Below are 121112 nucleotides of genomic sequence, written 5' to 3'. Positions count from 1 at the left end.
AAACTATGATGGCAGTTTTGTGTCACTGTTTCTAATAGCTGCCACTCGCATACTGGAAGATGCCTTATCCATGTGACGTCGGAGTGGGGTTCAAGCAGTGAAAACTATGCTACAGGTTTCGATGGTTGTTGGTTGGTTTGTTGTTTTACGCCGCACTCAATATACCAGCTATATGACGGCGGTCTGTAAATAATCGAGTCTGGATCAGACAATCCAGTGATTGATGTCATGAGCATCGATCCACGCAATCGGGATCGATGACATGCATCAATCAAATCAGCGGGCCTGACCACCCGATCCCGTTAGTCGCATGGTTTTGATGGAATAAAACATATATCTATGATGGATTAGTTGTTTACTTAATTTTTCGAAAAGAATGTGACTGTATTTTTTAACCATGGTTTTGAAACAGTCAAGAATAAAAGTAATTAATCTTGCACTTGAGTACTGTTTTTTACGTTTATCTTTACCTGTGATTCCAGTTTTGGAATGTTCTTAAATAGCTGTGTGGCACAAATCTAACTGTTGAATGCAAATGACCAAAACTAAACAAATATCTGTAATTTTCGGATTGAACTGAAAGAATCGCGTCGTCAAATTTGTATTTAAGTATCGTTACTGTTACATTAACCGAAACTGATGTTCTGCTGCTGTTCTGCCGTAAAAATATACAACACAATACACTTTGACCACAAATGCATTGAATGTGTCACGTGTACACATGACCATGTGCTTTGCTATTTATAGCGCAACCGTAAATAAGCTCCGCCCACTGTGATTGATGCAGACCCTAAACACGATCGATTCGATTTTTTTATGATAAAACTACAAAAATGTATTGACCTATATCTTGATATGAAGCCATTTGTTGTATCCATGGTTTGTCATTGAAGTTGATACGAAGTTTGACGGCCAATGGTGATCTGGTTCCCGTATGGTTTTCAAAAAACTTCTCCCGACACTCGGTTGTGTTTACATTGTCAGTCATTGTTCGAAACTGAAACACCGCCACCTTGCGGGCTATTTATAGTCACACTTTCATCCAGCCAACATATTCAACACAAAATTTAATCACTTCATTCTGCTATTTCTACAATTATGTGTTGAGAATAAATGCAACTGAAAATGTGAACACAACAAAGTAAACAGGAGTCCACATACAGAGCTTAGAGCCATAAGGGCCAATGTCATGTGAAGTCTGTCTTCAGAAAGTGATGAAAACACATAATATTATGCATGTTAATGAACTTTTTTTTAACGATGAATTCCTAGACATTTAAGCATTCTGACAGCAGAGATATAAATGTTGTTATAAAAAAACATTCAAAAAAGGAAATAAACTTAAGTTTTTAATTTGTGCAAGGGTGGAAAGGGCCAATGTCTGTTTTTTAGCCCTTTTTTACCCTCAGCCATTTGCATGGGATTTAACATGTGAGATTGATAAACTACTACTGAAAGTACAAACACATACTATTGAAGTACTTTTAAATGATTTAAACTAATGCTAACTTTGTTGAAATAGTTGAAACATAATCATAAGGTGTCCAAAGTTTGAAAATCTCTCTCAGACAACCAGTCTCAACCACACACGGAAATGAGAGCTAAAACGGCCAAAATATAGCAAAGTGACTTTGTCCCTTTTGCAACTTGACTTTGGCCCTTTTATAGAATTTTAAGTTGCTATATTTCAAAAACGCATCAATGAAAACATACAATATTTTTTTCTACGGATAGACAAGAACTCACAGATGTTATTTATGCAATAATATGCAAAAAGGGACAAAGTGCACTTTGGCCCCTTTTAGCTCTAAGCTCTTCAATTGCATTTATTTGCACGTTTCGTGGCTTCGTCTCCAATGCTAGCAAAATACATAAAAAAAGTGGTGGGTGGGGGTAAAACCGCGTATCCACCCCCTGTCATTACAAACCAAAAACTGATTCATTGCAAAAGATGTTCCGCGGTAGATAGGGTTCGGACCAGCAACGTTTGATTGTGTGCAGTATTAATAAATCAATATCTTATATATTGCTTTCCCGTGAGTGGAAATGAAAACTACCGAATCGATACATTTATTGAAAACTTTCAACATCGTGTGTAGAGATGATAGGTCACTGAGAAGAGCTTATGCACACACGATGACCCCTGCAACTCTGTTGCTAGGCTGACGTCACAGGGCATTGTTTCTCACACTCCGGCGCAGTGGCGACTCAGCATAACACCACTCCCACAGGCTTATTTGCATATCATGTGACCGGACCTTTCTCTTGTTTGTAAACAAACGCGCCTTTTCAGAAATCAGACTAGAACGGACCAATGCAAGTATTTGGGGGCGCTTTACATATTGTTTTGCATAATTAGATCTATATAGATATCTAGATATTTCACGATTAAGCATAATTTCTCAGTGAAAGTTAACCCTCTTGGTGCCACGGGACCATATATGGTCCCTCACTTTTCACACCCGCATAGTGCCAGGGGACCATATATGGTCCCGAGAAAATGCCCTTTTTAAACTGTGAATTTTGATATTTAACACTGAGTGCGCAAAGTCAAAACTATAACCATCATCACCCAAATCATCTTAGCTTTAACATCGTGTAACTCATACTTTATACAATGCTACAGATTGCGAAATATGGCGAGATTAGTAAAGTGGCTACCGCTCTTCTCGGCCTTTTTCTGCCATGTTTGAACACCAAGCGAATGACGGCGAATTTTGATTATGCACCCATGTCACATACACGTAAATATTTTCAGACAAAATCCTTGTTCATAAGAAAAAATATGACCTGAGTGGTCAGAAAGACATATTTTTCCCAACTGTATACTTATTCACGTAAATACAATTCTGTTCACTCCTTATGAACAAGTTTATTTACACGTTTTATATATTTTTATCGACTATCGGTAATGGCGGAATGGTCGGTACACATGAGAAAACCGACCATTCCGCCATTACCGATAGTCGATAAAAAGTGCTACGGATTGCGAAATATGGCGAGATTAGTAATGTGGTTACCGCGATTCTCGATCTTTTTCTGCCATGTTGAACTTCATGAGAATGAAGGCAATGTTTATTATGCACCCATGTCACATACACGTAACTATTATTATATCAGACAGCCAATTTGAAAAAGAAATCTGATCGGACTGATCAGAAAGATTTACTTGTCCCCACTGTACAGTTATTGGCGTAAGAGTACTAACGTTTAGACGGCCACGGAAGTTTTTTGTTCAAGTATTGCATATGTTTATCGACTGTGTGTCATGGCGATTTAGCACGGCGCTGCATACCAACCGACAGTGCAGATTGTCTTTTTGTTTATGATGCTGAATTACAGAAAATATTCAAATCAAGATATGGAAAGATAGCTATAATCGTTAATATTAAGTTGGTATTGTGTATATTTATGGGCAGGAGGTTCATGATCAAAACCTAAACATTGAATGGCCAAGCCCGAAGTGATCGACAGGGCACGTTCGCCTCATATCTGTGCCGCGATTTCTTGTTTACCGGTTGTCCTACATACTTGTCCGTTCAGACAAATAACTGCTACTTTTTTTCATATGAAATGACTAAGAGTCATGTGTGATTGCTCAAACTACCTGACCGTGTGAGTGACTTGTCCTAACTGTTTCACATTTTGTCGCAAATGGAGATTTCAAAAGTGTGGCCACGACATCTAACGTGAGTCGACGCCATATTTTAAACAAATTGTGTCAAGGTCGGTTCCACATGTGGTAGCTCGGGCCCTTTTTCTGTCGATGCTACACGCGATACAAACATAATGCAACTACTGAAAACATCAACATAACTTCTACAATGATGACATCAATACCTTTTTTGTATTTGGATTAACCGCTTATGGATACGCTGTGCTTTTAAGTTCAATTTCGATTTGTTTTTCCTTTAATTGAAACTGTGATTGGTGTGCTGAAATAGTATTTTCCATGAGTCTAATGTACATGGTACATGCTGTGATTGTAGAAGATAATTGATAACCAATTGTGTATGCATATATATCATCAAATTCACATTACTAATCTCTTCAGAAAATGGAATTATATATTATAGCTCGTTTTCAAACATTCTGCTATGGATATTAGATCAAAAAATAATATTAGATTTACAAATTATTTATGTACACTGTACTCTCGATTAACGTATGATAATCTTTTGCAAGTCTTCAACTCTTATTTGATATGTAATCTGAAATGTCAGCAATGAGTACAATTAATTTTATTTCGTTACAATCTGCAATTTTATTCAAATAGGCTAATAGAAGGTCGGTGATTTCCCGCCGCTGTGAATGTGTCGTCTGGACAGGTGCGCGTGATTTGGTCCCCTCCCATTAGTAAGACAGCCCAGTTGTGAGACACCTTAAAACAACAAGGTCATACCTGGTTGCACATGCTAATCAGGTAATTAACCCCTATCATGAAAATGGACTTGTCTTATTATAGACAAAAGAAATGACTCAAGATGTTTGATACCCTCTTTTACTTTATTTAATTCAACATTTTAATTCATCCATCCCTTAAAGGGGCACTGATCTAACGCAATTCCCCGGACTGGTTGTTGCCTTTGTTATTGTTTTTTCCCCCGTGAGTACCCGGATGATACGCAACACAACTGAGCGTGACCAGAGACTGGGCTACCGTCTGCAAGGACAGCTAAATAAACTTGGATGCTGGAGGCAATATTTGTTTTACGCATTTTTGCATAAACACTGATTGGTTAACTGTGATCTATAAAGATTTCGACAAAGGGCGCATGTTAATTAATTTCTTCAGCCTAAACAAACAGACAAAAAGAACAGCGGAGCTCATCGGATGTCGTCATTTGGAAATACCCCAGATGGTTAAAGTTTATACGAAAAAAAGTATCCATGCAGTGAAAGCATTTTCGGATTTCGGCTTGCGTCGATAATACGATTACTACTCCCTTGTTGTCATCCACGTTTTCTCGTATAACCCTACACTTGTGTATTTGTCGTCATTCACTTGATGCTCAGTTAATGAATTTATTACAGGTACAATTAGTGGTAGCACCACTTCGATTACCTGACAAAGGTTCCCATTTAGCATTGATTGTGTCTGGGGTAATTATTCAATCTAAATCCAGGTTTGAAGAGAGGTGAAATGTGTGTTATGTAATATGCACGTGGCAGCCCAGCAAGAGATGAATGATCAGTTGATTTACTTTTTTTTGTAAATCAACGGATCGTTCCTAGTCATCAAACGATTAACAGAAAATACGTTGAGTGATTAATCACTGTTATCTTGCACAGTGAATATGTCAAGAGTGAGTGTTTACATGTCTAGGTTTACTAAACCAAAGGGAATACACTCATATCATGGCGTGAAGTGCCGATGTAAAAACAACATACTTTGTTCAAAGGGTTAACTGATAATACGTTGATTGATTGATAATTGTTATCTATCACTCAATGGATTTTTTAGGAACCGTGGACGTTATGAAAATAGTTGTCACGTGGGCTTTCTCAGCCGACCATTGAGACTTGACACCTATGTAAAACACCTGAAACAATCCAAGTGATTAGTTGAGAAACGAACACGGGTTATAATATCCCGAAACGATATATATCTCTTAAAATATTTGATTGTTACTGAGACACGTGACATCGAATAAGTTTCTTTGTACAGCTGCAGACGAGTGGGATATTGTTCCTTTGTGTGGATATTCACGGATACATTCCTCGAACAAGGAAACTGCCTAAAATTTATACACATAAATTTGGTAGGTTGTAATTATGATATTTGCATTTTGTTTTCCTTCATTTGAACCGATTCGTTCATATATCTCTACGTCTTGGTTGGGAAATTCTTCAATGCGCGATAGACGTTGTTTTCACAAGTCTTTTCCTTTGTAAGCGTGTATATATTACCGACAATTTGTAAAATGTGATTCTCTCAGGCAATTAATAAAATGTGTAAATATTTCAGTCATTTTAAATAAAAAATCTGTCCAGATTGATTAAGACGATCAAAAGGGCCTTCAAACATCACAACAGATTATTATGTAGGATTAGAAGCCAAACAACATAGAAATGTACTTTTCAACGTAACATTTTCAGTCTCTTGGTGATGACATTAAACATCAAAATGTTTGGAATTCGTTATCATAATAATACAGAAGGAAATGTTTTTCAGTCACTTTGTAAAATATCTGAATATTTAGACGTTTAATAAATTTGTTACACATTTGACAGTAAAAAAATATACACACTATATAAAAAAGCAATGCTCAGGTGAAATATTTACTTGGTGTTGCAAGTCAAAATAGTGTAAACGAAAATCGCAAAATTACCAAGCAAGTGTCTTATCAAAACTTCGTCACCATTACCGATGCTACCCACAAAGATACCTACAATACCTTATTATCTCGAAAACTGTATTTCATTTTGTTGATCAATGTGACCATACGCCCTTATTACTACCCATAAAAGTAACTAATGCGCTTACGAATGGCGCAGCAGGGGTCGCGAACTAGTCTAGATGTCTTCTATACATCCGGGTACTCACTGGGAAAAAACAATAACAAAGGCAACAACCAGTCCCGGCCGGGGAATTGCGTTAGATCAGTGCCCCTTTAAAATCCATTAAAATCCAGTTAAAGTCCACCTGGAATGTCTGTGGGTTGAATGGTTGGTTCAGTAGTTGTTGGATGTGGACCTCGCGTGTTGTGACGTGGATGACGTCACTTGAAACAGCTGATACACGTGGTTTCATTTTCCAAATAAAAATATTTGAACTGAACTAGAAAGCATATCTAGTACATCACGATTGGAAAATGTCTACGGCGACCGACGAGTGAATGAGACCGCTTATCATTTGACTAACAGTGTTAATATTTGCCGCAGTTTTCTAATTTTGGTATGTTGACATGTGCTTTTCATATCTGTTTGAAGGCTTGATATCGCCCCACCCCCCCCCCCCCCCCCAAAAAAAAAATGCATTTAGTTGATTACAGTGAGAAAGCTGTCAAAATGGATCCCATATTAAACCACCTAGATTTTTAATATTTTAGCTTCATCTATTGGAATCTCCAATGGTTGAATTTATAACATAAACAGTAAAAGTAATTAGATCTTCTCACAATTTATAGATAATCAATTTCTGAAAGACAAAAAGTTTTTAGTGTAAATGTGACTTCTTTTTGATGTTTTATATAGTTATATGTATGTCTTTTTTCACTCTGCATTATCTAAATTACCAAATACTTCGACCAGTGACATATAGTAGTAATTAGATTCTACTTTGTTTTTTATCCTAGGTATGAAATAGATTTTCTTTTGAAATAAATATTTGTCTAAGAGCAAAATCAATTATACATTCTTGTGGTTTTTTTCCACCATTTTAATTTGTATATCTTCCCTCCAAGCTGTTGTTTAGCTAGGCCAAAATTAAGAAAAAAAGGAAAGACATAATAAACCATTTTTATGTAAGATTTTGCTGGTTAAATTTTCGGAGTTCAATACCAAGAATATATTTTTCCTTTTATGACAAATAATTCCATTACTTTCATTGGCCTACGATCATTATCTATTTCAAACTTTTCCTTCAGTAGCATGGGATGGAATGGGAAACTAGTGGAAATAAACTATCACGTATGTCCTTTAATGTACATGTGCATACCTAGCTAGGTGTAAATACACTTCTAAAGTCGTATTTATAAATCAAAAGAATAAATGAAAGAAAAAGTGGTATTTCATGGACTGGCCATACAAGTATATTTTGAGTAAAGATCTAAGTTAGGAAGCCAAGTGCGAAATACGAGCTGATACGAGGATGTATGTTTTCTGGTGGTCATAGTGAAACAATGACATATGGCGCCCGAGTTGCGAGTGATCGAAAATAGGTTTGTTGAATAGATTTGCTGCCCATGAAAACGTTTCAACAATTTTGATTGAATCTACATGTACTTACTCTTGGGTGGTATTACGTTAGTATAATCTTGTTAATTATTAAGAAATAACAATGATGCCCGATATTGAGCGATGTCAATTTGAGTATTGTTAGGGCTGTTTAGCGATCTTTCACATTTTGTCCTTTGAAAATGTACGATGTCAATTACCCGGAAGTTGTTTTTATCACTAATAAAAGAGCACGGTCATTGAAACATACATGGACCTAACCGGGATTTCTTCACGATATACATTCCAATATGTCATTCGTTTTGTGACATAATCTTTGAAACAGTTTGCGTATGAATTAAACACAACCCCTTCCGTCAATTTTGTTTTGACGTCAAAAACACGCACAATTTCATCGGGTTTTTTTTATCGGTAAATATAACTCACGGAAAATTCTCAGTGAATGTGTACTTCAACATAAATATCATATGTCTATCACTGTTAGGACATGTACTTGCCAATGATATGAATTATTGGTCTTTTAAATTTCAAACAAGGGCGCTTACTTGACTTTGCTTGCCATATTCGGGTGCGTCCATATTACGATTAATGTGGAAAAGTAGGAAACTTATAATACCAGCACATTTATCGATGCAGTGCATAGATCTTTTGGATTTGGTGACTTTAGATACTGTTGAAAAGACAATCAACTCGAGTTGCATGTTATACAATTTGGTTACATTGTGTGAAGAAATAAAGACGTTGCAACACTTTTGATACAATGTATACGTTTTTGTAACCGCGACGTCAGCACAGTGCGGCACTGAGCGGTTTGCAGGCTGACTGACGTCCAGGCACCATGAGGGTTAAACATTCTATGACATATTTTGATCTAGATGTGAAGACTTGTCAAAAATGAAACAGATCAAAAACATATGCAATATCTTGAATGGACTGTGTAAGATGTGACGAATCGTCACATGATGCTGGCCTGTGGCAGAGTTACTATGCTGGTCGCATGGAACTCTTGGTAGGTGAGTGTGTTTTTTCTGTGTCTTTGGGATGAAAATCGAACACATTACGTCATACGTAAGGTATTGTGACGTATTTGAAACATTTGTGGAACTGAATTCTAAAGAGAGGCCCAAAGCTGAATTCAAAATTCAGCTCGATCGTGCCTGGCTCAAAAAGGTATGTGACTTTCCTTATCTGTTTATTATTTCATTAAACGTTGCATAATTATCGCGTGTATTGTACTGGATACCTGTCCACCATATTTGATTGATGTTTCTAATAGATTTTAGCTGCGCACGACAGCGTGGCAATTTGAACAATAGGAGAGAGGAGCTCAACATAAGCAGAAACAAATGACCCTCTTGAATGTGTTAGATTTAATATGATTAAACCTCGAAATTAAATACCAATGCAATTCATAAACATCAAAAATCAGACATCAACATCGAACAAATACTCGAAAATGGGATTTATACATATTGGCGTGCGGCAACCTCATCCGTTGCCTCAAAATTGTATTTGTGATTAACTTTGGAAACTGAAAATTAAATTTACTTACAAAATCCTTTATTACAAGGACTGGTCCCAAGGACCTGTTTTTTTTAGCGAGAAGGTTGAAAGATTTAGAAGCCGGAGGAAGGAGCTCGCACACATCCCTTACCAGAAAGTATCCTATATCCTGCAATACCAGATTGGGTTTGTTAGGTCTTCAGCAACCCATGCTTGTCGCAAGAGGTGACAATGGTTTGTGACTATGGAGGTGACTACTCGCTGACTTGCGTGGATCAATGCTCATCATATCAATCACTGGATTGTCTGGTCCAGACTCGATTATTTACAGACCTCCGTCACACATCTAGAATATTGCTGAGTACAGCCTAAACAACAAACAAACAAGCACAAAACGATAAATGGATGCCACAGGGACATATATGTCCCTCTGGCATAAACCTTCACTTTAAGGCGAATAAAATTCAAAATACATCACCCACACAGATACACTTCACAGTTTTGAATAAGGTGGGAAATTACCTGTTCTGTGATATCACCCACTGGCATTTTAGGCCAAGCAAAAGTACTGAAAATGACCTCTGAAAATTAGGTACATCGTAAATGTCGCCAATTTTTACACGTTACTAAATCACCACTCACGGCGTTATTTACAGCATGTTTTGAATTCTAAATTTCGTAAATTTACTCGGAGAAATGAATTTCAAAAATAGCATATTAGGGATCACGGGTATCTGTCTTTTATGAAATCACAAATTATCATTCCAAAACGTCTCCGATAACCCTAGAATCGTTTAGAATGTTTTGGCAAATACGCAAACACGAACGCAGAAGTGAACTTTCCGCCATATTGGATAGTGTTTACAAAATCACGTTTCAGGTACACCAGTTATGAGACGCCTGTAACATCACGTATATTTCAAACTTAGCTGCGATACATAGATCCTTGAATTCCTTATACATTTTACAATCAAATGACCAATGGTCTTTGTCACCAATACAAAGTGGCTAGATGAAATCAAGCAAATTACGTTAGGTGTGAAAACGAACGCTGTGCTCGAAAAAATGCACTTGTTTGAAATGTAAACAAAGCAAAATACAGATTTTACACAGTGTAGCATTTTCTCCTATTTTGAGCTATCCATTCGTCTATTCGTTCAAGATATTGGCTCAACATTTTCAGAATATTCATGGGAAGAGAATCGTAGGAAGAATTAGGGAATTTAAAATAGATACATTGCAATGATTTGATATTTTCAACAGAACTTGTCAAAGTTACCGTTCTGTGTGACGCCATATGACTGACGCAAAATCACGCACAACACATTTATCGGAATTTCTGACTATTTCCGTTTGTTTCAATGCAAATTATAACAACAAATAACAGTACATAGATTGTCAGAATGTTTCTGATTACATACATGTCACATTTATGTACATACGATCCTTGAATCAACGAACGTCCCCTCGTAAAATCCCGCGTACTGTTGACAGTGAACACGCAATTTTGTAAAAGTCGGTCACAGGTAGTGATGTCATACGTCAACATCGTTGTACATATTTGGTAATTTCTTTGAGGTGAAGGTCCTTGAATAAGAGTGCACACGGCCGTGTATCATGCTGCTTACAGTTTCAGTCATGATGTAGATCTATATTTTGCATATCTTTTATACATTTTTTCACACAATTAATTTCACTTTGGATATTTGTCAGTGTTCAAAATATCATACGGAAATATAGGCCACAACATGTATCAACGAACCTTTGATAATCTCCTGTTTCTTTCAACATTGTTTACATAACAATTGATAGGTTATAGTGTCGAATACGATATTTCTTTCCTTTGGACAAGTGTTACAAGATGAAGTGTAAATGTAACTGCAGCATGTACGTATTTCTTGGGATGTGTAATAGTAAATATTATAAGTTCATATAACCAATGTCCATGAATAGCCGTTTCATTTTATTTTATAACTAAAACTGAATATATTACTTTAACAAAATGGATACTATTTTTCGATAAAATATATGTACACATTTCTGAAAGAGTTGTATTGGTCTTGGAATTGTTTTTTAAGTCGTTTGATACACAGAAGAGTGATATCTAACGATTCGCCAGGTGCGCGCGTTAGTCACAAACAATTTACGAATTATTCCTCTCATTTTGCATTATATAATCAATGGGTTTATTCTTTTTTCATTATTGTCATCACAGGATATTAAACTGTTTACTTTATTTCTCCAGGAATTGTATAACAATAAAACCCATGCCAGGTACCCCGTTGGTTCAAACGTATACGATTATCCTGATAATTCTATACCAATAGAGCTTTCTTCGCATCTTTTATTGTGTAAGAAATAATAACATAATAATGAACAAATGTATGTCCAATATTGAAAATAATTTTGGTTGTTTTGAAATATTCTTTTGGGTATTTCATTATGTAAATTGATGCCAAACAGGTGCGTGTCTTGTCCAATTAAGATAGACAATAAATTATCTAATTGTTTACATATTCAAGACATCATTTACTTGGTGATAGCAGTCATTTTATGTTGTGTCCAAAAAGCGTCAAATTCCGTTTCACACTTCGAGATTTTCCATACCATGAACGAAAACTAGGGGAGATATATATAAATCAAAATACCAGTGTCGTCTTTCTCCGACGTTATCATAAACATAAAACCAGCCATGACGTCAAAAGGTTTTGGTTTGGTTTGTTGTTTTACGCCGCACTCAGCAATATTCCACCTATATGACGGCGGTCTGTAAATAATCGAGTCTGGACCAGACAATCCAGTGATCTACATCATGAACATCGATCCACGAAATTGGGATCGATGACATGCATCAACCAAGTCAGCGAGTCTGACCACCCGATCCCGTTAGTCGCCTGGCCTTTAACGACAAGCATAGTCGCTTTTTACGGCATGCATGGGTTGCTGAAGACCTATTCTACCCCGGATCTCCACGTCAAAAGGAATGGTTTTTATTTTTTTTGATATTTCATTACATTTGATGATAAGGCTAGTGCTCCATTAATAATGATGCAACATTAGTCAAATTACACTTACACAATCAGGAGAATGTTGGAATCTAAAGACTAAGTTAGAGGTTGGATAAGGCCATCCATTTCTCTATTACCTCCTTTTTATGAAGAACGATTTCATCATTTCTTATGGGTATATTTTATCACTAAACGTATACATAGTCAATATCGATATTTGTGTTGAAATAGTTTGGTTCCTCCTGAACAAAACACCACGAAAATATTTTGTCAAGTGACCTGAGTTACAATAAACTAGTGCTAAGCATAGCGGAGTTATGCCCCATTTTCTTTGTACGTGTGTAACCTCTCTGTCGCCTTTTGACGTCATAGAGAAAAATCAGTTTTCGTCATTTACGGCATGTTATTTTTGGCATTGAATGTATGTCGTTGTACATACGCATATAACTCCATTTAATATGTAGTTATGTCGTTCAGATATTAGGCAGTATTTTGTTCGCTCAAAGTTTCCGTAGATCTTCTGAATAAAAGAAATCGTGGCACAGTACTTTTATAGGTGTACGATAAAGAGCGGAGAAATTTACTGTTTTTCAACGCAGAATAAATTCTCGGGCAATACTTAGAATTCTCTTTTTTAAAACCGGTTTAATATGTGCAGTTAAATTTACACCATCAAATAGGCAATTTAATATTCTCCACCTCTGCGTAAAATTATAGCCAGAGGTAGATCCAGTGCCGCGTGAGCGCAATTCTCGCACAACCTTCACTCTTCCGATCTTAGGAAAATGTGCGTCAGAAAAAAAACTCGGCATCCAGTGGGTTATTTACCTTCCAACAAAACAAACAACTAAGGATCAATAACATTTACAGTATTTATCAAGACACCAGTTATCATTCCGAAACAAAGGCAACTAACCCTAGAATCATTTGAATGTTTTAGAAAATAGGTTTCCGGCGCGAAGTTTCCGCCATTTTGGATGCCCATTTCATCACATATGGTTCCCACTCAGCTGCGATACACAGATCCCTGAATTCATCATACATCTTAGCGTCTGATGACTCGGATTTGACAAATGGTTCGGGTGCCACAAATACATATGGTCCAGGCGAACGGTGAGCTCTCAGAACAAAATTCAGATTTTACACTGTGTAGCATTACATATTGTTCTGGGTGCTCCGTCTATTCGTTGTATACGTATGCGTTGTCTCACATTATTATGATGATTAACAGGAATATTTTCGTAGACTGAAATTGGTAATTCACGGTACCGGTAGATACGTTACAATGATATTGTAAATTCAATATCCGGTAACAATGTCTTTTTCTCTCTCGGTTACAACGGAAAACACGAAAATACACGAAAAACATTGAAGCCAGGCAGATACACAGCAGCAACAAATTATTATTAAAATATCATGTCTTTATTAAAATGGCAAACAAATCAAATTTACAGTAATATGTTTTTCCTGATATAAAATGTTCAATCAACACTTGTATATGTTTAAAAATTACCAAATTGCTTTCAATTATTTTCAATTTTACAACTTACGCCATGTTTTTAACTACTATGTGATTAATTCCCTCACATACTGAATTTGGTAACACTGTCTTTCTACAGTGCCTCACCCCTGTGGTAAGATTCCGCTTCATTACCCATAGTGACTTCACAACATTCAGGAGGCTGATCATGAAGTTCATCTTCCCGAGGCAAAGGCGCTAACTGACTATAAAAGGCAGTTAACTCCCTTGCCTCGGGGAAATGAGGGAGTTCGGCAAACAAGAAAGTCGAGACCGACACGATAGACATCAAGGACCCATTGTTATTAAAAATAAATCGCTCAGTAAGAAATTATCAGTTATGTTTTCACAGGAATGTTGAAATATAATTTGTATAAAAAGATGATGTTTGTAAGTAAGAGAATTTATTGATGTCAACTTCTTTATTATGAGGAGTGGCGGTCGGGTAGCCTAGTGGTTGAAGCGTTTGCTCGTCACGCCGAAGACCCGGGTTCGATTCCCGACATGGGTACAATGTGTGAAGCCCATTTCTGGTGTCCCCCGTCGTTATATTGCTGGAATATTGCTAAAAGCGTCGTAAAACCATACTCACTCACTCACTTATTACGAGCAACACAACGTTTCGGAGTATATGCTTTCTCGTTCATCAGCCAACAGATAATTGGCGCTGACAGGTGACAGGTTTGCCCATTGTCCAACGCCAATTACCAGTCAGTGATAATTAAGTCCTGGCTTCCAGTTGTCCATAACTTTCAGCGCTAATTACTGTAAAGTATTGGCGTCCAGTCTCTATTGCTAATCACCTATCAGCGCTAATTATCTGTTAGCTTCCCTTGTTAACTTTCCACATTTTGTCATCTTATTACTTTTGTTGTTCTTACATGTACATATATATGCTCTCTGCCTCATAGCATTCTTTAACCTGATGAAGGAGTAAGTATATATACTCCGAAACGTTGTGTTCCTCATAGTAAAGAAATTTGCATCCTTAAATTCTCTTCCTCATGTGCATCACTTCTAAATGCCTTTCAAAGATTTTCTTTAACCTGATGAAGGAGTAAGCATATACTCTGAAACGTTGTGTTTCTCATAATAAAGAAATTTTCAATCCATAAATTCTCTTCCTTATGTGTTGTACATGTGGTATGTGGTTATGTTCTAAATGCATTTCAAAGTCTTCATGATGTTTGTAGTTGATTGTCAAATAACAAGTGCTCCTCATCTCGCGATCGGACAACGTTGATACAATGTATTAGTACAGTAGTCTTCGCGTTCCAGTTTCTGACCCTTCTAGTTCATGGCGTTCGATACTTACATAAAGAAAACAAATCGATACCATCACGACAAACGCCAAGAACCAATTGTTGATGTAAACGTAAATCGTGAACGCTGAAATGTCTATATCAATAAAATTATATCAAGCCAAATATTGACAGAGTCTAGTTCATGCTCACACATTTAATTTGGCTTCATAATTACTTTATGTAATGTGCGGACCCCACTTTAGCTTCATGCATGAATGAACATTTGGAAACTGTTGCATAAGCTGAGCGGATTGTCCAAAAACTAGTCAACTTATCCGTGCAGCTTGCAAATTTGTAATCCTGGCAAGTCGCCATTGTTGTATAACCATAGCTCGCCCGCTAAGCCATTGATTGCTTAGGCAATAAACGCCCCTAATAAAAACACATGTACGTACATCGACAGCACACGTGAATGAGAGTGCAGATGTTCTTGTTGCCACGTGACTCATCACGTGACTAGGCAGAGATCGGTCACAGCCGAAAGCCTCGATACAATCAATCGATCGGTCTTCAATACTTGGTGGATCTCGTTCACATTGTTTAGCTATTGGATCCAGGCCAGACGTGGGTGAACCAGGCGGTGTTTAAGGAAACATTGAGATGGCAGTGACTCGACGACTTTAACTGTGAGATCATTTTACCTGTAATGACATACGTCCTGGTGTAACATTGTCTGCAGGTGTGCTAAAGCGTCCAGGTGTGTCGACGAGGTCGGAGCGGCGTTTATGGTGGGAGTGTGTCGTCTTTCTTCAAAATGAATTCAGGGAGCAAGGAACAGTTATCGAGGAGTAAAACTCCCAAGAAACATGGGATTCTGAAGAGGATCAGCAACGCCATCATCGCGACCCTAGAGAAGGGCTTTTACAAGTAAGTGACGGACCATTGCATACACTATTTACCATCGAGTCAGTACGCCATTGACAGCTGTGTGGTGCTATTGTAAACTGTGTTATTGACAAAACGTATATTTATACATCTGCCTCAATATTTACAGTTCTCTTTTGAGAACCAGGTTCTGTGTCATGTTGTTAATGTTATTTTCACAAATTTTAAAATCATACAGCGGAAACCAATCAATTCGCTCTTTTTGTCATCAAAAGGGTTCTCTTATTCTAGCAAACACATAAACTCCTCTATTGACTTATTCGTGATGTAAATGTGGGTTATACCTACTGAATAAAACGCTAATAAGCTGTCATTGATAACAGAAGCAGTAACCAGTGCTATATAACCAATCGATGTCCTCGTTATAATGCTATTGTAACTAGAGTTAACCGCTTACAATACAACACGTTATAACGATGCATAACGGTATATTAAAAACATGGATTTACCAGTAAACTTTAAGATATCCATTTTGCCACAGTTGTACTTATATAACTCGATCTGCCTGTCCGACATCAGGTTTTTGTGTCTCCCTGGTTGAGAGCACATGTGTAGCATTTTAAACGGATAGGCTCACGAAGTCGGGTATACAACTGGCTAGGACAGCCCTCCTCAGGAAATAATTAACAGTCGAGCGCATTCATTGATGGCATTCAACCCTATCTGTAATGCCCCGTATCTAGGTCATATCACAAAGCAACATGCCCATATCATGGCTGACATACACTCTTTGGAATTTGAAGTTTTATGACAATTTTCGACAGTTTGTGTATGTTAAAGTTTGTGAACTGTAAATACACCGTGTAGCAAGTGTGTTGTTATAAAATATCTTCGTTAAAAGCATTTCCACACTGAATCCCCGAGTATTTATATTGAACACTGAATGAGTTATTTCCTTTCAATTCTTCTGAATCAGCGCCCATCTTCAGTCGTACGTAGGTGAACACCCTTGGCTTTGAAAACAGAGTGTTTGATATAGACAGTTGTGCAGGTGCATATACTGGCCTTGTCACAAAAGCTAAATGCGTGTTATATGTGAATGCAGGGCAACAAAACAAACCAAACCAAACCAACAAAACAAAAACAACAACAACAAAAAAACAAATACAAATTTGTTAATAATAAATGACGAGGATAATTTGTCCTCAAGGCAATGTCTTACCCAAAATGAAACAACGTATTCGCTAAACACACACAACGCGATGTCGACGCTACTTCGATGCTTATTCGACACTCTCACCGTAGACATGCGAACAAAGCGCTGAGATCGATCGTTTCGGGCAAGTAGGTCCTGGTAGACAAGCATATAATGTGGTGTGAGAAATAAGTCAGTTCTTCAGCTCATTGTTCGGTTTGATCAAACATATATCCTGTCCCTGGTACCCACCCTCAATACCGCCCCCATTACCCCCACACAATCATACACAGACACATGATTTATTAAATCAGCACTTTGTTTATCGGGTCACTTCACCAGAATCGACACGATTAACGAGATTTCTTAATGCATGAACGGAAAAAGGCCAGCTATAGTGTTATGAAACATAACAGTTATTAACACACAATCGCATGACTCATACGTTCTTTATACCAGTGACGTCACAAATGAGGCCATCACAAAACTCAATAAGACAACAGTCATGACCCTCCATGAGATATGTTTGTAAAATAAAACCACATACGTCAGATGACGGGCGCATTACAGAGATGTGAGATAGGTACTTTTGAAAAACATCATATTGAATTAAATATAAATATTGACAGTGATATAGTTCTTTGATTCTGTGACGATGCAACATACATCTTGTACACTCCAGCCTTTGTTGTGTCACTGGGTGAAGCCATCACCCTATTATTCTTCTGTTTGGGCATACGACCAGGCAGAGGTAAAGCATGCACGTCACTGTAGTCAGTGGTGAAGTCCACCGCCCTCTTCTCATCATTGGGAGAAACAGCATGTTCGGGAGTCCTTTTGGTTATCCCATGACATTGTTATATTTTTATTTTTTTTTATTGAAGAAGTTATATCTGCATGTCTGTGTTTTTTGTGTCGACATTGCTGCCAGCTACTAACTCTAAAAGGTCACATGCAAAGTTGCCCGTTTTAAAAATGTTTTTTTTTTCATTTTCCCGTGACGGCCAGTTACACAATGATGCAATAAATTACACAGCGTTCGCTGAGGCTATGCATATAAGTGCTTTGCAAATAAAACCACCACACAAACAGAATGTGGTGACTGAACGTTCGGGTTTCAAGCGGAAAAGGAAAATAGATCATCGAAGTAAAGGATGTAGGTCTGTAAAGATTCACTTTTAATTAACCGGTAGGATTAATTATCTTATTCATCCAAGTACACTTAGAGACCTATTGATGACAACGAACGACCAGATTATATTTTGGCTATATTTATTACGAAAACATTTCGGTGATATTATTAATCAACAAAGACAAACTAAATAAGCTGAATACGAATATCTATATGGATTTACATGTGTGTATTATTTTCGTAAAACACCCATTTCTGATAAAAGGATATTTTTGGATCTGGATTCCCTATAGTTGAACTACAAGTTTTGTTTGTTTGTTTGTTTGTTCTTTAACGCCTAACTCTAATAATGACGATGGTATGTAAATAATCGAGCCTAGACCAGATAATCCCCTCATTGATATCAGATGAGCATCGATCCACGCAATTGCATCAACCAAGTCAGCGAGTCTGACCACCCGAGCCCGTTAGTCGCCTCTTAGGCAATGAACGACGTGTGTACAAACTGTATCACTTACTGAAGACCAGGGTTCACAGTGATATAAACAAGCCTCTAGGCTCTTTAGGTCTATCAATGATGTTTACAGCAGATTGGTTTGCTTGACTGGCCTTGGGATCACACCTTGGTTTATCTCTTGTCCAGTAGATGACTGCCCATGTTCTTATTGACCTGACTGAACCAATATAGATCAATATCTCTAGATCAGTTATTGTATGAATTACACATTGATTGTCCATGAGGTCGTGACAGGGCACACATTCGTCAAGCCACCGCGTATTGTGAATAACAGCTTCACAACTATTTCAATAACTATAAGAAATCTCTACAAACAGCAGAGTCGATTGTACGATTCCGACTATATTATGATCATGTGTTTATGAATCACTATCGCATATTGATGATACCAGGGGTTCGCGAAAAGGTGAAAACCCGTCACAAACACATGCAACTGTTCCCCTAAATACCTTTGACAGTGTCGTTTTGTTAACAATTTTGTGTACCAACGACAGTCCTAACGTGATGTTATTTTTGAAAGGCGAATATTTGAAACATGTCTGAAATACAGAAAACTTTCATTTGATAAGGATTTGTTTTAGAGACGGTAAACATTCTGCCACTGCTTCAAAACAGTTCATTTTTGGATAAATCCTTATTTCTTTTCAGGGAAGAAAATGGGAATATCTAATCAGTCCCTAAGAATACACCGATCCCAGTCTAAGTGTACATGTACCTATAAGTTGTTGGCTAGGGACCAAATTTAGAGACGTTTAGTGAGAGGTCAATGGAAACCTATATGTAGGGTCCAGTATGCTTAATCTAATTTCTACACATTGTTCCTAATCTCTGCAAAATAATATTATATATTAATGATTATATTTAATATGCTTGTGTGTAATACTCTATGATGTGGGTTTTCATGTATGTCGATGGGTGTTTCACATCGAGGTCAATAACCCCCTGAACAAGATCTGATTCACTCTGCGATTCAGGGGTACACATGACCCTACACGCTTATGGAATTATGAAACACTCCCTAAATCCTAATTTAATCCCATTGATTGACCCTTGCGTATCAAAGGTAGTATTTGTAACGTATTTTACGATTAACCTGTTATGGATCCAATCAGTTGTTGTCTTAAAGTAGCAGCGAACGTATATTGTTATGTATATTTCTGTTATGTAGTGTTTGTTTGTTTGTTGTTTAACGCCGCACTCAGAAATATATATGACGGAGGTCTGTTAATAATCGAGTCTTCTAACAAAACATCAATTGGCCTTGTACATACGTAATGTGTTTTTGTTATGAAGTGAATTGTTGCCTTGACTTTGTATCTTATAAAATATGTTATGTAACTCCGTTGTATATGGGCCTGTGGCCTTTCATACAATAAAGAATTGAATTGAATTGAATTGTATTGACCAGATAATCCAGTGATTGATATCATAATCATCGATCCACGCAATTGGGATACGATGACATGCATCAACCAAGTCAGCGAGCCTGACCACCCGATCCCGTTAGTCTCCTCTTACGACAAGCATAGTCGCCTTTTACGGCAAGCATGGGTTGCTGAAGACCCCGGATAACTGGTGTTTATATATTTCTTATGGGAAAGGTGCAGTAAACCATGTGACCCAAGCATCTTTACTTGAAATTGTCGAATCACTTGATCGGCAATAGAATATATTCATTTAGAATTCAACGAATGAGGGGTTTAATTTATGAACAGCAGAGGAACAAAATTAATATAAAATGAAAAGAACACACACAAATACTTCGTACTTTCCACAAAAACATAAACAAAAAATAATAATTTGCGAAAAACTTAAAATCTCTAAAACAAATGCCATAGCAGAAATAAGTATAATTCCAAACAAATGCCTAATCTATTTATAAGCTATTAATTGGTGTCCGATACAATTCCCTATGCTCATCACTTTATTATGCAAATGGTTTTCGTCAGTTTTATTTTATTATACAACCCAATACTGTCACATGTTGGCTTGCTCGGTTCTCGAACTTCCTTGTCAGGGCGGCCGTTTTAGAGCTGATAAGAAATGTTGATACTCGTAATTCAAGGCGATTGTCACGTGTGAAAGGCGGGTCATGAATACGGGTGATAACCGAAGTCTTTATTACCCCCGGTGAATAAATGCAAACACGCGTGTAGTTTTATGGAATGTTCTGTACCGAGAGTTGGAGATCAGGTTGCCATTGTACAAAACGTCCCTACTGCTACGACTGTCGTACGTCTATGTTAAGGTATGGGAGTTACGATCACCTTGGCGCAAAGATCGCTCAGTACAACGACACCCAGGAGTGTGCGGGTGGTTGGACTACTGTTGGACGATCTGGTATAAAGGGTACAGGGACCACCCGGTGATGAGACGTATACAGCTGACAGTAGAACATGGTACATGTTCATTTGTGATAAATATACATTTTCACCAACATTCCTGAACGTACAAACCCACCAACGTTTGAAAAGAGCATATAGCAAATACACGTTAGGTGTGTGAGTAGTGTTTAACGCTGCTTTGAACAGTATTGCAGTTATATCACGGCGTGTCAGCTTGATGTGGGAAAAAAGCCCCAAGTGATGCAGGTCTCAGATGTTTACCACTTTGGTGAAACCCACGGGCACGGGTATGGTGCTGGCAAACCTAGAAACATAATCTGGGCGAACCGGGATTCGAACCCATGATAAAAGGTTTACCACGTGCCCAAGCGACGTAAACACGACAGGTCTACTGTGTGCCAAATGGTCACTTTTGGGAAAAGTAACGACGGCATATGCGTTTATTTAACTGAGGCCCGCCCGGAGAGCGGAAGGTCGGCGGTTCGATCCCCGGCCGCGTCATACCAAAATATGATGGTTCTTGTTGTTACCCTCTCTGGCCCTCGCAGGAATGGGATAAAACAAGGACTGGTTGGCTCGGAGTCGGTATACTGTGTCTGTGTGGGATATTCATGTTGAAACTGCAACATGGTATATCAGTGGTCTAGCATAGTAAAATCGGCATTAGTCCAGTCACACACACACACACACACACACACACACACACACACACACACACTGAAAGGAGAGTTCGTTATACGATTCTATATTGATCGGTGCATCTACAGTATTCATAGTGTTAACAAAGGTAGCCATGACAGCGAGGGAGGACGAGGTGTGTGGGGTGGGAGGTAATACTAATGACAGTTCCAACCAGAGGTCACCATATATTGTGACGTATCTGAATGGAGCTATTCTAACGGCACCTTATCACAAACAAGGAGTAGCGTAATTATCAGACTCGTTTCCATGGCAACATTGTATTGCACATCCTGCTGTCAAAACACATCCTGTAATTTTAGTAAGCTACACGTAAGCAGAAATGAAACAAAGCATGTGTCATATTCAGATAAGCCGAAAATATCCTTGCACTTTGCTTTGAAGAACTGAAACCCCCAGGCACAGATTCAAGAGTTTCAATTACAGTCACATCTGGCCATAACGACCTCAAAGGTCCATTCTATTTATCAGAACTTGGCTTTATGAATTGGGTTTGTGTTAGCTGATATTTCGACATAGCCAATGTCATTATATCATGATCGAAAGACTTACAATTAATCCTGTAACCCGGCGACACCGTCAAGATATTCTTGGCTCCAAAATTCCCAAATGAAAGGGATTTTTAATGGGTACCATTTGAAACTCGGTACAGAGAGAAGGTCGAGAGAAGTGAGTGAGTGAGTTGGGTTTAACGCCGCTTTTAACAGTATTCCAGTTTTATCGCAGCGTTTCAGCTTAATGTTGGAGGAAAGCCCGAAGTGATGCAGGTCTCAGGCGTTTACCACTTCGGTGAAACCCACGAGCATGGGTATGGTGCTGACAAACCTAGAAACATAATTGCGGCGAACCGGGATTCGAACCCACAATCATAGGTTTCTGGCGTGCCCAAAGGACGCAACTCTGCACAGCGAATCGCGGCGACTGGGCCACCCGTGCCCCCAGGTCGAGAGACGGCGTTAACGTTTCACATTTACTTCAACTGGGTTGATGTCACCGATAGTAGACTACTAACCCCGGGCGTCATCATAAGCTCAGTGGCAGTTATCAATAATGCTGAGTCAAGAAATGTTTAGGCCGAGACATTAAAACTGTGCCCCCATCCCCCCCCCCCCCCCCCCCCCCCCCCCCCCTCCATCCCCAATGAGTTGCCAAACGAACCTTTTCTTTAACGTTTCTCATTACCTGTAAGCGTCAGAATCACCGCATTTGTACACAGCAGACGTAATTCAAATTGACATGTTTTTAGTTTAACATAGTCAGTAAATGCGCTGTCATGTCACTTGATTTCTGGTCCATCACTTGATTATCTGGTCAAGACTCGATTTGCAGGTCGCCGTCGTATGGCAGGAGCACACGTGTGCGGCGTCTGGCACCTTTTTGTGCAAACTGTGAGCAGCAGGTGCTAGCAGTAGGGCAGGACTTGCTTATCCTTTTCGCGAACACCTGGTGTTATCACTGATTTTCACTGACCCATTCATATAATTTCCCCGCTGTACTCTACACTATACGGCGGATAGACTGTTGAGATTTCATATTCGATTTCTTTGAATCATCTGAAGGGACGAGTCTGTCTAAGGATGTCTCATCAAAATAGGACTCCAATTTATTCATTGCATTAAAACACATTTAGCTGTTGCTTTTTTATTCATCATTAAAATTCAAATGTTTAAGAACATTTTCTGAAAACATATTCCCGCCCTTAATTTTCATTAGTCAATTTGGCATTCTACGCTACTCAGTCTTACGGAATACAGGGGGTACGGGTGGCCCAGTCGTCTAAGGCGCCGCGAATCGCTGTGCACGCCAAAAACCTATGATTGTGGGTTCTAATCCCGGTTCGCTGCGATTATGTTTCTAGGTTTGTCAGCACCATACCCATGCTCATGGGTTTCACCGAAGTGGTAAACGTCTGAAACCTGCATCACTTCGGGCTTTCCTCCTACATCAAGCTGACACGCCGTGATATGATTGGAATACTGTTAAAAGCGGCGTTAAACCCAACTCACTCACTCACTCACTTAACCAAACCAGCCTCAATGTTGGGATGGCGATATCAACAAGATGGCGGCCAGTCCCATTGAGTAGGATAGAGTTTGCGAATGTTGACGTTGTTGAAGAAACCTACCTACTTTTTAAAAATTAAAGAATAATAGTAGACGCATTATTTTTATTCGACCGACCATGTATTCTGAGTGGAACGCCATACCGGTTTATGCTTATGGCATAAGGGGGCGACGCGTGACGATCCGGGGTAGAATAGGGCTTCAGCAACCCATTCTTGCCGTAAAAGGTGACTATGCTTGTTGTAAAAGGTGAGTAAGGGTGGCAAGGGTCGCTTTTCTTGGTTGATGCATGTCATCTATCCCAACTGCATAGACCGAAAGGCATGATATCAATCACTGGATTGACTGGTCCAGACTCGATTATTTACACACCGCCGTCATATAGCTGGAATATTGCTGAGTGCGGCGTTAAACAACAAACCAACCAAAGCATAAGGGGGCAGTAAAGTAACGGTAAAGCTCGTAACGCCGAAGACCCGGGTTCGATTCTCCACCTGGGTACTATGTGCGAAGCCATTTCCGGGGTAGAACCATACTCACTCACTCACTCACTCACTTATGACCTAACAAAAAACCATTCCAACTATCCCTGCCATTTGATCCTGATTTCAGATATATATTTTATATTTTATCTGATATCTTATATTTCAGACTTGGTTTGAATATAGGAAAGCGGCCATGGATTGTGATGTTGTGCTGTACCATAGCGTGTGGTCTAGTAGGCATCGGGTTTCTCCGCTTCAAGGAAACAACCGACCCAGACAAGCTCTGGATACCTATTGGTGCCGATATCATTAATCAGCGGAAATGGGCGACCGCACAGTTTCCATCTACCCTTCGCGTTGCCACCATCATCGTTACGGGTTCCAACCTCCTCACAAAAACATCTTTACAAGCAGTAGGTTGTTTTTAAGCCAGTCCGATAAACTTGGTATCACAATCGCATAGATATGAAAGGTTACTTGCAGGAACTACATCGATGCGATGTCTGCATGTTAAAAAAACTATTGACAAACAGTCCCGAGAAGTTTAGATAAAGCTTTCCCAATGTGTAATTGATGCAAGTCATTTGATACTTTTTAAAATTCTATATATCGATCTCTACCTTCATCACTTGATCACTTGATATGTTTGCTATATTTCATCGAAATTGACGTTGATGAAGGATTCTAGATAGAAAACAAAGTCGGAGCGGTGTGTTCGATTGGGCCGCTCTTATTTTCCAAAACCCGACCGGTCTACCTCGACAGTGATAATGGTTATCACGTTTCCCTGTGTTCCTGCAGGTGTATTCGATGTATGAAGCTGCACTGAACGCAACCTCCGCTAATGGATTCAAATTGGCTGATGTATGCCTCAAGTAAGTTGCTGTGTTCGTGAAACTGTCATTCTTAGACACGGTACATTCAGCCCAAATATATAATGTTGTTATGAATATAAAGGTATGACATGAGCTGTCGATATGTATAATTTTAGAACATAGTATTAATAATTTAATCAAGGGCCTATTTTGGACTCATCATTATACTCAAAGCATGGGTACGGCTAAAATGTGTCAAAGAGGATGGTTTTTAAAGGGTAACTGGAATTTGGGAATATTTGAACATGAGCACGTCTTTGACCAAAGAAGAATGTCTGTCCTGTTATTCGATTGGTCTCTTTACGTACAGGAGAACTAGGACTAGGTTCTACATTTTAACGCTGCGATAACCGTAAGCCTATGTTAATGTATGGGAGTTAGGATCACCTTAGCGCTAAGATCGATTTGTGGAACGGGGCCCCGTTTTTAATAGTAACACCTGTGAGCTTCAGCAATGGGTACAAACGTCAACGGACATATTCACTTTTGAAATTCTTGCAATATAAAACTGACGTGACTAGTACTAAGTTACTGTTCAAAACAAACCTCAACTCACTCACTCCATTTTCAATGCAGGATCGGGCCGAACTGTCGAGTGTCCAGTCTCTTGGACCTTTGGTCCTTCGACAAAGCGACGATTGATGGTCTGTCTCAGCAGGACATCTTGGACGCGGTCAACACGATCAAAGTCAGGTAATATGAAAGAAATGAATGAATCAATCAATAAATAAACTTATCACATGCCAAGTAAAATACATGCTCATTATTTCGTTACAGTCATTGCGTCTACGTGTCTGAGTTTGTGATTTTTTCAAAGGTATCTGCAATTAATCTGCTAAATACACCCATTGAATTATGAAAAAAGGAATACATTATTTTCGGTAGATACAAAACATTTAACAATTTTGTCTCACACTTTAAAGTCGCAACGTTTGCCGCCATTTATCTTCAGCCCTGTTTTCGGCAACTCCCTTGACGTGACGACCCTTCTAGGCGTGCGCACTGAAAACGGAAGTGGGTACATCACTGGTGCTCAAGCGTTGACATCTACTTGGTTTTTGCTTGGTGATGACAATGTAAGTAGTTCGGGTATAACGATTTATTTTCAATGCATACTTGTCCATAGCCCGATAGTAGTACATATACCAATGACAATGACAAAATTCGTTGAAACAATGTACAATACTCAAAAGAAGTAACGGACCACCCTAATTTTTCACATTTCTATAGTTACCTTATCACTAGCAACATAGTTAGGGTAGGAAGAACTCTGAATATACTACTAATAAGAAGTAACGAACAACCCGATTCTTGCACATTACTATTGTTAATCTGTCATGATATTAAAGATTATGGAGGTCCTTATTTTGAGAAGTATGTTTAAAGTGTCAGCCATCCTTCTTACTTTTCTTTGATAGGTAATTTATAAAAAAACTAAGTGGATTGTTTAGTAATTCCAACACGTTACCACGTTTTTACAGATAAAGGAAAACACTATGGATTGGGAACTTCAACTTATAGAAATAGGAAAGAACGGCCACGCGGGGTTGTCGGAGTCGTTTGTCTTCACAGCACGAAGGTACGTTGACCTGGCCTCCTCACCTCTATGTACAGCGGTATGTGTGCACTGATCCGGGAGACGGGGATTCCAATTCCATTTCGCCCCGAATATAATCCTTACTGGGTTGCCGTGTTCTTGCTCTTTGGTTTTCTTGAACATTGAGCTGACACGCTGTGATATAACTGAAACACAATTCAAAACGGCGTTACACCCAACTCACTCACTCTCTCTGCCACCAGTAAAGTAGTAAATGCATGTTGAGGAATAAAGGGTGTTAATTGGGCAAACCATTCATGTCGATCACCCTTTATGCCGAGATGGTACGACAGAAGGAAATGAGATAGTTAGAGAAGACTCAGGAACCCGAAGTCTCATGATTTGCAGAATGAATGTTTCTTGAGAAGCATCCGCTGCAGCTATTTAGTACTCTGACTTGGAAGGTTGAATCTCACCCGAATGGATAGGGAATCTCACCCGAATGAATAGGGAATCTCACCCAAAGAATAGGGAATCTAACCAGAATGACTGCGCCTCTGGAGGAGGAGTTTTGTTACACATTTGTTGTCTAATAGTTTCAGTGACGAAGGAGGCAGCGCTATCCAGGGGGATGCCACGCTGCTCTCTGCTGGATACATCATCCTCATCATCTTTGTCATCGCCGTCCTCGGCAGATTCAACTTGGTGGAACAGCGGGTACGACGGAAATCATTCATCCTCCCAAAAATAACAAACCGTCAAACTTAAACTCGAAATACTAGTATATGAGAAGGTGTGAGTTTGTCGGCCCAACTCACTCATTCATATAGCTACACACATTATATACACATGTACTCTGGGCTGGAGGCCTTTATTACAGAATAAAAGAGTCTTGAAGTCTTGACACTACCTAAATGAAAGGCATAACAGTTTCTCAATATGAACATAACTGTTGCATACTGACATTATGAAGTGTGTATTACCGTGTGTTTCCGTGTTATCAGATCGGTCTGGCGCTCGCGGGGATACTATGTGTGGGACTCTCCATTCTAGTGTCCTTTGGAATGGCGTCCATGGTTGGAGCAGAGTACGGTCCTCTTCACTCCATCTTGCCCTTCCTGTTGCTGGGTAGGTACATCGTTGATAAAAAAAAAAAAATAAAAAAAAATAAAATAATAATAATAAAAAAAAAATAATAATAATAATGAAAACAAGGCATTCCACAGTTTTCTGAAACGAACCAAGGATGTGGGACATAATCTCAATGTCGGTGTTGATTTTGTTGATGGTTCTGTACTGCTGGACGGTACAGAAATGAGTGTCAACCAAGCGAAGTGGCATATCAAGTCGGCCCAGACTCAGGTTTTAAAGGAGAGGCTATCTAAACGACCACTGTATCGAGTTTATGTGCAGTCTGTTGAGAAGATCAGCAATCCTGCAGAGTCCTTCGCTTGGATGAAGTCGTCTGGCCTGAAAAATGAAACAGAAGGCTTTCTGTTTGCTGCTCAGAACCATTCACTTACCACTCTGAAACCGTCAGTGTGTGATTTTGCATCCAAATGTGATTATGAAATGTAGATTATGTAATGAATTTAATGTGACTGCCCAACACATTGTCAGTGGATGCCCAGCTTTGGCAGAAACACAGTATCTTAAACGACATGATGGTGTAGCTCGATCATTTTATTACCGTCTTCGCCATGCTTGTGGTTTTGACACAGAGGTCCACCCATGATACCACCCGGAATATGTAGAGTGCGTCATGGAAAATGATAAATACAAAATTCTTTGGAATAGGCCCATTTACAGCCCCAGACGTATCCAGGCCAACAAACCTGATCTTGTCCTTTTTGATAATTCCAATGAAATCATTTATATCATTGAATTTTCTGCCCCCTTTGACACTAATGTGATTGACAAGATTCAGGAAAAACATGGCAAATATGCGAATCTCGCTTTCAAAATGTCACGCTTGCATCCCAAGTACCAAGTTGTTCGACTCCCCATTGTTCTCGGTGCCTTAGGTTTGGTACCTCCCAATCTGTTGACTGACATTGGGAGAGTACCCGGGTTTGCTACCAGGAATATGTTTTGGTGTCCCACGCCGTGATATTGCTGATATATTGCTAAAAGCGGCGTTAAGCCATATTCACTCACTTACGTTGGCTACAATGAATGAATTATGTACATCCCTCTGGATGAAATATTGTTTTCGGCGTCCATTCTATACCTTTGTGCGTACTGGACGTCCATTTCTCCGTCATGTAAAACCCTGCTTATATGTTTGTTCGCTATAGATCACATTAGTCGTCACTGCCAATCATCTTGATTTCGCGAGCGTGTATAATGTATTTATTTGTCATTTAAAATAGATGAATACCAAAATAAAAACATTATATCATTTTTCAGAATTATTAGACTACTCTTTACGTTCAGACAGATGCCCACATGCACAAGTCAATCACAATAATTGAAGTCTAGGTTAACGTGTGAGAGTATTGGCCATGTACGTTATCCTTCATGAGTAAATAGCTTCATGACGAATGCAAAGGTGCTGGAGTGTATTTATCCGACGCTAAGCCTTGAAAGTCCCCGATCCAGAGTATTCCAACGTCACTGTGATTAATGCCATGAGCCCATTCGCGGCCGTAACGTCGTGAGGGAAGTTGTTACCTCATCAGCAACTTCCCACGTTATTTCTCACACACAGTACTGTAGTTTGATCAAATGGTTACACAGGTCTGACGTCATTAGAGTCGGACTCAACACGAAGCCAGAGTTGCAGATGGGTCATGGGTGTTTGTCATAAATAAATGAAAATATATACTCCGAAAATAAGTTAAAGGACACACGACCTTTTCATATGACATGACATATTTACAATAGTCACTTGAACACTTGGAGTGTTCTTGAACTTCTTTTGGGTAGTATAATAAACTGGATATTCGAGGTTATACTATGATCTGATCAATGGTATTGAGAAAACCCGTCTGACCTTTTACATTGACCCCCGACATCGATTGCTCCGTTGGTTGATTGCTGTACCCCGTTGGTTGATTGCTGTTCTCCGTTGGTTGATTGCTGTTCTCCGTTGGTTGATTGCTGTACCCCGTTGGTTGATTGATGTACTCCGTTGGTTGATTGATGTACTCCGTTGGTTGATTGCTGTTCTCCGTTGGTTGATTGATGTACTCCTTTGGTTGATTGATGTACCCCGTTGGTTGATTGATGTACTCCGTTGGTTGATTGCTGTACTCCGTTGGTTGATTGCTGTATTCCGTTGGTTGATTGCTGTACCCTGTAAGTTGATTGATGTACCCTGTTGGTTGATTGTTGTACTCTGTTGGTTGATTGCTGTACCATGTTGGTTGATTGCTGTACTCCGTTGGTTGATTGCCGTGTCCCGTTGGTTGATTGCCTTGCCCCGTTGGTTGATTGCCTTGCCCCGTTGGTTGATTGCCGTGCCCTGTTGGTTGATTGCCGAGTCCCGTTGGTTGATTGCCTTGCCCCGTTGAATGATTGCCGTACCCCGTTGGACGTTGCTCATTAATCACTGGTTTGTCTGATATCCAGACACGATTATTTAAAGTCTGTTGACATGTAGCTGGGATATTGCTACGAGCGGCTTGAAGCAGCAAACAAAACATCAGTCAACATTTGAATTGTATGGGGTAAACTGTTGCCTGGATAGATCTCTGATATTGACCACAACTGCATTTTGAATTGACCAGGCATGTCACAGCCTATTTCATTCCACAATTATACCGATTGGGATAAAAGCTGTCATTGCGTAATGAAACGGTAATGTCAATATCATGTTCACCTGCGTCTTCTCGTCCTACAGGTATTGGTGTTGATGACATGTTTGTAATCATCGGAGCCCTGAACAACCTGACACCAGACGAGCGTGAGATGGAGATCCCGGAGAAGGTTGGGCGAATCCTCAGACACGCTGGGGTCTCGGTCACGGTTACCTCCCTTACCGACATCGTCGCCTTCGCCATTGGGGCATCGACGGTAGGTGGCGCTGTTACTGGGGTTTATTTCCCAACGTACATGTACTTAACTCGGTATGTTTTTACACGTCTATAATCATTGTTTGCCAAAGCTAAAAAGCCTTGGCATTAAAAACATTTAGGCAAGCGTTTTGCTGTACGCATGTAGCTAAACAATGCAGGCAAGTAATATATCCGCAATACTATAATACTTCTAGATCTCGCCTTACCGTATTTCGCCTCAAACAGTAATGTAAAGAAATTCTGCTCTATTTCTTCATGCACAATTACTTCGATGTTTGTGTACATACATGCATAGTTTTATTTATAATCACCGACCGACCTTAACTATCAACCAAGCCCTAAAGTATTTCTAATTTGTATCCACACTAAATTCGATTCAGGTTCCGCATTTAGGAGCTATTTCAACTTTTTGATGTAACCCGTCCTGATGACCGATAATACCGTTTGTAACTTAGCAAGTAAGAAGCTTCCTATCATTGTTTTCATTAAGAAAAATCCGGAATTTAGTTTGGGGGGAATAGAAAATCGAAATGTTTAATAAAAAAACAACCTATTCCACCTACACATGTTATTTTTTTAATAAAGTGACGAGGAACAAAGAATATATTTGTATGTTGCCCTATGTAATGATGAAACATCTCCTCTGTCAGATTCTCCCAGCTCTGCGTTCATTCTGTATATTTGCGGCGTTCGGCATCCTGGGGCTGTACATCATGCAGACAGTCTTCTTCACCGCGTGTCTCGCCGTGGACCTCCAGCGGGTGTCGGGGATGAGGGATGCGTGCTGCTGCTGCTACAAACACAAGAACTGGCAGCCCAATAAGTGCAGCCAGACAGAGCTCATTCCGCTGTTCTTCAAGAAGGTTCAGGGACCATTCTTGTCCAAGCTGCCCGTTAAGGTACATATCAAATAATAGTCAGTGCGCAACGTTTAACTTCTGTCTTTTCAATAGAAAACGTCTGGAGTTGTAGGTGTTCCTGAGGTTTTCCACTGTTGGTGATTATTGTTATTATTAGAAACAGACGAAGAAATCTTTTTATGTTTTTTTTTGTTTTATATTCGGCTGGAATTCGATGCGAGAATTATGCGAAAGATTTATACGCACGTTACATGTTCTTGGTGCGAAAACCAGTAAATAGGCCGTATCTGTGTTTGAGTTGTTACTGAAGCATTTGAGAAATGCTATTAAGGAGAGCAGAGTTATCTCCCTTACATCAGTATTTGTTTACACGACCAGACAAATTGATATCAACAAACGAACACGTTTTTGTTCTTGGGTTTCGTTGTAGATATTTTGACCTAAGATATTAATACATGATCCATATAAAGTTAAAAACAAATTAATTGTCTTATGTATGTTATTGTATGATTCGGTGGTTGGAAGATAGTATTCGCGTTGTATTCATAAACACGTGCTCACATTGTCGTCCATATCGTCCTTTAAGAAGACTTTGTTTGCTAATGTGCGCGGTAGAATGTTCAGCGGACTTCAATCTCCGACTGGCTACAAATTCTAAAATCTATTTACTAATCTCTTCACTTCCCTCCAAATACATAAATTTGATGTAATCGAAAATAAAGTTTGAATAAGGTTGTGAGAAAGAAAAGAAAAACGCCAAAATCCAGTGCAAATTTAGATGATAGGCTTTTGTAAGAGTACTTTAGTGAAGTGTAGACTGTAGTATCAGTTTATTAGTTTAAGCTCATTGTGAACACACTGTCACTTTGCCTTGAAGTTCATGTGCTGTTCGGTTAGGTGGGGAAGCCTTGTAGTTAAAGTGTTCACGTCAGACGCCGAAGGCGCGGGTTCGATTCCTCATGTGAGAAGTGGTGTCAGCGGCCGTGATGTTGCTGGAATGTTGTTAAATCACTCACCCATGTTCTGTTCATATGTGAAACTTTATCCAATTTCAAAATAACACAAAACTACCAAAAGTTGCCTCCCAATGGCCAGTGTTGGTCAGCATAGGTACGCAGTGATCGAGGCGACTATAGGGATCGGGCGGCGACTCGTAGACTTGGCTGATAGCTAGTCGACTCCGGCCCTGTACACGTAGGACAAGCTGATGATGTATATCTCTATTTTGTCTGGTCTTGTTTATCAACAAGCCGCCGTCATATTACAGGAGAATGATTGAGAGCGAAGTCCAACATCATGCCATAGAATCCCAATGATGTAAGAGTTGTCTCCCTTCTTTTACCAGATCATCGTTTTGATATTGACGTTGGGTATATTCGCTGCCAATGTGTACGGCTTGATCAACTTAAAGCAGGACTTCGACTCAAGCTGGTTCCTTCCTTCAGATGGCTACGCCTTCAAATTCTTTGAGGCTCAAGATAAATACTTCCCAGACGACGGCGCCGATGGCTACATCTACTGTTGTAAGTCTGTTGTGTGTTGAGTGATTATAACACAGGTGAATTTGAGTTAGCTTTGACCCCGAATATTATTTAAATTAAATCACAAGGTGACAGGAAAGCAAATATCGACACAGACTATTGATACTTAACTTGAAGATGGTGATGATAAGCCTAGGAAATAATCACGACGAATCAGCGGATCCTGTAATTCTAAGGGACGTTACTCTTCACGAAATAAGGAATTTCGGTTCTGGACACTAATGGGACAGCAGAGTCCCTCTGTTTAGCACGGATCTTCTCAATGGATATAGAACATAGACTAGTTATTATTAATTTGCGGAAACTATTCGATTCAGTGTGTTTGCCATGGGGTCAAAGGACGTTTTGATTATTGGAAGACATTTAACGGTAAACTGCGATTGATTGTTAGAATATATTTATAAATTAATTTTGAAGATAATAATTCTGATATTTACAGAAATTTGATGCTGTTTTAATTTTTTTTAGTTTAAAACAACTTTGCTGTCAATGTTATGTACCCAGTCGAAATCTGTTATCTCGAAACAGTTCGACTTGTGAAAGTTTTGTGAAATATGTTTTAATCCATTCGCTGTCAATGTCACACACATGTTAAAGCCAGCTGTGTACGAGCTAAGTAAATTTGTGACTAAAGTACAATGTAACATGTAAGAAAATTACTACCAAGGAATAATTACTTACACAATAACCATCAGTCTGTCATGGCGTTACAATTATTAACTTTTTTACAGCCAACTTGAACTACTATGACAACAGGGCTAAGCTGAGCCAGCTGTACGACAGTGTCAGTGCACACCCCTACACGTATAACGGCACAGTGGACAGCTGGTACGAGGCCTACAAAGTTGCAACTGGTAAGTGATTGCTTGTTTACTTGAATGTTCCTTTTGTTACGGGGGGCACGGGTAGCCCAGTCGTCTAAGGCGCCGCGATTCGCTGTGCAGAGTTGCGTCCCTTAGGCACGCAAGAAACCTATGATTGATGGTTCGAATTCTGTTTCGCCCCGATTATGTTTCTAGGTTTGTCAGCACCATACCCGTGCTCGTGGGTTTCACCGAAGTGGTAAACGTCAGAGACCTGCATCACTTCGGGCATGCCTCCCACATTAAGCTGACACACCGTGATATGACTGGAATACTGTTAAAAGCGGCGTTAAACCAAACTCAATCACTCACTCACTCACTCCCGTTGTTACGACAAGGATTCATCACAAGCTTCATCACTGTCAATATTCATTGATGTTGCTTTGTTGATGGTGTAGGAGTACTCGAGTGATTGAGTGAGTTTGGTTTGATGCTCAACTAAGCATGTTTAAGCTTTTTGACGGCGATCTGTGAATACTCGAAGCTGCACCAGACAATCCAGTGATTGATGTTATGAACAACGGTCCAAATCGTAGGGGTACGATGACACACTATCAACCAAGAGGCCCGTGAAGATCCGGGGTGGAATGAGTCTTCAGCAACCCATGCTTGCCGCAAAAGGCGACTATGCTTGTCGTAAGAGGCGACTAACGGGATCGGGTGGTCAGGCTCGCTGACTTTGTTTATGCATGTCATCGTATCCCAATTGCGTGGATCGATGCTCATGATGTCAATCACTGGATTGCTTACAGACCGCCGACATATAGCTGGAATATTGCTGAGTGCTTCGTTAAACAACAAACAAACAAACAAACAAACAAAACAAATCAGCCATGACGACCCGATACATTAGACGCCTCTTACGACCATCACAGGTAGCTGGGAACCACCAGTATCCCCATGGGGGTGTAACACTTGCACTGTAGTTCAGTGTTATTCCAGCCAAGTGACCTTGTGAATGAGTGAATGAGTATGGTTTTACACCGATTTTAGCAATATTCCAGACATATCACGGCGGGGGACACCAGAAATGGGCTTCCAAATTGTATCCATGTCGGGAATCGAACCCGGGCTTCGGCGTGATGAGTGAACGCTTTAACCACTAGGCTACTCGACCGCCCCTCAAATCAATAAGAGGCCCTTAGTCACAATTGGGTTTCTCGTGACGATCTCGAAAACCGAACCCGGATATTTTTTGAGCAGATGCTTTAGCCACTAGTCTGCAACACCTCACCACGCAGCAGCAGTACCAACATCAGTATAATCAGCAGCAACAAACGACGTACTGTTAATAAAGGCCGTCGTGGTAGTAAGAACGGAAGTATTATCTATAGATGAATTAAACCGTGTGTTTGGAAGAATGTGAAAAACATTGAAACAAATAGAAATATTTTCGAAAATTGTTTTTAAGAATACTACCGTCAGCTAGATTATATTTGTGGCCTTCTATTAATTATTCGAATTTAAATTGATAATATTCCTTTTGACCCTGCTAACCTCAGACGGCACTGTTAATAAATTATTTTTCTGTCATCGTGATCTATGTTCGCATTTAACTAAAGTATCCAAATCTTATAAGTTACTATCTGCTTTCCAGTGGTATTTTGTCCCCCTGTAAGGCAATTGGGAATTTATTCACTAACTCGTTCGCTCATGTCGAAAACCCTGAGCCAGAATCATAAATGAGTTGACTACTCGACACCCATTCGTGACCTGTTTTTTATTGTATGTTAGAAGCGTTGCAAAACTTCCCTCTCAATCACTCACGAACTGTCACTGACACCGTTATAACTTGACGCCATTGGCACGAACATTTATCTATCTTCCTTTAATGCACTAATTACTGTGTACTTTCAAATAATCTGACTTTTTGACTGAAATATCCTCAATATGTTGTAGGGGTCGGGGCCGTCACTGACGAGGCCTCGTTTATCCAGTCAGTATTCGACTGGGCCCACCTTCCAGCCAACAGTAGGGTCCTGAGAGACATCAAGTTCACGAACGCTTCTGGAACGGCTACCGATATCGTGGTATGTTGTTTGTATGTGTGTGTATTTATTGAAGTATCCTACCAACAGGTGTTTGTATATCGAAATGTATTCCGAACACCAGTAGGTGTTTGGAAATCGCCCCATTTTTTATAGTAAGGCAGATTTTTTTGGGTCACTGTTTCAAGACATCCTGGCTCATCCTTGTGAAGGAGGAGGCAAAGATGTTTTTCTTTGACCCACATTTGTCAGGGCATCCGCTGAAACTTAATTGTACAAACTGAGACAATATTATGTTTATCACACGGGCATCTCAGACAACCCATGCAGGGTTACTAGGCTGCCATTATCAGCCTCTGGCCCGACTGTTGTTTTCTATAGCAATGAGGACATAGGAGGCCCTGTGATCTAAAGCGCCACCATCCGCTGTGCAGAGTTGCTTCCCTTAGTCGTGCTTGTGTGCACCATGTCCTGTGCTCGAGGGTTCCACCAAAGTGGTAAAATCTAAGACCCGCTTCATAACGGGCTTTCATCCCGCATCAAGCTGACACCTTGTGATATATACCTAAAATATGTTTAGGCGTTAAACCAAACTCCCTCCCTCAGCATCAATGCTGTTTTCTATTTCTCCAGGCAACCCGGATGGCCTTCCAGCACGTGGGCTTCCCCGACTCCCAGTCCGAGGTGAAGGCCATGGACACCATCAGGGAAGTCATATCCGGTATACTCCCCTCCTGCTTCCCTTACTCCAGGCGATACCAGGGCTGGGAGACGAACAAGGTGAGCTACACTTCCGTGTCAGAATACAACATTGTCACAGCTGTAACCCATCATCCTACAATTTCTTAAATGCATCTTATCAATACTATTATACCTTCAATCTTGTTCCTTTTTTCGAGTTAGAGTTGGCCTCCAGAAACCCATGCTTGTCTTAAGAGGCGATTAAATGGTCTGGATCTGCCACTTGGTTTATTTTGTGGTATCTTACCCCGACGGCTTGGAACGGTGTTATGGGGGCGGTCGGGTAGCCAAGTGGTTAAAGCGTTCGCTCGTCACGCCAAAGTCCCGGGTTCGATTCCCGATATGGGTACAATGTGTGAAGCCCATTTCTGGTGTCCCCGGCCCCGCCGTGATATTGCTGGAATATTGCTAAAAGCGGCGTAAAACCAAACTCACTCACTGGAACGTTGTTGATAGTTTCTATCACTGGCTTGTCAGACTCTAACTGCCATGTATGCTGCTACAGAGTATTTGAAAGCAGGTCCTGTAATTGTTTGATATTATTATTCTGGCCATTTGGGACTGTGGAGTAGACTAGTACATTTTGTGAAGACCATTTTGTGAAGAATCTAATTACATCTACTCTAGCATGATCCTTGAAAGTAAAAGCCCCAAAGAGATCTTAGAGCTACACCTGTTGTAAATCTATATTAAAGAACATGAATAGTCCTTCTAGATTCTCGACCCGTGAAGATCTGGGGTAGAATAGGTCTTCAGCAACCCATGCTTCCAGTAAAAGGCGACTATGCTTGTCGTTAGAGGCAACTAACGGGATCGGGTGGTCAGGCTCGCTGACTTTGTTGATGCATGTTATCGTGTCCCAATTGCGTGGATCGATGCTCATGATGTCAATCACTGGATTGACTGGTCCAGACTCGATTATTTACAGACCGCCGTCATAGAGCTGGAATATTGGTGAGTGCGGCCCTAAACAACAAACAAAATCAACAAACAAACAAAATTCTAGATTCTCACAGTGACCAGCGGACAAGTGGCACTGTTTAAATATCCTTGTTCTCCCCCAGGTAATCCAGTTGGAGCTCTATAGGAACTTGGGGCTGGCCTTTGCCTGTGTGTTTGTCGTCACCCTCATCCTCATCGCCAACTTCCTGACCAGCGTCCTCGTCTTCACCTGCGTCACCTTCACTCTGGTGAGAACAAAACTCTTCTTCACTAGAGACCACTCTGTTATCCCTCATACGTGGGGTTGGGTCACAGTATTGTATCAGTTTGTAAATGACTGATCAACAGATGTTCACATATGCAGCGTGTATAATCTTACTGTACAGACTGATGTTACATTTTCCTGCTTTTGCTTTTCAGGTGAATGTCGGCGGGTGCATGTACTTCTGGGGACTCACCATAGACACAGTGACAAGCATCATCCTCATCCTAGCTATAGGTCTTGCTGTGGATTACTCGGCTCACATAGGACATCAGTTCATGACGATCAGGGGCAGTAGACAAGGTAGGACATCAGTTAACGGCCGTCAGGGGCAGTAGACATTGTCACAAGGTAGGACATCAGTTAACGGCCGTCAGGGGCAGTAGACAAGGTAGGACATCAGTTAACGGCCGTCAGGGGCAGTAGGTATTACTGTAGAGTACTCGGCATATATATATGTTCGTCTTATTCAAACAGGCCATATTGTTTAAAATCTTAGCTATGCTTAAATATACTAGATCAATAAAGGATCATTCCAGGGATATCAGACCATGTTGTTTCTTATCCAGATTTCATTACTAGATATGTACCAGGATATAAATAATCTCCTTTCGCTTATTTTTTAAGTGATGTTCACGTGACAAATTGATACCTTTTTCTATTGTGGCAAGCACACAAGGTTACGGAGAATGTGCTTAATGCTCCTCAGGGTTGATTGCAATATTTTATTTTTCAGTTCCATGAAGACACTGTTATGAATGAAAGGAAGTCTATGATAACTTGATAATTTACGTGTCACTCTTTAAAAAGCGAAAAAATACCCAACACTTCCGTGATAATAAAAAGTTCTTCTAAAACTAGATTCCATTGTCCATTAAAATCCACATTCGTATACGTATGACTATCTTTTGGTGCTTGTTCTCATCAATGAGATGTTTGTTTCAGAGAGGATGCTGGAGACACTCGCTGAGATGGGCCCGCCAGTGTTTAACGGCGGCTTCAGCACCTTCCTCGCCTTCATCCTACTGGCCGGCAGCAACAGCTACGTCTTCACGACGTTCTTCAAGGTTCGTACAACACCGGATACCGCACGTATGGGATTGTATTACTTAAACCCAGACCATGTCAATCGTGAAGTTGTAAAACCTGTAAAAGACACCGTTTTAATCTTGGCATCAGACCGTACCCTTATTGGTTTATCTCACTACAGGTGTTCCTCCTGGTTGTATGTTTCGGGCTGTTCCATGGACTGATCTACCTCCCTGTCATACTGAGCTGGATCGGTCCCAGTCCCTACCTGTCTGCTGACCACGACTACCACCCGAATGAGACAGGGGTGGACCCTGCTGTCAAATCCGGATATGCTAATCAAGGCGCGGTGAGTCAATTTTATAATCATATACCTTCTTGGTGCACTGTTCTTTGGTGTTCACGAAGAGTAGGATGAATGCCATGGATACGATTAGATAAATATAAAATGTCAATGCTAGAGAATAACCAGTCTCGATTATCCAACGAAACAGTGAGTGAGTGAGTATGGTTTTACGCCGCTTTTAGCACTATTCCAGCAACATTGAAGCTGCCAGGACCCGAACTTCTGATAAACCTCGAAGTCTGGATGTAACTGAGAGTCAAAACACTTCTTTTCAATGAATAATTAGTTTTTATTCAAGTGGGTATAACACTGCCTTATATGGACAACACAATGCTTCCAAATAAGTAGATCCCTCTGAGCTTTAAGGGTTATTTGTAAGGACAAGTGTCAGGGCAAAATAATTAATGCCTGTAACTATAATGGTAGTTTACTGCTATAAATATATATATATGGATAACTTTACAGTTACTAAGATAGCAATTTGTGTCTGTGTTCAAAAATGCAGTCTATTTATAGAAATGATTATAAAAGGACAAGGGGAACTTTTGGGCTGAATTATCTGCCCTTTGATTGAAACTGACCTTTAGACTGCCAAAGTCCGAATGACCCAGAATGGATCTCATCGTATTTATAGGTGTAAGAAAATGGTCACATGTCTGTTATTGACCAATCAAATTACGAGAAATTAAGTCCCTTTACGTCCTTATTCCTTTGAGGGATCTACTTTCACAATGTACAATCACTGAAATAAAGAGGAAGGCAAACCATCTCAGGAGGTAATTTGGTATAAAAATGAGTATTTATACCAATCGATTAATTCTGTCAAATTGATTCACTAATTGCCTTCCAATATCACAAGATAAACAATTACATCCTGCTACGTTGAAGCTACGTCCTTGCTGCCTGCTGAGAGGACGTAATAACAACAAACAACATCGACTGGGAACTACGATGGACAATTCAAAGAGGAAGATTACAAATGTCAGGAGGCAATTGGAATTTATCTGATGCATAAGACGTTTAATAACACGAATTGGCCACTGGTATGCTTAGACAGAAGCACTGGATGTCATATTTATGAGAAACATGTTCATAAATAGTGACGCTAAATACTGCGCATGAATACATCAGCAAAGATGACATAGTTCCTGATGTCAGAATTAACAGTAACTTTAATACACGTCTTGACATATCATCAAATACGATTCTGGGTTCCTCTGGACATAGTTCATTAGATTTAATAAACTTTATAATGCAAAATACTAAGCATTAGCCAATTTCAGTAACTTCATCGCGACCTAAGCTAGCTGTCACAAAGTTAAAATGGCGGGCGTCGGCGAAACACGTAGCTCAGCCCTGATCACAAATTCACACTAATATGGATAAATATCAAGCTGCCAAGTGATTGTGATCTGTTTGTTGAAGAATGAAGGTATGGTTAATCTGTATGTGATGGTTAATTTGCGTAACTGTGTGCTTAGAACGATGAATTCTTCAAAAGTTACGGTCAATGCAAAACTCTTGAAACAAGTAAACAAGATCGTTTTGACAGGCACGTTGTTGACATCGATGCTTATGAGGTACTGGCACATCCTAAACAATATGCGTAACATGATGGCATGGACATATGATTATTTTTACGAGATAACAGTGTGCCATGAAGCTCTATAAAAGCATGCTATGATCCTCTGATAGATTTCTTACCAAAACGGGATTCAAAACATTGAATTACGTGAAAACGAGGTTGGCAAAAATATACTGATATATACCTGCAAAACTAATTACAGTTTACAGGATAATTATGATATAATTCGTGCACTGTAATATAACCATAAGAAATACAACAGGGACATATTTAGGAAATATTTCTAATTTTTACAAGCTGTCATAACGTACATATTTTATAATAAAGACACATTAATATTTATATATTCTTCGTGATGGCCATCACATCATCCCCCTCTTCAAAGATCAGGTCCCCTGATCTGCTAATCCGCTTCCAGACGAAGACGGATCCTTGCTGCATCGATAGAGTTGATGATCCTGTCTGTTTCCGTATTCCTATGGCGTTGGGCGGCTTGATGCATGAGGATTATGGCCCTGGCAGTCAGGCCGTTGATCTTGCCCAAGGAAATGTCAACCAAGGTCCGGTAATCGTAAAGACAGGCCTTCCTTGATGGTGAGTGGTCCTCTGTATGCAATAGGGTACCAGGGAGGGCAAGCATATTCCCTCTGTCATGCAAGTAGCTCCTTTCAATGCGAGGGACTCGTCCTTGGAGGCCCTCCTCCAGGGTCATGGCAGCAAATTCCCACTGGAGGAGTCTCTCCTCTGCACCGAGGGTCTCCCAGCTCCTAGGAGGCCAGGTGATGCTCCTGGCACCAGCAGAGAGCCGGATCTGATGGTGTGTCCAGTCCCTTCTGGCTGGGGGAACCAGTGGCATACAACCTGTTGTCAAGATCTTCTTGGCATCCCTCATGGTGTCCACTTCCCTTGGCCTTGGGAGAGCTGGGCCTTTGATGGTATCTTTTCTGTTCCTCTGTTCTTGGGACCTTTGATGAGGAATCCTTATGGGGAGACTCGATCTTTTCTTGGGCCTGGGGGAAGATTCCCTTGACGAAAAAGGGGATGTCCAGTGTGTAACCGAGTCTATCAGGTTCTTCTCTATCCCCAGAAGTGATGCCACGGTAGCTTTCCATGTCTCCAGTTGAGTCCCATCCATTTTCTGCCCCGATCCACTTGGCCTGGAGTTGGGTTCGGCCCTGCCAAGAGTCTTCATCCACCTTGTGAGGTTGACACGGATTCCGCATGGCTTCTTCTGAAATGCCTGCCTCGTACACAAACCCATCCCCAGGCGTATAGAACAGGACAGTAGCACCGTTCCTCTGGAGGAGGATGTCCTTAATCTCTAGTTGAGTAGAAGTGCCACACTTGCTTTGTGAAGGGTCGTAGTCTGGTGGTGTGTTCACTTCCAGTTCAAGACTTATGATTCCATCTGTAAATATGGACAGAGAATCATCTTGTACCTCCTGCACCTCCACTGGTAGGGTCTTTGTACACGTTTTAATGGTCTGCCATCCCTCCTCCCATTCTTCTTCTGTTCTTGGCATGCTGCCCTGCGTTGAGACCCAAAGAAGGACCATTTCCCTTGTCTTTGCTGAAAGTGCCGCATTCCAACCTGGAGCAGGTACCACCCTCACATACGATTCAGGATTAAGCGAAAACCATGTGGCATTGCTTTCTGATGTAAAGTCTGCGTCAAGTTCCTGTAGCTGTAGCTTGTGCTTGGCATCATAGTGCCTCTTCCACACCAAAACTCTTGAAAAGGACTGGAATGTAGGACACAGGATACAGGCTACCTTGAGCTTATGATGTGGTGCTGCTGCCAAATGATTCTTCAATTCTTTCTTCGTGGCAAAAGAATTGTCACATGTTCCGAGTCCACAGACATACGTGTGTGCCATCTTCAATGATTATGTGTATTGTGTAACACAAATGTTTTCTCTTAGACTCGCCTAAACATCCATTAATGCAACATATTATTCCAATTTAAATGCCATCATGTGTAATTATACTATTGATTATGTCTTAAGGTCAATACTCTACAACCCTGACACTGGTTTGCATGGATCTCTGATAAATATCTTAGCCTCACAGGACAATCATAGCTTCTATCTTTACACGGGTCACCTCCATCGGTTCTGTGTACTCCGTTCTCACACGATGCCCAGATCAAATGCCACAGAAAGAATGTAAACAACATCAAGTCAGCAGGTTCCAGGGTGATGAGGCCTAGTCTTACTGCGTTACATGATGGATCCATCATCGTTCGCTGCAGCACGTCCATCAACGCGTTCTTTCTGTTTGCAGATATCTGGCGCTGTATGATGACACAAGTTGAGGTTCCACCCTACAAAGCTTCAAGTCCTAGTACAGCTCCCTAAGATTTACCAGAGCAACCCATGCAAGCAATGGCTTCAGCACTGAAGCTCAAGATCCTTCTTCGGGACATTGATTATCCGATCCAACTATTTACATCGTAATAAAACTCCAACATTGTTAACAATAAACACAAACTTCTGAAGTTCAACTTTTCTTTAAGATATTGACAGGTTCTCAAGGACTAATCTTCTAGTTCCTTGAAGTTGACTGCTGACATCTTTTGATCCATGAGGGAAGGTTCTTCCCTCTGTAAAGTAGCAGCCAATCCACATGAAACACCTTAGAAGGTTGCTTAAGGGACCTTCTCACAAGGTAGGTGACATCATGTATCCTTTTCTCAATGAGATAGGGTCCTTTCCAACTTGAAGTGAGCCTCTGACAGACTCCACGAGATATGTTTCAACATCAGCCTGATCCCGAAGCTCTTCTGGCCTCCCAATGACTGCTTGCATGGGCAGAACTATCTCCTTTCCGAAGGCCATTTTGTTGGGTGTGCGCCCAGTACTGGAATGCATTGAAGCTCTGTAGGCCATCATTACTTGAGGCAAGTACTCGTCCCACCGCTTCTGATCCTTCTCACAATACATTGTGAGCATCTGGGCAAGGGTTTTGTTGAACCTTTCCACAGCTCCATTTGATTGTGGTCTGTAGCTAGTTGTCCTGGCCCTGTGGATCTGTAAAAAGTCACCGATGTTTTTGAAAAGCTTTGACTCGAATGTAGAGCCTTGGTCAGTGTGTATCTGCATAGGCACACCCAACCTACTGATGAACACATCCACAAAAGCCTTAGCGACTGTGACAGCTTCCTGGTTAGGGATAGCAACAGCTTCAGTCCACTTAGTGAAACAATCACTTATAACAAGGATGAAGTGACGTCCTAACTTTGTCAGGGGGAGAGGTCCTAAGATGTCCCAAGCAACTCGCTCCATAGCCTCTAAACTGTGTATTCCCCTAGAGGGGCCTTAAGGGGTCCCTTAGGTTGTTTCTTGGCTGTGCAATGGTCACAGGTTTGACAGTAATTCTCCACTTCACCCTTGAGACCTGGCCAGTAGAAAGAGAACTTGACTTTCTCCAGAGTCTTCTCTCTGCCCAAGTGTGCACTGGATGGAATGTCATGATAGTACTTCAAAACATCATCTTTCAGGCTCTGAGGAACAATCATCTGCTGTCGGGATTCATCATCTTCAATCCATAAGCGATAAATCAATCCAGAGTAAACATTCAGCCGATCCCAGTGTCTCCAGAGAGTCTTGATAGTGGATGACATATGAGAGATTTCCTTCCACTCGGGCTTTTTTCCTGCTTCTTTGGCAGCAAGCAAAATCCCCACGTTTGCATCAGCCAACTGCTTCTGCCTGATTTCTGGGAGTGTCCAGTCTTCAAGAGAAACCAATGGTTCACAGGGTTGGTTCATATGGCTCCTAGTAACTGCTCTGTTCAATTCTGTGAAGCTATCTGCTTGTGGGCTCTTGTCCTCTGAGACCATCTGATTTCCCTCTTCATCTGACGAGTCTCCCAGCTCCTGCTCTACTTCCTTTCTGAGACATGCTTTACAAGGGTTTCGTGACAGAGCGTCAGCATTTAGATGTTTTCTGCCCTGCCTATGGATGACCATGAGGTTGTATGTTCCAAGTTCTTCAAGCCACCTGGCAACCTGTCCTGTTGGCTTCTTCAGGCTGCGCATCCAGCTGACAGCTGCATTATCTGTTCTGAGTAAAACCTCCTGTCCATATAAGTAGGAATGAAAGTGCTTAAGAGCATTCACCACAGCAAGAAGTTCCTTACGAGTGACACAATACTTTCTTTCATGACAGTTCAGGGACTTGCTCATGTAAGCAATGACCCTCTCTGTACCATCTTGCTCCTGAGAAAGTACAGCTCCTGTTGCTTTGTCACTTGCATCCGTGTCCAAAATAAATTTGGTTCCAGGTATAGGGTACGACAAAATTGGTGCTGAAGTCAGTGCTTCCTTGAGGTGTTGGAAAGCATTCGAGCACTCTTCTGTCCAGGAAAATGTTACCCTCTTTTCTACTAGCTGCTCTAACTGTTTGGCTATTTCGACAAACTTCTCTACAAATTTCCTGTTATAGGAACATAATCCAAGGAAACGCCTCATCTGCTTGGCTGTTTTTGGCACTGGCCAGTTCTGCACAGCAGATGTCTTTTCTGGATCTGTTTCAATGCCTTTCTCTGACACAATGAAGAAGCACTTTGATGGTTTCAGCTTCAGACCAGCCCCTAGTGGTCTTTCAAAGACATGTTCCAACCTTTGTAAAGCTTGTGGCACTTCTATTGCTCCAACAATAATATCGTCAATGAAAAGTAGACATTCCTCCCATTGCAGTCCCCGGAGCACTTCTTCCATTAGTCTTTCAAAAGTTGATGGTGCATTCGCTAGACTGAATGGCATCAGCGTAAAGTGATAGAGTCCGAGTCCAGTCGTGAATGCTGTTTTCTCCTTGTCTTCGTCCACCACACCTATCTGCCAGAACCCTGAGTTTAAGTCGATACGCAAAAGTGCATGGATCCATCTTTCTTTCGTACTAGGACCACAGGGGATGCCCAGGCACTGGTTGAAGGTTCAATTACTCCCCGTTTAAGCATCTTCTGGATCTCTTCTTTGTCAATTTCCCTTTTACCAAAAGGTTGCTGTCTTGGAGGTTGTCTAATGGGACAGGCTGTTCCAGTGTTAATGCGATGTTCCACCTTTGAAGTTCTGCCAAGGTCAGCTGATGAAGTTGCAAAGACTTGTTGGTATCTTGCAAGAAGAATTGCAAAATCTTCACTCTCATCCATAGAGAGATGTTGGGAGCTTCTTTGCCAAAGGTCCTTGAAGTGCTCAGGAAGAGGCGTACATTGTAAGCTTGAAATATCAGCATTGTAGTTGCAATGGACTGAGGCACATCTGTCTTGTTCTTCCAGCTGAATGTACAGTGACTCTGCTACTCCCACAACCATGTTACAGTGGAGTGTGACTTCATCAGGACTGAAGTTAAAGACATTGATTTTCTGGACCTCTTCAGATGTATCTACTACGCACTCTGGTACATGGACTCCAGGCGGAAGATCCCTTTTTCCTGCTATAATACCAGCTGGATACCTGGGTATCTTCATCGTTATCCAGGATCCTGAATGAGGTGGATTAACTGTGGTCTCACTCACTTCAACACAACAACTCATTTCAGCTTCGGATGAAATCCAACAATTTAAGGAAGAATCCCCTGAATTGAGCTTTAGACGTTTGTAGTCGATGGCACTCACATGCTTTAAGAGGAAATCTTGACCCAGGATTGCATCTGGAATTACATCACACACAAAGATAGGATGTGTGTAATTTTGTCCATGTCAGCATGCCCTTCAATCTTTAAACCTGTTCCATCCACTCCTGCGACTTTAATGGTCCCTTGCTGGAGAAAAGGAGCATCTTCCAACTTGATCTGGTCAAATATCCTCTTTGATAATATTGTCATGGTTGACCCACTGTCAACAAGGACATTTGCTTCTACACCATATATGACACCCTGAATGTAGAATCAATTATCCAAACCCCCCTTAGAGTTCCCAGTCAGTCCATCTCGGATAGCAGCATCTTCAGGCCTTGAATTCCCTGTCTCCCCATGGCCTACTGAGTCGACAGGATGGCTTTTCCCTGCGTCCCTGCAGATCCGGCATTAAAGGTGGACATCTGTTCCTGGCACCTTTTGTATATTGGGCAGTCTCTCATAAAATGTTCCCTTGATTTGCAGATGAAACAAGTTCTCTGACTTTGAGGTCGGTAATTTCTCTTCTCATATCTGAAGTTGTTGCCCTTTTCAAGCTTCTCTAACCTTCCCATGATCTTATGCAGCACTTCACCCTGCAGATCTTCATTTGGCCTGGGTGCGCTCTCAAGTTCCATAGGAGCAAGCCCTCCTTCATTTCTGTTCCCTACTGCCCTGACTTGTCTCTTCTTATCTCGATGGTCGCCAACCAATGCCTCAAACCTTTCAATCACCTCCACCGCTCCTGAAAGAGTCCTGCATCCTCTGTCAATGCAATGAAACTTAAGCTCTGGTGAGACTGGCTTGTATAGCTGATTAAGGGCAATAGCTTCCTGTGCCCTGCTGTCTAAGTCAATGTATGCCCTTTGGGTCATCTGACTTAGGTCATTGGCCAAAGCAGCAACTGACTCAGCATTCTGTCTCTGTCTGACTTCTAGGCTTGAAAGCCATAAGCTCTGTTGTCTCTCACTCCCAAATCGGTGGTTGAGGTTCCTAACTAGCATGTGCAGTGACCTCTTCTCGTGCGGGGTCAGTCCCATGTAGAATGTCCTAGCAACCCCCTTCAGGCTGGCAGCAAGAACTAAGAGTTGCTGGTCCATAGGCCAGTCACCGAGTTCTGCACAGTTCTTGAAGTGTGACAGGTACTCCTCCCAGTCTGTTGTCCCATCATAGAAATCTGGCCTGATTGTGAAGGGTACTCTTCTTCTAGGTATGACCATTGGTCTCCTAGGTGTTGCATCATCTCTATGGTGTACTCTGACCTCGTCATTGGATCTGCTTGGCTCTTCATCAAGTGATTCAGCCTCTTCATACAGTTCATCAAGTGTCTCCTCTTCAAAAGATATGTCCCCTTGTCCTTCTTCTGCTGTGGTTTGATGACACTTGTCAAAAGAAACTTCTGCGTTTGGAGATGAAACTGTAGCCATCTTGTCACTGGTCCTAACTGGTCCCTTGGTTCGTATCAAGGATGTTTAAAAATATAAACATCCCACTTCTGACACCAGTTTGTAGCGGCCCGGACCCGAACTTCTGATAAACCTCGAAGTCAGGATGTAACTGAGAGTCAAAACACTTCTTTTCAATGAATAATTAGTTTTTATTCATGTGGGTATAACAATGCCTTATATGGACAACACAATGCTTCCAAATAAGTAGATCCATCTGAGCTTTAAGGGTTATTTGTAAGGACTAGTGTCAGGGCAAAATAATTAATGCCTGTAACTATAATGGTAGTTTACTGCTATAAATATATATATATGGATGACTTCTTTATCTGAATAACTTTACAGTTACTAAGATAGCAATTTGTGTCTGTGTTCAAAAATGCAGTCTATTTATAGAAATGATTACATTAGGACAAGGGGAACTTTTGGGCTGAATTATCTGCCCTTTGATTGAAACTGACCTTTAGACTGCCAAAGTCCGAATGACCCAGAATGGATCTCATCGTATTTATAGGTGTAAGAAAATGGTCACATGTCTGTTATTGACCAATCAAATTACGAGAAATAACGTCCCTTTACGTCCTTATTCCTTTGAGGGATCTACTTTCACAATGTACAATCACTGAAATAAAGAGGAAGGCAAACCATCTCAGGAGGTAATTTGGTATAAAAATGAGTATTTATACCAATCGATTAATTCTGTCTAATTGATTCACTAATTGCCTTCCAATATCACAAGATAAACAATTACATCCTGCTACGTCGAAGCTACGTCCTTGCTGCCTGCCGAGAGGACGTAATAACAACAAGCAACATCGACTGGGAACTACGATGGACAATTCAAAGAGGAAGATTACAAATGTCAGGAGGCAATTGGAATTTATCTGATGCATAAGACGTTTAATAACACGAATTGGCCACTGGTATGCTTTGACAGAAGCACTGGATGTCATATTTATGAGAAACATGTTCATAAATAGTGACGCTAAATACTGCGCATGAATACATCAGCAAAGATTACATAGTTCCTGATGTCAGAATTAACAGTAACTTTAATACACGTCTTGACATATCATCAAATACGATTCTGGGTTCCTCTGGACATAGTTCATTAGATTAAATAAACTTTATAATGCAAAATACTAAGCATTAGCCAAATTCAGTAACTTCATCGCGACCTAAGCTAGCTGTCACAAAGTTAAAATGGCGGGCGTCGGCGAAACACGTAGCTCAGCCCTGATCACAAATTCACACAAATATGGATAAATATCAAGCTGCCAAGTGATTGTGATCTGTTTGTTGAAGAATGAAGGTATGGTTAATCTGTATGTGATGGTTAATTTGCGTAACTGTGTGCTTAGAACGATGAATTCTTCAAAAGTTACGGTCAATGCAAAACTCTTGAAACAAGTAAACAAGATCGTTTTGACAGGCACGTTGTTGACATCGATGCTTATGAGGTACTGGCACATCCTAAACAATATGCGTAACATGATGGCATGGACATATGATTATTTTTACGAGATTACAGTGTGCCATGAAGCTCTATAAAAGCATGCTATGATCCTCTGATAGATTTCTTACCAAAGCGGGATTCAAAACATTGAATTACGTGAAAACGAGGTTGGCAAAAATATACTGATATATACCTGCAAAACTAATTACAGTTTACAGGATAATTATGATATAATTCGTGCACTGTAATATAACCATAAGAAATACAACAGGGACATATTTAGGAAATATTTCTAATTTTTACAAGCTGTCATAACGTACATATTTTATATATTCTTCGTGATGGTCATCACAATATCACGGCGGGGGACACCAGAAATGGGCTTCACACATTGTACCCATGTCGGGAATCGAACCCGGGTCTTCGGCGTGACGAGCGAACGCTGTAACCACTAGGTTAGCCGACCGCCCCCCATCGAAACAGATTCCATGGGGCGTAAGAGGCAATATAGCAGTGAAAATTATATGCATGGATCACTGAAAGAAGAGGGTATCTGTGTAAAAAAACCACTGGGATGGACTCAGAACAAGTCCTCTGTGGTTAGTGGATAAGCTGATTATTGGATTCGGTTGAAAAGTGTATTAACCATCAGTGTATTTTCATTGCATTTGAATTGAACTATAAGCTGCCTGGTGCCATGTTATGTTGTACTCAAAGAGTAAGGGGCGACTAACGGGATCTGGTGGTCAGACTCGGTGACTTGGTTTCAGGTCATCGTATCCCAGTTGCGTGGATCGATGCTCATGATGTCAATCAGTGGATTGTCTGGTTCAGACTCGAATATTTACAGACCGCCGTCATACGGCTGGCATTGTGCACAGTACTGCGTTAAACAACAAAGACCATGTACTCTGAGTAACGTCTCTGTCTGATGTCTGGAGCCACTGATTTGTGGTTCGGTTCCCCTAGATTATATATGACCCTTGGTTTGTCAGCACCATGCCTGTGCTCGTGGGTTCCACTGAAGTGGTAAGGTCTAGGAGAAGCATTACTGTTGAAGTATCCTAAAACATTGAGTGAACATAATGTGATATAAACAAAACTTAAACACATCATTGGCAAGTTCATATGTTTGTATACTTTCAGGCAACCATTGGGTCGCCACCCCCGGAACCCCTTCCTGACTATGACAAACCAGCCATGAACGGCTTCTCCAGAAGGATGACCCCCAATGGCACGTCTCTATACACAACCACCCCTCCCATCCCTCCACCAGACTACACCCCGCCCATGTCAACACGGAAATCTATACCACGTGTTAGCACATGATCCTGCTCGCCAGGATGGACAGAGGACAATCATCTGAATGCAGTCTTCATCACTGTGGCGAAAGTCATGCTCCGGACTGTACACACAAAACGACATTGGTGACATGACTACGACTATGTTGAAATGCAGGTGTCATACTCATAATGCCAATAACATCTTGTGGAAGAGCCTGATGGACCAATGGTGTCACAGATTCTGGTGACAGTTTGTTTGTAATGTGAAATTAACCTCACATCATGTAATCTGTGATATATGCTGTGTTTTCTTGACGTTTGGTTGATGTGCATAAACACATGTTTCGGACTATCAGCAGCGTGATGCTGGGCATAATAACATGGGGTATTCAGACACGTTAGTGCTCACTCGGGTCATATATATATATATATATATATATATATATATATATATATATATATATATATATATTATATGTGTATATGTGTGTGTGTGTGTGTGTGTGTGTGTATAATATATATATATATATATATATATATATATATATATATATATATATATATATATATATATATATATATGACACGAACGTTCCTGAGTGAAGTGCACTAGTGATGGCTGACCAACGACATATATACGGGTTCGGGTTCGAATCCGGTTCGAATAAATATGTGATTGATTTTACAATGTAAAGTTCACGAAATATAGTTAACCACTAACACAGTGATCCTATTGCAGAATAGGTAGTTACTTGTAATTGGTGACTTTGAAACGTAAATCCTACAATATATATTTCATGTAAATATGGTTATCATATCATGCTGAATAGGTTGTAAATGTATTTGACAACCATCAAGTGTTGTTATTATGAATATGGTGATCAAATTGTGACACTGGTGACCACCTTACACTGTCGATATCATGAATACAGTGATCCCCTAACATAGTGATCGATCCCTTTGGGCATAAGATGTAAATATATACCAGTAACTGACAACTTCAAATGTGAAATTTCCGACAGAGCAGGAAACAAAGTTAAGTGGTCGATAGAATTGTCGACTTAAACACGTTTCTTGACACAATTCTTTTAATGACAGTTCTGTTGACATTTTCCGTAAAATATTTATTATCCATTTAAACACCAAACTGCGATAAATCAAATTAATCACACCATGGAGTCTGTACCTATACAGATTCCCAGGGCCCCGTTCCACAAAGCGATATTAGCGTTAAGATGATCGTAACTCCCATACTTTAACATAGGCTTACGATGATCGTAGCGCTAAGATCGCTTTGTGGAACGGGGCCCTGCTCAGATTCATCATGTGTATTGTTAATAAGCCTTCATGTTGTGACGGTAATTGCAGTAAGTTCAAAGACGTATGGTCAGTTCACGAAGATTGAAAGAAATTATCTATTTAACATGCGCCCCCTATTACTGGTGACCACAGACAGGCCCTCTTTAATCACTGACAGCCTGCTGACTCAGAAACAGTTCACATGGTGTATCTGTGTTACAGCGCTGTGGTGCCTCGCTTTAGGGTTCGTGGTATTTCAGTTATGACAGGGCTGAATAAATATTTGTAAATATTTGATTCAAATTTTTATATTTTCAAGGATCTCATGTTTACTTCGTGGTATTGAACTTTCTCGATTATTATTATAATTGAGTCGACGTAATATTTTGATGTCATTATTCATGTTATGATATGTCCCCTTTACGATCAGAACCGATATTTGTGAAATTCATAAACAGATAACGATTTGGGTTTATATTTAAAAGAATTGAACTTCGTCGCAGACTTCCAGCATCTGTGATATTAATTGTTTAGTTTCATTTGTTACTAATAATAGTTTGATAATCGTGAGTGATTCAATAAAAAAAATCACTGTTCGTCGAAGTTTCAAATTTGATTTAATTAAAATATATTTTACGCGTCGTCAGTGGTGTCACTGTGAAGGGGCGTGTCCCCACGTGCCCTATGTGCGGTTCTATACAAGGGCTGGTCCCTTGTTTTTTGTTTCCTCTCGAATATTTATCCCTTTTTTATGGAGAAATTGACAGCTACATTCTTGCCAGTGTTAGAGCGTATATTTTTTTATTTTACTTATCAACAAGTTTTAGATTTTGAAGCTGAACAAGTTTTAGATTCTGAAGCACATTTTGCATGATACATGTGTACTTATGTCACGTGAACCAGTAATGAGAGGATTTATAGAATTTATATGATGGCATTATTTGGACCTGTTGATGAACAATGTTTTGAAAACAAGAATCTCGATGATTTTGCAGCTATATTCATCTGTACAAATGTGGTGGAATTATCACAGTATTGAGTATAATAGTTTTCCCGCATAGTTTGTCAGTGACATTGAAACTGAACGAGGTGATATAAAAACATATATATTGTTGAAATTTTCCATCTGTTACTTGTGCTACCTTTCATTGCGACACTGTAGAGACATTATCGACAATAAACAGTACTCGTCACCAAGTCGTTATCAAATTATTGAACAATGATTAATATATATTTGTTTGCATGACCATCTCTCACGGCTTGGTAACGTTAATAAAGGCATATCAACATTATAATCATATTCACCATCATCGTTATTATCACAATCCTTGAGAAAAGAACGTTTTTCTGTTTCGGTGTGAATAATAATTCGATCACACCTGTTTTTGTGTCAATGAACACATGAACCGTGTCACCAAGCCTTGTATCTGAGGTTTGCTTGGTATTGCATTGCTTCTTCGTTTCTGGGTTAAAAGTGGACTGACACAACTGCTTCATCAAATAGCATTATGACGATACTGATGGGTATTTATGTTTAGGTTAATGTAGACTGATGAATTTTTCCCTGAGCTAAGGTAATTTCAATAACCTCACATGGATTTACGACAGTCGTAGCGCTGAGGTTCTTTTTGTACAACGATACCCTGATGTCTCCTGGGTGCCGTTGTACAAAGCGATCTTAGCATTAAGGTGATCGTAACTCCCATATCTTAACATAGACGTACGACAGTCGTAGCGCTAAGGTTGTTTTGTACAACGGCATCATGGTCAGTAGAGGGTCCAGTGGTCAATGTGTTCGAATCTCACAGGCTTAAGGCTCTCACAGAAGGCTTAAGTTCCCGCATGCTATAGTTATGGTGTACCCACATGATACGGCTGAATAATTGCTGAAAGAGGACAAAATATCCACACTTTTTTAAAACTACAAGGAAGAATATGACATATTGGGCCCATTACAAATTTCAAATGTTTAAGTGACCGAAAACTTTAATGTGTTCATATGACTAACAACTTGCAACTTTGGCCTTTTTCTTACTATTGTCTGACTTTCTGTCTGACTGCGTTTTCGCTGACTTCGTCAGTGGTAAGGACAACAATGGTTAACAGAATTCCATCACGCTTCTATTGTAATACCTGGTAAGTATGCCAAATAAATTGTTTAAAGAATAGGTATCGTTTTTTTTCTAAAAATCAGAACTCATAAAGCATGTTATACACTGGTTGAACGTATCAATATTCACTGTTCACTTTTTATAAAAGCCTTTTTGAACTAACCACGAGGGTAAACTCACTTTCGGGATCTCAATAGGGATATAGAACCTATTTGTGTTGATCACTGTATATCATCATCAGTAGTATTGGAGCATGCTATATATGAATGCCAGGACTAACACAGTGTATATATCAGGATGTCATAACTAGTAAATTGCTGATTATGCGGAAAAGGTCTCATCATCATCATCATAAACTGGTGATAAAATGATATTATTTCAACATTCCGTCACCGCCGCTTTTGTGAAATTTGTTTATATCATCATCATCATCATCATCATCATCATCATCATGTGTGTTTTATTTTCATGAATAAAAAAATCAACATGTTGTATGACTTATATTTCCTGTATCTAATGGTATAGTGAATGATGGTTACCGACGCAGCAATTTATCTTTTTAACACGATTGCCTGCAAATATTCTGGACCAGACAAACCCGTGACGCCCGGGAACGCATGACCAATCCATCTTTTTTACCTGGCTCTTTCAAGCAGGGATCCTGGAGAAAAAAATGTCCACCATATTCCCACAGCTGCTAAGTAATAATATTGGTGGTACATATTGTAGTATATTAATACTATTTAACATTTCAGTTTCTTTACATCACACATCAAATCGCTGCCGCTGCTAATTTCCTCAAACCAATGACACGGTAATTTGCATATTGATACGTGAAATGATCTTACTGAAAAAATAAAATTCGAAAGTTGATATAAAACATCAACGCCAGAGATATAATCTCTGATATAAAAAGTTAACAATAGATCCTGTTTCTGGCAGATATTTGAGCTATACACTGGCTTTTATACCAGTAATACAACAGCCGTTTCAATTGAAATCTTTTCGCTTTGTTGTATGTCTCTTTCTACATCGCGCGGGGCATGATGTCCTACCTTAATGGTTCATTTGACACAACCAAAAGATATGTATATCATTATTATACGATGATTAGACCAGCTGTTGAGCAACGCATCCTGTACGAAAGGCATGCCCCAGAGAAGAACTGTAGCCAGCAACAATGGTGAGAACTGATAGGATTCGCTCGTTGACCGCAGTGCATGACTCTGTGTCCAGACGATGTGTCACAGTGACGAGTACACGTTTTGTTTGTTGTTTAACGCCACACTCAGCACTATTCCAGCTATATGACGGCGGTCTGTAAATAATCGAGTCTGGACCAGACAATCCAGTAACTGACATCATAAGCATTGATCCTGGCAATTAGGATCGATGACATGCATCAACCAGGTCAGCGAGCCTGACCACCCGATCCCGTTAGTCGCCTTTTACGACAAGCACAGTCGCCTTTTACGGCAAGCATGGGTTGCTGAAGACCTATTCTGTCCCGGATCTTCATGTTAGTAGTAAGAATAACCATACCATACCATACCATACCATACCATACCATACCATACCATACTTAAATGTTGCAGGGGTGGTCGGGTAGCTAGTGGTAAAAGCGTTCGCTCGTCACGCCGAAGACCCGGGTTCGTTTCCCGACATGGGTACAATGTGTGAAGCCCATTTCTGGTGTCCCCCGCCGTGACATTGCTCACTAAACTCATATTGCGTGCTTTGTTCGTATTATGATAATTTTGTCTCTTCCTACACAGATAATTCAGGCTCCTTTATCTTTTTGGTTCATTATGGGAACAGATTTTCATTTTCATATTTATGTTCATGAAATAATTAATTGCATGATTATTATAAAAAAATAAACGAAAATAAATACCTACATATTGCGTAACAAAGACCATTAGACACATTAGCGATTAGTCATGAGTTCCTAATATCTAGAGAGATGTTGAATGTTAATAAACAACATTTGTATAATTGATGTACATTTCATACACTCATGTATATGTACGTCACAAACACGACTAATTATTTCACAATGTCAGCAATTATGCCAATTATTGAATAAGCATGAGACTACAAAAGATTGATGAAGACCATACTCCCCATTAAATGTCGTGATCTACATAATGACTGGTACAGTTATTTGCGCCACCTGTATTAATGCATATACTGTGTCGACAAAAAAGGTTACAGCTTTCTTTTTATGTTTTATACATCATTCCTCCCAACGCCAGAGTGATGAGTCAATTGCACTGATGCCTTGACGTCAGCTGAAGCTCATGTCCAATGAAACATCGCCCCTTCATCACGTGACGCATAATTTATGTCTACCTTGACAGATACATAGCGGCCATTACTGTATAGTAACGTGTGCTCCATGTTATTTTCATGCCAAACTTGATATATGTCTGTAGCGGTAGGAAAGCAGGAAGGATCGATTCCTGAATGAAACAAATCAAAATTTCAAATCGTATTCAGGAGATCTCCTGCTAATCTAACTGTTAATCACGTGACACAGTTCACACTCCTTACAAAATAGCTTACATTTTGTAGACAAAATATTATTTTGTTAAATTTATAAGAAATTCTGTAGGCTTTCTTGATGTGGCGCTTGATGCACGTTGATGGTCATGACGTACGTGCGCCAAGCTCCACATGAAGTAACCATGCTCTTTACCATTTCATGGAAGCCATTAACGAGTGTACATGTTAGATCTATGCATAAATATTCAGAGTAACTAAACACTCTCTTCAAGACTATATAAAAAGGGGGATGACTTCCACTTTCCAATAGCTAACTTTCCCTGTGTGTTTTCTTCCATCAGCTCGAGCCCTTGGTGTCTACATTTGACCTTTTTTGAGGTGCAATCGAGCATGCTATTTCTTCAAAGATTTCAAAGAGCGTTATACGACTCTTGGTCAAAAGTACTTTGATCAAGGTTACAACATTCAAGGCCTCAGTAATGTGTGATATTCCATCAGCTGCAGTCCTTAGTGTCTACATTTGACAATTTTTAGGTGCAATCGAGTATGCACTTTCTACGAAGATTCCAAAGAGCATCGTACCACTTTTGCTCAAAAGTTACTTGATCAAGGTTACAACATTCAAGGCCTCAGTAATGTGTTATATTCCATCAGCTGCAGCCCATGGTGTCTACATTTGACAATTTTTAAGTGCAATCGAGTATGCACTTTCTACGAAGATTCCAAAGAGCATCGTACCACTTTTGCTCAAAAGTTACTTGATCAAGGTTATACAACATTCAAGGCCTCAGTAAAGCTTTCAAAATGTTTTATGGATGACATGTGGAGGATCTTTCCAAATTTGAAGCGTCAGTGATAAAATGGCGTCCGATGCAATTCCTTAGTTTGACTTGGTCAGTATTTTACAGTGAATTATAAATTCATGCTCATGATACAATCGAAGTAGACTAAGTACAATCGGTTTTGCTTTTAAAAGAGATTTCTTGTGACTAGGGAAAGGGTTATGATGCTTTTAGTTATCAATCGCTTGTTTGTTATAGAACGTACATGGTGACGGGGCCAATAGGACGTATAGAGCCTTGAATGACATTCGTGTACATGTTTCGTCTGTGGTTTAGTTTTTTCTAATTAAGGGGTTACCGAATTTCTTATATACATCACAATAGGTAACTAATGTGACAATATATTATTTCCTGAGTTTTTAATGATTTTAAGTATTGCAGTTGAAAATATTAAAAAGTTAATTTCGTAGCAGTGGCCGGGGTCGACTACATGTATTAGAAATTGTAGGATGCTGTTTCTTGTCCCGCTGGCGACACGGATGCCAACAAACTTTGAAATCACGTCTGTCAGAATATAATAGAGAACCGTTAATTAAGTGAAATGTCAATTTAAGGGTATGTAGGCATAATCAACAACCAACTATTTAGAAAATAGTGGAGTGTCGTCATTCATTTTAAAATCAGTTAGTTATACATGTACCCTTACACCAGTAACATTTCCGAAAGTATAAAATGTCTCTTGCTCAGCATATGTTTCCTGCATATTCCGATACCTTACTGACCTCACGTCTCTCATGTACGTACATCTGATGGAAACCATCTTTAAAATTATCGTTACCTTTCAAACTTGCATTTTGCTTCCATCTTTTGTTTCTGATGTATATTTGTTGATTGGTTTGTCACGTGGCTTGGATATATTATATTTTGTCATGATGTGCTTTGGTGAAATAATCTAGAAGTATCATTATCACCATAATGCTGCTATTATTATTCTAAGTGGACAATTACACTTTTTAGATCTGACACTGAAGTCAAAAGTTATGAGAAAATGCGAACAATAATTGGCGAGTAATTATGTGCTATAATCAAGGCTCAACAAGCCATTTATGAAATTATTTAGAAATATATTAGTATTCAGTCTTTGCTAATGCTTGTCTTCATTGACAATAACGATGTAGTGTAATCTGCATCTCCGATAACTCACAATACACATTTCAGTATTTTGAATTTACGGACTTCAAAAATGGAATTTCGAAATTTCGTGTTGACTGCTGCTGTCTTTCTCACTGCGGTGACGTCATGTATAGCAGGTACGTATACTACTCCACCTTCTATAAGGACCCGTGAAGATCCGGGGTAGAATAGGTCTTCAGCAACCCATGCTTGCCGTAAAAGGCGACTATGCTAGTCGTAAGAGGGTTACGGGATCGGGTGGTCAGGCTCGCTGACTTGGTTGATGCATGTCATCGATCCCAATTGCGTGGATCGAGACCAGAAATGGGCTTCACACATTGTACCCATGTCGGAATCGAACCCGGGTCTTCGGCGTGACGAGCGAACGCTTAAACCACTAGGCTACCCGACCGCACTGTTTGTTGTTAACACAACCAAAAGATATATCACAATTGTACGATGATTAGACCAGCTGTTGAGAAACGCATCCTGTACGAAAGGCATGCCTCAGAGAAGAACTGTAGCCAGCAACAATGGTGAGAACTGATAGGGTTCGCTCCTTGGCCGCAGTGCATGACTTTGTGTCCAGACGATGTGTCACATTGACGAGTACACGTTTTGTTTGTTGTTTAACGCCGCATTCGGCAATATTCCAGCTATATGACGGCGGTCTGTAAATAATCGAGTCTGGACCAGACAATCCAGTGACTGACATCATAAACATCGATCCACGCGTTGGGATCGATGACATGCATCAACCAAGTCAAGAGCCTGAGCACTGTTTGACACCGCTTTGAATAGTATTTTAGTTATATCACTACGTGTCTTGGGGCTGTTGTGGGAGAAAGCCGGAAGTGATGCAAATCTAAGGCTTAACCACTTTGGTGACACCCCCAAACATGGGTATGGTGGTGATAAACCTAGAAACACAATCAGGACGATAGACCATAGTTTTCTTGCACGCCTAGAGAACACACAGCGAATTCATCGATTTGAGTGCCTGAGTGGTTGTAACGCCGCCTTCAACAGCTTGTAAGCTTGAAGAGGTGTGAAAACACGAAGTGATGAATATGTTTGGGCTGGCTCTCGAACACTAGATAGTGACAATGCGACAACGCGACATATTTGGCTTCCGAAAAATGTCGCGAAGTCGCATTGTCGCCCTTTGATAAAAATCTAACATATCATCCAAAGCGCGACAGTGTATGGTGGCCGAGAGGGGACATCGCTTTCTCGCCTTCAATTACGGCCGCGATAAAGCGATAAAGCGTGACGAAAAAGGGATAGCATGGGACGAGAATGCGATGTGTATTTTGCTTTTTCGTCTCGTGTTATCGCTTTCTCGTATCGTTGTATCGCTTTCTCGCTCTATTGCCTCGTTCTGTCGCTTTCTCGTCTCGTGCAATTGCTTTTTCGTCTCGTGCTATCGCTTTCTCGTCTCGTGTTATCGCTTTCTCGTCTCGTGCTATCGCTTTCTCGTCTGGTGTTATCACTTTATCGCTTTCTCGTGGCCGTAATTGAAGGCGAGAAAGCGATGTCACCTTTCGGCCACCATAAAACTGCGACAATTTGGACATGTTTTGCTTGTTTGGGGGACAAACAAACAAGCAAACAAATGTAAAGGCGACAACGCGAGTATGTCTCTTCTAGGATTCCATATATATCACTCCAACTTGATTTAGTGTACAGCGTTATCGCGATGCCCCACTGAGTATAATGAGCGTACGTAGCGCAGTGGTGGTAGTTAAACATAACAGCGTCTAGCTGCCAAAGTGTACACAGTTCATAAGGGAAAAATAAATGATATTTCTTAAACGGTCTCTACAGCCTCGTTACAGCGACGCGTGATTGGCGGCGAGCTGACGTCCAAGGGAGACTACCCTTTCCTTGTGTCCCTGTGGTACATGAAGGAGAATGGCTTCACGAATAACACCAAGATGCACCACGTGTGTGGGGGTGCTCTGATAGCGCCGAGTTGGGTGCTGACTGCCGCGCATTGCTTTGAGTAAGTAGACTTCCATACACATCATATACAATGTACAAGGCAGTGTTTGTGTGTTTGTTTATTGTTTAACGCCGCACTCAGCAATATACCAGCTATATGACTGCGGCCTGTAAATAATCGAGTATGGACCGGGAATCCAGTGACTGACATCGTGAGCATCGATCAAGGTAATTGGGAAACGATGACGTGCATCAACCAAGTCGGCGAGCCTGATCACAGTGTCACACAGTGCTCTGGTGTTGATAGATATTGATGTGACGAAGTTGTGAGTGAGTTGGATTTAACGCCACTTTTAACAGTATTCCAGTTATATCACGGCGTGTCAACTTAATGTGGGAGGAAAGCCCGAAGTGATGCAGGTCTCAGACGTTTACCACTTCGGTGAAAACTACGAGCACGGGTATTGTGCTGACAAATCTAGAAACATTATTGGGGCGAACCGGGATTCGAACCCACAAGCATAGGTTTCTAGCGCGCCCAAGGGGCGCAACTCTGCACAGCGAATCGCGGCGCCTTAGACGACTTGGCCACCCGTGCCCCCTGACGAAGTTGTAGTCTGTAGTGTGACGCTATGGTGGTCTTTATCTCCTAACACAGTGCTCAGGTGTTGGCGTGTATTGATGTGAGGCAGCTGTGAAAATTAGTCTGTAGTGTGACACTATAATGGCTTCAGTTTTCTTCCAACACAGTGCTCGGGTATTGAAGGGTATTGACGTGAAGGAATCGTGGAAGGTAGTTGCCGGGAAATTCAACCAGTTGGCCGATGAAGACTCGGACCAGTTCCGTACCATCACTGAGATCCATACGTACCAGGGCTGGAACAGTGCGTATACGTGAAATAATAACATTGATTACATAATACGTAGACAAGCTGTGAATAGTCACACAATCGTTGTTTAAGAACGATATGTTGCAAATCTCAATCAGTATTCAACGTAAATCTAATGAGTGAGTGAGTGAGTAGTGTTTAACGCCGCTTTTAACAGTATTCCAGTTGTAACACGGCGTGTCAGCTTAATGTGGGAGGAAAGCCCAAAGTAATGCAGGTTTTTACCACTTTACCACTTCGGTGAAACCCTACGAGCACGTGTATGGTGCTGACAAACCTAGAAACATAATAGGGGTGAACCGGGATTCGAACCCACAATCATTCCATTATAAAGGATTATGTATTAATGTATACAACACTTCATTATTAAAACATTTATGGCCATGGGTCAAGGGTGGAGGTATGTTTAATCTTGCCACTTTGAAGCACTACGGTATATGTATACATGTACTATGTGGGTGAAGAAGTCGGGTGGTGGGCTAGCCTAGTGGTTAAAGCGTCGAAGACCATTTCTGGTGTCCCCCGCCGTGATATTGCTGGGACATTGCTAAAACCGGCGTAAACTGATAATCATTCACTGTGGGTGAAGGAAAGGTAAATCCCGAGGGGTGTGAGGATGGTGTGAGGGTGGTTGGAATAGCGCGAGGTCCGAAGGCGCGAAGGCTCGTCCGTTCCTCAGGGTTCACTCTTTCCACCAAAGCCGAGGAGAAGCGTTGTTTGTCTTTGACTTAAATAACTTCGTAACAAGTTTGATTAATGTTTGTTTAATATTACGAGCGTATGTATGGAAGTGCGTTACGACAGCTTAAAGCAACGCCCGTAAAATGTAGCTGGCCAGAAAATACCAGCAAAGTACCTCCCAATAAACCACTTTCCTGAAGCAGTTCGGTGGTGTAATGGTTTAAATGCCTGACTTCACATCGAGATTTTGTTGGTGCGAATCCCGCCATCCATGTGAAAAAACTTCTTTGTTTTTGATGTTAGACTGACTGACTAAGTATGGCTTTACGCCGCTTTTAGCAATATTCCAGCAATATCACGGCGGGGGACACCAGAAATGGGCCTCACACATTGTACCCATGTCGGAAAACGAACCCGGGTCTTCGGCGTGACGAGCGAACGCTTTAACCACTAGGCTACCCGACCGCCCCCTTTGATGTTAGAACCTTGGTCGTTTGATAAACTCCATACTCATCCAAGAAATGGTCACTATCCCTGATATGTTTTTTTATTAATAACTCGTGTTCTTGCTTCAGTTAAAAAACTTCTCGGAGACGCTGCCTTGTTGAAACTGAACGAACCGGTAGATTTATCACGGGAAGATGTTTCTGTCATCAGCCCGGATACTGACCCCTCGTGCGCCGTGGCTGGAGCTGATTGTTATGTCGTGGGGTGGGGACAAATAGCTGAGAGTGAGTATATTGGTGGCATTGGACCGATACCACATGGAACGTGGATAGAGCAGATGGTTATGTTGTGGGGTGGGGTCAAGTGGCTGAGGGTGGCTGGAGCTGATTGTTATGTTGTGGGGTGGGGCTAAGTGGCTGAGGGTGGCTGGAGCTGATTGTTATGTTGTGGGTTGTGGCCAAGTGGCTGAGGGTGGCTGGAGCTGATTGTTATGTTGTGGGGTGGGGCCAAGTGGCTGAGGGTGGCTGGAGCTGATGTGTTATGGAGTGGGGCCAAGTGGCTGAGGGTGGCTGGAGCTGATTGTTATGTTGTGGGGTGGGGCTAAGTGGCTGAGGGTGGCTGGAGCTGATTGTTATGTTGTGGGTTGGGGCTAAGTGGCTGAGGGTGGCTGGAGCTGATTATTATGTTGTGGGTTGTGGCCAAGTGGCTGAGGGTGGCTGGAGCTGATTGTTATGTTGTGGGTTGGGGCTAAGTGGCTGAGGGTGTCTGGATCTGATTGTTATGTTGTGGGTTGGGGCCAAGTGGCTGAGGGTGGCTGGAGCTGATTGTTATGTTGTGGGGTGGGGCCAAGTGGCTGAGGGTTGCTGGAGCTGATGTGTTATGGAGTGGGGCCAAGTGGCTGAGGGTGGCTGGAGCTGATTGTTATGCTGTGGGGTGGGGCCAGGTGGTTGAGGTAGGCTAGAGCTGATATGTTGTGGAGTGGGGCCAAGTGGCTGAGGGTGGCTGGAGCTGATTGTTATGTTGTGGGGTGGGGCCAAGTGGCTGAGGGTGGCTGGAGCTGATATGTTGTGGAGTCGGGCCAAGTGGCTGAAGGTGGCTGGAGATGATTGTTATGTTGTGGGGTGGGGCCAATTGCTCGAGGGTGAGCATATTGATGCCACAGGACCGACAGCACGTGCGTCGTGGCTGCCTTAAACTGACCTTGCTTCCGTGTCTTCAGAACCCTATGGCTACGGCATGTATATCCCGGTGGTGGCGGACATGCCGGTGGTGGACACAGAGACGTGCGTAGAGGCGATGAAGCCAGAAAACGTCGACAACCGCAACGTCACCATCGACGACAGCCTGATATGTGCCGGCCACGTGGAGGGAGACGTAGACGCTTGTTCTGTGAGTATATGAGTATGGTTGGACTTATTTAAGAATTAAAGTTTGCACTACCCCTATGTGTTGTGTATCAAAGTATAGTTTTTCCCTGAACTGTTATAGTTAAAGCGCGAGGACGCTAAACTTTATTACACTGCACATGGGGGTAGAGCAAACTTTATTACACTGCACATGGGGGTAGAGCAAACTTTATTACACTGCACATGGGGTAGAGCAAACTTTATTACACTGCACATGGGGGTAGAGCAAACTTTATTCCACTGCACATGTGGTACAGCAAACTTTATTACACTGCACATGGGGGTAGAGCAAACTTTATTACACTGCACATGGGGGTAGAGCAAACTTTATTACACTGCACATGGGGGTAGAGCAAACTTTATTACACTGCACATGGGGTAGAGCAAACTTTATTACACTGCACATGGGGGTAGAGCAAACTTTATTACACTGCACATGTGGTACAGCAAACTTTATTACACTGTACATGGGGGTAGGGCAAACTTTATTACACTGCACACGGGGGTACAGCAAACTTTATTCCGCTGCACATGGGGTAGAGCAAACTTTATTACACTGCACATGGGGTAGAGCAAACTTTATTACACTGCACATGGGGGTAGAGCAAACTTTATTACACTGCACATAGGGGTAGAGCAAACTTTATTACTTATCTAAGATTCCAAATTGATTTCATTGGAAAAGGGTTTAAATGGCTGTTCCGTAAATTGAAAATCCACAAACAGGGCGAACTGACGGGCAGTTGAAACTGATATGGTTAAAACACCCTACCGTTAAAAGACAAACTATACGTTTTTATTGCTTTTAAATGTGATAAAGCACCACCAAAATGGTCAGATTATGGATTATAATTGTAACATTGTATTATCCGTTCAGTGTGTGATTATCCATGATCTCATGCAATAAGTATGATTTAAATTTTTAAGTTTTTATATTAATGTGCTTCATTTCAGTCACATAACGTGATAATTCCATAAATGCATTGTTGAGCCGAACTAACACATGTAAACATAGCGATGTTCTGTGTCGCTGGTTACAGTGAGTTGATGTGCGTTCTGTCGCCAAAGTTTCAACTTGGTCCGACCACCAATGTTAGCACACTGCAGCAACTGCAAACCATGAAATAGTGGGCTCCGGAGTCGGTTTCAGTAGCGTACATGATCCGTGACGACGTGAATCGCCGGCCTGGGGCGTGATACCGCGTCGACGTTGGACGAACAAGGCAAGATAAATGCGACAGTTGTCGTTTCGCTTGACTGCATCTTCCCGAGGCAAGGGAGTTGACTGACTATAAAAGTCCAGCCCACCCTTATCGAAATAGGCTGGAATTTCCCGGCTCGATCGTAGCGCCACCAGTGGCTAGTAAGAGTTATGACATTGTCCCTTCTATGTCCCTCCTATTGACCAATCCAATCCCACGTCTCATATAATTTACAATTGCTTCAAACAAAATGGCGGCGCCCAGTCAAAACGATCTGGTCGATAATCAAGATCTATCGTGTAATAGAACGGGTCTTACTTCGAGAAATGCATCATTTGATCACCTTGATTACAAGCATGAAAAGACTTGCAAAATATCTGACGACGCCCAGTTGTAGGCACAAATGCTTTGCAAATCCTTCAGTCGAGCGAAATCTCCATGTTGTTTGCGAACATGTTGTCTATTCGCATACCGATATTGACTGGACTATGCATAGACTCGTTAGTCCAGCCAAAATGTAACTCCGGAACTCAGTCAATGTCTGACAATGTCATGAAAAACTCTCGTGTTTGCTTCTACAAACTAAAAACAAATTCCAGAACCACCCAAAACAACAAAATCCTGGTGATTTTGAAAATAAGTTGGGATGAAAAATAATCTTTTCATGACGTTAACTCGAACATTATAACCAAAAGCGAGTTTTGCTCTAATGAAAAACGAGGGCGGTCGGGTAGCCTAGTGGTTAAAGCGTTCGCTCGTCATGCCGAATCCCAACAATGGTATAATGAGTGGAGCCCATTTCTGGTGTCCCCCGCCGTGATATTGCTGAAATATTGCTAAAGGCGACTTAAAACCAAACTCACTCACTCACTCTACTTTGAAACCAAGCACGTGTTGTCTATTTTAGGGCGACTCCGGAGGACCTCTGGTGTGCGTGTGTGATTTCGTCGAGGTCGTCAGTGGTATCGTCTCTCACGGTCACGGCTGCGCCAGGGAAAATCTTTATGGAATCTACACTCGAGTGTCCCTTCTAAAGGACTGGATTGATGACGTCATTAGTGGCAAAGACAATACTGGCCAGCCTCAAACGGAAACGATTCAGTTATAAGACGACACAGTAAACTACGAGCTAATCAGCAATATCCTGACATCTACGTTTATTAACTTATTCTTGATGTATTCCAAATATGTATGAGTAAAGGATCTAGTTCTGAGAAAATAAGTATGCTTTCTGATATCGCTATCTGATACCAAGTTTCATCAACGCGTACATGCTGTATGAACGATTGTGTTTCCATTTTTAACGGTAAAAGAGTAAGAGTGAGTGAGTGAGTGAGTGAGAGTTGGGGTTAACGCCGCTTTTAACAGTATTCCAGTTATATCACGGCGTGTCAGCTTAATGTGGGAGGAAAGCCCGAAGTGATGCAGGTCTCAGACGTTTACCACTTCGGTGAAACCCTCGAGCACGGGTTTGGTGACAAACCTAGAAACATAATAGGGGCGAACCGGTATTCGTACCCACAATCATAGGTTTCTGGCGAGCCCAAGGGACGCAACTCTGCATAGCGAATCGCGGCCCTTTAGACGACTGGGCCACCAGTGCCCCCTAAAAGAGTAAGACAAATTGTGACATTCCTGATGATCGTTTTGAACATAAACATCTAAATATAAGGATATATTACTTTCTTATGATGCCATTATACCCTGCCAGGACAAATAGAAAAGAAATGAAGTTGCAATGAGATGACCTATACAAATTCATCACATATGTTCATAGTGTCAGTCCTTCTGTAACTGAATACCCTATTTAATAATTTATAAGATCTAAAACAAACAGACGAATGTAAAAGTGTGGCTAACTAACGGTGTGTGTTATCAGCTTCTTGCCAACCACACATCCTGTACAACATGCTCGGGTAAAACGGAAGTACAATCAGGTAAAACGAAAGTACCATGGGCTGTTGGGATTACAATCTGTTGTGCAATTAATGTAAACAAATTGTATGCAAGACTGGACAGTTGTCACTGAGGCTGGTCACAGACACTGCTAGCAAGTGAGTTTACTGACAGTGGTTACGTGTTATCACATTATTGTTTTGTACATTCATTATACAATCAAGACGAAGGTTAAATCTGTCCTGTAACGAGTCAGGTGGTTATTATTGATCAGCGTTGCAAGTCGGCAAGCGTCGACCTAGTCTCTCTGAAGGACACTGCTGTTGTTTGATTCAGTACCGTGTGGAATCCACACCGGGGTTACATATTTAACGCAACACCATTCGTGTTACCGAGAACAACTTCTGCATCACATGATATGACTTTCAGGGCTCGCCTCAACATAAATTACTGAAATAACACCGGTGTAGTTGAAATACAGGCAATTATGTTTATGCTCACCGAAGGATCACATTCATAATATACAGTATTTGCGATATGGAAACACACAATACGGAAACACACTCGGCTAAAAATATCCGTGTGTCAGTTTCACATGTCAAACTAATATTTAAGTAATGACTGAGGCTGGAAATAGGCACCTGACGGTGGACCATAGTCTTCCTTCCATCAGCTGTCTGATACTTGATAAATGTTATATGACATGACTACAAAGGAAAAGACAAAATCAGTAACTACATGCACTTGTATAAAAGTGAGAGTGAGCGGACTGTCTCAGTTGTGTAGTGGATAGAGCGTCTGCCAGGAGAACGAAAGGTCGGGGGTTCGATTATTGGCCGAGTCATACGAAAATATGTTAAAGATGTTACTTGTTGTTACCCTGCATGGCGCTTTAGACGTGCACTTCGTTCGAGAAGTACTTTAAACGAGACGATAAACCCCAATTACCTCACCTCATCACTTCAAAGTGAGATGTGTTAACGTCACAGCCATCAAGCTATGTCACAGCAGCCTGTCAATAACCGAGAAATGATGCATCGGTCATTGCATAGTATCAATAACTATCCGTGCCGCCGATACGGTGAGTCAATATTTGCCAGGTTACAAAATGTGACCATCCACTGCTAATGTTAGTCAGCTCTTATGACAAGTATGTTCTGTCCTTGAAGCATGTATGACTAACTGTTTGACAATCAATGAAAGGGTAGCTACAGCTCTATTGTAGTTGATGCTATAGATGTGCGTAGCATGGCATGGGTTTTTGGAATAGTGGCACATTGTCCACCAGTGGCTGGTGAGCACATCAGCTAAAATTATGAAAATGAATCATGTGTGTAAACAAAAAAGACATTCTGTCTAAATCTGTAAAAAAAAATATGGTGATGATCATAGGTTATTTTATAACTGCATAGCAACACACATATAGAAAAAGGGGCTTGGGGTAATACATACATGCCAAAATGATAACGTACCTACTCCACGTGAGTGTTTGTTTCGAGGTTCCTGATAACAATGTGGAAAGGAAAACGAAAGTAGGTTCAGGAGAATCAAATGATAGATGCGAATCGATAATCAAGTGTACCAATGAATAGAAACAATGTGGTTTATCTACCCTTGATCGTGGCATGACGTGCAACATGTCACGTGACGAGGAAATGTAACACTATTAAGTGTTGTCAAATACATTCGAGGTTAGTATTGGTCACGTATATTCAGAACAGTACAGGTGTCCTTTGACCACCTCTGTGGCCCAGCGTCTGTCCGGAGAGCGTACAGGTCAAGCAGCCACATCCAGGTAGGGGAGCACGCACCCACGTACGCGCGCAGGTGCACGTACAATACTCTTGGATGTCGTCGACGTTAAACTCTATTCACACACACACACACACACACACACACACACACACACACACACACACACACACACACACACACACACACACACACACACACACACACACACACACACACACACACACACACACACTCACACACACACACACACACCTTCCATGCACCTCGCTACATGAGTACAGGAATAAAGTCAGCTTTAACCCCATTTTTACTGTTCAACCTCATAGGTGATCTTTCTTCAATCAAATGCTGTCATTATTTCTCAATCGCTGACGGACTAATCAGAATGATCGATTTCAATTTGTCATGGGGGGATAATGCATCAGACCAAAAACAGAGAGAATACAATAAACAGAGAAAGACACTAGCAGCATTGATTGTTAAGCCAAGTTAAGAACATCCAGCACAACTATCAAAAACTGTACTTCAAAGTATCAAGTGGTTCGCTTGTTACTGACAAATAAACATCGTCTCAATAAGAGCTAAACATGAATGAAAAGAAGCCATCTTTTTCATGTCAATAATAAATAACAAGAGCTTAAAAGGTAAAAACGATGAATTAAATAACGCTCATATGAAAAGACCATGTCGGGGTCAAATGGTTGAATTGCTTTTACTAGAGGGTTGACATCTTTATGAGACACTTTAGGCGAGATAACGCAAACCTTTTTTAACTGTTATAAATGAGTGAGTGAGTATGGTTTTACGCCGCTTTTAGCAATACCCCAACAATGTCACTTGGGGTGGGGGTAGGAGGGTGGGGTGAGGTGGGGTGGGGTGGGGGTTGGGGGGGGTGGGGGTGGGGGGCACCAGAAATGGGCTTCACACACATGGTACCATGGTACGGGAGTCGGCGAGACGAGCGAACGCTTTGATCACTAGGCAACCCGACCGCCCTTACTCTTATAAATGTCACTGGGGACTGTATTACGCATATCGTGTGCACTGTTTACATAACTACACTAGTTAGGGTAACACTTGTAATCAGATAAAGGTCAACATTATAGATAGATTCATATGTTGCGTGATCGTATGGCAAATAACAAGACAGTTCGTGGAACCTTGTTATCTGCAGATAAGGTGTGCAATACCAAGTAGACTGTAGTAGACTGACAGCAGTCTGGAGAACATTGTCAACAATTGCTTTACGCAACCATCAAGTCCTGTGAATACATTCGCTAGATTATTTCTATATGTTCTTCTTAAACTGGGGACCGCCTCCGTGGTTTCGGGCAAATGGTTTTCGATCCCCGGCGAAAATGACGTAAAGACGATACGAAAAGACGTATGGTACTTGTTGTTTCCCTTCCTGGCGCATCAATGGGCTAAAACAAGGACTGGTCGGCTCGGGGTCAGTATACTGTGTCTGAGTGGTGTGTTCATGTTAAACTGGGGAATGGTATCTCAGTGGGCTAGCACTATAAATCGGCATCAGTCCGGACTAGTACAAGCAGTCACACACAAACACACTCACACACAAACACGTCGCTGTATCAGTGCAATAATCTTGGACGCGACGTTAAACCCCGTTTCACCTCACCTCTTAAAACTGGCCATGCGCAATTCTTTTGGCACATTTCAGGAAAAGGTCACAGGCCAAGGTAATGAGATGGAAACACTCACAAAAATCACAAAAAGTTTGTGGTTGCACTTTAAGTATTAATACATTTATTAATTTTGAAAAAGATGGTCATGTCTTTGTTAGTTTGTGAGGCATGGTTTTCTCGACAGACAAATAACTTTTTAATTACGTTATACGTAGCTGAATCACACTTCCTCAAGAATATGGCGCAAAGACATGTGATGACTTCCTACAATGGACGTCTTCCTTATAGGAATAGGGGGATTATTTCGGCATATATTATGGCACAAGTCTCTTAAAGTTTTTTTGTGGTTAAGAAGTATTAAGCTTTTGTCATTAAACTTAGTAGATGTTTTGTTTAGGATCGGACCATGCGTTTGATCAAAATGAGCAAAGGCCAATGTCAGCATTTATGATTTGAAATTGGAACATATGGTCAAAATAGGGAATCAAAATTCCTTTTGTCACTGATACGTCAAATATGGAAACGTTCCCCACATGTCAGCTATAAAACGTTCCCCACATGTCAGCTATAAAACGTTCCCCACATGTCTGCTATAAAAAGTTCTCCACATGTCTGCTATAAAACGTTCTCCACATGTCTGCTATAAAACGTTCTCCACATGTCAGCTATAAAACGTTCTCCACATGTCAGCTATAAAACGTTCCCCACATATCTGCTATAAAACGTTCCCCACATGTCTGCTATAAAAAGTTCTCCACATGTCTGCTATAAAACGTTCTCCACATGTCTGCTATAAAACGTTCTCCACATGTCAGCTATAAAACGTTCTCCACATGTCTGCTATAAAACGTTCTCCACATATCTGCTATAAAACGTTCTCCACATGTCAGCTATAAAACGTTCTCCACATGTCTGCTATAAAACGTTCTCCACATGTCTGCTATAAAACGTTTTGAAAGCTTTACTGAGGCCTTGAATGTTGTAGCCTTGACAAAACATTTTGAGCAAGTATCGTATATGACACTCTTTGAAATTTTCGTAGAAAGAGCAGGCTCGATTGTCTCATAAGTTCTGAAATATAGAGCCGCTGGAATATTGGAATATGACTCAAAATAAAGGGACAGTTGACTATAATAAAGTTGAAGTCATCTCTCTTGCCATACACTCTTGTGGAGGGTTTTTGTCACTCTGAATGTTTGTGCATAAATCTAAATATGAAACAGGTGAGGCAGTTTCACTGGTTCTTTTATTTCTTGTTCAGGTGGGTAAATAAATGGAAAGAAAATGTCTTTTTGACGTCAAACGATATCATATCATCGACACACCTTAAGATTCATAGCATAAGGAATCAGATCCGCAAGAATGAGAGCACAATTGGTGCCCATGGGAATGCCAAGTTCTTTCCCAAATGCCTTATCCCCAAATTTCACTTGAATGTTATCAGTGAGGAAGACCAGCATTTGACATCATGTTTTCTTTGTTAAATTCCGATTTTCGTTTATGACAAATTGTCCTGAACCTTTGACGACAGAGATGTAACTGTAGCTATGGTCACCACGTTTACTGACTAATGCCCCGTGGATCAAGGACCTACGTTTTCCCATAAGGTTTTTAGTTTGGGAGAGTGGTGTAAAAACTCAGCAGTACACACCACCAGCACGGGACCATTCAGTGCATTACTGTCGATGAGAGAGTAGGACATCCCTAACATCTGAACAAGAACCAAGACGACACCTTTAGAACATTTACATAACACTTTGTTTTCTCAGTTTTTATAATGTGTAAATAGAAGGAAAAGTGAAGTAAAGAAACTAAAATAATGTTTCCATGTAAGAAGTCAATTCAAAAAGTGACAAACAAGATAATTTATGGATGTCAACTATTTTTATTATGATTATGTGATTAGCAATAGACAATGGAAGCCAACACTTCATCTATCAGTGCTAATTACCCTCGGCCTCCCGTTTGCCCATTGTCCATTGCCTATTACTTATCTATGATAACTTAAGTACTGGCTTCCATACCACCAGCGCCAATTATTGTAAAGTGTTGCCTTCCATTGTCTATTGCTAATCACCTATCAGCGCCAATCATCTGTTGGATTCCCTTGTTAGTATTCTACCCTTTGTTATTTTCCACCTTTTGTTATCTTATTAGATTTGTTGTCCTTACATGTACATATATATCCTCTCTGCCTCATAACATTCATTCACGTGATGAAAGATAAAGAATATACTCCGAAACGTTGTGTCCCTCATAATAAAGAAGTTGACATCCATAAATTCTCATCCTTATGGGTATCACTTCTAAATGCCTTTCAAAGACCTCAAAAAGTGACATCTCTCATTTCAACACACAACTTTGAGAAAATGGTTATGCTAATTTTAAGAATATCGTCTATATAAATAAGTTTATATTTTAGGGTATAGTTTTCTGAAGCAGCAATGTCTTCGTCCGGCCCTGAACCTCTCATACGTAGAATGAAGATGGGCCAAACCATTCAGCAGTTCATGGCGGAATGGGGGCCTTTTGACAGTAATGCGTGTGATGCAATGGTGGAGAGAATAATACAGTTTCTTCAACAAAATGTATTCACAAGTGTGATAAGGATTGTCAAGGTGGGTAGAAGTGCGAAAGAATGTATATTGACATAGTGGGTCATAGTAGAAACAGGGTTGTTATGATAACATGATGTATTGACATATCACAAAACATGATGTATTGATATATCACAGTGCATGTATGGGTAGGTACGTTTCTAGTTCTTTTCTGGTCTCGACATTTCCATTAGATATCATGTAATGCACATATGTAAAATGATAAATATACATCAACAATTTACACACTAAAACAATTCCGGTCTGGTTATAATTACATGTGTAAACTATGATCAATAATACGGTTCCACAGGGAAGAACACACCTGTGTACACTACGTCAGATGTGGACCTGTTCGTCTTCATCAATGACCTGACATCCATTCGGGAGCTGAAAGCACAGACAAGACATATCCTTCATACCATCAGGGCAAGGCTTGATTCTGCAGCGTGGCATTCTTCAGCGGGGGTCATAGATTGCTTGGAATCCACAACACACTCCATCAAGATGCGGTTGACATGTCGCGATGTAGGACAACAGCACATGGTGGAAATATTCCCAGCGTATGACATCTTGAGATGTAAGTATGTGGAACATGTTTCGTGTTGCATGCTCAGCGCTGTTTGTGACCTCACTCACGACCGATTGAAATGAACATGTTCGACTTTTACACAAGCATCAGTGTCCATTTTCCTAAAAGTTTTCAATTTGTTTAGGTTACTATAATGTTTGGCGCTCGGCTTGAGAGGATGGTATCTCCGTGGCCTAGCAGCGGTCTAACGATGCTGTACCAGTGGAATGATCTTGAACGTAAACTAAAACCTCTTTTCATTTCACCCGGCCAAGTTACATTTAACATAAAACCAGCGTATGGCAGATTTCTAGGGTGTGGTCGGCGTTCAGAAACAAGATATTTTTCTATATTTGTTTTTGAAAGGGCAGGAGAGAGGGGTCCTAAGTTGATTGATATCCACATCCCTTTCCAGACCAGAACGAGCACGACGTGTACATGGACATGAGAGAACTTCCTGATGCTGACAGAGACTACTACTCCGTGTGTCTGGCAAGGATACAGATAGACTTCATCAGACAGGCGCCGAGGCAAGTACGATCTCTCATCAGAATCCTCAAGTATTGGCTGAAGGTAAGTTGTGTCATACGTTCAATTTCATATATATCGTGTTTTGGGAACTATTGTCTTTGCTTATGATTATCAAGTGAATAAACCTCATTCTAATTTGTTTGCAGAAACACATGCATTTGTAGATTCAAATATTCGGCATTAATCATACATATGAGGGTTAACCGTTAGATTCTGAGCCTCATATAGAATGAATGGCCGTATAGTAAATGCCATAGAGGTACATCCACAAAGAAAGTCAATTGAGAAATCGTTTCACTGTTACAAGTCAGTGAAAGAAGCAGGTGTCTGTGAAAATGGACAAACTTCTGGAATATAGGGTGATTAATAGCAGCAGAGTTTAAACGTGGCAGGGAGCGCCTTGAAGACCTGTGACGTCAGCAACACAAGAAATCAACAAGAGAATCCACGATAAGATGATGACTAACCAGCGTCCTATTGCTAGTGTACTGATCATTTCCCAAGGAGAGAGTGCATTCAATTACCACTGAAACTTATCTGAAGAAAGGTATCTGATAAAACAGGCACAACATGTCTCGTGTTAATCTAGCTTTGTTTGAAGGTTTTGGAATGATTGATTATATGGATGAAACCAAGGTTCCCCACTTCCAGCCTAAGTGAGAAAAAACAAAGCCATCAAAACAGTGGAACATTTGATATCATGATCACCAAAGAAGACAAAATTGTTTCTTCAGCTGAAACAGTTATGGCCTACGTGTTCTGGGACACCAAGGGCGTCATTATGGTGAAGTTTCTTCCAAAAGGCCAAACAATAAACGGAGCTATGATGCACCTTTAGGGGTGAAATTAAGACCAAGACGAGTGGGTAGTTTCGAAAAGGTGTTCTTCCATCAGAACGATGCGCCAGCGCAAAAGCAGGTTATTGCCATGGCTGCAATCCACAGGTGCGGCGTTGAACTCGTTTACCAACCAACCTTATTTTCCTGATCTGGCTCCGTCAGACTTCCATCCGTTCCCAAACAGGAAGGGATCTCACGCCAGAACCCATTTTGATCATGACGTCATAGCAGATGTGGGGAACATTTTGGACAGCCAAGAGAAGGATTTCTACGAAACTGTGACAAAATCCAAATCAATGTAGAATTACATTGAACAATATTTTTTTTAAAAATCCATAGTCTCAGAACATATATATCAATCAGTCCTCGTAGCCCTTTACCTACAGTTACATTCAACAATTAGGAACAGCGAATTACGCATCGATCTACGCAATTAGAATACGATGACATGCATCAACAAAGTCAGCGATCTTGATCACCTGACCCCCTTTAGTCGCCTCTTACGACAAGCATAGTCGCCTTTTACGGCAAGCATGAGTTGCTGAAGATCTATTCTACCCTGGATCTTCATACCCCCTTCCACTGTTATATGTACCGATGGGGCAATACGCTGTATAGATGACGGTAGACAATACTTCAGTTTAATCTCCTGATGTTTTAAGCACATATTGTGAATGCCCACATACCTACTTTGATTATATACCAATTTAGGCTCTACTCTAGAATATCTCTTTCTGTCTTTCCACCTCATCCACCTACAGGAGGAGGTCAACGTGGATGCTGAGATCACCAGCTACTACTTGATGGAGCTTCTGGTCATGCACAGGTAAACGCACAACATAAGCTACTCACTGCCAAATGCGTACAGTAGTGATGCGATGTATACTGATCTCAATTAGAATGTCATCCTTTCAATTACAGCAATCAGATATGAAAGTTGATATCACTCGGAAGGGAGACAACAAAGTTTAATGTTCTGTATGTATGTCTTCATATGTGTGTAATCTAATCCAACAGAACCATTAAATCTAATATATCAAATCGGACACTCACAAACGACTTTAACAAAACTTCTTTGTTAATATTATAAGGAGTAGCTGAACTTTGAGTCAAGATAGTATTAACAGCTGTTAACCTTTCCGAAATTTATGTCAGGACCATTGATCATCAGCCACGTCTTCAGGATGAATAATAAAACATAAAAGCAACACAACCTTTCCATAAACATAACAAAATCTCTGGCAAAAGCAATCCATCAACAGAGAATAGCGAGTCTTGACGCCATTTGGCGTGATATAGGTACAATATGGGTAAAAATCATATGAGTGGCAGTCTGACAGTTGTCAGGGACAGAAAGATTTATTCCAATTCTCTTTACTCTGTTTGAGCTTTGCATTCTACCAGTGGCGACATCCCGCAAAAACAAAACTAACTCTGAAGATCATTTAACAAGATCATCTTCTCTATTGACCCATTGTAGCAATTAACAGGAATCCGAAAAAAAGATTGAACAAGGATTGAAATGCTGCAAAAATATTTTTTTGTTACTAAGTGAGTGTGAGGCTATATGTACAACATTTCAAGTTAAAAACTAATGTTAGGAACATTACAATTACAGGTGGCAGCGGGCTGGACACCCAACCGACTTCGACATGCTTGACTGGTTTGAGGAGATTATGATCCAGCTGTTTGACCTGAAGTCTCTTGGCATCGAGTGGGCGAACAAGTATACCACGACCAAGTACCGAGCTGTCCCGTATGTGCAGCTTTCTTAAACATGTTCATAGTAACATTCCTAATTCACCAGCTTTTAAGTTTGATAGAATATATTAAATTTAAACGTAAATGTAGAGTTAAAAACACGAATTTCAATTCGGGTGATTGTTGTTTTACGCCTCATCAGCAAGTTTGCAGCTTCCACGGTGAGTGAAACTAGTGAAAATAAAGAAGTTGACAGTATCCCATGGATTAATGCCCAAAATATTTTAAATTTTATTTCGCGTATTTTATAACTGGTTTATATTTAATTCATTGTAACTATAAAACGAAATGACAATTATATGAATGGATCATTGAAAATCAGTGATGACACCTAGCCAGTAAGGATAAAAAGGGTAAATCTTGCTCTACCTGTAGAGCCAGAAAACCAGACCCTCTAAGAAAACTAACTGCATAAACACTTACGCAGTGATTAAGGCCAAAACCGTCCTCATTTTCATTCACGACATTTTTATTTCATAGATATCATCTATGACAAAATGGCGTTACTAGTGTACTGTTGGTATACTGTGTTGTACTATTCTGAAGAGATATTGATTACTTTACAGACCTCGACCTTTCGTCATGGATCCAGCAAACCCTTTCAACAATGTCCTTCCAGAGCCCAGATACCGCCAGCAGTTGATGCGATGTGCTGAAGCAGTAGTCGGTCGTAGTCAGGCCCTCGGGAAGTACCCGAATCACGGCTCCGCGCCCATCATTGAAGGCATGGGTAGGGGACAGACGCTGCAGCAGTTCATTCAGGACACCATACAGCCGAGCATTGACTTTCGCCAACAGTGTGACCGTGTCGTGGAGCGTGTCACGAACTTCCTGCAACATCACACGCCACTCAGCGTCTTAATGGTTGTCAGGGTAGGTTTGGTTTCGTTTGCACTATCCTTATGCTTACACAATAAGTGTATGGGGACGGGGGGCGGGGGGAAGTGTTGTGGTAAGGATTGTTACAAACCACACAAGTTTGCCAACATTCAGTGTATTCTCATTCAACAGGGTGGTTCACTTGGAAGGAGCACGAATGTTCATGGAAAATCAGACGTCGATCTGGTCATGTTCATCAACGATGTCAACTCGATCCAACAATTGGAGGCCAAGATGGAAAACATCCTGGACATCTTGCACAATGCGTTTAAAAGACATTGGACAGAGTTTGCAGGAACGCTAGAGTTTGAGGGCCGATCAGACCGCGGTCTGCAGTATAAGCTTGGCTGTGGTGCATCCGATCACATCCATGATGTCGACATTCTGCAAGCTTACAACATCCTGGGAGGTGAAACACATTGTTGTTATTGTACTGAAACTTCAGTATTTCGATGTTATTTCCTAGTTTCCTCGTAACCCATTCTATCTACCATCAACTGAATCTTTCTGAAATACATTTTATCATACCGTTAAAACACTTTCATCTCAATTGTTTCCATGAAGTCTCTATAACTCGACAGCTCTGATAACTCGATATATATTGGCCGCATGTACTATGGATGGACTAGATTTCGATTTTTTACCTTTCAGTTAAAACGTGTTTGGAGGCGTTCAATGAGATGAAAGACAAGACTGACAAACAAAGGAGATTCTACTCACCGTGCTTCATTTTGGAACAGAAGGAATTGGTGAAAACAGCGACTGTCAAAATCAAGAATCTGGTGCGACTTGTGAAATACTGGGCAAACGTAAGACAGTCAATATTATTATAATTTAACGATAGTATAATGTACTCTCTAAATCCCTGTCCCTAAGACCTACAGATGAAGTCCGTGATGGTTCCGAAATTCTTGGGTCAGTTTGGCTTTTTTTATTTAATAAAACAATTAATGAGCATGGACGCCAGGGCAGATGTGGTGGTATTTGTTTCTGTCACCTCGCGTCTGCTCCATTTTTTAGCTGGGGCGGTCGGGTAGCCTAGTGGTTAAAGCGTTCGCTCGTCACGCCGAAGACCCGTGTTCGATTCCTGACATGGGTACAATGTGTGAAGCCCATTTCTGGTGTCCCTCGCCACGATATTGCTGGAATATTGCTAAAAGCGGCGAAATTTAAGTAATTCAGTGATAAACCCCAGCATAATTTACGTTCTTGTCAATGTGTAGCTTGGTTTGGATTGATAAAATCGTTATAATGGTTTCATGAGTAATAATAACATTTGTTTAACGTGTGATTTATTCTATAGCTGTAAACACATTCAGGTTTTTGAGTATTTCAAATATATATGTCATGTATGTTCCAAGAGTGGTATCACGTGGGACACATGCAAATAAGATAAAAAGCGTGTCACCTTATAATATCGACAGGAAGTAGATATGTTCATATGTCCATTTTAAAATTCCTAAAAAATGAACGATGTTGTAGATATGTCAAACATTAATTCTCAAAACAGTTGCTTCTACTATTTATGGTTATTTATGTTTTATTTATAATGCGTGGGTGCTAGAAACGTAAATTAGTGACCTTTTATCTGTGACATTTGACAATAATGTATGATTATGTATGGCATTACTGAACAGATTTGACATCAGCTGGGGCCTATAGAAAATAATTTTGAACAAACTTATTTGATCTATTAGAGCCTGCGAATGTACCTACATGTACATCTCTTATTTATACTTTCCTATGCACTGCTTCCCGTGAAGAGAGAAGTCAACAGACAAGGGAAAGTTATGAAGTCATTCTTCCTCGAGATAATAGTTATCTCCCTTTGGAAGAATCGTAGATCCCCGTCTGACTTCAACACCAACGATTGGTTCAAGGACGTCATGACCCAGCTGGCCGATCTGACGTCACTGCGGATACTCTGGCCTAAAAGATACAATGTGGCCTTGTACTATGACATTAACAAAACGTATGTGGTATCTTGTCTCATATTTGAATGTAGTTCACGACCATATGTGGTTCCATCACTAACACTCACCCACCATCATCTGATATTTCTGAAATATTGAAAATAATGAAAAAGCGTTTTGGCCCCAGGTCTCACAAAAAAAATAATTCACTGGACTTGCTGAAAAAATGGACCCAAAGAAAGTTTTTGGTTCGGATAAAACAAATTGCATTTCTTGAATCAATTTTATTGATGTTGCAGAAACAATATTTTGTCTCGCGCCTATTTCAGAAAGAACCCGGTTGTACTGGATCCAGCAAACCCCTACAGCAACCAAGCACCTTTGGCGAAATACCACTCCCTGGTGATGACCTGTGCCCAGAATGTCCTGTACAGGCTAGAGGCGTCTCAGAACTACAGAACTGGGCGCTAATGAAACAGATCCATTGACGATGTGGAAATCATTTATAAACTGTCCCGCATATTCCACAACATTTCACTGAAGATTCTTGGTATGCTTTAGAATACATTTGATGTAAAAAGAAAATTGGAACTCAACTGATATCATATATAAGTATTCACCTAATTTCATCTACGGTTGTCTCCAGATGAACTGAGCCTCATATTCAAGCGCAAAAAACATTTGTTTCGTATGCAAATTTGCTGCAATGTACATGAGTGCTGAATCCTACAGCTCTAATCAAAGGTTTGACAAAACTACCTGTGGTAATGCGATAAGCATTTCTATTTATCAAGCAGATGTTTGAAGCTGTCTACGTTGTGTTCCACAGATTCGGTGTGAAATATGATACAGTTCATCAAACTCAATTATTGTGATACTCATGACAGTGTAGGCTCATTGGTTTTTAGTTGTTGTGTTTTTTAAACTGTTCCCATAGCGTGGCAAAGTCATATGACGAAGCTGGTGTTGCACACAGATTATCACTGGTAATATACCAGGTTGTTCCTGTTAAAATAGTTCTGGTGTCTGAGTGTGTGTTTCATAAATATATTTTCATTACAATACTGTTCCCATTTAAATACCCATACTGTAATGATGATGTTATTGAATTTGTTGATGCTTCTTTATAATCAAGATATTTGTGAAGGTAAATAGCAATATGTAATGATGGCTCGTGACAAGTGTTCATATTTGTAAAGCGAAAATGAAACAGTGTTCCCATCAAAGCTGCTATTGTGATAATGAAATACTGAATGAACTAAATGTCATTGTTATGTTGCTACTGATGTCGTATGCGCAGAATAGCCCAAGATCATACACATGTTCGGATAAAATATGTTGAGTCTTTTTGTTTTGTTTTGATTGAATAAAATGTGTTATTTTAATCTTCAGAATGTGTTCGTGTTTACTTTCTGTGGAGGTTTTTCATTCGTAATTTTTTAAAGGTAAGATAAGTAGATTTTCGTCGGTGATCGTTTGTCGTTCTGTTTTCTAACTACGGTCAGTTGATAATCTTCATAATGATAAGATTTGTATAGATTTAGACATTTTTTTTTACAAATTTAAGCCCACTCAGAAAAATTCCCAGAGATAAATAAATGTGGGTCTACATTTCTGTTTGACTCACTTTGATGCCTACAGTTTTGTCTGTGATATCGTTTGTCGTACTGTTTTATATCTACAAACAATTGGATAATTAAGACAATGAAATAGACTTCCTTTTCCCGACTCAGATAGTGGTTCCTTCAACACCATATCCTCTATTTTCTAGATCACAGGAGAAACAGATTATCAAATGATGATTTATGCGACTTCAATAACGTACTCTATGGCATAAACAAAATAATTACGGTAAAATGGTCATAAGATACAATTCAACAGCTGTTCGATAACTTGTCCAAAAATAGTTTGTCTACCAACTAATTATATTTGTAAGTTTCCTAAAATATGTATTTCTTGATTTTATAATGGGCAATATTGTTCCATTTTGTAAACTGCTATGGTACTTACGGGGATCGTTTCTTGTATATTAATAATCATGTTTCCTGTTTGCAGCATTTTGAAAATACATATCGTCATAAAAGACAATTGCCGATGTTTGGATTCATCATTCTTTTAAGATGATGTCAGGAACGTGTTTGGTTCATAAAAGTTCATAAAACATTTAACACTTTATATGCTAATCTGGTCACCCACACATTCCGTAAAAGACGACTTTGCTTGTCGTAAGAGGCGAGTATCGGGATGCTTAAGATGTCAATCTCTGGATTATCTGGTCGAGACTCAATTATTTACAGACCGTCGTCATATAGCTGGAATATTGCTGAGTGCGGCGTTAAACAAACAAACAAACAAACAAACAAACAAACAAACACACAGTCATAAATCTCACACAGTCACTTGCGTATCAACTTTCAACTGGAGGTGAAAACACCATAATCGTATCACTTCGGCGAACTCTGACTTAGTTTGTGGCTATTAAAACATACACGTGAAGTAGTATATGAAGTAGTAGTGAAGTAGGTTATGACTCGCTGTGCAATACACCGACCTATGTTAGCCCGTCACCGCCAGGCCATGACACACAAGCAGCCAGGCCACACAGCGGCGTATTTTCAGAATACTAAGAATTGCAATGGGCATAAGAGCTAATGAGGCAGGTAGCATCAAAATGATCACAAAACATATTACAGCATTAAATATTCACCAAACATTATAGACTTGCATGGACTCTAATGGGTGTATTTGTATCAAGGTCTGTGGGACAGACTAAGTATCCATTTGCTATATATCACAGGGCCACTCCTTTTATATGTATTTGTTCGATGTGCTGAATGGTTCCAATTCGTAATGTGTAAGGAATTCATAACACTGTGAAACAAAAATCAACGAGGTAGTGAACATTGTGAAGCACAATACCACCCCCCACCCCCCCCCCCCCCCCCCCCAAAAAAAAAAAAAAAAAAAAAAAAATCAATCGAGGATTGAACTTTCCAAGAAAACGAAAGTGAAAGCCATTTCCAGGAAAACCTAGGCCGACACAATAAGGACGAGTTGTGCAATACATCATACGACACTGTAATATTAGAACGCAGTAGACCGACTTACACCACACAACCCTTACAGGAGTCAGAGCACATCCTACAAGACACTGCTAACATGTGAGTATATCCTACAGAATAACGTCACTGCCCACATGTTAATATGTCCACACAATGTGGCCCTACAATTGCCGGAAGGTTTGTTTAAAACACAGCTTGAATACATGGTGACTGAGAATGGCAGTTGTAATCAATTTTTGAGCGTGTGGTGTGTATGCGTATGTGAAACCGATGATCGCGGATGCCAACACGATAATCGCCTTGATTGACATCTCAGCACGTGGGTAACCCAACCATCGTATTCCTTCCGCATCAAGGGGCGGTCGGGTAGCCTGGTGGTTTAAAGCATTCGCTCGTCACGCCGAAGACCCGGGTTCGAATTCCGACATGGGTACAATGTGGGAAGCCCATTTCTGGTGTACCCCGCCGTGATATTGCTGGAATATTGCTAAAAGTGGCATAAAACCATACTCACTCAATCACTCCTTCCACACCAAGCACACACACCCTGACATAAGTGACTGGTCATTTATGATAGGGCGGTGGGCCATTTTGTGTAACATTGTTTTTATTCAAATAACCTCATCACAGCATTACACATCTGCTAATACTCTTCAAGACACTTACAATGGACCAAGATCCAAAACGGCATGCTGCACTGCTCTACCTTCCATCTTGGTGGAAATCTAAATAAAAATATACTCCTGTAGACACACCAGAACTATTCAATCCATACGAAGGCATGTAATAACATTTATTCTCATATTTTGATAAATATTCCGTTTTCTTTTTTTCAATAATAATTGAAAAAATGTAAGTTGAATAATGTTCAAATGTATGTAAGTACATGTATATCCTACAGAACAGTATCATCACTCTCACATCCTTCCTCCCCTATCAAACGGACACACCGTGGTATAACCCATAAACCCATGTGTGAGTGAGTGACTAAACATTTACATTTCACCGGCAATATTGCAGTAATACAGAGACGAGAACACGGTTTTAAAGATTAAACGTCTGTCAACAAAAGACAGTAAAACAGTTTGTTAAATATCACATATACTGAACATTTTAAAAATTTAAGACATATCTTATGAACGCCTTTAGTTATGACTATTACAAATACTTTTTAAAGCGACTATCGATCGTCTTTGCGCTGGGATCGCTTTATGGAACGGGGTCCTATTCGTGGATTACTGTGATATCATGATCGCGTGCGTGATGTACAGGTGCTTCTCAGGTCAAGTTACTTATAACTCAGTCTGTTTTTGGATCATGAGCCCGTGATTTGGACGGGACGTTGATTTTAACTGCATATATCAAAAGGCGCGTCAACGTAATTTGGAGCAAATCTCACAGTGACTACAAACATTTCAATGTGGGTCTCTGACGGTCACCACTGACAATGGGTTGATTCGAACCCACGAATAGTGGACCCTGTTTTTACAATGTCTCTCTGTAAAGGTAGAATATGGGTCTGAACATTCATTTCCAGTCCTCCAGAAATTACATTTATTGACGAACAGATCAAGTCCCTCGCTTTTATATTCTAGTACAATGTATGTTGATGCTTTTGCGTTAACAACGGAACGCAACTCAAATATTTAGTAATATTAAGAGGGATCACCTTTGTCAACTCTAAACACCCTTGTACATAATCGTTCGTTTCAACAAAGTAGTGTTGCTTTGTGCGCACTCCCTACTTTGATTTGTACCATGATGCTCTCGACGTTTATCAAGTGAACGATTTACTTGCAATTGCATGTGTTTGTGGCGGGTGCCACTGGGAAAGGATAGGCTCACCTTTTCGCGAACACCTGGTATCATCACTATTTGATAGTGATTCATAAACACATGCAATGCTATAGTCGGAATTGCACAATCAACTCTGCTTCAAGCAGAGATTCCTTATGATTATGTAAATGGTCTTTGTCACTTTTATTTATACATATTTAGTTGTATTTTTTGGAACCCCATTCAGTTGCGTTCTGTCATTTACAAGATGTCACTACCCAATGAAACAAATGTTGAAATGACCATAATGCTTTATGACCATAAATTTATAATGCTCTTATGTCACCCACTAACTATAAAATCATACGAAATCTAGCCGTCTACGTTTACAAAGCTTTTCGACTTCGCTCATTGCATACAGTCTAAATATTTATTTGTATATATGCATGTGTATGTGTATGAAAGTGTATGGATATGGATATATATGTAAAATAGTGGTAATTCTCTTTTCTCCCTCTCTCTGTAAGTAGTTCTGTGTAATAGGCCTACGGCCTAACACGTTGAGTCAGAGAGCCTGATCACCCGATCCATTTAGTCGCCTCTCACGACAAGCATAGGCTACTAGAAGACATATGTTATCCGAGGCCATGAAGGGTAGAGTTGTTCAAAGAGATTACCGCACATATGGAGGATCCTTAGAGTCGTAAAGGATTCATAGAGGCTCACAAAGTCACCTCCCCTTGTAAACTATTGTCACTCAACACGTTTGCTGATCAATGCTGTGCATATATAAAATATAAGCTTTTATTATCAACGACAACATCGTTCGCCATAGACATAAATATTTAAAGGACTGGTCCATTGTTATTCGGGAGGGGGTCAGGAAAACGTGATGCATTTCTTAGACCAATTCCACCGCCCCCATACCCCTACCATAATATATGATCAGTTCCTAAAAAGGTCATTTGACGACATAACTAAATCAATTCATAACGACGAACTAACATTGCCTGTACAAAAGTTTTCTATGAAAAGGAAAGTAGAATGTGCAGGGGAAGCGAAAGTAGATTTCTGCGAGAACTATAATCAGTTGTGCAAGATATATTATGCTCAACCTAGGAAGGCTTTGTTGAAAAGTCACAGGGGTTATCATAAAAAAAGCTGACAGTGTTCAAGTGAGTTGTGGTCCTTCATGATAGTTACATTTTAAACCCTGCCAGGTGACATCTTGTGGTGGACGTTTGTAGAGTTATCAGTACCGTGTGTTATGCACCACGCACACCAGCGTCTCTTTATCTCACGGTTTCTTCAGCGTTTGGTGTGATTAAAGAAGTATGACAAAAACATTAGCAACATGTTTCAATAGTTACGAGAAACGGTGAGAATTATATGACGTGGCTCTATTATGAAAACAACACGTCGGATCAAGATCAATGATAAAATGATGCTTATTGTTTGTGGTGGGAGCTATAGCTGAGATAATTTGAGGTATTGATAGACTTGCCGAACAGGATGGAATTGAACCACTGGATCTGTTTTTATTTAGTATTATTGCATTTGAATACATGTTCCTATGTCATATTCATATGACAATATACCTGCTATTTTATGTAGTATGCAAGGAATGTTCTACCACATACATGCAATATGTAAGCTTTGCTCGTTAAAGAGCGCGACCCTTTAAATATTAAAGCAACCAAGGTCCGAACGCATTGGTCGTATCCCATCACCCGTGCCTCGTTTGATTTAAGTCTTTCTATGTGTCACTTATTAGGGTTGCGGATTGTCCCGTGCGAAAAGTTCACTTCTACATCTCCGATTGGCTCTACCGCTCGAGGCAAGGGGTTAACTGAGTCCAGATTCCTTTTATAGCTAGTTAACGCCCTTGCCTCGAGAAGATGCGAGTGTTTATATATCATTATATTTAAAAAGTCGATGTACCGGTCTTTTCTTTAATTACTTACCTGCAGATTAGGATACTTTAATTCATCGACAGTAAACCGTTCAGGCCGCCATTTTGTTTTCCAAAAACTCGTACAGATTTTTGTTGTTGAACTGAAATGAAACATGTTAAACTGACATTAAACATAGGCATTGAACTGATAGTTAACGAGGTACGGATAAGGGGATAGGATAACCGCAGCTATGAGAATAACAACCATTGATTGTTGTCGATACATGTGGATCACTGATAATGAGTAACGGTAGCTATCAATTTCACACCTAAATTTCATACCTTTCTGAACCTATACTGACAATACCCACCTGACTGTGGACCCTATGCATTTGTTATGCATTAACTGCATGCTATCTGGCAAGCATTATTTTTAACACTTATGAAGATACATTTGAAATTTAATTGATATATATTTTTTTTTTTGGGGGGGGGAGGTAAAAGTAAGTTTGGCGCGCCACTGTTTCGGGTTAACTACATTTTATATACAGAAAGATGTTACAAGTGCTACCGACATGCTTACGCTCAACACCTGGTCTCATCACTAATTTTCAGCGACCTGCTCACATAATTTTCGCCATTAGTTTGCCTTCTATGTCCAATGGAATCTGTTTCGACAGAAAATGGTGACTTATTATTCTCTGGCGTTGACGTTTAATGTTACACTGAATATGTTCTAGAGTACGTCTGAGGAGATTTCAGGATGGCAACACACCCGTCGGGTCCTGAGCCGCTCCTAAAGAGGATGAAGCGAGGGCAGACCATTCCCCAGTTCATGGCAGAATGGGGTTCATTTGACATCGATAAGTGTCACGAGTTGATTGAGCGATTAATTCGGTTTCTAAAGGAGAACGTGGCAATCAGTGTATCGAAGGTCGTCAAGGTTGGTGCTCCTCAAATCAGGGACCTACATGTACATAAATATGTGTGATGTAAAACGAACGAGATGGAGATGTGGTGAACTTGTAATATTTTGGGTGAATAATTATTCAAATAAGTACACGCGGGACGTATTAAATAAAGCTCAAAACAAAGGCATTCCGTGAAATACTATGCAAGGGACCGACCATTTCATGTTTATGTGGTTTTGTATAGAGATTAGGTATTTTGCCAGCTTAAGCTACACCACCAGTAATGTTATTTTGTTTATTTAAAGAAACTATGAGCCGGAATCTGTTTTATAGACTAACAACTTTAACAATGTAATTTCTGTTGTGGACAAGTTCTCTTTTTGTACTGCCTGACGCATATTTATCTTTAGCAAGAATTTTAGCACGAATATTCTGGGACGATTTAAACCCCCCACCCGCCACCCCCCCACCCCCACCCCCACCCCCATCCCCTTTGAGTTCGTTATATCCGTAGTTTACTGTAGTTCGTACCAACGCATTTCTAAACGAGTTCTCATTGGACATACTGTCACTTAATGCACAATGTATTTTTCAGGGAGGATGTATAGGAAAGAACACATTTGTATTCACCCCCTGCCATGTGGATCTGTACGTGTTCATCAATGACCTCAGCTCCGTGCAGGATATGAAATCCAAAACTAGACGCATCCTTGACATTATAAGAGCCAAGTTGGATTCTTCTGAATTTGTTCCTCGCTATGGGTTTATACAGTTTATTGACTATACACCTCACTCGATGACATTCCACCTGAATTGTCAGGATCTGGGCCAGCAACACATCATGGAAGTATTCCCTGCATTTGACGTCTTGAAATGTACGTATACATTTAGGTATTTATGCGCCAAGACTTTCTCAAGAAACTTTCTTTGAGATCCCAAAACATTTGCCTTCATGCATGGTCATACAATAACAGAACATGTTTAACTTTTCAAATACTTTATGGTAAAGACCTCTGTATGTTTGTATCATATACATCTGGAACTTAATTAAGCGCCACCCATATTTATATCAATGAGTCAACCTTCTTGCAACCTACCGAAAAATTCCTTTTACATACGTGTGTCTAGTGATGTTCAATGCTTAAAAGGGACACTAATCACTGAGTAAACATAAGTTTGAAGCATACTGATGAATTTTATTATCAAATGGTGACATTTTAGAAAAATACGTAATTTGCACCAAAAATAAAGTGAAAATAACGTTTGTCACACAGCGGTTACTGAAATGATTGCATCAAATTTGAATCAGTGCAATCCTGGAACAATGTCTAAAGAAGCCCAAAACACAGTTTATGTCAATATTTGGTGTATCCTCCTTGTGCACGAGTGACGTCAGCCAAACGCTTCCTCATTCCCTGAATCAAACGTTGAACTTGACGTTGAGGTATTCTAGCCCACTCCTCATGCAAAGCAGCTTCGAGTTTATGTAAATTTTGGACAGGTGGGTCTCTTTCTCGAATTTGACGGCCTAAAATGTTCCAAAGATGCTCTATGGGATTGAGATCAGGACTTCGTTCTGGCCAAGGAAATGTCTCAATCGCATTCTGAGGTAAACACTCAGTGATCGGACAGCACGTGAGCACGTGATCTGTGAGGTCGGGCATTGTCATCCATGAATATCGGTATTGTGGCCAATGGATGTTTTCAAAATGGGGAATAACTGCCGTCTCCAAGATATCATGCTGATATCGAGGTCCGTTAAGAGTGCCATGCACACTGATCAAGTCCAGTTTACATGAGAAAGATACACAACCCCACACTACTACGGACCCACCACCAAAAGGAATGGTTTCAAGGATGTTGCGTTCGGCCATGGCTGTATTAGGATGTCTCCAGACACGTGTACGCCCGTCCACCATATGCAAAAGGAACCGGCTTTCATCAGAAAAATGAACTCTCCTCCATGATCAAATGTTTCAGTTCTGACGTTGAGTTGACCACGCCAAACGAGCTTGTCTGTGTTCCTGTGTTAACAGTGGACGTTTGATTGGTCATCTGGCTCTATACCCCGCTGCCTTCAAACGATTTCGGACGGTTCTGGTTGAAAATGCTCGGCCACCTAGCCACTGTGATCTTAAAACTGTAACGTTGTTAAACGGACGTCGCCTAACAAGCCGCAATAACGCTGCATCTTCCCGCCTGGATGTCTTTCGAGGCTGACCTTGCCGTGGTCTATCCTTAACTTCATTTGTTGCACGTTATGTTTGCACTAATCTTGCAATTACGGAATGGTGACGTCCAAGTTGCCGTCCAATTTCCCTAAAGGACAATCCTGCATTATTCATTCCAATAACCTGTCCATCTTAATGCTTCTGACAGTCTACGACGTGGCATGATGGTGTTTCACAACGATCAGACAGTCTTTGTCAAGAAATATGTACCTTTCAAGGTGTGCAAAGGTAAAAACCCATACTTGATTTCAGCAAATTCAAGGGTATTGTGCTTCACGTGCAGTGCATGCAACAGCAATCGCGTTGATCGTGGCATTGTCAGTGTGATTGTGTGGGGAAAGTGCCATATTGTCTAATAAATAATCGTTGTTTGCTTATTTTCGGTATTCATAATTCTGTGTCATATTTAGTTCGGTGGCGCTTAATTTAGTTCCAGGTGTATATTAATATCAGTAATTCCCTACGTAAATCTGGTTTGACGGCCGCATCACCACGGAAGCTAATATTCATAGAATATTGTCGGTAGGCATATCTAAATAATAATACCTACAATTGCAGGTTACAAAATGCACAGATGCGGTTACTACAATATTCAAAGGATGTGTGGCAATACATTTCGGGCGGAAAACACGACAGAAATCTACAAAGGGAATGTATTTACGTTTAGGAGACAACAGAGAGCTTGGAATTTTGGCTTTTTTCTATATACGACTGTGACGTCATATCTTTTGCGTTACAATGAGCGATATGACGTAATAATGGTGACGTGCGATGTAGAGCGAAAGCCTTGCAAAGCTTGCTTTGTTTTCTTTAGGGATGCCCACCTCATGTTAGCTTACCAAGTTGCCGTGCTTCTATTCTTTCAAGGCCTGTCATATGTTCCAGTGAAGTATTACGGTTTAAACAAACGGAATCACCGAATATATGGCGCTGTATATAACAGCGCCATATATTCGGTGATTCCGTAATTCAGATCGATAACTCACTCAAAACACTGAACTCATCCCATGCCGCTTCACTCAGTATATTTGATAACACCAAAGGGTTCGCGTTTTATTTAGTCATGGTAGAATGGAGATAAACATACTGTGTTTTCAATGTAAATTTAACATTTTAAACCCCACGCTGCACGTTCGGTTCCAAATTCAATTTAGCGCGGTTAAATCTACAGGTAACCTAGCTCTACATTGAAAACACAGTATGTTTATCTCCTCAATATACACCACAAAGTGTTTGTGTGGACATTAGTTTCAGAGTGGGGCATTGCATGCTTGAACATAGGGCACACTGATACATCGGGGTGAGTAGTCCTCAGCCATTGTTTCCTGGACTGAATGTCCCAGGACATTGGGTACTGACATCATTGTCTGGGACTACTCGTCCTTGGATACTGTGGCATCTATGACACCGCGGACGGCATAAAGTGTTATCACCAGATATAAATGTTGTATTTCATCACTCCATACATAAAAATAAAGTTCGTCATTCATTCATCAATCATTCGATATTAAAAAAATGATGTAAATTAAAGGTTTACAGTTCAGTAATATCTCTGCAACACGAATTTGTGTAATCCTGTTTGAGCTTAAATCTCCTTCGTTATATTATGACTGCTTTTATACACCCTTGTCGATGTTCTTTCCAGACAAGAACGTTCACGACGTGTACATGGACATGAGTGAACTTCCTGATGCTGACAGAGACTGCTACTCCGTGTGTCTGGCCGAAATGCAGATAGACTTCATCAGACAGGCGCCGACCAAAGTAGGGTCTCTCATTAAAATTATGAAGTACTGGGTGAAGGTAAGAAAATTCTGTCATACGAATACGTTGATGCTATAACATGCAATCATGTTTTGGAATAAGTTGTGTCTGCTAATGGTTACCTGTTGAACAAACTTTATTGTACAATAGTTTCAGAAATCGGAAATAGTCTAATAATTGGCATTAATACAGCATTATCCATATGCATAATATTTCAGTCAACAATAAGGTGTACAGTGAGAAACAGAGAATAAAGAACCCTACTTCCATTTTTAAGATCTGCGTCGGTTTGCTTTGGGATCTGAAGAAACTTACTTGATTATGTGCAGAATTCAATTCCAATTGCTAACCATGATCACGTCTTTTTACTTCAACTGCCAACAGGAGGAGGTCAACGTGGATGTTAAGATCACCAGCTACTACTTGATGGAGCTTCTGGTCATGCACAGGTAAGCACACAACATGAGCTACTCACTACCAAATTGGCCCAGGTGTGATGCAAGGTATAAATAATCGTATTTTTTATTACAGAAATCTCTTGCACGGGAGATAACAACTATAAGATTTTGCGTTTGTTAGTGTGTAATCGTATGCAAGAGAAGGATTTGTTTAGACGTAATATATCCACAATTGCCATTCTGACACTCACATTTGTACATGACAAGTATTAACTTACGACAAGCATGAGTTGCTGAAAACCAATTCTAACCCGGCTTTTTTTCGGTGCAGCTACATGTAAGTGAACATTGACATATGTTATGTACTTTATGTAATGTGATTCAAATATTAATGCCAGTATCAGCAACGTTTGCATGATGAAGTAAAAGAAATCTAAAACCAAAATACCTAGATGGAAATGTTATGAAGAGTTGCTATAATGAATTGGTGTTTGTAAGCCTTAAGTAAATAAATACATAACCGTCAATGTTAGCAAATGAGTGTGAGGCTGATGGACAACATTTCATGGTTGGATACATTAAGGTACATACATTTACAGATGGCAGCGGGCTGGACAACCAAGTGACTTCGACATGTTTGACTGGTTTGAGGAGATTATGATCCAGTTGTATGACCTAGAGTCTCTTGGTATCGAGTGGGAGAAGAAGTACACTATGACCAAGTACCGAGCTATCCCGTATGTACAACTTTCTGTCAGCAAGTGCATCGTCACATATCTATTTCATCAGCTTCAAACGTTGCTAAAAGAGATATTAAACTTAAATATAGAAGTAAGTACACACACTTGAATTAGTGTGCGAGTGATGATTGTTTAACGCCTCATCAACAATTTTGCAGCTATCCATGGTGATTTAAATAAGTGAAGACCAATGAATATCAGGACATTTACATTGGTGTTTAAGACAGATATTAACCCTAACACCCTATCAAGATTTATGTTTGACCAACACCCAGGACACTGAAAAGACATTGAGTCCGAGAAATAAAACTCACACGTGGTCAGAAGTAAAAGTGATAATATTCTATGTACTCATTCTCAAAATGATTTTTTTACACCTCATGTATTTATACAGCTGGTTTATATTTAATTCATTTAACACTACAATGTCAAAGGCAGACAGATTCAATCGGGCCTGGTTAGGATGTGAAAAGGGTAGGTCTTGCTCTTTCCAAAGAGCCAGAAAACCAGACCCTCTAAGCACACTAACTGCATAAACACTTACGCAGAAATCATAGCCAAAGCAATCCTCATTTTAACTCACGACAATTTTATTTCATGGATATTATCTATGACAAAATGGCGTTACTAGGGTACTGTTGGTATACTATGTTGCACTATTCTGAAGAGACATTGATCATATTTCAGACCTCGACCTTTCGTGATGGATCCAGCAAACCCTTTCAACAATGTCCTTCCGGAGCCCAGATACCGCCAGCAGTTGATGCGATGTGCTAAAGCAGTAGTCGGTCGTAGTCAGGCCCTCAGGAAGTACCTGAATCACGGCTCCGCGCCCATCATTGAAGGCATGGGTAGGGGACAGACACTGCAGCAGTTCATTCAGGACACCATACAGCCGAGCAGTGACTTCCGCCAACAGTGTGACCGTGTCGTGGAGCGTGTCACGAACTTCCTGCAACATCACACGCCACTAAGCGTCTCAATGGTTGTCAGGGTAGGTTTGGTTTGGTTTGCACTATCCTGATGCTAGGTTAAATTGGAAGCTCACTATCAAACCAAACCGCGGACAATAGGTTTGGTTTGGTTTTACGAACCTTGAGTTTAATGAACATCAGCGACAGCTACCCCAACACTTCTCCCACCCCCACCCCCTCTCGGGTAGTTTCTATACCGTGCTGGGTATTTTATAATGACATATTTCCTTCCCGCTCAACAGGGTGGTTCACTTGGAAGGAGCACGAATGTTCATGGAAAGTCGGACGTCGATTTGGTCGTGTTCATCAACGATGTCAACTCGATCCAACAATTGGAGGCCAAGATGGAAAACATTCTGGACATCTTGCACAATGCATTTGAAAGACGTTGGACAGAATTTGCAGGAACGCTAGAGTTTCAGGGCCGATCAGACCGCGGTCTGCAGTATAAGCTTAGCTGTGGTGCATCCGATCACATCCATGATGTCGACATTCTGCCAGCTTACAACATCCTGGGAGGTGAAACACATTGTTGTTATTGTACTGAAATTTCACTAACTCGATGTCACTTCCTAGTAACCTGTTCCATCTATCATCAACTGAATCGTTATGAACTACAATTTAGCATACTGTCAGGTTGTTAAAACACTTTCCCTGAAGTCTGGATAACTCGGCTAGCCCTGATAACTCGATATATATTGGCCGCATGTACTAAGGATTGAATAGGTGTCGGAATTATTTCCTTTCAGTTAAAACGTGTTTGGAGGCGTTCAATGAAATGAAAGACAAGACTGACAAACAAAGGAGATTCTACTCACCGTGCTTCATTTTGGAACAGCAGGAATTGGTGAAAACAGCGACTGTCAAAATCAAGAATCTGGTGCGACTTGTGAAATACTGGGCAAACGTAAGACAGTCAATATTATTATAATTTAACGATAGTACAATGTACTCTCTAAATCCCTGTCTCTAAGACCTACAGATGAAGTCCGTGATGGTTCCAAAATTCTTGGGTCAGTTTGGCTTTTCATTTAATAAAACAAGTAATGAGCATCGACGCCAGGACAGATGTGCAGGTATTTGTTTCAGCCACCTCGCGTCTGCTCCATCTTTTAGCTGGGGCGGTCGGGTAGCCAATTGGTTAAAGCATTTCATCGTCACGCCGAAGACCCGGGTTCGATTCCCGACATGGGTACAATGTGCGAAGCCCATTTCTGGTGTCCCCCGCAACGATATTGCTGGAATATTGCTAAAAGCGGCGTCAAACCAAACTCACTCCCTTATTTTAGCGAAATGTAAGAAATTCAGTGATAATAAACCCCAGCATAATTAACGTTCTTGTCAATGTGTAGCTTGGATTGATAAAATCGTTATAATGGTTTCATGAGTAATAATAACATTTGTTTAACGTGTTATTAATTCTATAGCTGTAAACACATTCAGGTTTTTGAGTATTTCAAATATATATGTCATGTATTCCAAGAGTGGTATCACGTGGGACACAGGCAAATAAGATAAAAAGCGTGTCACAGGACAGGAAGTAGATATGTTCATATGTCCATTTTAAAATTCCTAAAAAATGAACGATGTTGTAGATATGTCAAACATTAATTCTCAAAACAGTTGCTTCTACTATTTATGGTTATTTATGTTTTATTTATAATGCGTGGGTGCTAGAAACGCTCTCATTAAACAAATAGATTCCTTGTAAATTAGTGACCTTTTATCTGTGACATTTGACAATAATGTATGATTATGTATGGCATTACTGAACAGATTTGACATCAGCTGGGGCCTATAGAAAATAATTTTGAACAAACTTATTTGATCTATTTGAACCTGCGAATGCACCTATATGTACATCAATCATTTATACCTTTCTATGCACTGCTTCCCGTGAAGAGAGAAGTCAACAGACAAGAGAAAGTTATGAGGTCATTCTTCCTCGAGATAATAGTTATCTCCCTTTGGAAGAATCGTGGATCCCCGTCTGACTTCAACACCAACGATTGGTTCAAGGACGTCATGACCCAGCTGGCCGATCTGACGTCACTGCGGATACTCTGGCCTAAAAGATTCAATGTGGCCTTGTACTATGACATTAACAAAACGTATGTGGTATCTTGTCTCTTATTTGAATGTAGTTCCCGAACATATGTGGTTCCACCACTAACACTCACCCACCATCATCTGATATTTCTGAAATATTGAAAATAATGAAAAAGTGTTTTGGCCCCAGGTCTCACAAAAAGAGTAATTCACTGGACTTGCTGAAAAAATGGACCCAAAGAAAGTTTTTGGTTCGGATAAAACAAATTGCATTTCTTGAATCAATTTTATTGATGTTGCAGAAACAATATTTTGTCTCGCGCCTATTTCAGAAAGAACCCGGTTGTACTGGATCCAGCTAACCCCTACAGCAACCAAGCACCTTTGGCGAAACACCACTCCCTGGTGATGACCTGTGCCCAGAATGTCCTGCACAGACTAGAGGCGTCTCAGAACTACAGAACTGGGCGCTAGTGAAACAGATCCATTGACGATGTGGAAATAATTTATAAATTGTCCCGCATATTCCACGACATTTCACTGAAGATTCTTTGTATGCTTTAGAATAGATTGGATGTAAAAAGAAAATTGGAACTCAACTGATATCATATATAGGTATTCACCTAAGTTCATCTACGGTTGTCTCCAGATGAACTGAGCCTCATATTCAAGCGCAAAAAAACATTTGTTTCGTATGCAAATTTGATGCAATGTACATGAGTGCTGAATCCTAGAGATGTCATGTTCGTTGTTGCTATTGAATTCCATACAAAGTCCCTTTGCTGTAATTTTAAGAATCCTACGTTTCTCCTATTCATCAAACCAAAATGTAGATGTAATGGTGTATTCACTTAGACGTTATCGATTTATTTTAACATTTTCAATATATTTATACTATTCTGGGTGTTTTGCCTGTAACGTAGGTTTGATCTATGACTTCGCGATAGAAAAATGTATGTAAGTTCGGATAAATTATTTCCTTGAGGTAGTTTGATACCACTGTGTAGTATTTATTCAGGTCCTTTCGGTGATCAGCTATTTAGGCTTACAAATTGGAAGCGTTTGGTCATCACGTCTGGGGTTGGAATCTCCACTTGGATACAATTTATGCAGCCGATTGTTTTGGATAATGCTGGAATTGTTGAACTGTGCTTCTAACATGACAATCATATTAAATATAAGGATTAATTTGGCGAAACCGCATTGCCAGTCGTTCAAGGAATGTCCCTCCATCTCACTCCATCATACAGACGACATCAAAGATATCTGCCCAAATAATTAATCACTCTAATGGTCACTTTCCCATGGAGGATTCAAGACTTGTGAGAAGATTTGATGGACTAACCTTTGCTGGAAGATTATTTTGGTGGGAAGAGTCACTTTTGTGCACTAGCGTTTACTCTTGCGGTACAGTTGTTATGAACACGCAATTCCATTTAGAAAGTGGTCAAATGGAAGAAAGGTTATATTTAGGATAACACTTTCTTTGTAAAGTACAGATTCTTGTTTTTGTGGGTGTGGGTGTTGGGTGTTGGAGGGTGTGGTGGGTGAGTCCCGTCCGGCATTCGAACCCACACTGCCAGATCTAGAGTGAGGCACCTAATCGCCAGCACACAAAGTCAGCGATCTAATCCACTCGGCCCCCGAGGCTTCCACAAAAATGAAAGTCCTTCAACTGGTAGTTTAGATCACGTACTTTGTGTACCCCTCAGACAAGTGTAAATTGGCACGTATCCCATGGCCGAAAGCTATGAACACACAATGCTATTTAGAAAGTTTACCACAGATTTGGTTCACAAATAATTCACAGAAAATAAATCATACATTTGTCCATGTAGCAGAGTGTTTCCGCAATGTGATGACTTCAGGCATATTTTATGAAACCATTTACCATAATAGTTTATTGTCGTTAGTAGGTAATGGAGTTTTGCATTGTTTTGTGAAGATGAAATAAAAAGTATAAAAAGGTTAAAACTGTTTTAAAAACATGTTTTAATAGTGGCATTCTTTTATGGTTAATATTTGGTTATGTTGTAATGTAAGTATGTTATCATTCAGGTCAATTGTTTATCATTTATCAATTGCGTGATATTCCAACTCCAAGTTGAAATATGTTTTTGTTTTCATTCTGGCTTGTTCACACTAAACCGGATCGCCTCATTCAGAATTTGGGTATTTATACTTGTTTATTAGGTGACTACGTTTTTATCACTTACGATTGGCAAATAAGTTTCAGTCATGTGACTTTGTGCACAGGTATGAGGGATGGTATGAGCATGACACTTTGAAACACAAGGATGATAATGTGGACCCGAAATCTGGGGCCCATACAAAGTATATTGAGGAATTCTGGGGCAATGCTGATACAGTTCCAATCACATGTTTGACAAAACTACCTGTGGTAATGCAATAAGTATTTCTATTTATCATGCAGATGTTTGAAGTTGCCTACATTGTGTTTCACAGATTCAGTGTGAAATATGATACAGTTCATCAAACTCAATTATTGTGATAATCATGACAGAGTGTAGACTCGTTGGTTGTTGTTTTGTTTTCAAACTGTTCCCATAACTTGGCAAAGTCATATGACGAAGCTGGCGTTGCATACAGATTATCACTGGTAATATATCAGATAGTTCCTGTTAAAATAGTTCTGTTGTCTGAGTGAGTGTTTCATAAATTTATTTTCGTTACAATACTGTTCCCATTTAAATACCAATACTGCACTAATGATATTATTGGATGTGTTGATGCTTCTTTATAATCAAGATATTTGTGAAGTTAAATAGCAATATTTAATTATGACGCGTGACATGTGTTCATATTTGTAAAGAGAAAATGAAACAGTGTTCCCATCAAAGCTGCTACTGTGATCATGAAAAACTGAATGAGTGAGTGAGTGAGTGAGTATGGTTTTACGCCGCTTTTAGCAAAATTCCAGCAACATCACGACGGGGGACACCAGAAATGGGCTTCACACATTGTACCCACGTCGGGAATCGAACCCGGGTCTTCGGCGTGACGAGCGAACGCTTTAACCACTAGGCTACCCGACCGCCCCCAAATACTGAATGAACTAAATGCCATTGTTATATTGCTCCTGATGTCGCATGTACAGAATAGCCCAAGATCATACACATGTTCGGATAAAATATGTTGAGTCTTTTTGTTTTGTTTGGATTGGATAATAATCTTCAGAATGTGTTCGTGTTTACTTTCTGTGAAGGTTTTTCATTCGTAATTTTTTAAAGGTAAGAATAGTAGATTTTCAAACTGTGAGCTTACCCAGAAAAAGTATCTACAGAGAGATATCATTGGGCCCATGTTTCTGTGTTCATTATATTCCATAAAGTTTTGTCGGTGATATCATTTGTCGTTCTGTTCTGACTACGGTCAGTTGATAATTTTCAAAATAATAAGATTTGTATAGATTTAGACATTTTTTTAAAAATGTTGGCCCACTCAGAAAATCCTCCAGAGGTAAAAATATGTGGGCCCACATTTCTGTTTGATTCACTTTGATGCTTACAGTTTTGACGGTGATATCGTTTGTCGTACTGTTTTATATCTACAAATAATAATAATGATGATTTATCCAACTTCAATAACGTACTGTATGGTCTAAACAAAATCATTACGGTAAAATGGCCATTATGAAATAATTACGTTTAAATACGAGAGATCATGAGATACAATTCAACAGCTGATTGATAACTTGTCCAAAAATAGTATGTCAACAAGCTGATTATATTTGTATGTTTCCTAAAATATTTATTTCTTGATTTTATAATGGGCAATATTGTTCCATTTTGTGAACTGCTTTGGTACTTATGGGGAGGCCTATTTACATGGATCTTTTGTTGTATATAAATAATCCTGTTCCCTGTTTGCAGCATTTTGGAAATACATATCGTCATAAAAGTCAATTGCCGATGTTTGGAGTCATCATTCCTATTCTTTTAAGATAATGTACGCAAAGTTTTTGGTGTATCAAAGTTCAATTACGAATTCCGTAAAAGGCGACTTGGTTGATGCATGCCATCACGTCCCATTTGCTTGGATCGATGCTCATAATGTTAATCTCAGGATTGTCTGGTTCAGACTCGTTTATTTACAGACCGCCGTCATATAGCTGGAATATTGCTGAGTGCGGTGTTAAACAACATACAAACAAACAAACCTATGAGTATCAAAAGCATGAAGTTAATATGTCATTCGCTTCAAATCTGCATGTCATCAGTTCGCAAGTATGGCATGGCAAAATTTACGACACTATATCATCGTCATGAGTATACCACAGACATGTGTGCGGCGTTAAACAACAACGAACAAACAAACACACAGTCACAAGTCTCACTCAGTCACTTGCGCATCAAGTTTCAACTGGAAGTGAAAACATCATAAACATATCACTTCGGCGAACTCTGACTTAGTTTGTTGCTGTTTAAACATACACAATCATCTATACAGGTAGCGTGAGGTTATGACTAGCTGTGCAATACACCGACCTATATTAGACCCACACCTCCAGGGCATGACACACAAGCAACCAGGTAACACAGGGGCGTATTAAATACTAAGAATTGTATTATGTATAGGAGCCATTGAAACAGGGAGCATCAAAGTGATCACAAAACATATTATACGTAGCATTAAATATTCATCCCATCACACATCACAAAGAACACATCTGCGTAATTCTGTCGTAACAGGTGGCGGATAAAGACGCAATAATGACGGCAAAGCAAGAGTAGCTGTAATGTATGACTAGGGAAAACAGCCAGGACATTATACAGCTGGAGCTACCGCTGAAGGTAGGTCATCATTAGACTAACATCTAGTCTCTGAAATGTCATTTCTTACAGAAAAAAATCCCAGGTATTAAATTATCTTAATAAAAATATAATGAAAAGGAGCGCAGAGACTTGCCAATCATTGTAGACTTGCATTGGCTCTATTGGGTGTATTTGTATCAAGGTATGTGCGACAGAGTAGGTCATCATTTTCTATACATCCATTGGCCATTTCTTTTACGTGTATTTGTACGATGTGCTGAATGGTTCCAATTCATGATGTAAGGTATTAATAACATTGTGAAGCACAATGCCGAACAAAGGAAAACATTAGCGAGATTCAACATTCAAAACCGCTTTCAAAGAAACGAAAGTGAAACCATTTCCAGGAAAACCCAGGTCGACACGATTATGACGAGTTGTGCAATACATCATACGACACTGTAATATTACAACGCAGTAGACCGACTTACACCACACAGCCATTACAGGAGTCAGAGCACATCCTACAAGACACTGCTAACATGTGAGTATATCCTACAGAATAGTGTCAGCGTGCAAGTACAGGACACTGCCCACATGGCCAGCTGTCGGCACAATTTTGCCCTAAAATTGGATTGTCCAAAACACAGCTCAAATACGTAGTGACTGAGAGTAATAGTGAAAAATCAATTTTTGATCACGTGTGTGTGTGGTGTGGATGCGGATGCGGATGTGAAACCTATGATCGCGGATGCCAACACGATATTCGCCTTGATCGGTTTGCCAGCACGTGGGTAACGCAACCATAGGAAAAAATCAGAGAGGTAGGAACACTCAAAATCGCTTTCCAAGAAACGAAAGCGAAAGACATTTCCAGGAAAACACAGGCTGACACGATGAAGGCGAGTGGTGCATAAAACATACAACACTGTAATATTACAACGCAGTACACCGACTTACACCACACAGCCATAACAGGAGTCAGAGTACATCCTACAAGACACTGCTAACGTGTGAATACACAGTGACTGAAAGTGTCAGTGGAAATCAATTTTTGATCACGTGTGTGTGTGGTGTGTATGCGGATATGAAATCTATGATCGCGGATGCCAACACGATATTCGCCTTGATTGGTGTGCCACCATTATACGCTACCATCATATTGCTTCCACGTCAAGCACATACATCGTGACATAAGGGACTGGTCAATTATTATAGGGCGATGGGTCATTTTATGTAACATTGTTTGTATTTGAATAACATCCTCACAGAGTTACACATCTGCAAATACTCGTCAAACTACACGGGGGCACGGGTAGCTCAATCGTCTAAGGCGCCGCGATTCGCTGTACAGAGTTGCGTCCCTTGGGCACGCCAGACACCTCTGATTATGGGGTCGAATCTCGGTTCATCCCGATTATGTTTCAAGGTTTGTCAGCACCATACCTGTGATCGTGGGTTTCACCGAAGTGGTAAACGTCCGAGACCTGCATCACTTCGGGCTTTCCTCCCACATTAAACTGACACGCCGTGATATAACTGGAATGATGTTAAAAGCGGCGTTAAACCCAACCCACTCACTCACTTCAAACTATTCACAATGTACCATGTTCCAAAACGACATGATGAACTTCTCTACTTTCCGTCAAGGGAGGTAATCTAAAATATAATTTTCTTTATACTCTTGTTGACATACCAGAATTCTTCAATCCATACATGTACCGAAAATAATATGTATACTTATATTCTCAATAATATTTTTTGTTTTGTTTCAATAATAAGTGAAAAAAATGTTGAATAATATTCAAATTATAATTTTTGTATTTCGGTGAAACAGTTTGGTAAATGTCACATTCTGAATGTTAATCAAACTTTTATTTATAATATATAGTTATAATAAACTACAATTATGTCTTTTAGACGTCGTTCACATATAGTTCCATGATTAGAAACGAAGGTTTTCTGACAAATATTAATCAAACTAAATAGTGTATACCATATTCTTATTGCCTTTAAACAGACAACGGTTTAATCATTTGGCGAATGAGATTCCATATATTTTATTATGTATTTAGGAAAAAAAACTTAACTGCTTGAAAGATACATAACCATATTTTCTAACCAATACGACTGCACACACTGTCAGTTTCTCTTTTTTATTTCCTTTAAATCACTTAACACAGAACAATTTACCCTGAAGATTTTATTAATAAAAATCTACAGGAGCCTCGAGCCAATAATCGATGGCATGAGGAGGGGGCAGACGCTGCAGCAGTTCATTCAGGCCACCATACAGCCGAGCAGTGAGATCCGCCGGGATTGTGATCGTGTTGTAGACCGGGTTACAAACTTCCTGCAGCTTAAGACGCCCCTCAGTGTCAACATGGTCATCAGGGTAGGTGCTTGGACAACTGGACATGTATATATTTTAATAGTTGGGGGAACAATGAAGGAGGGAGACCAACCGCTGATTATATACTGAATCGCAAAAGAAACTGGTAAAATATAATTTCAACGCCAGAGATAAATCAGTCTCGATTTTCCGCGGAAACAGATTCAATTGGGCTTAAAAGTTTGTTTGTTTGTTGTTTAACGCCGCACTCAGGAATATTCCAGCTATATGACGGCGGTCTGTATATAATCGAGTCTGGACCAGACAATCCAGTGACTGATAACATGAGCACCGATCCACGTAATTGGGATCGATGACATGCATCAACCAAGTCAGCGACCTGACCATCCGATCCCGTTAGTCGCCTCTTACGACAAGCATGGGTTGCTGAAAGACCTATTCTAACCCCGATCTTCACGAGGCTCCGAAAATCAGAACTGACACCAGGTTCGGTAGCACCGGCCACTTACACAATTTGCCCAAATACGCACAGCACATAAATACTCCTGCCAAACGACAGATGGTCCTGGCAACAATCGACATTTGACCAGATATGCAGGGATAGTGGACCAGACAATCCAGTGACACGATAACGCGTGTAATAAATCGTAACTGTGTCGGTCCATCGTGACTGGGTGTTATAAATGCTAACGGTGACATACGATCAGAACATGATCCATTCTCTATTATTTACAGACAAACCGCCGTGATATATCTTGAGTATTGCTGACATCGCATTAAACACAATACAATCAGTTGCAAGATAAAATAAATGTAATGACACTAGGTGTCTAAGCAATGAATGATATAAAATATCCAACCGACAGCGTTTGTTAGCTTTACGGGGCACCGGTCGTGCACCGAGGTCCTGGCTACTAGTCTGATCACTTATTAATAACTATGGGAGATCATACTATATGACATGACTTACCCGTGAAGATGCGGGTTAGAATAGGTCTTTCAGCAACCCATGTTGGCCATAAGAGGCGACTTTGCTTGTCGTAAGAGGCGACTAACGGGATCGAGTGGTCAGGCTCAGTGACTTGTCATGGTATCCCAAGATCGATGCCCATGATGTCAATCACCGGATTGTCTGGCCGATTATTTATAGACCGCCGACCGCAATGCTAACTAACCCCTAGGTCGGGTAGCCTAGTGGTTAGAGCGTTCGCTCGTCACGCCTAAGACCTGGGTTCGATTTCCGACATGGGTACAATGTGTGAAGCCCATTTTCTGGTGTCCCCTGCCGTGATGTTGCTATAATATTGCTAAAAGGGACGTAAAGCCCATTCACTCACTCACTCACTCACTCAAACTTCAATATATAGCATTACAGATTATATTCTTTAAGGGGTATCTGGCATGTGATTAATCCTGCTTTTAGTTAAAACAATATCATTTATGATCATCAGAAGTAAAAAAGTCAGAACCCAGCACCAGAGAATATATATTGGTATTACTCTCGCGATTTCACCCGACAGAAACTATCTAACTCAGGGTTCGTAAAACCAAACCAATTGCCCGCGGTTGTAATTTGATTGTGAGCTTCCCAATTCATCATGTACTTCGGGTAGTTTCTATACCGTGCTGTGTATTTTATAACGACATATTTCTTTCCCGCTTAACAGGGAGGTTCACTGGGAAGGAGCACGAATGTTCGAGGAATATCTGACGTCGATCTGGTCGTGTTCATCAACGATGTCAATTCGATACAACAACTGCAGGACAATATGGAAACCATCCTGGACAAACTGCAAAACGCATTTGCAAGAAATTGGACAGGGACCCTGCAGCTTGTGAACCGATCCGACCGCTGTCTGCAGTACAAGCTCAGCTGCAGTGACTCCAATCACGTCCACGAGGTCGACATTCTGCCCGCATACAACGTCGTCGAAGGTGCAACCCTTCTTGATATCAGCTACACTAACCGGCTTAGCATTCCGGCAGAATGTTTTTTGTATGACAGTATGAGTAGAAATAACATATATCCTCTTGTCAAATTCTTAAAAACTTTAAGGGGTGTTTTTTCTGTTTGTCTCGAATCGCCGAAGATTTAATGTATACATGTATCTCACCTTCGCAAAAGCCACAAAGATATATTAACTATTTCAGTTAAAACTTCTCACGGGGTGTTCAACGAGATGATGACCAAGACAGACAGACAAAGAAGATTCTACTCACCATGCTTCATCACGGAACAAGTGAAATTGGTCAAGTCAGCGACCATCAAAGTCAAAAACCTGGTGCGACTTGTGAAATACTGGGCGAACGTAAGTAATGTGTGAATAATAAATACATTTTCGCTCTGCTAGCTAAATCCAATGTAGTCCATGATATATTTGAAGTTCATTTTGTATGTTTGGTATCTTACTTCTTGTGCGATGTATGACCATGACAATAAGGAGAATGCATGAACAGGACTTGTAAATCTCGCCAGTCGCTCACGACCCTGGTTTGACACTGAGTGTCAGTACTACAGATTGGAGAGAGAGAGAGAGAGAGTGAGAGAGAGAGAGAGAGAGAGAGAGAGAGAGAGAGAGAGAGAGAGAGAGAGGTGTCTCAGAATATATAGACATTTTAAGAATGATAGCACCTTATTTAGTTATTTGAAATCAAGAAATACTTATACAAATTTATTACGTGATAAAAAGAAAAGTTATAATGAATATATGTGTAATAAAGTTTTATCTAGTCTTCCAAATGGTAAATGTTTCTTGTCTACCATACGAGGATTATCTCAGATTGTGGCAACTCGTATACCTAACATACCACTAGAACAATTGGTCGATCATTTTAAAGATGTGTTTGACAATCCAACGGATGAAGATACGGGTATCACCGATACGACTATTAATAATATTCATGATGATATGCCTTGCTTTATTCTGGACTCCCTCATTTCACAAGAGGAGGTGCTATGTGCTATTAACTATTTGAAATTTGATAAATCCGCAGGTAATGAGTGTTGTTTAAAAAGTTGTTTGATAATGCCCACTTTCCTGAATCTTGGTCTTTGGGAATCATTACTCCGATACACAAGCGAGGAGACATCCATTCCCCATCCAACTGTAAGGGTATATCAGTTCTTAGTGCACTGAGTAAGTTGTATGTTTCTATTTTGAACAGAATGTTCACGTCTTGGTGTGAGGTCTGTGGTAAAATTGCAGAGTTCCAGGCCGGTTTCCGTCATAATTACTCCACCATAGATGTTATCTTTATACTACTGTATATTATCCAGAGATATATCAGTTGGCATAAGGGTAGGGTATATGGTTTGTTTGTCGATTTTGCAAAAGCCTTTGGCAGTGTCAACCGGATGAAACTATGGTCAATACTAGTCAATATAGGTGTTTCTGGCAAAATGATAAAAGCTATTCATAGTCTATTTATACAGCTGTTAAGGCTAGTGTTAAATTTATACATCCATTTTCTGAAATATTTCAGTGTCCAAGAGGAGTACGTCAGGGTTGTGTGTTAAGCCCTATCTCGATGTTCATTAACGAACTACAACTTCATCCAGAATACAACTTCATCCTGATATTACAGAGATATTCCTGTTATTTTTTGCAGACGATATTATACAAATCGCAGATACTATAGGCGGATTGAAGCGTATTGATGTTCTAGAAAAGTATTATGATTATAATTTAGACGTTAATTTGGATAAAACTAAGGTCGTTGTTTTTAAGAAAGGTGGAGTGTTGTCAAGAAAAGAGATTTGGTACTATAAAGGTATAAAGTTGGAGTATGTATCTTCCTACAACTGGCTGGGCGTTACTTTTATGAGAAGCCTGTCCTGGTCAAGTCATTTTTCTAATGCTGGTATACAGGGCAAAAAAGCAATGTTTGGAATTTCAAAGTCATTGATAAAATTACATCCTCTTCGACATGACTTATATTTTAAAATATTTGATTTAAAAATAGTCCCAATTTTGCTGTATTGTTCCGACGTCTGGGGTCTTCACCAGAATGCTGAAATAGAAACCATACATACATTGGCATGCAAGCGCTTTCTAGATGTCAAATCGTCAACACCCAACAATATGGTTCGAGGTGAATGTGGGCGTTATCCATTATATCTTTATTCATACAAAAGAGTTATTGGTTATTGGATAAGGTTATTGAGTCTGTCCGATTGTAGCTTTCCAAAGAAATGTTATTATATGATGCTTCAGGCAGAAAGTAATGGTGAAATTAAATGCGTCTCAAAATGTAAAAATGTATTGTTCAGTTTGGGTTTTGGCTCTGTATGGGAAAAGTGTATCAGTCATTCTCATTCGTTTTCGTCAGAAATTATGTCGCATCCGAAATGTAGTTATGAACAGGATTGAAACTGGGAGATACGCTAACATCCCACGTGACAGAAGACTATGTTGTGTTTGTAATGCTGGGTAGGTGGAGGACGAGCAACATTTGTTGTTAGTTTGCCCTGGTTATAACAAGTTGCTGGTGGATCACTTACCACAGAAATATCCGACCAAACAAAAATGTAATATCAGTAAGTCTACAACTGATTGTAAAGTAATTAAACGTCCAGCTATCTATATCTATCAAGCGATGTGATTTGTCGAGTACGTTATTGTTAGCACAATAAGATTTGTGTACATCACGTCCATTGTAATACAAATGTAACCATGGGCCGATGGCCTACACTTACGAAATAAACCGAATTGAATTGAGTTGAGAACCCGTGAAGATCCGCGTAGAAAATAGGTCTTCAGCAACCAATGCTTGCAGTAGAAGGCGACTAACGGGTGGTCAGGCTGACTTTGTTTATGCATGTCATCTTATCCCAATTGCGTAGATTGATGTTCATGATATCATTCTCTGGATTGTCTGGTCCAGACTCGATTATTTACAGACCGTCCTCATATAGCTGGAATATTGCTGAGTGCAGCGTTAAACAACAAACAAACAAACAAAACAAACAAAGACAACAAGGAGATGTGTACGTGCTTCTGTCAACTAAGGCTTCTCATACACGAACAGTCAACTCCGGTGATAAATGAAGAGTACCCGCGGGGTTTGCCTCATATGAAGAATTCACTGATAAATGTTATCGAAAGAGAGATTTCGCATACGGTCCTGCCTGGCCATTTAGTAGTTGTGGGAAAATTTGGAATTTTGAAGAATGCCGTGCTAAACCAAGCTAAAGCTTTAAGCATTAAGGCACCGAAACTTTAATGCGATGTTACGAATTTGCGTATAAACTTACATGAGTAATAAAACTTCATGAGTAATAATACTAAAATAATGTCGTGCAGTTTTTTGTACTTTAAAAACATGTCTTATACACAATAAAGGCAGAAGGCGTTATTTAGTTACCCCCAAAAAGGTGACAAAAAGCCCAAGGGGAATTACAAATAAATACAAATAGGCCATGTTAATGTCATGTTAATTAACCATAGAACTTTGTACATTTGCTTCAAGTAACATATCTTTTTTTTCATCTCTTTGAACATGAGTATGCATATTAACTAAACCTTTTAGACCTTTCAATGATATCTTTCACCTTTCACTGTGCAGAGAGAAGTGAACAGACCCAACGACAAAATTCTGAAGTCATTCTTCCTCGAGATAGTAGTTATCTCCCTTTGGAAGAATCGTGGATCCCCGTCTGACTTCAACACCAATGATTGGTTCAAGGAGGTCATGACCCAGCTGGCCGATCTGACGTCACTGCGGATACTCTGGCCTGACATATACACCGTGTCATCGTACTATGACATTCGCATGACGTATGCATCTTGTGACCTGTTTGAATATATTTATGTATATCGTTTGACCTTTATCCAAGCATGCTACATGCCATTCCTTATGACACGAAGCATCAGTATCGAGGACTTGCTTAATCTAACTTATAAGGACACAGTTACCTGCGTGATTGTTTAACATTTATATTGTGCCAAACTGATTTTGTCTATCTGTCTTAATACAAGCGACAAAACTCCTTCCATGGTCATACGAAATCTCTGATAATTATAGTACACAGATCAACAATTCCCTGAGAAAGGAGTTAAGAAATACAACTGGTTGTTGTTTGTTTTTCAGACCAAACCCGGTTGCACTGGACCCTGCTAACCCCTACAGCAACCAAGCGCCTCAGAGGCAGCATGACCACGTGATGACATGCGCGAAGAAAGTTCTGCGCAGACTAGAGGCGTCTAGAAGTGGGCGTTAGACAGAACCCGTGCTGACACCATTCTGTGTTGATAGAATTGATTAGTTTCTTTAATCATAGTGAGGGAAGTTTTTAGCTTGATCACAAACAAGTACATCAAACTGATGTTTGGTTTAGATATTCCCTTGTAGACACTTTTGATTTTTCTGCATATATAAATGTATTCGGATAGTTGATGTCATATTCATATAAGTAGCTGTGTAGACAGTTGATCTGGCACATTATCTTACTGCGGTATATAGTTGTTGTTTGCATCACTGTACTTGTTAGTTTAAAACATCATTTTCCCTGTTACAGATTGGTGAATTAAGCCATTAACAAACTTGTTGATAGAATGTAATACCTTTTGCATTCCTGTGATTCCTAAGGGCTGATTGGTTGAAACGTCACCTAATAATGACGTCGCACATTGCTTACGTTACGTCATCAGAACATGTTGACTTTGGTGGATATTTATTTAGTAGATTAGACCAGATCTGATTTTCTTTGCTTTCCTTCTAGAAATGGGAAGGAGTAACTTACTCTAAATTTGAGAGGATCAGTCTGTTGAGGTTTGGGTCAAAGCGTTCAGAGATCCGGGAATGTTTAGCCAAAGGTATATCATATTTATCTAAATGGTCGGTTAGTGCGACAAAAACGGAAACTCTTTGAAATATCTGACCGAACAAGGACACGAAAGCGGACATGCAGTTCCTTAGATAGGGATGGTGTTCTCTGTGTAAAGAAAAAAACTGATGGGAAAAACAGATAACTTGCCTTTACAAACGCATTAGAAGGGACATTTCAGAATGAAACCCATTGGTCACCACTCGCCCCTTTCCGTAACCTGCAAGAAGATTCGTCCCCCTATCGATGAATGTTATGTGCGATAACACGACAAACCAATCAGAATGCGCGTATGATTTCAAGTTCTTCGTCAACAGAAATAATTTTTGATTTTACATATGTCTTGCATCTAAAAATATACCAAAGACACAGTTAAATGTGTTCAATCATACTGTATAATTCCGCATATCCCGATGTGCTTTAAATTGCATGTGAAATATTTATATAATATATGCATTGGGGAAATGAACCATTAGCGACGAGTTGACAATGTTTTAGGTATGCCCGTTTGCGCTAAGACGGAACCCGGTCGCAAAAATGACCATGAGAGGGACACGAGTCGCTATTCGACTTGTCCCGGAATAACACGAATAATGGTCACGAATGAATGAAACCGTGTTACGAGACTAAAGCAGCAGTATGCAGGATGCTCACAAGGAGTACTAATGCATAGCATGTACAGATCATTTATTTCGATTATGACCATGGGAATATCGATACTAATGATAAGAATAATGTCACTATGATAAGGGCAGGTGGGGTAGCCGAGTAGTAACGCGTTCGCTCGTCACGCCGAAGGCCCGGGTTCGATTCCCAACATGGGTACAATGTGTGAAGCCAGTTTCTGGTGTCCCCAGCCGTGATATTGCTGGAATATTGCTAAAAGCGGCGTAAAACATTCTCACTCACGTTGGTTTAATTTGTCAAAGCGTATAGACACGAATAGACTGACACCCATTGATAAACAGGAACACCTGTTTTTTTCGAAACTGTTTCCCGTTTTGTTTGCATCGTGTCAAATGTTGTGCACATCTTCTCTACTCCTTATAAACATGTAGTCGCTTTGTCATTGTTGTGTCTTATATGTTTAACATACCAGGATATTATATCATAATAATATCATATACACAATATGTAAATCAGTAACCTGTTTTATGGGATATCACGTATGACATTACACTAATTGTGTCCTTTGCGACATATATGGATGTTTCATACGATTTCCAGACATATATACAGTAAATATATGTTTTTGGGGGGGTTTGGTTTGTGTGTTTAGCGCCGCACTCAGCAATATTCCACCTATATGACGGCGGTCTGTAAATAATCGAGTCTGGACCAGACAATCCAGTGATTAATATCATGCGCATCGATCCACGCAATTGGGATCGATAACATGTATCAACCAAGTCAGCGAGCCTGACCTCCCGATCCCGTTAGTCGCCTTTTACGACAAGCATAGTCGCCTTTTACGGCAAGCATGGGTTGCTGAAGACCTATTCTACCCCGGAAAGTAAATATATGGAGTGGGGATACAACCACACACACTGTGTCATCCATTCCTTGACATTCATGCTCCATAATATTCGATGTATAATCAGTTTGTAAATACAACACAATATAGACCGTGTGGCTGGAGGTTTTTCCTTTGCTTGAGAACAAGGATGCACCATAAAATCGGCAACAGTCCGGACTAGTACAAACAGCCACACACACACTATAAGTGTAACAATCTTGAACGCGACGTTAAACCCCATTTCACCTCGCCACACCTAAAAAGGGAACCATTACATCATGTCCATTTTGGTCACTGCCGCCGCGAAAACAGCAGCAATAATGTTGACGCAGTTGGTTATAGGTTGTCTCTTTAATCGTTAGTCATCCAGGATACATAACATGTTAGTCATGCATGGCCTCATTTATACTTTCGATGAGTATACACGAAATTTTGTCTTTTAATTATAAATATGAAACGTTGAAACAGTGTTACTGTTTTGTAACGAGTTGTATATGCAGGATCCAACAAACCTAATACATTGTAGAAATGTAAATACCGGAAATTGAAATTGAATCTAAACTGACGTCCAAAAGAAACATTACCAGAGTTTGAAATCACTCTTGCTAAAAAACAACAAAACATACATGCATGATGTAAAGTGTATTGAGAAGATCAATATATCAAAAGAATCAACACTGAAAATAACAATCATACCGTGACCGAGAATGACGACAGAGCCCCTCAAAGTTGGGTGTGGTACAAAACACGAGCTTTCAGAATCATGGACAATAGGCAGAGTACATAAACAATCGCTCACGTTCAATAACAAGTCATTAGTAGCGTGTCTGACCACCAAATGCCCCAATACACGCAAAAACTCTTCGACGCACAGAAAAAGTCAGTCGTCTGATGAGGTCACGTGGGATTTGACGCCATTCTTCTAGGAGGGCCAAGATCAGTTCTTGCCGATTGGAACACGACACGAACACGACGATCCATCAAGTCCCAGGTGTGTTCTATGGGGGACATGTCGGGTGAGCGTGCAGGCCTAGGCCACGGCAGGGCGTTGACGTTGTTGGATGCGAGGAAGTTAGTGACAATTCTGGCTGTATGGGCTCTAGCATTGTCATGCTGATAAAAGACACCACGTGGCTGCTGTTGGAGAAATGGAAGGACAACTAGACAAAGAATGTTATCCATGTAAGGCTGAGCTGTCAAGTTTCCGTCAACGATGACCAGCGGTGTCCTCTCCTGCCCACAGATCCCTCCCCACACCATGACACTCCCTCCACCATATGGTACGACCTCCTGCACGCAACACGCCGCCCTTCGTTCACCCCTTCGGCGGTAAACACGTTGTCTTCCATCAGCCCTAAACATACAGAATCGACTTTCGTCAGTGAAGACAACCCTCTGCCAGTCATGCCGTTGCCAACGTCGTACAGTCCTATCTCAATCGCAGACGACGATGTTGCGCTGTCAATAGCTGTCCTCTGTATGGTCTAAAAGCCCTGATTCCATGAGCCCTTAGTCTCCTGGCCACTGTCTGTTGACTAATCCTGTGACCTAAGGCATTTGTCGCCGAGGACGTCACCGTCAGGAAGCGATTTCGGAGGTGCAAGGTACGCAAGTACCGGTCATCATGGGGCGTGGTCACCCTCTGTCTGCCTGTTCTTGGCCTGTCAGCGGTCCGCCCTGTCTGTCTGTAACGTTGCATCAAGTTGGTAACGGCAACACGGGAGCAACCGAAGGTTCGTGCAATATGGGCGTGGGTGGCTCCCATCTGTACCATACCCAAGGCTCATTCACGTTGTTCGACTGTGAGTCGGGGCATTTGTTTTGTGTTTTTTGTTATCATTGTGGATGTCTGACTTGCCGTGGCAATCGTTTTATACCCTTACCCGCACGTGCATTTGCAGTTGTCCGTGGTGCACGTGTTTTTCTCTTTTTCGCGTGTTATCTCGCAAACATGTTACAGACGATTAAAGGGGCACTGATCTAACGCCATTCCCCGGACTGGTTGTTGCCTTTGTTATTGTTTTTTCCCCCGTGAGTACCCGGATGATATGCAACGCAACTGAGCGTGACCAGAGACTGGGCTACCGTCTGCAAGGACAGCTAAATAAACTTGGAGGCTGGAGGCAATATTTGTTTTACGCATTTTTGCATAAACACTGATTGGTTAACTGTGATCTATAAAGATTCGACAAAGGGCGCATGTTAAATAATTTCTTCAGCCTAAACAAACAGACAAAAAGAACGGCGGAGCTCATCGGAAGTCGTCATTTGGAAATACCCCAGATGGTTATAGTTTAATACTAAAAAAAGTATCCATGCAGTGAAAGCATTTTCGGATTTCGGATTGTGTAATACGATTACTACTCCCTTGTTGTCATTCACGTTTTCTCGTATAACCCTACACTTGTGTATTTGTCGTCATTCACTTGATGCTCAGTTAATGAATTTATTACAGGTACAATTAGTGGTAGCACCACTTAGATTACCTGACAAAGGTTCTCATTTGGCATTTATTGTGTCTGGGGTAATTATTCAATCTAAATCCAGGTTTGAAGTGAGGTTATGTAATATGCACGTGGCAGCCCAGCAAGAGATGAATGATCAGTTGATTTACTTTTTTTTGTAAATCAACGGATCGTTCCTAGTCATCAAAGGATTAACAGAAAATACGTTGATTGATTAATCACTGTTATCTTGCACAGTGGATATGTCAAAAGTGAGTGTTTACATGTCTAGGTTTACTAAAACAAAGGGAATACACTCATATCATGGCGTGAAGTGCCGATGTAAAAACAACATACAATTTGTTCAAAGGGTTAACTGATAATACGTTGATTGGTTGCTCATTGTTATCAAACTCAGTGGATTTTTTAGGAACCGTCGACGTAATGAAAATAGTTGTCACGTGGCCTTTCTCAGCCGACCCTTGAGACTTGACACCCGAAACGATATATATCTTTTAGAATATTTGATAGTTACAGAGACACGTGACATCGAATAAGTTATTTTGTATAGCTGCAGACAAGTGGGATATTATTCCTTTGTGTGGATATTCACGGATACATTCCTCGAATAAGGAAGCTGCCTATTTATAAACATAAATTTGGTAAGTTGTAATTATGGTATTTGCATTTTGTTTTCCTTCATTTGAACCGATTCGTTCTTGTTTTTCTACGTCTTGGTTGGGAAATTCTTCAATGCGCGATAGACGTTGTTTTCACAGGTCATTTCCTTTGTAAGCGTGTATATATTACCGTCAATTTGTAAAATGTGATTCTCTCAGGCAATTATTAAAATGTGTAAATATTTCAGTCATTTTGACTAAAAAATCTGTCCAGATTGATTAAGACGATCAAAAGGGCCTACAAACACCACAACAGATTATTATGTAGGATTAGAAGCCAAACAACATAGAAATGTACTTTTCAACGTAACATTTTCAGTCTCTTGGTGATGACATTAAACATCAAAATGTTTGGAATTCGTTATCATAATAATACAGATGGAAATGTTTTTCAGTCACTTTGTAAAATAACTGAATATTTAGACGTTTAATAAAGATGTTACACATTTTGACAGTAAAAAAATATACACACTATAAAAAAAGCAATGCTCAGGTGAAATATTTACTTTGTGTTGCAAGTCAAAATAGTGTTTAAACGAAAATCGCAAAATTACCAAGCAAGTGACTTATCAAAACTTCGTCACCATTACTGATGCTACCCACAAAGATGCCTACATTTCCTTATTATCTCGAAAACTGTATTTCATTTTGTTGATTAATGTGACCATACGCTCTTATTACTACCGGTATCCATAAAAGTGACTAATGCGCTTACGAATGGCGCAACAGAGGTCGCGAGCTAGTCTAGATTTACATCCGGGTACTCACTGGGAAAAAACAATAACAAAGGCAACAACCAGTCCCGGGGAATTGCGTTAGATCAGTGCCCCTTTAACATTTTCTGCATACAGTATAGTTGTATTTAGGCTATGTGTTTTAGATAGACTTCATCGAAAAAATAATTATACTTTTTCTGAAATTTATATTTTCAGTTGGTAAAGTTTCTTTTGGACGTCAGTTTATATGTATTATGAATGTACTTCTCGTCACGATATGGCTGAAATATTGCCGATGTGACGTTTAATCTTAACTTACTCACTCACTCACTCTCAGTCATGTGACCAGTTATGTTCCCAGTAAATGGACAAAGTAGATGTAACATTACCCAGACGCATATATATCATGATTAGTGTGGACATAATGTTGACGGTGTGAGTGTATTAATCTGACCAATTTACTCTGTACAATTATTGTTTCTACACTAAAATTTGAGTGAGTGAGTGAGTTGGGTTTCACGACGCTTTTAACAGTATTACAGTTATATCACGGCGTGTCAGCTCAATATGGGAGGAAATCCCGAAGTGATGCAGGTTTGAGACGTTTACCACTTCGGCGAAACCCACGAGCACGGGTATGGTGCTGACAAACCTGGAAACATAATCCGGGCGAACCGGGATTCGAACCCACAATCATAGGTTTCTGATGTGCCAGAGGGACGCAACTCTGCATAGCGAATCGCGGCGCCTTAGTGTGAGTGAGTTGCCTCCGGCAAACCAAATGTACCCCTCGTGATCCTGCTACAACGAATGTATCTTACCGACCTATTTCAATATGGCATTGTATAAGAATTCAAACAAATTCAAAATTGATAGAAAATAGCTGTTGGATTAAGACTGAGGTAAGCTTGCGCTTTGTTGCCCCACGACCCCTGAAACATATAGTGCCCTCGAAGGCGGGTTACACAGTATATTATCGTTAAATAAAGTATGTCATCGTTAAATGACGTTACAATCAAATGACCTCTCTAGTCTCTCTGCCACTGTAGCCGGTTAGGTTACCTTTTCCACTCAAGACACTGGTTATTACTGTTTGCAAAGTTAACTGAAAATAGGAAAAGCAACAAGCCTCGAAGTTTTTAGCTTTGTGTTGATACATTTTACAATTAAATATAAAAAAACCCGAACAAAACCCTTTCCATATTCATAAGGAATGGGGGCGGTCGGGTAGCCTAGTGGTTAAAGCGTTCGTTCGTCACGCCGAACACCCGGGTTCGAATCCCGACATGGGTACAATGTGTGAAGCCCATTTCTGGTGTCCCCCGCCGTGTTATTGCTGGAATATTGCTAAAAGTGGCGTAAAACCAAACTCACTCACTCACTCATAAGGAATGAGTGGACTGTACGATTCCGACTATATCACGAGACACATGGCTTAGATTACATACGCATAAGGAATGCCCTGCATAGTTCTACATGCCGATGACGACTTCCTAGTTTCACCCAGGGGGTCCATACAGTCGACGTGTATATATTTGTATTGTCTCCCTGATTCAACACACTGCTTGGGGAGTTGTCCTCGAGATAAGGGAGGGTAACTCTGTATTAAATATTCTTTGAGAAGGGACTGGGATTATTTTGAAAAAAAAAAAAATCTGTTCCGTATATTTCTCGAAAAATGTCTGACTAAAAATATATTCTGTCTAAAATATCCCCAACTTGACTCAACCTGTATGTGTTGTCTTATAATGCACGTTTATGCGCTAAACTAAACTAAGCGGCAAAGGAAAGTATAGGTTGGCAATTTGTAATTTTCCTAAAAACAGCGATAACTTGTGGAAAGTTGGTATTGGGAATATGGCTCGGCGGGGGGAGGTGTCATAGTGGGGCGCGGTATTTGTGGAGATCAGGAGCCTCATTTGGTGATTATACAGAGAAACCTGAACGCTGTGCAGTACAGAGACCAAGTGTTGCAGCCAGGTGTGCTTCCGTTCTTACAAAACCAACAGCGGGGGGCATTGTTTCAACACGACAATGCCAGGCCCCATACTCAGAGCTCCAGATAAGCTGCGTAACTGCGTAAAATACGCATCAGAAATGCAGAAATACACAGTAAAATATAATCCAAGCGTATCAAATACGCAACGAACATTACAGATACGCTACAAAAATAAAACTTGTGCGTATCATCAAAATATTGTGAAGTAACCCTGCGTATTCGATTAGCAAATCAGCAACCTATTTTGAAAAAAACGGGCATTCCGTCAACCTTGCCAAACTCCACGATGACAGTTACATCATGATCATTTGCCATCACACTTTCTTGTGGAAGTATCGTGGTATTTTTTAGTCCTATAAAGCTCTCGAACCCACACGACACCAGTTTGCAGGGACTAGATGAATAGTGTTTTTTAATATTTAACTTAAATACCCACATGTGTAAAAACTAGTGGGTAACAGAAATTTGAATACGCAGATAGAATTACTGATACCCAATGATTTTAAAATGCATGGGTAAAATACCCACAACACCAAAAGCTTATCTGGAGCTCTGCATACTGCAAGACAGACTCGGAAGTTTCTAAACCAGCAGAACAAGCTTAATCTGTAATCTATAATGTTCGAACAGATGACATTTGAAGCAGTTTACAACACACAAAGCGACGCGGCTTTCGCTGGGAAATCCCGTTCTAAATATAGTTTTCAAAGAAATGGAACAAGGTGCATTTCCGCGAACCGTAAGACGATCAATAGATTACAGATCCTTGGACAGCCAACGGTCCTCGTAACAAAAGTGTGAGTACCTTCAGGGAATAGTCTTGTAATAGTCAGTAATCGTGAAACGTGCTGATGTACTGGGACAGTGATGTTTTATACGTCCAGTCTACATGTACAATTACACATACATGTAACTCGCCCACGTGATGTCTGTCGGCGTGTGCACGTTGCATGTGAGAGCTCTAGGTTACACACAACCAAATGTTTTCCCATAGACTGCTATAGTAACGTTATATTTAAAAAAAAAATATTATCTGTACGTGTGTGCACAGTTTGGCCTTAGAGCAGCAATAAAAAAATAAAAAATGACTAGCTTAGCCATCTCCTTTTCCGAGTACCGGAAGCTAAACACACCACCCCCAGTTTCGCACCAAATGTCATCTACTTGAAAATAGCTGTGGTCACATTCAGCATAAGTCATCATGTTGAAAAAGACAGTACTAAATATAGAAAAACATGGTCAGTTTTAATAACTGGATGGATGTACATTTGAAAGACATAAAAATCTTACAGAATATCCTCCAATCACAGCCTGCAGATAGTAGAACCTCTAGTGAACCCAACCTGTCGGCAAGTTGCGTTTATTACCACATCTGATTGACGCGTCTCCTTGTGCTAGCTAATATTGACATAAGAAATATGAATTGACTTACATTAATAATATATCAGATGGATAACATTGTTTCGCTCTTGCATATTTAGATCGCCTCGGCTGTCCACCCAACTTAGTATATGTCGGGGATTTTGAGAATCTGCCGTCATTGAGTTCATAATGATATATAATGATATATGATACTATAATTTCCGATGATATCTGGCAGCCATTTGTAATAAAATGAAAACTTAAGGGGCATTCACACGGTACAACTAGTTGTATACAATTTGTTGCATGCAACCAATTGCATCGTGTGAACACGCAAGTCGGACCAACTGTTGACGTATGCAACTTGTTGGAAGTGAAAATAGGACATGCTCTTGTACAAGTTGTACCGTGTGAATGCCCCTTTAGTTATATGGACCGCCCCGTGGTTTGTTGGCATTAAAAGATGGGACTTGTTATTACCCTGACTTGCGCTCCGCATTTAGGGTATAAAACAAGGACTGGTCGGCTCGGAGTCAGTGTACTCTGTCTTAGTTTTGTATCCATGTTGAACTATGGCGTGGTGTCTCAGTGGGCTAGCACTATAAAACCAGTATAGATCGTAAGACTAACGGGATCGGGTGGTCAGGCTCGCTGACTTTGTTGATACATGTCATCGTATCCCAATTGCGTGGATCGATGCTAATGATGTCAGTCACTGGTTTGTCTGGCCCAGACTCGATTATTTACAGACAGCCGTCATGTAGCTGGAATATTGCTGAGTTCGGCGTAAACACCAAAACAAACAAACAAACAAACACAGTAACCCCAGGTTCACATACTCTCTATGATTTTGAGCCATTTTCTCCAAATGGCCAGAGACCATTTTCACTATAACCCGTGGTTATACGTTCATACGCTCCTGGGAGGCCTTGCCTTAGTATCAGCTCACACAAGCAGGTGTGACATAACTGACATCACGGACATAATCCAGCTGACATCGATATCTCGTGGGACTGTCATAGCTTATGTATATATCTACAAATAACCTAGAAGGGGCGTTGTCGCGTTGTCGCTCTTAATAGTGTTAGAATTAACCGGTACAAAGTACGATTGAACCTGCCAACTTCGATATCAGAATGTGTTATACAGGCCAAGGCTTCCCATCCGTAGCATAGTTCACATGTTGACACACCCTTGACTGTTTTCTGTTTGATCAGGGGCCATAATACTAAGAGTGATTGAATGAGTGAGTATGGTTTTACGGCGACTTTAGCAATATTCCAGCAATATCACGGCGGGGGACACCAGAAATGGTCTTCATACGTTGTACCCATGTCGGGAATCGAACCCGGGTCTTCGGCGTGACGAGCGAACGCTTTAACCACTAGGCTACCCGACCTCCCCATAATACTTAGAGCACACTCATGCGTCTGTACAGAGATAACTAAGTATGTGCCTGAAAGGGTCGTCCGTTATCTGAAGTTTGATGTATTAAGTGTATAAACAGTTTTGTGAAATATGTTCGTAATTTTCCAAGCTGTCTTGGCGTCTTTACGTTAAAAAGGGCAGCATGAGAGAATGAGAATTGTTTAACGCCGCTTTGAATACTAGTAGTATTTCACAGCTTGTTCGCTTGAAGCCCGACGTACTGGTGATGCAGGTCTAGGACATAACTATTTTGGTGAAACCCACGAGCATGGATATGTTGGTATGTTGCTGACAATTCTAGACCATAATCAGGACGAGTAGGAGCTTTGAGCCAACGATCACAGGCTGCTGGCGATCCTAGGGGAGGCAAATCTGCAAAGCAAAAAGCGACTGAACAAACTGAGCCTCCAACATTGCTTTGAACTGTTGTTGGAGATTTCATTAATGAAATAGAATAACAATTAAAGCGTTTGTTTCTCGCTATCAAAGCACGCTGATTTATGAAAACGACGCCGATTTATACGTATGCCTAGATTCCTTCACTTACAACACACTTACAACACAGGAAATGGGCGATAACGAAACATCATCAATATGTCGCTATACCGCCTTGACGCGGATTTTAACGACTTTATACACCCTTCAGATGGGGCGACATCTTGCCCAGTGTGACATTATCGCCCTTTTGGTAGAAATCCACAAATACTTCAAAGGGCAACAATGTGACATCAAAACAATGCAACAGCGTATAAGTATGTCGCTTTTTTAAATTAATTTTGACACGTTTTGTCGTTTTGCGACATAGCGACAATGTCCCTACAAGGTTTCCGTAGATATTTAATCTTTCCGAGGATTGTGTCAGTTGACGGGATATGTGCAATAGCTTGTTACAGGAGGGATCCTCGTCTGTGAGTACACATATAACTGTTCCGGAGATACTTCGATGTATAGAGTACTTATTACATTCATGGTACTGCTGGAAGTGCACGATAAAATGCCACGTCTTCTTAAACTGAACACGAGGGTCGCAGAACAACGCGCCGCGACACATGTTATGTGGACATTGTGAGCAGACTGTGTAAACATGATGATAATGCAGTCTAGCTGATTCGAGAACAACTCGCAGCAAGTTCTGTAGATCTGCTTGTCATTCAGGGGGCTTTAGGTGAGGTGAAATGGGGTTTAACGTCGCGTCCAAGATTATTGCACTTATATGTGTGTGTGTGGCTGCTTGTACAAGTCCGGACTGATGCCAATTTATAGTGCTAGCCCACTGAGATACCATGCCGCTGTTTAACATGAATACCCCTCAGACACAGCTGTAGTATACTGACTCCGAGCCGACCAGTCATTGTGTTAGCCCTTTAATGCCGAGCACCAGACAGGGCAACAACAAGTACCATCTTTTAACATATTTTGGAATGACGCGGCCGGGGATCGAACCACGGACCTTCCGCTCTCCGGGCGGACGCTCTACCACTAGACCACGGATTATGACCTTAGTA

General features: G+C 40.4%; 6 protein-coding genes across 12 annotated transcripts in view; all 6 read left to right on the top strand.

Moving 5' to 3' along the window:
* The first annotated feature begins 15666 nt into the window (after nt 1-15666).
* LOC139480125 (patched domain-containing protein 3-like) lies at nt 15667-51300 on the top strand. 2 transcript variants are annotated; one of them, XM_071263154.1, is made up of 19 exons: nt 15667-16100; nt 24661-24907; nt 25296-25369; nt 25946-26062; nt 26322-26445; nt 26851-26948; nt 27503-27623; nt 27911-28034; nt 30751-30923; nt 31576-31824; nt 33131-33308; nt 34058-34180; nt 36089-36219; nt 36811-36957; nt 37983-38108; nt 38281-38425; nt 39068-39189; nt 39333-39500; nt 43366-43544. In XM_071263154.1, the coding sequence occupies exons 1-19, from the start codon at nt 15988-15990 to the stop codon at nt 43381-43383; spliced, it is 2598 nt and encodes an 865-aa protein (XP_071119255.1). In that variant the 5' UTR covers nt 15667-15987; the 3' UTR covers nt 43384-43544. The 2 variants fall into 2 exon arrangements, with proteins under 2 accessions (XP_071119255.1, XP_071119254.1); XM_071263153.1 differs by lacking the exon at nt 43366-43544 and adding an exon at nt 50745-51300 and having other exon boundaries at nt 15669-16100.
* Nucleotides 51301-58743: 7443 nt separating this feature from the next.
* LOC139480072 (trypsin-3-like) lies at nt 58744-66514 on the top strand. The gene is made up of 6 exons (XM_071263053.1): nt 58744-58888; nt 60579-60756; nt 61446-61579; nt 62842-62997; nt 63933-64102; nt 66229-66514. The coding sequence occupies exons 1-6, from the start codon at nt 58822-58824 to the stop codon at nt 66427-66429; spliced, it is 906 nt and encodes a 301-aa protein (XP_071119154.1). The 5' UTR covers nt 58744-58821; the 3' UTR covers nt 66430-66514.
* A 6548-nt stretch (nt 66515-73062) lies between these two features.
* LOC139479990 (2'-5'-oligoadenylate synthase 2-like) lies at nt 73063-81031 on the top strand. The gene is made up of 10 exons (XM_071262956.1): nt 73063-73240; nt 73529-73795; nt 74202-74359; nt 75918-75982; nt 76775-76912; nt 77484-77790; nt 77929-78205; nt 78448-78605; nt 79560-79768; nt 80039-81031. Exons 1-10 carry the CDS (start codon nt 73063-73065, stop codon nt 80178-80180), a joined length of 1899 nt encoding a protein of 632 aa, XP_071119057.1. The 3' UTR covers nt 80181-81031.
* Nucleotides 81032-82781: 1750 nt separating this feature from the next.
* On the top strand, nt 82782-99614 carry LOC139479033 (2'-5'-oligoadenylate synthase 2-like). 2 transcript variants are annotated; one of them, XM_071261773.1, is made up of 11 exons: nt 82782-82870; nt 87182-87384; nt 87948-88227; nt 91229-91386; nt 91732-91796; nt 92345-92482; nt 93173-93479; nt 93702-93978; nt 94209-94366; nt 95362-95570; nt 95841-99614. In XM_071261773.1, exons 2-11 carry the CDS (start codon nt 87205-87207, stop codon nt 95980-95982), a joined length of 1914 nt encoding a protein of 637 aa, XP_071117874.1. In that variant the 5' UTR covers nt 82782-82870; nt 87182-87204; the 3' UTR covers nt 95983-99614. The 2 variants fall into 2 exon arrangements, with proteins under 2 accessions (XP_071117874.1, XP_071117875.1); XM_071261774.1 differs by lacking the exon at nt 87182-87384 and having other exon boundaries at nt 82793-82870.
* Nucleotides 99615-100139: 525 nt separating this feature from the next.
* LOC139479236 (2'-5'-oligoadenylate synthase 1A-like) lies at nt 100140-110526 on the top strand. Of its 4 annotated transcripts, XM_071262092.1 has the most exons (7): nt 100140-100322; nt 100691-100827; nt 102507-102678; nt 104304-104571; nt 104788-104945; nt 108202-108413; nt 108727-110526. In XM_071262092.1, exons 1-7 carry the CDS (start codon nt 100272-100274, stop codon nt 108854-108856), a joined length of 1128 nt encoding a protein of 375 aa, XP_071118193.1. In that variant the 5' UTR covers nt 100140-100271; the 3' UTR covers nt 108857-110526. The 4 variants fall into 4 exon arrangements, with proteins under 4 accessions (XP_071118193.1, XP_071118195.1, XP_071118194.1 ...); XM_071262094.1 differs by lacking the exon at nt 100691-100827 and having other exon boundaries at nt 100148-100322; XM_071262093.1 differs by lacking the exon at nt 100140-100322 and having other exon boundaries at nt 100738-100827; nt 102467-102678.
* A 7005-nt stretch (nt 110527-117531) lies between these two features.
* LOC139479730 (2'-5'-oligoadenylate synthase 3-like) overlaps nt 117532-121112 on the top strand; it is a 17563-nt gene continuing 13982 nt past the window's right edge. The window contains exon 1 of one of the 2 annotated variants that reach the window (XM_071262585.1): nt 117532-117614. The gene's annotated coding sequence lies outside the window, so the exon portion shown is untranslated. Of the gene's footprint in view, nt 117615-120458; nt 120516-121112 lie in introns of those variants that run through there. The other variant, XM_071262586.1, reaches the window with a different exon arrangement.

The sequence above is a fragment of the Haliotis cracherodii genome, unplaced genomic scaffold, assembly GCF_022045235.1.
Source record: "Haliotis cracherodii isolate W230 unplaced genomic scaffold, xgHalCrac1.p SCAF_4, whole genome shotgun sequence".
Lineage (NCBI taxonomy): Eukaryota > Metazoa > Mollusca > Gastropoda > Lepetellida > Haliotidae > Haliotis > Haliotis cracherodii.
This window is presented reverse-complemented; position numbering and strand designations above follow the sequence as displayed.

Coding starts and splice junctions, on each gene's coding strand:
- LOC139480125 (XM_071263153.1), top strand. CDS start 15,988: ATGAATTCAGGGAGCAAGGAACAGTTATCGAGGAGTAAAACTCCCAAG. Junction 24,908..25,295: donor CAAAAACATCTTTACAAGCA/GTAGGTTGTTTT, acceptor GTGTTCCTGCAG/GTGTATTCGATGTATGAAGC. Junction 38,426..39,067: donor GATCAGGGGCAGTAGACAAG/GTAGGACATCAG, acceptor TGTTTGTTTCAG/AGAGGATGCTGGAGACACTC.
- LOC139480072 (XM_071263053.1), top strand. CDS start 58,822: ATGGAATTTCGAAATTTCGTGTTGACTGCTGCTGTCTTTCTCACTGCG. Junction 61,580..62,841: donor TACGTACCAGGGCTGGAACA/GTGCGTATACGT, acceptor TTCTTGCTTCAG/TTAAAAAACTTCTCGGAGAC. Junction 62,998..63,932: donor GTGGGGACAAATAGCTGAGA/GTGAGTATATTG, acceptor CCGTGTCTTCAG/AACCCTATGGCTACGGCATG.
- LOC139479236 (XM_071262092.1), top strand. CDS start 100,272: ATGACTAGGGAAAACAGCCAGGACATTATACAGCTGGAGCTACCGCTG. Junction 100,828..102,506: donor CTACAAGACACTGCTAACAT/GTGAGTATATCC, acceptor AAAAATCTACAG/GAGCCTCGAGCCAATAATCG. Junction 108,414..108,726: donor TACTATGACATTCGCATGAC/GTATGCATCTTG, acceptor TTTGTTTTTCAG/ACCAAACCCGGTTGCACTGG.
- LOC139479033 (XM_071261773.1), top strand. CDS start 87,205: ATGGCAACACACCCGTCGGGTCCTGAGCCGCTCCTAAAGAGGATGAAG. Junction 91,797..92,344: donor GAGCTTCTGGTCATGCACAG/GTAAGCACACAA, acceptor ATACATTTACAG/ATGGCAGCGGGCTGGACAAC. Junction 93,480..93,701: donor GCGTCTCAATGGTTGTCAGG/GTAGGTTTGGTT, acceptor CCCGCTCAACAG/GGTGGTTCACTTGGAAGGAG.
- LOC139479990 (XM_071262956.1), top strand. CDS start 73,063: ATGTCTTCGTCCGGCCCTGAACCTCTCATACGTAGAATGAAGATGGGC. Junction 74,360..75,917: donor TCCTCAAGTATTGGCTGAAG/GTAAGTTGTGTC, acceptor ATCCACCTACAG/GAGGAGGTCAACGTGGATGC. Junction 78,206..78,447: donor AGCTTACAACATCCTGGGAG/GTGAAACACATT, acceptor TTTACCTTTCAG/TTAAAACGTGTTTGGAGGCG.